At 35.3% G+C, this 144179-nt stretch overlaps 1 protein-coding gene across 4 annotated transcripts; it reads left to right on the plus strand.

Annotated features, from left to right (window-relative positions):
* Positions 1-31662: 31662 nt before the first annotated feature.
* PTBP2 (polypyrimidine tract binding protein 2) lies at positions 31663-113935 on the plus strand. 4 transcript variants are annotated; one of them, XM_063103987.1, is made up of 14 exons: positions 31663-31724; positions 33441-33471; positions 65701-65776; positions 76019-76191; positions 77082-77225; positions 82872-83036; positions 83124-83234; positions 89665-89860; positions 103146-103300; positions 104756-104789; positions 105207-105299; positions 111675-111891; positions 112002-112079; positions 112259-113935. In XM_063103987.1, the coding sequence occupies exons 1-14, from the start codon at positions 31717-31719 to the stop codon at positions 112389-112391; spliced, it is 1614 nt and encodes a 537-aa protein (XP_062960057.1). In that variant the 5' UTR covers positions 31663-31716; the 3' UTR covers positions 112392-113935. The 4 variants fall into 4 exon arrangements, with proteins under 4 accessions (XP_062960057.1, XP_062960058.1, XP_062960059.1 ...); XM_063103988.1 differs by having other exon boundaries at positions 112262-113935; XM_063103989.1 differs by having other exon boundaries at positions 103161-103300.
* Positions 113936-144179: the final 30244 nt, after the last annotated feature.

Below are 144179 nucleotides of genomic sequence, written 5' to 3' on the forward strand. Positions count from 1 at the left end.
TATAGAAATCCTGGTAGATGTTTCTTTTGTTTACCAGAACAACTTAATACGTATTCTAAGTATACAAAGTTAGGCTGGGAGCCTGGTCTGGATTGGAGGGTCAAGGCCTAAATTAAATGGTTGGGTGAAAACATCTGCCCCGTTTGGTTTTTTAGTTTACCCAGCAGCCACTAGAGAACAAGAAAAGAAAAATGAACTATTTGGTGGGCATATACCCAAGTTTTTATGTTGATGTCCTGGGAGATGACACACAGTACAGCCCTTGGCACATAGTAACTATAATAAATATTTGTTGAATAAATAAATTACTGAATGGCCTAACCACAAAAGCACATCTCCTGGTACCAATGAAAGAAGATTGGGCTCTGGGGACAATGAGTCTGACGCAGTACATTTGGCAATTTTTCTGTTTAGATGTCATAGTAACCTGACATAGTAATTAGCTTTATAACAGACAATTGAAGAGAAATTGCCAGTAAGATCTCATCAGAGGTTATGTTAAGTTTAAGAGCTAAAAATTAAGTTAAGCCACACGTAATAAGCTCATTCTTGCTTTCTTTTTGAACCAAAAGGAGGATCATAGAAAAAATATGTATTTGTTTCCATTATTTTAATTAGATATATATATCTAACAACCTTAAATCAAAGTATTTACATTATTTTACAACATTAAAATGAAATGTATTGTGAGCATTGCTGACAATTTTTCTATTGCCAAACTTAACTGTGGTATATATAATTGGCAGTATTTTATTTTCATTATTTTTAATGGCTTTACTTGGAGAAATCAAAAAATGAACATATCACTGAAAAGGTAGTTTTTCTATTTCTGAAATAATTCCTCCTTAAAGAATGTCGCTGACCTAAAGAAAATATGGAAAAGGTTTTCTCTTTGAAAGAAACTCATATGATTGAAGAGATTTCACCTTCAAAGAGTTTTACTCCAGAGGGAGCCCCCTTTGAGAATTTTAAGCATTGCATGGGAAAGGTATTCTTTGAAGACTTTTATGTTAAAAAACAGTTGCATGACTTGGGTATCCTCTTTGAAGCCTTTTTAAAACAATATTTAAAGGATTTCCCACCTTGGATATTTTCATGTTTCTGAGTGCCGTTTTTCTGAAAAATGTTACTCTGTTCAAATGGTTTGGTTTTCTTTTCATTTTCCCACATTATTACAATACCTTCCATTTTGTTCTAATAAGAGGAATTGAAGATGCTACTATGCCAGAGCTTCTCCTATAAACTATGAAACTAACATTGGATTTTCCAGCCTCTCCCTGTATCAGATCACATTCAGAAATACTATAAAAATTACTACCTCTTATTAGTAACCAACAAAGAATGTGACCTAACATAGGAGGTTTTCAAAGAATTGGTGGTATCTGGTGAACTACTCAAGAGCATCATACATTGACTATAGATTATTGAGACCACCTCGATGAATAATTTCACCATTGTTAGTAAAAAAAAAGTATAAAGAAGAATCTCTAAGAAAGAAAAGTTTTATTTGGGAATACAGGATTGCAATCCAAAGCACACACAGACTAAGGTGGCCTCTGGTATGTCCAAAGAACAAAGAGAAGTCTGAGAGTTTTATTACAAAGAAAAATGTTATGTATTGTTTTGAAAGAAATCTCATTGGTTCTGGCAAAGTTTTGGGGCCGGTAGGCTTTGATTGGTGACAGCACTAAAAAGTTAGTCTTAGAGTCATGACAGGCCGTTTCAGCAGCCACTAGGTAAAAGCTAGTCTTAGTGAGATAACAGGTGCTCAGTTTCCAAGGGTTCAGGTTTCAGGACACTCCTCTGAGTTTCAGGCCACTCCCATGGGTCTCAAACCACTCCCCTAGGACTCAAGCTCCGCCCCTGAGTCTTAAGCTATGGTGGCCTGTAGCACCTACTTTTGATAAAGTGAAATTTATCCTTTGAGACTTTCCACTGGAGGCCCTAGAGACTTCAGAATATATTTGAATATATTTGCTACATGTAGTGGAATTTGACCAATGAGCTTGCTCTAAAAAAGACCAACTGAACATGTGCAAGACTAGGTTACATAACTGGGAACCATCCTCCAGAGATGAATATTCATCAGATAGCATGAATAGGTATAGACAGCAAAACTAAAAGCTAAATCCTGGTAGAAGGCGGAGCTGCTGTTCACTCTCACTAGAGCCCGCCTGCACTTTCTCTGTGAATGTGTATTTCTTACTTTTGTATCAAACTTGGTGTGGGCCCTGCTCAGTCTCTGAAGCTAGGCTGCATTGTCTCTGTGAAGTCTTTATCTCTTATTTGTTACATTAAATCTGTTCTCACTTTCTACTGTGACTCTGCTCTTGAGTTCTTTCCTGTGGCAAGGTCAAGAACCTGGTAAGAGGACAGGGTGGGTGGAGGCCAGCTATCAGACCTCCCCAGACACTCTCCTATATCATGAGGGTTACACAATTGTTTGGGGATAATTATCCTTGGCTACAATCAATAGCAAGGGTGATGCCAGTAAAAGGTTGGACAGACAATTGCTGGATAGATGTCCTTGCAAAAGTAATTTTTATGTAAGTTTGTGATGGCCTCTGTGCAAAGTTGTGGTTTTGCAGTGTCCTTTGTTATAGTTTTTGTTATAAGGCATTTATGCATGAGAAAACTTCTCTTCATAGCCTTCCCCTGCTCTATTTGTCAGAGTTTTTTAAGTGACTACATTTTGATTTTGACATATCCCTAAATCAGACACAGCTAAAGAATAGAGAAAGAAATCTTAGGGTAGACTGAGTGGGTCATGTCTTGACTAGTATCAGGTTTCTTTCATTTGTCTAACCTCTAGAGAGGCTCTGCTATGTCCTAGGCGCCAAAGAGAACATAGAATAATAATAATAATAAAAGAAGTGCCAGCCTTACTCTCAAAAAGTTTACAGTCTTACAGGGAAACTAAAATGCATACAGATAGCTATAACATAAGGTCTTGTCTTAATAAGTACATCATTAATGAAAAGCTCTTATCAGAGTTCAGAGAAAGGAAGGGCTGTTTCTGACTAAGGGGATAAAAGTATTTGTACAGAAGGGGACATTTTAGATAAGCATTAAAGCAATGTTTTCCTTTGGAGAATAATAATCTATAATTGGGTCAAAAAATAATTTGATGTCATGGATGAAATGCATTTTCTTTTAATGAAATAGAATGGTAGAGAATAGATTTCAACACAATAAAAAAGAAAATATGAATGTATATTACCCAAATTTAGAGAAAATGGGCCTTCATGAAAATGTTTTTCATTTTTTAAATTCATGTGTGTATGTGTGCACATTGAGCTGCAATGTTAAGTATATTTCTTACAGTGGGTCTCAGTAAAACGAAACAAACAAAACAAAAGCCATTGGAAAGCCACTTTGATAAAAGATGGGAAAGATTCAGAGGAGACAAATGCGCTAGGAGAAAAAACAGTAATGAGTAAGATAAAGCCGGAAAAGTAAAACGAGATGAGGAAAAAGGTGAACTTATAGAGGACCCGAAATTCAAGCTGAGGATTTCAGATGTTTTTCTAAAGTAGAGAGAAGCCATGGAAGATTTCTGTACCGGGGAGTGACAATATCAAAGTTGTATACTAGGAAAATTAATCCATCAGTGACAGATTGCAGAGAGTAGAAATTAGAATTGGGGGAGAGATCAGTGGTATATTACCATATTGACTGAACAAGGGTGATATTTGCTATTTCAAAAATGAATACATATAGGGCCGGCCCGTGGCTCACTCGGGAGAGTGTGGTGCTGATAACACCAAGTCCCCGGGTTCGGATCCTATATAGGGATGGCCGGTTCGCTCACTGGCTGAGCGTGGTGCTGACAACAACAAGTCAAGGGTTAAGATCTCCTTACCGGTCATCTTTTTAAAAATAAATAAATACATATATATATATATATATAAAATATTTTATAAATTTTAAAACACTAACACAGGGTAAAGCATCATTAGTATAGTCCCATATAGAGATGTGTTTTCTTATAAAGAAATAAGTTTTTAAAAACTTTCCCTTTAACTGTGTTTGTTCAAATAAGAATTAAAAATTACACTATAGTGACAGTACAAGAATGCTAAGACTACATACAAACACTATAAAAACTGGGAGCTCATTGGTAGGCCTTTTTCTGTTTTCTTAATACTAGCATTAAGCTTTCTTTTTCTTAGTCATTTGAAAATTATAACTTGGAGACTTTTGAAGTTATATCACTCTGATGTTTATTATCTTATATTTAGAAGTAGATTTATATTGCCAATACATTTAAAAATGACCGTAATTCAAGCACACACCTCAAGGCCAGAATCATATCTGCACCTCATTGTGTTACTGGAAGCAGTTCTAGGTTCTTGGTCAAACCATGAAGAAAAATCTTTCATGGGACTGAGTGGAGTCCACATGGCAGCAAGCACCCATACGGTGAAAGCAAAGAAAGTAGGACAGAAAGTTGAAACACTCAAACGATAGTGCTTTATTACAAAATGAAAGTATGTGCAGAAGAGTGTGTGGGCAACCCCGTGAGTGGGGAGCCCCCTGTGGATTCCTAAGGGGAGGGTTTATGTGTTGTTCTGGGACGGGGGTATATCTCTATCCTAACTAAAAGGAGGAATATTTTGTGGTTGGGGAGGATCTAGGGTAATTAAGTCCTAATAGGCCAATGCCAGGTTGCATCAGTTCCCTGTAATGCATCCCTGAGCTTCTGAAGTCTCTGGTCATGTGCAGTGAAGTCACTTTCTCCTTAACTTTGTCCTTGCCACTCTAACATCACAGGTGGAAGATCATCTGCACTTCTGTTCCTCCTAGTGTGCCGGTGTGGCAGTTTTTGCAATCTGCAAAGTTCCAGGTGTAACATTCTGATTGGCAGGGTGGTCAAGATCTCATCAGCTTATTATGAGTTCATTAACTGCCAAGCAAGGAGGTGGATAGTGCTGATCCAGTCTGAATATTTATGAGCAGCCTCCCTGGGGTGTGTTCCTATTCTGTCCTGCTTCAATTGTATTTCAGTCCCTAGCATAGTGCCTGATGCATAATAGGTAAGATCGCCATACCTGACAAAACTACAGGATTCCCAGTGAAATTTGAATTTCGGAGAAATAATACATAATTTTTTGGGTGTAAATATGTCCCATTTTATATTGCTCATTAACAACAAATAATTTTTAATATAAGCATGCTCCAAATATTGCATGGAACATATATTTACCCTAAAAAATTATTCGTTGTTTATGTGAAATTCAAATCTCGCTGTGTCCTGTATTTTATCTGGCAACCCTAATAGTAGGTATGCATTAATGTTAAATGAATGAGTGGATGCTTAAATATGTGTGTGTTTTTATTATGGTAAAATATGTATAACATAAAATTTACCACTTTAATCACTTTTATAATTCAGTGGCATTTTGTGCATTCACAATGTTGTGCAACCATCACCACAGTCCATCTCCAGACTTTTTCATCATCCCATATTGAAACTCTGTACTCATTAAAAAATAACTCTCACTTTCCCCCTTTCCCCTGCCCTTGGTAATCACTATTCTACTTTCTATCTCTATGACTCTGCCTATTCTAAGTAGCTCATATAAGTAAATCATACATACATGCATACATTTGTCATTTTATGTCTGTATTATGTTTATCCATGTTGTATCATTTACCAGAATTTTATTCCTTTTGAAGGCTGAATGTACTTACGTGTTTTTATTAGAGGACCGTATCAGAGTGCTGGCATAAGGACTCCTTATGATCCTCACATAGCCTTTCAAGCTTTACCCCAGTTCCAACACTTTGCAGGCCAGAGTTGTGATTCTTCTTATTGCCTATCTACAGGCCGACAGCTTTCAATTCCCTGTAGGAAGCATAAGGAGGTCATAGGGCAGAGCTTCTTTCCCAACTGCTGCCATTAGTTGGCATGATAGTGCATTACAATACATTAAGTAAACATTTACAGTAAATATTTGCTAAGATGCGTTGAACTCTTTTTTACTATTTTGAAAAATTTATAGTCACTGACGTATCATTGGCCATTTTGAAATGATGTTTGGTGACTGTACATTTCATTCTATGATGAAACTTTCTAAAATCTTTTGAAATATGTTTATTATAATAATATGTTAATATAGCTGAGATTTGTTTAATTTCCAGCCCTATTAAAGCAATTTTGCAGCATTCTCCATATATATGAGGTTGTTGCTAAGGAACTATTCAATGTAAATATCAAGTAATTCAGGTTTGGGCCTCCAAGGCCAAAGAGCTAAATTTGAAAGACCAGAAAAAGATGATATTGGTTTGTTTGCTTTTTTTTCCCCCACTTGCAAGTGCAGAGATATTCTCAAGTCTCCTTTGTTCCTGTGCAAGATAAATCGCTATCCTTGTTCCTTGCCTATCACGACACTCATCGCATCTTATGGTGATTGTGTGACAGTTCTCCTCTGTGCTAAGCTATATACTGCCTGAGGACTGCCTTGTGTTTCTTCTTGTTCACTCTTCAATTCCTTAATACAAATCCAGGCCTGATACAAAGTCAGGTCTATTGTAGGCTCTCAATAAATATTTGTTTTTCAAATGAATAAAGGAATAAACTGGCTAGACAAATGTAGTATTAGCCTCTAGGATATTTTCCAACTTTGTCTCTAATTCTCTGCCTCATAAAAGTAACAACTAAGTGTGCAGTTGATTTAGCACTGGCCAGTCCATGTAATCCATCCTTCTGACCTCACCCTAATAGCGATTAGCTTAGGAGTAGGAATGTGACCCAAACTTAGCCAAATCAAACTCAATTTTGGCTTTTTTGCTGGAGTTCATGGGAAAAGGGAAACCTTCTCTGTCTGAGGTTGCTAAACTAAGGGATTGTAAGCCTAGAGTTTTGAGGGGCCTCCCTGTGAATAAGGCCAACACAGAGGAGAGCGGACTGACAAACAGAAAGACGGAGGCCTCCTGGCAAGTTTTGAATCCCTGAATCCAACTTCCCGACTTTTTCTATCTCTGTACTTTTCAGTTTCATGAGCCAATGTATTCCCTTTCACTGTTTAAAAATGTTTGAGTTTTCAGCCACTTGCAAATAAGAGTCTTATCCAAAGTAGCAAGTTTTAAACTAAATGGCCTGTTTGAAAAACCATTGCAATTGTGAGAAAAATTTCTCCTTGTCAAGGTAATCTTAACTAACTCTCAGATTTGCCTGTTTTTTGTTTGTTTTGTTTATGTTAACTGTATAGTAGACATTGTTGTTCTCTTCAGCAAATATTGCACAGCTTCCCACTGTGAATTAGCCATACATTTTCAGTAGGAGCAACTGTTCCAGCTCATGTAAGCTCATAGAATTCTTTGAGAATAATTAATTTGAGGCTAATTAGTTTGAGGACAGGCACATGATCTTAGCTGGCCCAGTTAAAGCAAAAACCAGAACTTTCATTCAATATTTGTGGGAAGAATATTTCTGTGCAGATTTAAGGCCTGGAGGTGCTGTAGCCGTTTTGCTCCCATGAGGAAAACCAGGCTGAGGACAGAGTTAACACATAAAGGAAAATAAAACTGTGAAAATCAGAGAGAAGCAGAGTATGATCCCTAATCAATTCTACTCTACTTGTGGGCTTTTTAGTTTCATGCACCAGTATGTTCTGTTTATTGCTGAAGCCAATTGAGTTAAGTTCTATGCTACTTGGTCTTGAAAGTATTCTATTATAATGTCTTAATTAAATAACCAATCAGTCAATTAATAAGACAAAATAGACTCACTGCAAAATGCCTTGTTTTGCTAAAACACCTCTTTTGAGGAGCCAAAGCACCTAGCACAGGGCATAGCACATAGTAGGAGTCCAACCAATGTTGATCCATTAGAAGTATTTTTTTCAATAATATCTATCATTTTAATAAGCTATGCTAAGGACTTGACATGTTTTTTTCATTAAATCCTCACAATTGCAGTCTATCATTAATCCTCCTTTTACGGAGTATAACACTAAGGATTCAAGGAGTAATTAGTCAGAGATTCTGATTTCAGAGCACTCGTGTTTAATTTTTAAGCTATTATGTGCGATTTAGAAAAGGTTTTTATGTTCTGAAGCTTGGCTAATACTCATATTTGAACGGTAAGAACTTCGAAGTCCAAAGAGGGCACATTAATTGACCAAGTTCTTGCAGTATATTTGACAAAGGGGTCCAGAGATTTTAATAAGCAGGAGCTACACTCATTTTCCCAAAGTCCTGAGATCACTGAGAAGGTAGTAAAGAAAAGTTTACTGTCAAGGAATTTCCTGAGTAAGGTGGTAGAGAAATGTTACCAGTTTAGTCCCTGCTGCTTTCTTCTTGCTCCTTCCGCTGAAGATCGTGGCAAATCACAGAAAAGTGGTTGTGGGGTGATTATGTGAGAGGAAAAGAGAACCAGAGTGGAAAGTGGAATGGAAGGTGGATGGACCAATGTGTATAGAGCAATAAATAATTAAGAGGACTTTCTCCTGACATACAACTTGGAAACATCTTCAGGGGGCTGTTAGAGTCATGATGTGTTTTCTGCCAACTTGAGCATGATGGGTATTTGATTTTGCTTCCATTCTAATCTCGATTAATATTAATTAATGACTTTATTTTTCTCCTTTTGAGGATGGCTGGTACTGGGATCTGAACCTTTGACTTTGGTGTTGTAAAACCGAGCTCTTACCAACTGAGATAACCAGACAGCCTAGTTGCTGACTTTTTAACCCACCTTCCTAATACTCATTCTTTGGGGTAGGAAAGTGATAGTCAAAGTATTAAACATCACTAGAGCACAGAAATTGATGCCCAAACTGTGATAGACCAAATAATGCCCTCTCCTCCCACCACCACCTCTCCAATCTCCCACCCCCACCTTCACCCCACTCACCCAAAGATGTCCAGGTCCTAATCCTTGGAACCTGTGAATATTTTACCTTACATGGCAAAAAAGGACTTTGCACATTTGATTATGTTAGGGATCTTGAGATGAGAAGATTATTTTGGATTATGAAGGTGAACCCAATGTAATCACAAGAGTCTAAATAAGAGGAAGGCAGGAGGGTCAGAGAGATAAAGGGGACGTGGATGGAAGCAGAGGTTGGAGTGATGGGCTTTGAAGATGGAAGGGTCACAAGCCAAGGAATGCAGGTAGATTCTAGAAGCTAGAAGCATCATGAACAGATTCTCCCTTAAGGCTACAAAGGAAACACCTTGATTTTAGCCCTTCAAGACTCATTTTAAGCTTCTGATCTCCAGAACTGTAAGATAAATTTGTGTTGTTTTAAGCCACTAAATTTGAGGTAAGCCATTAAGTTTGTGATGATTTGTGACAGTAGCAATAGAAAACTAATTTGCTAACTAATCTTAATAGACACTGGTCATAAACTACTGGCACAATACAACTTGTGTGTACTAGCTGAATAAAGTACTGTTTGGGGGGAAATCAATCCTGGAGGTCCCTGTTCCAGGAATATAATTCAGGCCTGAGCCAGCAGATCCTGTTCATAGATGGCTGTCTTCTCACTGTGTGCTCATGTGGCAGAAAGGGTGAAGAAACTCTCTGGTATCTTTTTTATAAGTGCACTAATCCCATTCATGAAAGATCTGTCCTCATGACCTCATCATCTCACAAAGGCCCACCCTCCAGAGAGCATCACATTGAGAGTTACGACTTAACAAATGAATTTTGGGGGGACACAAACATTCAGTCTATAGCATGCTGACATACTACTTTGAATGTAGGAAAAAGATCTATAAATGTTACTTTATAAAAAAAAGAAAATCTTTCATACCGTTTTTACAACCCCACAAAATATCCAAACTTCCTACAGAATTTTTTAAACCTCCAGCAAGAATTAATTAATTACTTAGAATCATAGAATATTAAAGTTAGGAGGATTTTTAGGTAACAGTTTGTTTGAACACCTCATCTAAAAGATAAGGAACCTGAGACTAGAAGGCTCAAATGCCTTGCCCATATTCATTCAGCTAGCCACAGACACGGGTGATATTTTCAGTCTAGAGCTATGCTATGCATTAGGCTACCTATTAGTCACATGTGACTATTTAAATTTAAATTAATTAAAATTAAATGCTATTACTAATTTGTTGTACAAATTAGCCACATTTTAGTATTCAATAGTCACCAGACAGATACTGGATCCACAGGAACCTGATCTTGCACTTCCCAGCCTCCAGACTCCAGAAATATGAGAATTTCTGTTGTTTATAAGCTACCCAGTCTATGGTGTTTTGTTACAGAAGCCAAATGGACTGAGACAGAGCACTAGAGAAAATAGACAACACAGGAAAAAAGAGAATAAAATTCACCTGTAACTAGGATGACCATATAATTTATTGTCCAAACAGACATTTTGGGGAGTGAAAAGGGCACTAATGACAACTACAATTGGACAATGGGTTAACCAGAATTATCCCAAGCAAACTAAGGTATATGGTCATTCGGCATAATCCACAACATGCCTTAACATGAGCTAACGGCATGACATGAGGCCAACATGATGTGGTTTGGGTATATGTGCTCTCTGATGTTTGTCACACTATAGGGACAGATTTTATAGTATATAATAAAAACCAAAATGGATGGATGATACAGCTTTCAGTCAATTCTTCAAAAATAACTGTTTCCTCTGGCCAGAGCTTTCAAGGCATTGTGTAACAATGAACTGAAGATTAGGACATCGGAAGAGTAACTCTAGAGAATATTGCAGATTTAAAACAGATCCGTGTGTGGGCCAGCCCATGGCTCACTCAGGAGAGTATAGTGCTGATGCACAAAGGCCACAGGTTCGGATCCCATATAGGGATGGCCGGTTAGCTCACTGGGTGAGCGTGGTGCTGACAACAAGTCAAGGGTTAAGACCCCCTTACTGGTCATCTTTAAAAAATAAAATAAAATAAATAAATAAAATTAAAAAATAAAACAGATCCATGTGTCTTAACAGTCAAAGAGAGGGTAAGATTTGCATCTTCTGCTACTAGAATCAGTAGTGTCTTGTGAAAATATTTACTATCACTTTAATTTTTACAAAATAGAAAAAAGTAATCTCTCATTTATGTGAATGAAAATTCACTTACAGAACGAGAATTGTGACTTAATAATAATGGTGCTTTGTATCATTTCATTACAACATCGAAAACAATTTTAGTTGGAAAATAAAATAGATTTTAAAAGATCAGAATATTATCATTTTTATGTAGGATTTCAACCAATATTAACTACTTCCTTTTTTTCTTTTCTTTCTGAAGCTGTGTCTTCATATTTAAAAAAAGGTTTCTGGTGGACAGTATATGCGTATAGTTGGTTCTGTTTTTTACCTAAACTGATATTTGCTTTTTATTTGAACTGTTTAGACCATTAATATTTAATGCAAGTATTGATATAATTGGGTTTAAATCTACCACCTTAGTTTTTTTTTGTTTGTTTTGTTAGGTTTTTCCCCTATTTATCCCATCTGCTTTTTCATTTCCTTTTTATTTTCTTCCTTCTTTTGGATTGAGTTTTTTTATGACACTATCGTATCTCCTCCATTGGCTTTTTGGCTATAACTCTTGTATCTTTGTAGTGGTGGTGGTAGATTTTACAATATGTATGTTTGACTAATCACAATCTTCTTTTAAATATTATACTACTTCACATATAATGTAAAACCTTACAACATTATCTTCTAATTTGTCCCCTTCCATCTCACGTTATTTTTGACATACATTTACTTCTACATATGCTATTTATATTTTTTTCACTCCAACACTGGAAAACAATTTTCCTTTGGAAATAAGAGAGACATGAAAATATCAAGTTTTATCATTTTTATATAGCATTTCCACTAATATTAACTATTTTTTTTCTTTTAACCCATAATAAATTGTTGTTAATTTTTCTTTCAACAGTCAATTATCTTTTGAAGAAATTTAAAAATGAAAAAAGTGCTTTTAAATATACCTGCATGCTTACCTTTTGCAGCGTTCTTCATTCCTTTATGAAGATTCAATTTCTCATCTAGTATAATTTTCCTTTAACCTGAAGAATATTTTTCCTATAGAGCAGATCTACTGATACATTTTCTAAGCTTTTGTTTGTCTGAAAAAGAATTTCTTTTTCCTTAGTTTTTGAAAGACATTTTTTCTTAATATAGAATTCTGGGTTGACAGGATTTTTCTTCAACACTTTAAAAATGTCATTTCATGTCTTCTGGATTGTTTTTTGTTTGCTTTCTAGTGAGAAGTCTGCCATCATATCTTTCCTTTGGCTGCTTTTAAGATGCTCTCTTTATCTCTGGTTTTTACCAATTTGATTATAATGTGGCCTCACATGGTTTTCTTTGTGTCTATCATGCTTGATGTTAGTTCTTGTCCTATGGGTTTATAGTTTTCATTAAATTTGAAAAAATTTTCGGTCATTATTTTTTCAAATATTTTTAGCCCTTCTCTCCAACTCCAGAATTTTGATCACATGCTTTAAATTATTTAATATTGTTCCATGGGTCACTGAGGCTCTGTTCATTTTTTCAGTTAATTTTTTTCCCTTCTGTCATTTGGATAATTTCTATTGATTGCTGTCTGTAAGTTCATTGATCTTTTCTTCTGCAGGGTCTAAATTCGACTAAGCCCCCAGCAAATTATTTATTTCAGATATTGTCTTTCTCAGTTCTAGAAGGTCCAAGTAATTTCTTTTAATATCCTAGTTATATATATGTTATATAATAATTTTATGTTATAATCTTTTTTATCTTTTATTTCTGTCCTCATTATGTTAATGTTTTTCTTTAAATCCTTGAGCATATTTATAATATCTGCTTTAAAGTATCTGCTAAAACCTGTGATTTCTATAATTTCTGGGTATAGTTCTATTGATTTATCTCTCTCTTGGGGTATGAGTCTCATTTTTCTGCTTGTTTGGATGTTTTGTAATTTTGTATTGAGTTAAGGACATTGCAAATTTTATGTTTTTTGTGTTTTCTTGTCTTTCAAAGAGTGTTGAATTTTGTTTAAGCATTTCAGTTATTTTTGGATTAGTTTAACTCTTTTAAGAGCTGTTTTGTAGCGTGGTCAGGGATGGTCAAGAGCAATCTTAACACTAGGACTAGTTTAGCCCTACCAATAAAGTGGAACCTTTCAGAGGTCTCTACTGACCATCCATGGAGTATAATGAGGACTCTCTACTATGGCTTGTTGGAATTCAAATATCTCCCCACCCTGTGTGACCAACTCCTCAGTCTTCCCTGTGGAGTTTCACCCTATGCATGTGCAGCTCACTATTCACCAATAGACTCAAAGGTAACCCTTACAGATTTCTGGAGCTTTTTCTCTGCTCTCCCTCCCAGTTCTCAGCACCACAAATTTCAGATGACTTAGTCTCCCCTAAATCTAGTATCTTTCACCTTAACTCTGTTTTGCTTAACTGTCTTCTCACCATATTCCAGAAAGGGCCTTCAGGCGCAAAACTGGAGAGATCATAGGGCTCACCTCATATTTTCCCTTCTCTCAGTTCTGCACTGCTTGTTGTCCAGTATATAAAAACAGTGGGGTTTTGTTTTGTTTTACATTTTAAGTTTTCTAGCATTTTTGTGTGTGTGTGTTCAGAGAGAAGTTGGATCCCTGTTACTCTTTAATGGCTAAGGACAGATTGCTCATTAGAGCAAACAGATTTTCATTGAAGCCTAGCTCAGATTCTTATCTGTGGTGGACTTGTCTTGACTATTTACTTCTGAAGTTTCTGTTTTCCCTTCCATGTGCTGCTGCTGTATTAGCTGAGAACCCAGATTTCATGACATAGAAGTTCAGTTTGATCTACTCATGAGAGCTGAACATAAAACATAGTGATCTTAGAAGAAAAAAATAGAGAGCACCCTGTGGCTGTAGAAATATAAGTTTGCTATAATAAACGCGATTAGCTTCTGTATGAATGCTTGCTGTTAGCTTGGTGTAACCGACGCCATTTTAGGATGCCCCACCATTTTAAAACAGAACTTGGAAAGTCCCCACAGAGGTCATGCAGAGTACACCCAGTTCCAGGAAGGGAGTATGCTCACCCGATTCCAGGAACAGCATGACCAGTTCCTTATCTTTGGACACCAAGGGAGGGAAGAGGGGGGGTGGACCGTTGGTCAATACCTCAGTCCCTCCTTTGTCCGCCAAAAGCTAAAAGCCACCAATGATTTTAAAGGCCGCTTAAAGTAGCCAGTAGACGGCGTACAACCCATCCTGTTGCCTAAGTCTGCCTACCAAACTGTCTAAAAAGTGCTTATGGTAAGAGATTGGGGCCATTTCTGTCCTGAAGACGGAGCGACGCCAGCATGCTGGAAATAAAAAACCTCTTGCTTGATTGCAGCGATCTCTGTCTCCTGGTCTTTGCGAGATGAGCCTTCCCAACAAGTAAGATTCGTGCTTTCGGGCCAGTCGTACATGGCCAGTATTTCTGCTGTAGCTCAATGACTTTGTTCAGATGCCCAGACTGCTGAATCCTGCTGCTACCAGGGACTCACCTGGGATCTTGGCCATTATTTCTTAACCCTGGTGGTATCAATTTAATTAATATCCATTAAACTGTATGAACATTTATGTACTGTATTATGAAATATTTTACAATACAAATTAACAGTTCTGTTTTTAGGAAAGTTGAAATTTTGGAATTAGGAGGTTTATATTTTGTGTTTTAGCCTTTGTGAGGTGAGCATATTCCTGTGGGCACATTGTTACCAGAAAACAACAAGCAAGCAAGCACACAGACAAACCAAGAAATAAAAACCCATTTGCCAGTGGACCCTCAACTCTAAAGACAAGATACCCACAGAAAATTATAGTTACGAGGAACCCGATTAAATATATTTCAGTACTGTGGTATAATGTAAAGGTATATTAATCAAGGTGAATAAATGTAGTTTCTATCTTTAAGGACGTGGGTGTGTGTGGTGGTGTGTGTGGTGGTGAAGGTGTGCATGTGGGGGGGAAGGGGGAGTGGAGGGAAGCACAGGTTTAAAGAGATCATTAGAAATAGTAAACAAGAATTGGTGATGAAGAGCCATAGGATATTATTACAGCACAAAGAGAAAGATTTTCAGGTAAAAGTGACACATTAACTGACTCCAATAATGTAAGAAGAAATTAATTAGGCACAGGACATGTATGATGTGGTGAGATCTAGTGTAGTGTGCGAAACTTGGGAAGGTCATAAACAGACATAAACATGATACTGAGGCAAGAAATGGCATGATGGATGCAGGAACTGTTAGTGTTCTATTTGTCTGGAGCATAAAGTGGGAGACTGGAAATGCCTGGGAATGAGGCTCAATACTACGAAAAGCTTGCATTATCATGTTACAAGCTTGGACTTTACCTACAATGAAGATGTGTCATTAGGTTTTAAGGAAGTTAGTCCCGTGATCAGATCTGTGTTTGAAATACAGTGGAGTGTGGAGTTATTATGGACAAGAACAGTGATTAGAAGAGTCAAAAGGTTATTATAGTAATTGAGTTAAGAGATGAGGCCTGCCCCTAAAAATAGATTAACAATAGAAGAGAGAGGGAGTAATTGACAGGTCAAGGATACAGATGATATTCCATCAAGGAACTAGAAGAGGTACCCTTTACCTCAAGATGAGAGTAAAGGAATTTGAATGGTTTATGCAAATCATTTCGTAGGTAAGAGATATGCAAGTCAAGAGAATATACTTTATGGCTTCAGTTTGCCTAATGAAAGTAGTCTAAAAGTAAGTGGATAATTTGATAAGATTTGTGCATTTTGAGTGGTAGTTGAGTCAGAGGAGACTAGGTACATATCAATGGATTAATGAGAGAAGCTGAGGATCCAGCTGAGGTTTGAAAATATGACTTTATGGCCGAGCCCGTGGCGCACTCGGGAGAGTGCGGCGCTGGGAGCGCGGCAACGCTCCTGCTGCGGGTTCGGATCCTATATAGGAATGGCCGGTGCACTCACTGGCTGAGTGCCGGTCACGAAAAAAAAAAAAAAAAAAAAAAGAAAGAAAATATGACTTTATGGTGACAGCACCTACAAAACTAATTGCACAGGTGTAGGAAAGAGATAATGACAAAATGAAGCCCTGATTGGGGATTTTGTTGGGTTGAGTTGTGAGGATAGGGTTTCAGAGTATCTCTGCGTAGCAGTCAAAAGCTTCCTTTAGATGATCAAAATGACACTGAACCGAATGGAGTCCATTTGCCACAGAAAGCTGATCAATCACTGAAGCACGTGTCTTTGCACTAGAAAAAGGTTTGTTCACAAAGCAGCCATGTGAGAAGATAGGAGATTTGAATTTCAGATCCATCCTCCCAATGGGGAAGATGGTACATTTATTGGGAAGTATTCAGGGGTAGTGCCAGGCATGGGGGCTCATCACTGATTAAATGGATTGAAGGAATCCTTCAGTGATCTGCACAGGCTCAAGCTGTCTGCATGTTCAGAAGATGACAGCATTAGCAGGATCTGGAGCTGGACCCCTTGGCCCTCTGATGTCAAAAGGTCAGATATTTCCGAAGGCTCAGGTAGAGATGTCACAGCCTCAGCCAGCCTAGCCCAGTTTGTGTTGGGCCAACCTAACTCCAAGGATTCTGAAGAAAAAAGCACTTTAGACACACAACTCTGTGACCTCTGCTGTGACAGAGGCATTATCTTAAAAGGCAGATAGGAAAAAAGAGAATGAATGGTTAGTTATGGAAATTTACTGAAAGAACAAGCAATTTAAACAGGGAATAGGCTTTAACTGAAAAGCCACAGTTACAAAAACGTACTTTTAAAACTTCTCTCCAATAATCCTATAATGGGGTGGGGGAGTTGTATTTATCAGAGTTCCTCTTCAGAAGAACAATGTAAAGTATTATCTGAAAGGACTATTTCTTGGAATTGAGGGCGAGACCTCCAAAGGAATGTTGAAGCAGTAAATAATGTTCACTACAATGACGTGCATTAAGGGAGAGGATATTTTGTTTTGTTCAACAAAGAGGGGAGAGAGTACAAAAAGAAGAAAGACAAAAGGAAGAGAAGAGGTTGCTGATGGATATTGGATGTGACCAGGGCCATTGTGCACACAATAAGCACAACATAGCCGCTGGCCTTGTCTTCCACTCCAGCACCAAACCCCAACTCCCTTCGCTTTACCAGAAGCCTCGTGACTTGAACAGAAACCCTTTTGCTTCTGCAAGGATGCAGTTCTCCACCCTGATCTGCATTAGCATAATGCCCCTCCTTGATGGTATCAGCCAGCCCTTGGCGCACTATATAAGCTCTACCACCCCCACACCTGGTGCTGTCCACCATTTTGAGAGCAGCCCCAAGCTGCCTTCCACTTTGAGCGCAGCCCAGCAGATTCTGTTCCTTTAATAAATCTTTTTTCTTTTTTTTTTTTTTTTGTGACCGGTAAGGGGATTGCAACCCTTGGCTTGGTGTCGTCCGAACCGCGCTCAGCCAGTGAGCGCACCAGCCATTCCTATATAGGCAGGAGCGCCGCTGTGCTCCCAAGCGCTGCACTCTCCCGAGTGCGCCACGGGCCGGCCCATAAATCTTGATCAGTACCTGGCATCGCGGCTCACTTTCTTTCAGTTGCAGAAGTTTGACTCTTGCACAATATAACTCCTCATGGTCACCCCTAAATATTTGGAGACAACCTCATGAATACTTGGTAGAAACTGATTTATCATGAAACTAGGCAAGGGACTGAATTTCACATACGGTTTAATGCAAGATGCACAGATGCAGAATACAGAGATGCAGGAACCAGAGATGGAGTGGGTCATGAGAATTCAAGTTCCCAGGAGTAGACACTGATGATTCCAGGCTGGAAGGTCCCCACTACAGCTTCTCAAAGGGCAGGGTTCAAACTGCTCCCTCTATATCTCCTGACTGCCTATCATGAGCCTCACACTTAGGAAGTAGTCAATAGATAAACCTTATTCTGAGGCATCCCTCTGAAGGACGCATGCTACCTTTTATAAGAGTAACTGAAGAAAAGTGTGACTGGATCTCTAACCTTTCACTGCCTCTAAATAAACAACTCAAAGCACAGCTCAGTACTGTCATTTTCACATAACAAGGGCATGACATTTTCAAACATCAGAGTGCTATGATAGCACATGAAAATTTTCTGAGAGAGAATGGACAACCAGAAACATGTGTACTCAGTAACTGTTGCACTCTCCTGTGGCTAGGCTACAAAGTAAAGACATCCTAATAACAACCATATACCAAAAGCATCTGTCCCTAAAGGTAAATGCTGGCCATCAGGTCTCCTCTGGCTAGTCCAGGACATTGTCTGAAAAAATCTTCTCAGACGGGTTACTATAGTGGCTAATGCTGGATAATCAATAATCAGGCTAAGTTTGTGCTTAGGGTGCCAGGAACGTTGGGCTACCACATCTTTTTTTTTCAATGAAACGTTTCCAAGCATTCACTATATGAAAATGTGTTGGGCAAGGTTTAGAATTCTTTTGATTTGGGATTACATTGGGAGCTGGAGAGATAGAAACCGTACGTTTTTCTGTAATTATATCTTCAAAAATCATTCTGTGGCCCGAGCAGGTGTGTATTATAAGCAGACACAATGGTGCTGGGTCCTAAAGAGATACCAAACAAGTGGAGTTAGTCGCTGAGGAGGAAAAGGGAAAATGTCCAAATTCATTTGATGAAGATAAAGGACAGAAAATATTTTATAGTTTTGCCTTGCTCATTCAACTATCAGGTCTTAAGCAACTCAGACTCTTAAAGATAACGATACGTTGACTAATAGCAGTCTTTGGGGACTGAATTAATGAATTGATTATAATTATTCATAAATTAATCATAATTAACATATCAGTTGTATGTACATTCACTACTTCTGAAGTACTTGACAGTGTTGAAGGTGCTTAAAAACAGTTAATAGTCTGTGGTATTTTAAACATTCTGCTTACAATTAAATTGTACTGTCTAAAAGCAATGAATTATTTTGGCAAAGTAATTGTATTCAAGTCCAGTTCAACCTCAGAAATTTTAACTTGTAAAAGCTGAATATTGTGACATTTTAAAAAATATTTTATTTTAGTTTTTAAATTTTCTTTTTCTTTTTCCTCTTTTTAATGATACAGGGAAAAAGATCTAGAAAATGTGCTTACACTTGACATGAGTTTAAGAAAGGTCCAAAGATAATTTATAAAATTATAAATAATTAAAATCTTATCTTGAAATATACCAAAATTGGTCATTTTGCATTCCAAAGCACATATAACATCAGATTGACCAGGCTGGTATCTAGAAGATATAGCTATAGCCATGTGACCAATAGGAGAAGATTTTGCTTGTTGCTGCCAAAACCCAACAAACCTTTTTGTATTAATGGAAAATATGAGAAAGAGATAGCTTTTGATGAGATATAAATAAGCTGTGTTTCTTGTTAACGTCAAAAAAAGAATTAATTATATTAATTATAATTGTTTTCCTCATAAATTACTCAGTTTGAGGCATTTTGTTATAAGCAAGCTAAATGGACTAATACAGTCCGTTCTATTGCTTATAACAAAACACTTGAAACTGGGTGATTTATAAAGAAAATGAAATTTATTGCTTACAGTTTCTGAGGCTGGTAAGTCCAAAGTCCACGGAACATATCTGGTAAGAGCCTTGGCGGTGGTGTTGGAGTGAGCAGAACTGAAGCCATGTTGGGACCTAAAGCTGCCTGGGCTATGCGGGGTGGGAGGATTTTAAAAAGGACAGTTTTTTCTCTCCATTCTTTCTTCCCATCCCCGGACTTTCTTATCTCGCTTGCTAAGTAGGAAAACAAGGCCGAGAAGCTAATAACTTCTTTGCAAAGCTAACAGTCCTTTCTTTGAGACTTGTAGAGTTTTGAGAAATGATCAAGGCCAAATGACTGAAGCTGACCTTGGGCACCAGCCAAGTACACTGGCACAAATCAAAATCTTGCAGAATCCTGAGATAACAGTGAAGATGAGAACAGAAACCAGATGAGACCTTGGCAAGACCTTGTACCTGCCCCATAGAAGTGAACCCCTCCTAACTTACTTCTCCAGCTCTCCTGCTTTTAACCTCCCACATTCCATTCCTTCAACCCGTCCTTTAAAAACCCCTCAGTAAATGTAAATCTTTGAGATGGGATAGCCTACCATCCCCTTCAGCTGAATACATCTTCTTTTCTAGCACCAACCATTTGACTTCTGAGTTTTTTTTTTTCTTTCCTTCTCAAGGGGGCGGGCAGCTGGACCTGAGTCCAGTAACAGTGGTAACAATGACAGCAGAGTACCACATTGCGAAAACGGTGGAGCAGAGAGGGACTTACCTCCTCATTCACTTTCCTTTCAAAGCCCTCCAAACTACAACCCTGACCACCATTATTAATCCATTCACTACAGCATGGTGTTACAATCTAATCACCTCTTCACGGCCCCACCTATCAATTGTCATAATAGGATTTCCCATCCTCAACAGTTACAGTGGAAATTAAGCTTCTAATATCTGGATTTGGGGGGACACAATTCAATAAACCCATAGCACAGATCACACTAAGTATCCTTAAAGAGAGGCTAACAAAATCTTGGGACTTAAATATTCTTTATTCTTGTCAATATTAAAAAGAAACTATAAATTTATTTTAATGAATTTTCCCCCTCTTCTGAGATAACAAGATTCTCAAGTAGCCAACTATTTTATGAAATAGTCTTGTAACTTCAAAAAAGATGAAATCTCAAAAGTCTACTTTGAATGTCTACCTAAATATCTCATACACCTCGTGTTTTTCTGCTGCTTAAAATCTTCCAACAACTTTCCATTGCATTGCCTTTAAGATAAACTTTAAATTCATTAGCATGGCATGTGTAGGTATTTGAGGATCAGATTTCCTCTTCACTCTCCATTCCTTACACCAGAATCCTCAACACCATTACTATCTCTCTATCTACAGGTTCCAAGCACGTCATTCTCTTTCATGACTCCCTGCCTTTGTACATGCTGTTTTCTTTATCTATAATGCCCTTCCCTGCTGTACCTACTGATGACCTGACAGTTGAAGCCGCAATCACTCATAAAAGTTGATAATGTATCTGCAAACTTCTCCAACTCACATTCCAAAAAAAATTGCATAGCGGCTCTCATTTGTGCTTCTCCTGGTTGTACATCAATTTTCTTATTTCTTCTCTCTACCACAAGTTGAGTTACTTGAGGCTGAGGACAGTTGGATTTGTTGTTGATGTTTCATATTTACAACTTTAGTACATCACACAGAGATTGAGACATGTTGAGTTTCAATAATCCTATGTTAAATAAGGGGCCGGCCTGTGGCTCACTCCAGAGAGTGGGGTGCTGATAACACCAAGGCCATGGGTTCGGATCCTGTATAGGGATGGCCGGTTGGCTCACTTGGGAGAGCGTGGTGCTGACAACACCAAGTCAAGGGTTAAGATCCCCTTACGGGTCATCTTTAAAAAAAAAAAAAAAAAAATCATATGTTAAATAATGTAATTTTTAAAAATTTCGAGCGCGTTGGTGGCATAGTGGTGAGCATAGCTGCCTTCCCACCCAGTTTTGGCAGCTATAGGAAGAGCCAACTCTCCTAAACTACCAGTATACTGTTCTTTCCATTATATCAGACTGGTTCAAATCCAAACTTTCATATCTGAGTTGACCTACTAGCCTTGTATAAATGCAACATATGTTATATCTTTAGGTAAAATCAATTTGTTTATCTAATTTCATTGTTCTATAAAAGGGGGTAAGGAAGAAAAGTTTTGTCATCTGCTATGCAGGCATATCACGAGAAATAATAATGTTCCTAAATGAACTTTCTTCTAACCCCCATCTTTAGTTCATTGACCTTGTATACTCAATCACTTATTTTGTATATTCAAACATTTTTAGTGAGTGCCAATTCTGGTCCAGGCTCTGTGCTAAGCACTGAGGACACAGAGATAATTAAAACTTGGTTTAACCAAGTCTATTCATTAATTCATTCCATAATTATTTGTTGACTATTTACTTTGTGCCAGGCATTGCTTGGGTGTTGGGAGAGCAGCAAAGAACAATGAATGTAGTCTCTGGGAGGTGGGAGTAAGACAAATCATAGTTAATTAAACACATAGAAATGCAACATAATGTTAAGCTCATAACTCCTAAGAAGAAAACTCAAGTAGGGATGGGGATAGAGAGTGATGGGATAGAGAGTTGCTATTTTAAATAGTAATGTCAGGGAAGGTCTCTCTGAGAGCATCACTTCTGAGCAAGACCTGAATGAAATAAGGGAGAAAACCATGTAAAGATGTAGGAAAAGAGCATTCACGGCAGAAAGAACAGCTGGAGGCCAACCTGCTTGGCAGCATGTTCTAGATATAACAAGGTGGCCTGTTTGAGCGGTGTGTTGGAGCCAGCTTGTACAGGCTCATGAGAGCCAATTACGCTCATCTCTTCCCAACTCCATGTTTACTCATGTTTGTAGCTTGAAATTGGCCAAGGTGGGAGTATTTACTTTATGCAAATTGGCAAATACAACAAACCAGGGCTTTTCTCCTAGAGAGCTAGTTGTTAAACATTTATCAGCACACCACTGCCTCTGTTCCAATGTATCAAGGGAGGGAAGAATGGTAAAGGTAAATCATCTCCTTAGGAGCTAGATCAGACTTCAGCGAGACTAGTTCACGTGGTCGAGACCTGGTCACATAGCTGTACTTGTTTCCTTATCTGTTCTTACAATCTCCCCACACTCCAACACTTGAGGTAACCTTAGTAGTTACTACTCCTTATAACTGGCAAATGGTGTCAACGAAAAAGCCCTTCTTCCCCACCCTTGAACTTATTTGACATTCCTGCTTTGTAAAAATGTTTAGTCTCTCCCTGTGATCCATAATACCCGTTTTATCACATTTGTGATACCACCAACATCTAAACCTGAAAGAACAAAAGAGCAAGTGAAAGGCCAGGAACAAAAAGTACAAATACCCTCCCTCCACCCCCCAAAGTGAGCAGGACATAATAATGGCTTTAAGGTACCAAAATACAAACATACAGTACATTAGTGAAGTCTCCAAGTACTCAACACTGTAGAAGTATCACAACTTTATAAAAACTTTGTGTCAGGTATTAATATGAAGGTAATGATGGTAAACAAGTGGTGCATTGCAAAAAATGTCATTTTTTTTTTTTCAATTAATTACAGTGTATGCGATTTCAATTGGTGTGTAGAGAGAATCTTATTTTTACCCTTTTTATGCAAATGATAGATTTTGTCTGTTAACTTAGATCCTTAAATACAGATAAACAGATGTTAAAAGCAAAATAAAATGTTTATTTTTGTGACTTCTTGGTTGCAAGTAACAGAAATAACTTGACTGGCTTAAGGAAAAGGGAATAGAGGGAGAGAGAGAGAAAGAGAGGAGACTCAAGGGTAAGAATAGGAAAGACTAGAACTAGGAACTGGAGGGCCATTATAGGCAGCCAGGCAGTATAGTCTTTGTTACTTAGTCTTGTTCTCTCTTTGCATCAGTTTCATTCTTTTATTTCTTCTTTAGACCAGTTATCTCCCCTCTTAGCCCACATTGTAGAAAATGGCTGTCCATTACTTCTGAGGTAAGATGTTAACTTTCTAGTCACATAAAAAGATCAACTGAGAGTCTTTTCTCCTATCTCTAAATTTCTGGTGGAAGAATCTGGCTGGCATACTTTGATAAGCGGCCCATTCCTGATCTAATCAGCTATGGCCAAAGGGATTGGGCTCACATAATACAAATATGGCTGCTGAAAGCCCATTCATGTGAAGAGAGGGTCAAGGAATTAGAAAAGAGATAATTGATAGAGTAAGAGGATTTGTTTATAGGTGCCCACATAAAAATACTTTATAACAGATTCTAGAGTAGAAAGAGACTCATAGTATCACCAAGTACAATCCACTGTCCAGTGCAGTGTTCTCTTCTATGGTCTTTCTAACAGACGCAGTCAGCCTCAGTTTGAACACTCATAATAAAAGAGAGCTGACTAAAGCATCAGGCGGCTCATTCCAGTGTGAGGCAGTTTTATTGTTAGATGGTTAATTCTTATGCTGAGCTGAAATTTGCCTCTCTATAACTTTAATCCATTGTGCTTTGTAGAACAATAAATAACATGCCTAATTTCTCTTTTTATACGACAGCCCTTTATTTATTTGAAGATACCTAGTGTTCTTAACCATTTTTCCCACGGTAAACATCTCCATCTCCTTCACACATTTTTTCTCTGATAGGGATCCCTCATCCTTCACTATTTTAGTAGTTAGCTTTCAATTGCCTAAAAAAGATATTCCTACTCTAAATGTATAAAGCAATAAAGAAATCACCTTGGCTCAGGTCAGAGTTGGTCTTCAGAAGGTGGATGATGCAGCAGCTCAGTCACTCATTCATCCATCAACACATATTCAGTGAGTATCTACCATGTGCCATACCTTTGTACCAGGCACTTCAGATACATCAGGGACAAAACATACTGACATTCTAGAGCTTAACACATCAGTAGAGAGAGATGGATGGTAAATAACAAATGTAAAAAAATAAATTATATAGTATGTTGGAATATAATACGTGCTTTGAAGAATGAGTAGAGTAAGGAAACGGGGATGGAAATTGTAGGGAAGAAGTAGCAAGCGGCAGTGTTAAGTAGTGTTATCAGGGTACCTCTCATTGAGAAGGGGAGATTTGAATAAGACTTAAAAATGGGGGTGTTATCTGTGGGGAGGGAGACAGGGGAAGGAAGAACAGAGAAACAGCTTAAGCCAAGGTCTTAAGATGAGACAGTGTCTGTCATGTTCTAGGGTCAGCAGACTAGGCCAGTAAGGTGGAGAGAAGTGAATGAAGGAGAGAGTCATTAGGGATGAGGTCAGAGAGAGGACAGGGGACTAGATCGTGCATGGCTTACAAAGCTTTGTAAGGACCTTGGCTTTTCCTCAGAATTAAATCAGGTTCCATTTCAGAATTTTGAGCAGAGGAGTAACATGTCATTCCCTTTTGAAAGGATCTCTCTGGCTCCTATTAAGAATAGCTTGATGTGATGTGAGAGTTTCTTTCTGTCTTTCTAAAGGATATATGATTAAGTAAGCTCCTATTATATTTTAGTGTGGCTGCCAGCATTGATCAGAGCTACATGCCTTCATTTGATACATTTGTGTTCATCATCAAACATAAATTTAATGCCAATTGACTTACATCAGAATGCCTAGGCTCAAGGGAATGTCATGCTTTGATCGATTTTAGGTTGGGATTATCTGAAATTATCACTATGGAAGGGGAATGATTACTTTGATTGGTTTACCCTTGGAGCTGGAAAAGAGAGTCAAACCTATCCAAATTGAGTGGCTATTCCATGAAGGGAGAATAAAATGAATGTTAAGCTGCCAGCCGTAATGCCCTCTACAATCATCTTGGTATAAGGATTATTGTTTTCTTCATATTTATGCTAACTCAGCATAATCTGAGGGCAAAATTGAGTAGAACACTGTAGAGAGCACTAACATTTATAAAGCAAATATATTTCACAGGGCCTAGTTTGCAAAGCCCTGTAGTCTCACGTTTAACCTAACCTTTTCGAATTACGTATACAAATGTTAACCTTGCAAAAGACTGGAAACTTTCCTCAGGCTAAAGTCTCTGATGTAGATAAGGAATTGTGGCACAGCACAGTTGCTGGCTCAAGGACAGACAAGTTACCTGATTGATATGTAAAATACTGGGGAAATTGCTGCACGGAAAAACAGTGTTTGCTAAGATCAAGCTTTTGTTGGTGGATCGACTTAACCTCTTGCAAATTGCAGTATGGAATGTCACTTTGTTATTTCACTGATGTTACCAGCCTCTACCATTAAACTATACTTAGCCATAACCCCACCTATGTTCTTTTTCTGTAAATTCCTGGTCTGGAGAATAAATGTGGGGAGGAACCCCAGTTCGTGGTTAACTTCTCAAGGAAGGAATGTCTCTCTCTTGAGGCTTCGGGGTCTCTCACTGCTTGGAAGAAATGGTCTTTGAGTAATCCTTTTTGCATCTCTGTCATCCTATGTGAGGCAAAGCAACAGAACACAATGGTACTATGACAATCCTAATTGAATAATTTCATTAACAAATCATAAGATTATAATTGCTTGGGTCAATGCCTCATGATTTCTTTATAGGGACTGTATCAAGCCATGAATCTCCTTATATGTAGAGTATTTATGCAGCTGAATTTTTTTAACCTAAATGAAGCACTTTACATTTATATTACAATTCTATTCCTTTTAATATCATTTTTAATGCTGATTTTATCTTCCCAATATAAATTATCTGTCATTTGCAAATTTGGTAAAAATACTTCATTCTGAATTCTAAATAAGAACAAAATCATATTCCCTTTCCCTTTCTTAAAAGGATGCTTTATTTCTATAATTGAAAATTGGTGTAGGTAGTGAAGGGATTATAGACTGAAGTGACAATGCTCCAACAGAGACATCTATTGTAAAACAATTAAGAGACAACCAAATCGAAACTATTTTCAGCTCTCATTTCCTAGTTCTTCATTGCCATTGTTAAGGATTCAAACTACTCTGAAAACTTTAGAGATATTAAAAGATTTTGAAAAGGCTGATGGCTTCCATTTGTTATGTGCTTTCTTTGTGAAGTCATCAAAAACTTAGTTTGGGCCGAGCCTGTGGCGCACTTGGTAGAGTGCTGCGCTGGCAGCGCGGCGACGCTCCCGCTGCGGGTTCGGATCCTATATAGGACTGACCAATGCACTCACTGGCTGAGTGCCGGTCACGAAAAAACGACAAAAACAAAAAACAAAAAACAAAAAACAAAAAAAAAACTTAGTTTGGAAGAGTTATTCATTCCAGATATGAGCTTAAAAACTGTATGCTGACTTAAAATTACAGTATTTTTATTTACAAATCACTTGTCCTTAGTTTTCACTTATGTGACTATTTGCATATAGCCACATACATTATGATGTGAATTGTATAATATTTTTGTATCATAGTTTATAATATTATAAAGTAAAATGATGTCATTTCCTTTGATTTAGCATTTTTTTCATTTTTTATTTTTCTGTGTATTTTTATTTTTCCCATTCTCTCCCCTAGTTTAAATCTTTATGTATAATCATTCTAAAAACTGCTGATCCACTCAAACTATTGTGTTCTTTTCCAAGAATAATCTTTATTATGTGCACAATATAGGAAGGACAGCCGGCTATGCTGAGCTTTTTTCAGTAAACATGTAGATAAGCAGTCACTATTGCTGAATACAAAAGAGGCAATGTTTGTGCTAAAACAGTCCCTTGCTCACTGCCATCTAATCCCTTCTCTTTTTTAATATAAAATTTTTTTTGATCAAAGTAACACATGCACATAGCTTAAAAAGTAAATAGTACTGGAAGATTTACCATGAAATAAACAAAACCCGAAAACACTCTTGTCTCACCCTTTCTCATTCCCAAGCACCATAGCCCGGAAGCAACCACTTTCAGTTTTTCTTCTGATTCTCCTAGTATTTACTTACCTCCATGCTTCTGATAATATGCTCACTTGCCACTTTCTCACCTATCAATCCCAGACATTATCAATTGCCTTCTTAGTCTGGAAGATGAGGGTTTACAACTCCACAACACACACACGTGTGCATCCATACTTTCTTCCATCCTACAAAATTGTTTCACAATATTAATTTTATTAATATTCAGTGCTTATATTATTATAAAGATGTGACTATTTTTACAATTGAGCCACAGATCATACTATGATTATATGTTCTTATAACTTTCTATTTATCTTGCAGTTAATTTTTTAAAATTACCATGTATTTTTGATTAATTCTTTTCCTAAGCGTGCCAGCAGCACTATAAACCTCTGTTCAATATATTCAGACATTTTTTACATATAAGTTCCATGTTTTTCTTTGAGACATCTTTCCTGGAGCCCTCTGGTCTCATATGCCATTGGAACCTTGGGCCTACTCTATACTATGGGCTTAGGGCTTCTTTCACCAACATCCAATTTCCTCCTTTCCTATGTTGGATCTCTGCTTTCCTGGTGTATTGTCATGTGTTACTGATAGTTTAGAAAGAAATCCTTTTTCTCAGTACTGTACTCAGAAGCTTTGTGCTATGTATGCCTGGAGGGGGTGGCTTAGTAGAGTTTACCCTGAATTTCCTTTAAGTGAGGCTGAGCCTATTTGTTTTTACTCTCCTGTAATATATTCACATGTTTTACCCATTTTTCTATTTGGTTATTATCTTTTGACTTTTTTATTTGTAGAACTCCTTGTATATTAAAGAAATCAGTACACCCCCTACCCTCCTTTTTATTACAATAGGAATGGCTAATATTTTTCCTCAAAGACTTAAGCAGCATGGAGGACAATTTGATAGCTTCTTTTAAAACAACAAAAAATGCACTCTACCCAGTAATTTTATTTATAGTATTTATCCAGTAGATATATTCACACATATGGAAAATCATTTAGAAACAAGGATATGCATTGCAGAATTGTTTGTAAATTGCAAGATTGGAGGCAATCTTCTTCTTTTTTTGTCAGCTGGCTGTTACAGGGATCCAAACCCTTGACCTTGGTGATGTAACATTACACTCTTACCAACTGAGCTAACCAGCCAGCCCTGGAGGCAATCTAAATGTTCATCAATATATTCTAGTTAAATACATCATGATTTACTTAGAAGAATATTATGCAGCTGTATATAAAGAATGAGGCCGTTCTAAATGCACTGATAAGGAAAGGTCTCTAAGATACATATTTCTAAGTGAAAAAATAAGTTATAGAATGGTGTGCATAGTAGTGATTAGTTATTGCTTTTGAATAAAAAGAAAAACTAGGTATGTAATCATATGTGTTAGAGCATCTCTGAAAGGATATGCAATAAACTGGTGAGACAGTCACCTCTGGAACATGGAACTCAGTAACCGGGGAGTACGAGTAGAAGGTATGTGCTTTTTCTTTTTGTAAGTTTTATTGATATATGACTTACATACTCTGAAATTCACCAGTAGTAATTGTCTAATTCGAAGAATTTTAGTATATTTACAGAGTTTTACAGCCCTTACCACAATCTATTTTTACAACATTTCCATCATTCTAAAAAGAAACTTTGTGTCCATTTACAGTTATTCCCCATTCCCACTCCTAGCCCTAGGCAACCTTACCTACTTGCTGCCTCTGTTTGCCTTTTCTGGATATTTTGTGTATGCTTTTATACCCTTTGAATTTGCTTTCCTCTATTTTTGAGTTTATATTACCTTTTTAAAAACATTATCCAATTAATCCTATCATTCCCTCTGCTCACAAGAAGAAACTGCAGCATGAAAAAGTTAAATGACGTCTTTAGTACTATAAGTAGACAAGAGTTGGGGCTAAGAATAAAATCAGAACATTATGAACAAGATCCTATTTCCTATTTTTATTGCATAAATATTAGATTTCATTTTGGCTTAGGAGACACTGAAATTTAGATTTAATCATTGTTCACATAAGTGTAAATCTCTGTAAAAGGTCAAAACATTTACCATTCAGACAGGAAAGAACAAACTATTATACTGAAAAAAGATGTGGGTATGAAAATAATACTGTACAGGCACTTCACTTTTTATTGCCTTATTTGGTTAGGAATCCATAAACACTAATAAAATCTTGTCCTATATTACCAAGGTTGGCCACCTGCTAATGTTGAGATTAATGATCTACCTCATGGTTAACTAAAAATCATACAAATTTAGATGTGGATGGGGCTTCAGAAACTTATCTGTGACATTTCCCCAGATTTATTCCTCTAGATATCAGCCAATCTAATTTCTTTGTGACATGTTTAACCTTTGTGAAAATCTCTATATAGATTTATTTATACGAATATTGTTGGCTGTTAAAATCCAACAGCCAAATTTGTGGCCCATTCCTTTTCAAATGACTAATAATAGTAATAACAAAATAATGATATGATAGCACCCTTTATTATTCACTATAGCCAGTCACTGAGCTAGGGAGGTACTTTACATATTTTAAGGCATTAAGACCTCACAAACATGTAGGATAAGGGCCATATTTTTAATCCCATTTTTAGTAAAGGAATTTAAAATTCAACTTGTGAACTACCTTAAATCTTTTCTAGAAAGTGTTGGCTTAAATAAGCGAGCATATTGACTGTTGTGCGTTTGTAGTCTTGCAGGAGAAAAAAATTTTAAAAAACGTGTTTTTGTGAACACTGTAATTTCTTCTGCCACCTAAGGACAGGGTTCCCCCGATTATGGAACAGTGACTATTAATGTCACTGATAGTAGGTACTTTATGTTCCAGTGGTTGAGGACAAGGGAAAGCATTGTAGAATATTAGATTTGATTTTTTTTCTTTTTTTAAATTGACAATCCCTGAGGCAAGTTAAGAATTTTTAAACATTGGATGCTTTGAAGAGTTCTATAACAAAGTATTTGGATAAGATGCTCTTTAAAGTTATGTTTAATTTAAGAGTAATATTATTTAAAAATTATACAGAAACTACCATTCACTATGGTGAAATTCCAGCTAGTAAAGGGTAAGAGGTTTGCCTGAAGGAGATATGAGAAACCCAGAGTGGGCATTGAGAGCAACTGGAGAGATATAGGTAACATTTGCCATTTCTCAGGATTAGAAGTGCCTTTGTATGTGCGTTGGGGTTAGGGGTGAAGGGTGGAGGAAAGGGAAAGGTGCTGGGAAAGCAGTAACCCACTGGGCAAATTTTCCCAAAACGGGCGCCTTTTCAAACTTTGTTGAGCCTTTGATAAAAACATGCTAAAGGAAAATGTCCACTATGCTATTAAAATTAAAATGGAGACCATGGACATAAAGAAAAGGGAGTCGATTTGCGTAGCCCATTTTAATGTTTCTACCCTCTCTAACCAGTGATGAAGACTCAGTTCTCCCCACTTTCCCTTTCAGGCCCCCAAATGTTAGAGCCTAACTATCGGTAGCATTTTTAGTCCAAATACATCGCTCTACCTGCCTCTCTTTCGACTCAGGCCATTGTGAGTAGTTTCTACAGGTGCACACTAATCATCAACTTAAGAGAGAATCGCATCGTCCTCTGCTTGGCGTGGTACTACAGGTCTGCAATTAAAAAGGCTCTGTTTCAGTTTGATGAGTTCTACTGCTTCAGAAAGTATTGTTTTTACTAAGCAGTAGTCTTGTTCAGTGGGGTAAAGATTTTTGTTTTAGGGGATGGAGAGGGTCTGCAAATAAAAGATGGCATAGGAGAAAAGTTGTAAAATATTTTTTCCTTGGCCCGCATCGGTGGAGGGCAGCCAAGCTCGGACATGGGCTGGAGAGAAAAGTGGAGGCTGCCTGGGGGCAGACCTGCAGTCCAGGGCCACACTGTTGAGATCCGGGGCACGCTGAGCGCAGGGTAGGGAGGTGTCCCAGCCATACCGCCCAGGGAGGGGAACCCAGGACGCCAGGCTCCGCAGCCGCAGCAGGTCACGTCCCAGAGGGCGGCGGGCGGAGGGAGCCAGGCGCGTAGCGGCGCGGAGGAGGCGACGGCGGCGCCCACTCCCCCTCATCCCTCGCCCCGCCGCTCTCCTCCCGCTGCTGGGCGCCGGCGCGCTCGGCTCTTTCCGCCGCCGTTGCTGCCGCGCGCTGCCCCGTGCGCTCCGGCACCTTCGGCAATTTCCGTTGAGCTCTGGCCGCCATTTTCTCGCCGCTTGTGTGGCTCGTTGGCTGCGTGGCTCGGTTCTTGTGAGCGAAGCTTTGTCCGCTTCGGCAATGGACGGGTATGTAGTCGGGCCGGCGAGGAGATATGTGTGAGAGAGTAGTTGGGCCGCCGTTCGGCCTGGTCGGGGGTCGGGGAGAACCCCTCCGGCGGCCCCTCCCAGGGCCGGGCTGCCGTTACCCAACCCCCGCCCCATTGCACACACCCCTCCCTTTGCTTCTCCCGGCGGGCTCCGGTCGAGAAAATGAAAAGAAAGCAGGCTCAGAGGCTGGGGAGGCTTTGGGGCGACGCCGGGGGGACGGCCCCGGAGGGGGAGCGGGCACAGGCTTGGTGGCGGGGGATGGGGTGGGAGCCCGAGAACGTCTCTCCCGTCCCTGCCCCCCTCTAGGAGCCATTTCGGTCCGTACCCTGGGACCCGAACCCTGGGGTAGCGGTGCCCGCGGGAGCGAGTCGGGGTGGCAGAGACAGGCCCGTGCGGGGCTTCCTCGGAGGAGAGGAGAGAGGCACCTCAAGCACCGCAGCCATCCCCGACCTGCCCGGCCTCGCCCGGCCCGCCCTGGCTGGGAGAGATGCGGGTGGCGGGAGCTCGGGGGAAGCCGAGCGGGAGCCGTTGGCGAGGGGGGAGGGCGCGCGGCCGCGGGAGGAGGGGGGAGGGCAGATGTCACACTCCTTTGTTTTCATTTGAGTCTGGTCGTGGGGGCGGGAGGCAGGGAAAAAATGCCTTTTTGTGAGGCCTCAGAACATTCAAGGCTTGGCAAAGAGGAGAAAAATTAAATCATCTAAAAAACGAAGTGTTTGAGGTTGACTTCGGTTACATGGGTAGAGGCCAACAGCCATGGCAGAAACAAGAGCAGATAGTCAATACAGGGCCATCTTTTTAGCTACTTTAGCCAGTTTCTGGAAAAACAAAAACCACCACAAAAAAGCCAGAACCGTGCGGCATCTTTGAGAGCCTAAGAGTGAGGATAGAATGCTGAGTGAGGTGAGGCAAGGGCTCTGGGAAATGGTTTGGACCAGTGTGTGCCTGCTACTAACGCTCCACATCTGAAGAGAGTCAATAATTTACCTCATTGTTAGAAAAGGGGCTCACTTTAGGGCGGATATAGGGCAGTATTTGGCCCGTTTGGGGGTATAAAAACGGTGTCATTAACGTGTATTAGAATCAATGACTATTTGAAGAGTCAGAAGTAAAATAAGAGTTTATTTTGGTTAAGCATCTAGAGTCTGGTGTTTTCTAAAGATAGTAAATGAAGATCAGAGAAAAGTTAACAGACTCAGAACTTAAATCATCCTAGAGATTGTCTAGAGTTTATATTCCAGGTGAAACGTAAATCGGGAGAAGTCAGTATATCTCCAGATCAGCCCGGAAATTCATGGCAAAATTTGCAGTGAAATTCATGTTTCCCGATTTCTAGATTTCTACATTCTGTCAAGAATACTAAAGAGTTTAATTAAGAGTTAAGTTATTAATCTGAGTGTACTAGCATTGTAGAAGTGTCAGTATAGTGTTTCGGGTTTTGTTCTTTTTGCTATTAGAAGTGTTGTTAAAAAATACCATAAATTTACTGAATTTTGTTTCACGTTTTGAAAGCTAATTTTAGAAAACCAGGTGCATAATAGAATAAAGAAGTGTCACTGACCATCTGTGTATTTGTTTTCTGTGTTGTGAATGTCTGGAAGATGTATGAATGATGAACTACCCTAAAAAGTTTTGGAGTCAAACAGTGATCATTTAAAAGATAACAAGGGGTTGAAACTATTTATTTTTTCTTTACAGAATTGTCACTGAGGTTGCAGTTGGTGTGAAGGTAGGATAAGATTGTTTGAAACTAATATGAAAACTGGGATTTTTGAATCTACTTTTGTCATAATTAATGGAAAATTTCAGTTAGCTTTTGAAAACTGTAATGTAGCTAATAAAACCCAAGTGTAACATGTCTCATTTACTTTGTAAGTTGGATCGTATAGTTTATAATCTAAATAAACAACAGTCATAAGTTTTTCTAGAACTGGCAGTCTGTAAGACTAACATTTTAAGGTAAGTATGCATGGTGTTCAGGGAATTAAAAATGCTTTTCACACGTAGCTTCTTGTGAATACATGATACCCTAATTTTCTGAGGGGAAACAATGGTTTTAAATGGACCATAAGTGATTTGACCTAAATCATAAAGTTTTATTTTAATTTTTTTTTACTCTTCTTTTTTCTTATGAAAATGAAAATATTTTTCTTAGTAATAAGGCACATTAGATATTAGTTGTCCTGACCATTAAAAAGAACCGAAAGTTGTTTAGGCAACTAGCTTCAAATTTGAATCAGAAGTTAAGAGCTGGTTTGTCTTTTCTATTAAAGGAAGATTGGCTTTATAGTAGAGATCATTTGGAATCGTTCCTCGCTCACATTTTGGCTAGGAAAACTACTTATTCTTTAAACCTTAGTTCTTATGCTTTATTTGAATACTTGCACATTTTAACATCATGATGTATTACAACTTTTTGTTTGCAAGTCTGTCTGCCCTCTTAGGGCATGATCCTTGTTTTTTAGCTTTTTAATTTCCCAAGCAACAATGAGATCCTCCTTCCCATCAGCCCCCTCCCCGCCCCCAACGTAAATAGTCTTGAGAAGCTGTATGCTTAGTGCATTGATGTTGACTGTTCAGAATATTATTTGGAATTCTTAAAATTGTATTCATAATGGTGTGGTATCTTTAGAAAACTTTGGAGATGTTACTGTGTTTTCTTGCTTATTTTTTGTCCTCTGCTCTATACTGAACTAGATAATTTCCACACTGTAATATTTAGGCTTGAGTTCATATATGTAGATGTTCTTTCTGGGGGAAGGCATATTTAGTTTTATTTGTCGATATTTTCCAAGTTGAGATAGTTACAGGGTTTGAAGTTGGGAATAGCTTGAGTACAAAATGTAGATGTTGTATTTACAGTCCAAACAGATTTCCTCTATGAATTTTGTAAAAAAAAAAGCTCTACGAGATTCTTTTGTAAAGAATAAATGATACCAGTCTGAGTTGACCATTATTAGTGGATGAGGAGAATGAGTTTATAGACAAGACCTAGAATGAGTAGACAGAAGAAAAGTGGAGAGAGTTGGGATAGGATGTCTAGATATGGTGTATTGGTTACACCAATTTTCTGTATTAGTAATATGAGGAGAAAACATTAGAAAATGATGTAAAAATATCTGCTATTGAAAAAATTTATTGTTTTACATAATTTTCTGAGATAACGGGTAACAATTTTTGCTTTGGTGTCAGACCTGTGTACAACTAATTGAGCTTTCTTTAAAAATTTAAAAAATTTTTTAAAGAAGTACATGTGCAGGTTTAAAAAAAATTCAAAGTGGTAGGTACAGTTCTATTTCTTAGGTGTATGTAATTGTGTTGAAAATTTTTTTGTGCATTTTTCCCCTGAAATTATTAATTTGTGTATTAAACATACAAACATCTTTTTTCATTTACACAAATGGATTCAAACTATGTGTTCTGTCCCACATCTTGCCTTTTAAAAAAAAAAATTGCATTATTGAGATATTATTTGACATAAACTGCCCATATTTGAAGTATACAGTGTTTTGACGTATGTATACACCTATGAAATGATTACCACAATCAGGATAATGAACATCTATCACTCCCCAAAATATCATCTTGCCCCTTTGTAATCCCTCCCTTCTGCTTTTTTCACTCCAAGCAACTACTGATCTGTCACTATAGATTAATTTGCATTTTTTAGAATTTTGAATAAATAGAATCATACAATATGTCCCCTTTTGGGGGCGGGGGTCTAGCTTATTCCCCTCAGCCTAATTATTTTGAGATTGACCCATTTTGTGTATCAATAGTGTATTCCTTTTTGTTATTTAGTAGTATTACACTATATGGCTATACAGCAATTTGTTTATTCATTTCAACTCTTGATGGACATTTGTTTTGTTTACAGCTTTTGACATTATAAATAAAGTTACTATGAACATTCCTGTACACATCTTTGTGTGAACATAGGGCTTTCTTTTCTCTTGGGGCCTATGATTGGAATGGATGGATCATATATATGGTAGGCATGTTTAAATTTTAAGAAACTGCAGACTGTTTTTCAAAGTGGTTATACCATTTTACATTGCCATCAACAGTCTGAGATTTCCAGTCCTTCCGGATCCTCTCCCATGCCTGTTGTCTATCTGTCTTGATTGTAGACATTCCAGGGGGTATGAAGTGATATCTCTGTATGGTTTTAATTTACATTTTTCTAACATATGTGATGTTGAACATCTTTTTATGTGTTTTTTGTGAAATATTTATTGTCTTTGATAAGTCTGTTTAAATATTTTGCCCACTTTTTTTTAATTGGGTTATTTCTTTTTTATTGAGTTTTAAGAGATCTTCATTCTGGTTACAAGTACTTTATCAGATATATGGTTTGTAAGTACTTTCTGCCAGTTGTCTTTTCATTCTCTAAGCAGTGTCTTTTGAAGAGCAGTAGTTACTAATTTTCATGAACTCCAGTTTACCATTTTTTTCTTTTACGGATTGTGTTTTTGGTATCATATATGTAAGCCATCTGCCTAACCACAAGTAACAAATATTTTCTCCTTTGTTTTCTTATAGAAGTTTTATATTTTGGTTTAACATTTAGCTTGTATTTCATTTTGAGTAAATATTTTGAATATGGTGCAAAGTATGGGTCAAAAATGTTTGATTTTGTCTGTGGACATCCACTTTTTTCAGCACCATTTGTTAAAAAGACTATCCTTTCTCCATTGAATTGGCTTTGTAGTTTTGTCAAAAATCAATTATCTGTGTATTTATGATTCTATTTTTGTACTCTTCTCTTTTTTTATTCACCCATTTTTGTATAGCTAGATGCCAAAAACATTCTGTCTTAATCACTGTAGCTTTATATTTGAGTCTTGAAATCAGGTAGACTTGGTCCTCCAACTTTGTTCTTTTTCAAAGTTATTTCGGCTCTTCTGGGTCCTTTTCGTTTTCGTATGAGTCAGTTTTTACAAAAATCCTGCTGGAATTTTACTGGATTTGATTTGAATTTGTAGAGCAATTTGGGGAAAACTGACATCTTAACAATGTTGGCTCTACCTACTTATCAACACAGTTTCTCGATTCACTTAGGTCTTCTTTAGTTTGTTTCAGCAGTGTTTTTAGTTTTTAGTGTACAGGTTTGGGGCATCTTTTGTCAGATTTATCCGTAAATATTTAATATCTTGATGTTGTAAATGATATTTTTAAAAAATCCAATTTCCAGTTGTTTGGTGCTAGTGAGTGTATAGAAATACAAATGATTTTTGCACATTGTTCTTGTATTCTGTACCCTTGCTAAACTAATTTAGTGACTCTGACACCTTTTTGTAGATTGAAACAGATTTTCTGCATAGACTATTCATGTCCAGTTGTCTTTAGTTTTCTTCCTTTCCTATCTGGGAGCCATTTTATTTTCTTTTTCTTGCCTATGGTGTCTGGTACAATGTTATATAAAAGTGTTGAGAGTGGGCATCTTTACCTTTTTTTCCTGATATTATTTGATTTTTCCTGATACTAGCGTGAACACTAAATTGATATTATTTCTTCCTTAACTGTTTGGTACAGTTCACCAGTGAAGCCCCATGGGCCTGATGTTTGTTTTCTTTGTGGGGAGGTTTTAAACTACATACTGTCATTCTTCAGTATCTGTGTGGGATTGGTTTCAGGACCTACTGCAGATAAAAAAATTTTCAGATGCTCAAGATCCTGATATGAAATGGCATAGTATATTCATATAGCCTGTGTACATCCTCCTGTGCCTTTTAAATCATCTCTACATTACTTATAATACCTCACACAATGTAAATGCTGTGTAAATAGTTGTTTTACTGTATTGTTTTAGGGAATACTGACAAAAAAAGTCTCCATGTGTAGTCCAGTCGCAATTTTTCTTTCCTAATATTTTCAGTCTGCTGTTGGTTGAATCCATGGATGTGGATCCCACAGATATGGAAGGCTGACTGTATTAAATTTATGTAGTAGATACAGGGCTATTCAGGTTTTTTTATTCTTGGGTGAGCTTTGATATTTTGTGACTCCCATAGAATTAGTCCATTTCCTCAGTTGCTGAGTTTATTTACGTAGAGTTGTTCATGATATTACCTTTTTACACTTTTGATATCTATAGAATCTGTAGTAATATCAGTTCTTCTTATTCCTGATATTGATAATTTGTATCTTTTTTTCCTTGTAAGTCTGGATAGTTTATTGATTTTATTAATTTTCTCCAAAAGATGGGCTTTTGGTTTCATTGAGTTCTCTCTGTTTTTGTTTTTGTTTAATTGATTTCTGCTTTTTAGATTTTTTACTGCTTTGTGTTTAATTTGCTCTTTTTCTGCTCTGTTAACTTTGATGCTGATGTTATTGATTTGATACCTTTTCTAATACAGGGATTTGGTACTATCTATTTTCCCTCTTATGTACTACTTTCATGGCGTCCCTCAAATTTTGACATATATATTTACTTTCATTTAGTTAAAATTACTTTCTAGTATTCTATTTTAAAAAATTTCTTTGATGCATGGGATATTGGGAAGTATTTAATTTCCAAATATTTGGAGTTTCTCTTATATCTTTCTGTTATGTATATCTGAATTTAATTCCATTCTGGCCACAGAACATATTTTGTAAGACTTGAATCTTTGTAAATATGTTGAGACTTGTTTTATGGTCAAAATATAGGATGTCTTCTTAATTATTTTAAGTACATCTGATAAAGATGTATGTTCTGTTGTTGGGTTGTGTGTTCTATAAATGTCAGTTAGGTCATGTTTATTGATAGTGTTGTTCAAGTGTTCTCTATCTTTACCAATGCTGTGTGTATTGTTGTTACCCACAGGCCAGGCTCAGCTTGCACTCTTGTATTAAACAAATGACCTGAGAGTCCAAAAGTTGGTGCAAGGATTGGAAAGTTTATTTAGATTACGGGTACTCAACTAAATGTCTAACCAAGCAAGCAAACAAAGAGAAAAGAGGAGCAGTGGGGTCCAGTTTATCCTAGTCCCTGTAAGTGGGGCCAACCTATTCCACTGACAGTAATTGATAAAAAGCAGTTCTCCCCACTGTTTTCAGCATAAAGAAGAAAAGTATCGACTATATTTAAATCAGAGAAACAAAGTATAGCCAGGAGCCCTTCAGGATGCGCAACAGAACAGAAGAGGGCTCGGAAAATCAGAAAATAGCCATAGCCGGGAGCCCTCCAGGGTGTGTACCTACATAGTAGTGGATACAATCCAACCATGCAGCAGAAGAGGGCTCAGAAAATCAGAGAAAGGTAAAGAGAATAAAGCATTGCCTTGTCAAAATTTTGGCCAGGGACTCCAGGAGAGATCTACCAGCAGCAGAGACATGGGAGCTAAATAGTCCCAGTGGCCTCTTGCCTCTTGCAGCTAGTGTCTTCTCTGGTGTCCAAAGTTTTCCAGTTTTTGCCAGTGATTAAATTAGGCTCTCGGATTCCAAAGTCATAGAAATAAACAATGTATCCAACAGTAAAGCCAGCAACACTTTATTAAAAGAGGAGATAGACTTATGCATAAGGGTGGTAGAGACAGACAGTAAAGCTAGTCCCGAGGGGAGCTGTTCAGGGTCTTTTATAGGGAAAGGAGTTAAGGGGTATGTATAGGCCAGCATCATTGGAGGTGGTCCATTCTGTTCTTCCTGGTTTTATCACGGGTGCATGCTCAGTAGGCAGTGGTGTTCATCATTGTCACCCCAGGAGGGTCATTGTAGCAGTCACCTTGATGCTTTGTGCACAGGTGGGAATTCCTAAAGGGATCTGAAGGTTAATCTGTAACTTTTACAATTATAGTAAACAAGCCTTGGGGAGGAGGGGTTGCAACTCAGTAAATATCTGTTTCTTCTCTTATCTCAGCCTGTTTTGTCAGGGCAGCCCATGGGGTAATCATTTGCCCTGGGGGGTCTCATGACTGAGGAGTGGAAAAATAACAGTGTCCTCTGAAGGGAAAATGGAGTCAGTTTGGTTCACAGGCCTAGCCTTACTCTGTTTCATTGTTCTATCAGTTACTGAGAGAATATTAAGATCTTCATCTGTACTAATGGATTTATCTGTTTCTCCTTGCAGTTATGTCAGTTTTTGCTTTATGTATTTTGAAGTTTTATTATTAGTACATAAATGTTTAGGGTTACTGTGTCCTCTTGATGCATTGACCCCTTTTATTATTATGCAGTGACCACATTTATTCCTGGTGAGATTCTTTGTTTTAAAATCTACTTTTTCTGATATTGTCACTTCAGCATTATTTTGAATAGAGTTTACATGGTATATCTTTTTTTCCATTCTTTTCCTCTTAACCTGTTTGTGTATTTAGATTTAAAGTGTGTTTCTTATAGGCAGCATAAAGTCAGGACTTGATTTTTATCTTATAACTTCTTTTGGTTGGTGAGACCATTTACGTTTGATGTTATTACTAGTTTGTTTAGTTTTAAAACTACTACTTTGCCGGTTGTTTTCTGTTTGTCCTTTGTGTTTTTTGTTCCCTTTTTCCTCATTTTCTGCTTTTGGATTTTTAAAAATTTTATCTCTTGTCAGCTGATTAGCTTATAACTCTAGCTATATAAGTCTTGGTTATTATTGGCTGCTTTAGGATTTATAATACTCATCTGTATGTAACTTATCACAGTCTTCCCTCAAGGGGTATTTATACCACTTCCCATAGACTATGTGTTATCATAATAGTATATTTTATTTCTCCCTTCTTGGTACCTCCCTTGTGATATTGTTGTTATACATTTTATTTCCATGTACTGGTGTGTTATAAATTCTACACTGCGTTCTTTTTGTTTGAATAGCCAGTTATTTTTTGAAAAGATGTAAATGATAAATATTTTCTACATTACTTGTAATGTAGTTACCTACATGGCAGTGAATATTCGGGAGAGTCTCTGCAGATTTCCAGAGTTCTCTCTGTGTGCACCTCTCTTCTATGGTACTTTGCCATGCAGACTCTAGTTGTTTTGTTCTTGTTGTATTCAGCTCCTTGATTTTAGACTCTTCTTTTTGCTTTGTTCAGTGAGACTATAGGACAAGAAAGGTAATTTATGAGTTTTATTATAAAATCTGTTGCATTTCTTTAAAATGGCTTTTACATTCTTTGTAATTTGTAATTAATTTGAGGGGTTTCATTTCTGTACTGTTAACTATTTTGCCAGTGTGAAATCCTTGCAAAATAATAGGCCTATTACTTGGGAAGATGGAAATGCCTGAAGTGATTGTGGAACAATACAAGGTGGTACTCAATATGATAAAATGTTAACTTTTTAGATGCAGATTTTAAGTATGGTGGTTTTAAGTATTATAGAAGTTCTCTTTTCAGTAAGTTAACTAAATCAAGTAAATTAACTTTTTAGTAAGTTTACTAAATCGAGACATTATAACTGGACAACTAATAAAAGATCTGTTTGTTAAAATAAGTTAGCTTTTTCCAAGTTAGGTTTTGCTTGTGTTCTGAAAACACTGGTTTCAAATTGCTGAACTCACAGTTTAAATTGTAATATGGTTACTGAATTCATCATCATTGGCTTGCTTGGATAATTGCAATTAAATAGTATGCTAAACCTAACTTTTTTGTAGTAGTAGAATGTAACTAGGGCCGGCCTGTGGCTCACTCGGGAGAGTGTGGTGCTGATAACACCAAGGCCACGGGTTCAGATCCCGTATAGGGATGGCCGGTTTGCTCGCTGGTTGAGCTTGGTGCTGACAACACCAAGTCAAGGGTTAAGATCCCCTTACCGGTCATCTTTTTAATAAAAAAAAAAAAAAAAAAAAAGAATATAACTAGTTCTTTAAAATAGGTATGTTATTCAAAACTTTTTGTTTGGATTTTTATATTTTTATTTTATTTTTAATTTTTTTTTTTTTTAATGGTACATAATACTTGCTGGGGTATTGTTGCTAGAATTTCAATTTATAGACATTTATGAGGGTGCTTCAGAAAGTTCATGGAAAGATAGAATTGAAAGACAATACAAATCTTTCTATGAACTTTTTGAAGTACCCTCGTATAATGCTACTAAATGAGAGCACTATGTTAGAGGTTGGTAAATCAAAAGAACTTGAGAATAAAATATGTACCTCTTGAGGTCAGGGACCTTGTTTGTTTTGTTTATTGTTCCTCCATCATTAATAGTGTGTGTTAAATAATGCATATTCAATTATATTTAATGATTCTTGAAGTGTCACAAGCTCATAATTTTATGAGCCATCATTAGTATAAAAAGATAAATACCAATTTTAGTGCACAGTATTCCTTTTTTTTTTCCCCCTGGAGATCCAAAAGAGACTATGTCTTTTAGGGTATCATCTCGGAGACATAAGTATCCAAGGTTTTAATTAAGTTCTAAGTGGCTGGAGTAGGAGAGATTCATTTTGGTTGGTAGGATAAGAGTAAGTGTCACTAACCTAGTGGGCTGTGCTATGCCTTGTGGATAGGTTGAGGGGGATGGAGGAGGGAGTGGAGCACAATATACATTGAGAGAATGACATGACCAAAGTTGTGTCGATAGGCTGGGGAAATTCACAGCCATTGAGTAGTGAGTTGAATAATTTCGCTTTTATGGCTGAGGGTTTATAAATGGCTATGAGAGAAAAGATAGGGTGGTAGATAGGTTATACAAGGCCTGAATTGCAGGTTATGACATTTATACTTCATCTAGTGGGCACTATTCTATATACCTGTACGTTTCCGTACATAAAAGCAGCTCCTTATTCTGCTTTTAGAATATGGAGACTGAGCTTTGGTATTAGATGGAGTGCTGTGAATTAGAATTAATGAATCTCTATAATTGTTTATTATTTTAGTCTCTTACTTGGTCTGTTTGTGTTGCTAAACTTTAAGAATCTTAGTCATATTGCATTGAGGGATAAGATGGTTATGTAATATTTTTACTTTAAAAGTAATAAACTATCACAAAAAATTATCACAAGAGATGTTTTATGAGCAACAATTCTTTTTATAACTATTGTGGTGAATTTTAGACACAATAATATCATGAACTGTTATATATTTATCACTAAGTCCCAACAATTATCAACACCCCATAACTAAAAACTATTGATATCCATACTCTACTTTTGTCCTCTTGTTATTTTGAGACAAATACCAGATATCCATATTGTTTCATCTGTAAATGTTTCAGTATATATCTTTAAAGGATAAGGACTCTCTCTTTTAAAATATAACCACAATAATGTTAGAACACTAAAAAAAAGTGAACAATTACTTAATATTATCAAATGTTAAATCTGTGTTAAAATTTCTAATTGTCTCATAAAAGTCATGGTGTATTTATAGGATTTTTTAGTGGAGGAGGGTATCAGGATGAAATAAGACCAACACATTTGGTAGGGTGATATTGCCTCTTTCATATTTTAATCTACAAGTTCTTCATCCTTTTTTTTTAATTGCATTTTATTTGTGGAAGAAAACAGGCTGTTGGTTTTATAGAGTTGCTCATATTCTGCATTTACACATGTTGTGATGCTGTAATTTAATATCTTCTCCATATTTCTGGTAAGTTGGTACTTAGATCTAGAGACTTAAGGAGATTCTCTGTTTTTGGTAATACTATTTTAATAAGTGATGATGTGCTTTTATTCCCAAGAATATTTCTTATGTTTTTCTTTCATTTTGTTTGTGTTAAGCATAATCTGTGCTCAGGGAACACCTGTTGATCAGTATGTTCAAAGGCTACCTACAAAGAAATGTATCTAAAAGTTACCTTAAAATTCATACAATAGAAATACAATATTAAGGTTTAATGTAAATTGGAACTATTGATGGGCAAGAATGTTTTTGGTGAAGATTTTGTTAAGAATATGTGATTTAGAATTAACATACTAGGTTTGACAACTCTGTAACACTGAACAAATTAATCTCTGAGCTGTTTTTAAATGGGCATAATCCTATCTCCAAAGCTATTTTGAAGATTAGATGAGATAATATGTGAAAGACTTGGCACACTGTATGACACGTAAGTACTCAGGATGATGATAATGCTTGTTACTGTAGTTCTTTAATCTGTAAATCTGAATTTGAAAGGAGCACTTTAATGGAAATAGAATGTGGAAAATTAATTTCTAAGAGATCCTGGAGTACAGTTTAATAATAACTGCCAGACAGCACTAAAGAGAGAATTAGTGAACTAAAAAATAAAAATTACTCAGAATTTAGCACAGAGCAACAGAGATAAAAATAGCAAAGGGATTAAAAGATACGGAGGAAAGGAAGCAAAGTTTTAACAAATATTTAATTAGAGTTCCAGAGAGAGAAATTAAAGATTGCGGAGAGGCAAATTTGAAATGCTAAAGGCTGATAATTTTCCAGAATTGATGAGCTGTATATGAATTCTTAGATTTAGGAGGCACAAGAAAACCTAGACATATAGTGAAAGAGCAGAGCACCAAAGACCCAGAGATCTCTATTTCTTTATTTTATTTTTTGCTGCTGTCTGGTATGGAATCTGAACTGGTGATGTCGAGTGAAAATAACTGTCTGTTATTTTATAGTCAGTTAAGTTATCACATATGGAGAACAACAAAATGAAGACTTTTCAGAAGTACAGTTCTCCCCCCAAAAAGACAATTGAGGAAATTTATCAGTGGACCCACTAAAGGAATTTCTAGAAGTACTTCAGGAAGTTCAATGACACCGGAAAGGAGGTCTGAGGTAGAAGTAAGGCAGATTAAGAATTGGTAATCCTGTGGGTAAATCTAATTACTGACTGTATAAGAATGTAGTAGCAGTTAATTGCTTGATACAGGACTTAAAAAATAGAACTAAAAATATTAAATCATAACAACATGCAAGTGTATAGTAGAGTAACTGGAATTTAAAAATTCACATGATCCTAATATTGACTAGAGCTATGTTGTCCATTACAGTAGCTACTAGTCATATGTAGTTATTGAGCACTTGGCATGTGTCTAGTCTAAAATGGTCTTAAATTGAAAAATACCCACAGGTTTCTAAGGCTTAGTATGAAAGAAAAGAATGCAAAATATTTCATTTTGTAAATAATGATTACATGTTGAAATGATAATACTTTGGTATTGGGGGTTAAATAAAATATTAGTATTTGTGTTATCTTTTTATTTTTACTCTTCAAAACATGGCTAATAGAAATTTATAAGATTACGTGTGTGGCTCACATTATATTTCTTTTGTACAGTTCCACTCTGGAGGTTGGAGATTTTAAAAGTCCAAAGTGAATTAGAGAAGTTTGCATTTTAAAATTGTAAGGGTGAATACAATAAAAACAGGTATAGAGTGTATAACTGGGACGAGGAGTGACTGAAATTGGAGATGTGTAATCCAAAAAAAGGCAGATAAAGGAAAGGAAAGAATAGGACACAAAGTGAGTTCATATTTTAGTGGTGTCAAAGGCTCTATAAAGGATTTCTTTGATCCTTTAATAGAATTTTTGGGTTGGGGGCGAAGAGTGGACTTGTTCTTGTTCATTTCAGGTAGAGAAAACTACAATAACAAAAACCAGTGAGGAAAACTGGGACAAGTTGAGGAAGTAAGTAGTTTGTCTGAAATATAGGTTGAGTTAGAATAGAAGATAAAATTTAAAAAGTAGTTTGGACAGTAATGTGGAAAGAAAGCTTTGAATGCAAAGGATTTGCAATGAGGAACCTTTGAAAATTTGACCTGCTTTCTCTTAGGTATCAGTATTTATGTTTTCCTGGGGGGGGGCTCCCCCCGTATATTTGCATTTTGCATGAGAGAGAAAAGATTATAAATTGCTTCTACATACATTATTGTCTTATTTAATCTTCACAACATTCATATGAGTTAGGAATTATTATTCCCTTACTACAAATTAGGAGAGGGAGGTTCAGAGAATAAATGACTCATCTGTAATCATGTTAAGAAGTAAAGCAGGGGGTCAAACCCAGTGTAAACAATGCAAGTATTTTTAAAAAATACCTTATAAATTCACTCAAACAAAAACCAAGCAAGAGTTTATATACCAAAATACCACTTTAAAAAATCTGGACTGAAGAAGCTGGCCAGTTAGCTCAGTTGGTTAGACTGGTGGTGTAACACCAAGATCAAAGGTTCAGATCCCCATACTGGCCTCCCCCCCGACCCCCCCCCCCAATCTAGACTGAAACACATAAATTATCTTAATATATAATGTCTTATAACTTAATAGCATAATAAACCTCACTTTGAATCTTTGTATAGCTTAGTAAGTTTTCATGGTTTGCAAATATTCTGGTTTATTATTAGATTTTCTTAATATGCTTATGTGTTGAAATACTCAGTTTGAGATTGTTTTTTATCAGTGGGCCTTGATGTGCTTTAAAAAAAGAATGCTTTGTTTCATAATCTTGTACGAATATTTTATATCTTATCTGATCATTTTTTCCTTATGAGTTAAGTGCACTTGTAAATAAAGATGTTGATTGCAGCATTATAAGTAGTAGAAATAACAAATGTATGGTGATAAGAAAATGGTTATGTTATGTTCACACAGGGAACTAATAAACATTCCAAATGATGTTTCCTAAATGTTTTTAATACATGTGAAAAATGGATTAAATATATACACAATTTATATATGTCCCCAAAAGCTGGAGGACAGTATACACAAATGGATCAGTTTTCTTCAGGTTGATGAGGTTACTTTTTTACAATTATTTTCTATATCTACATTTTGTAATATCTATTTTGTAATAATAAAGAAGTTATTGCTAAATTGGTTAAACATAGAACGGTTTTTTTTTTAATCTTAGTATGTTATTACTTGTTATAAATCTTTTTTAATTGTGGTAAAAACATAAAATTTACCATCTTAACCATTTTTAAGTGTACATTTCAGTTTGAAGTATATTAATACATAATAATGTAAAGTTACATTGTTGTGAAACAGATCTCACATGACCTCTTTGTATACTCTGGTTTCTCTTCAGATCGCATAAATCTTTCGCCTTTTTCACATGACCTCTTTGTGAGCATGGGTTGGGGGGACACAAGCTATCTGCTGTCTCTTCCTATAAGAGTATTCTATCATGAGGGCCCCACCCTCATGACCTCACATAACCCTAATCACCTCCCAAGGGCCCCGTCTCTAAATACCATCACATTGGGGGTTAGGGCTTTAATCTCTGTTTTTTGGGGGGACATAAGCATTTATTTATTTATTTAAATTTTATTTTAAGGGACATAAGCATTTAGTTCATAACACCCTGCATATACTTCACCCTCAGTTCCACCTCAGGAAGCCACTATCCCAAATTTGGTGTTCAGCATTCCTGTCAGTTTCTCTTTTACTACATGTGTTTATGTGTTGTCTTAAGTAATGTAAGGTTTTATTTTGCATGTTTAAACTGTGTAGAGATGCTGTTATGCTGTGTGTATTCTGTGACTTGCTCATTGTGTTCAGTGCTGTTTTTGTTTTTTTAATCCCTATGCATAGCTCTAAGTAATTTTCATTGCCGTATAGTATATTATATGACTATGTCATTACCCTGTTGACAAAAACTGAGGTTTCTAATTGTTTTCCATTACAAGCTGCTGCTATAACATTATTGTGCATATTCCAACATCTGTTAATATTAGAGTTTATTTAGAAGAGGAACTGCTGGATTATAGGGTGTGTCTATATTTTCAAATCAATTGAATTGTAGGGTGTGTCTATTTTCAAATCAAGTGAGTAGTGGTATGTTGCTTTTCTAAGTGGTATCTTGTGGTTTCAATTTGAATTTTCTGTTGATGATTTATTAGTTGATTGGCTGTTAATGTTTTTTCTCTGTCAAATGCCTGTTTGTCTTTTTTATGTAGTTTTCTTGTTGATTCCTAGGAGTTTTTATGTATTGTGTATACTAATTGTTTTTAGTTATGTGTGCTACAGATAACTTCTTTTTCTCTGTGGCTTGTTTTTTACATTGCTGAACAGAAGCTGCAAATCTTAACATCACATTTATGTTTTTCTTTTAAGAATCTTTCTTTAATGCAAGGTGTTAAATATAGTCTTAAGGATTTATTTTGAAAGTTTAAAAATTCTGATTTTTCACATTTAGGGCCTCATTCTATCTGGAATTTAATGTTTTGGGTAATACGTGGTCCAGGTTTAATTAATTTTCCCACATGGATAACACATTTAGTACCCACTTAATTGAGCAGTTCACCTTTTCTCCAGGGATCTGCAGTGTCACCTCTTCAGGTTTTCATATATCCATGTAACTGTTTCTGGGCTATCTGTTCTGTTTCATTATTTGTCTATTCCTGTGCTAGGATCGCAGTGTCTTAATTAGTATGGCATCAGAATAAGTCTTGGAAACTTGTAGAGTGGTTTTACAACTTTGTTCTTCAAAATGTCTTGGCATTTTTTTTTTACTGTGTATATTTTAATATCAGTTGGCTAAGTTCCACGAAGACTTTTTGTGTTTTATTTTAATTGTATTAAATTTAGTAGTTAATTCGGAGAGCATTATATTTACATTACCAATAAAAAAAATGGTAATATTTGAGCTGAAAAGCAGAGAACTGTAACATTTCTTTGAAGAATTTTCCACTTTCTTCCCTATGTTTTCTCTAATTATAAAAGACATGATGCAGAAAACTTGATGCTTTAGGCAAAGAGGAAAAGAAAATCATTGCTAATCTTAACCCACCACCAAAGCCAATCACCATTGTATGTACTTCCCATCATTTTCCCTATACAGCACAAGGGGGTGAGGAAACAGGGATACTTTGACAAGTAGTTCAGTTTTTCCAAAGTTGTTGGTTTATTCAGTTACTCAGTACTTCCCTAGAAAATTACCTGTTTTATTGAGAACTTCAAATTTTTCAGAATTGTGTAACACTTTTGAATTCTCTCTTTTTTGTTTTCTCCTGTTTCTTGATTTGTCTTGCCAGAGAACTTATTTTACTAGTTTTTTCAAAGAACCAGCTTTTGTACTTATTTCTTTTTGTTTCGTAATTTACTAATTTCTATTTTTATCTTTTTCTGCCTTATGCTGTATGTATTTGACTCTTTGGAGGGGATCCGCTTTACATGGAACTTTAGTTTCTTGTTTAAAAATGCATTCAGGTTTAAGGATGATCAATTGATAGCAGTGGCAGTAATTTTTGAACTTTAGAGTTCCCTTATTTCATTTTTTAAAATTTCTTTATAAAAGCTTCAAAATATATAAAAATAGAAGGAATGGTATAAATAATATACTTTTTATTTCTCTTGGAGGATATTAAAGCAAATCTCAGATTATTTCATGTATCTCACAGATATAATCTCTTTCTTAAAGGTGACATTGACATCATTATTATACTAATAAAATTTAAAATAATTTCTTAATATCATCTAATCTCCAACAGTATTCAAAGTACCTTTTTCTTCTTTTATATCAGGAACCAGGGAAAGTCAGCATGTTGATTTGGTTAATGTCTTTTAAGTCTCTTTATCCCTTCCATTATCTTGCCTTTTCTCTTTTAGAGAAAGTGGTTCATCTGTACAATTTCTGCTTTCTGGATTTTGCTGATTATTCCTTCATATTGTCATTTCATCTACTCCTCATATTCTCTGTATTTCCTGTAAACTAGTACCTGTAGTTAGACGAAGCTGATCAGATTCGTGTTTAATTTTTAGCTTTTAGCAAGAATATTTCATAGATGTACTGACTTTGTAATTCCTGTTGTATCCACACCAAGAGGAACAGAATGTCTGGTTATTTCTGTGATGTTAACATTTACCAGTAGGTTGAGGTGTTGTCAGCTTGGTGCATCTGTTATAGAGTATTCCATCGTCCTTTCACCTATTAGTTTTTATTAGCTAATGATTGCATAATTTTATTGGGTATTACAAAAATGATATTTTCTTGCATATATTAGTTACAATTCTTCTATTAAGAAGAACTTTGTCCATCAGTTGTTTGGTCACACGGAAGTACCCTTTTTATAAGAGAATCAGGACAGATTTTGACTTTTTAAAAAATTTTTTGAAGATGGTACCCGAGTAGCCTTCAATGTAACCAATGCGACTTCCTTATTTGTTGTTAGTATCATTGTGAAAGCAAGGATTTTAACATTTATTTTCAGTCTGTTACAGTGATCATTCTTTTTAAAATGCTCTGAGTTGGTGGAAGAAAACACATTAACTGTGTGTTTCTGAGTAACAGCAACAACCATCACAGAAGACTGACTTCTGTGAACAAGTGTGTGGGTGTTTCTCTCCTCTGTCAAGCAAGCAGTTCTCCATTGGACACCAGCTAGGCGATCTCTAGTTCAGTTCAGTTCTGACACTGTCTATCTGGAGATAGGGTCACATCCCACAGGTGGGGTTCAGTCCCCAAGACTGCCTTCCACTTCAGATGCCAGTTGCAAGTCCAGGCCGATGGACCAACTAGATGTAAATCAGCATTCCCACAACCCTCTCCTTGGGTTTAATTAGTTTGCTTGTGCAGCTCACAGAACTCAGGGAAACACGTGCTTATGTTTACCAGTTTGTCATAAAGGGCATTACAAAGGATAGAGATGTAGAGATGCATGGGGTGAGGTATGGGAGAAGAGCCACAGAACTTCCATGCCCTCACCAGTTGCCTCCAGGAACCTCCACGTGTTCAGCTATCCATAAGCTCTCGGAACCCTGTGTTCTTGGGTTTTTATGGAAGGTTCATTATGTAGGCATTATTGAATGATTTGAGTGATGGGCAACGTGTAGAAATATGATTGTACAAAAAGGGTGTGATCTAATGCTTATAGGCTGGGTGGAGAAAATCTCCAAGGCCTGTTTGTTCCAGTTCTTTGCCTCTCTGTGCAGCATTTCTTCCTCCTGGGTATGGGGTGGGACCCCTTATGAAATGGAGGTCTTATGATCGATCTACAGCTCATAAGGTAGGTCAGAGAATTTCTTTATGACCAACTCTTAAGACAGAAAGGCTGGGGAAGGTTAGAAAAATCAGGGAACTGTGGACAGAAACCAAAATATCCATATCAAAATATCACAGGTAGTTAAATTGTTGTCTCTTGGGCCAGTGGAAGCTCATAACACCAGCAGCTTTAATACTTGCTCAAAGTATCATTTCTTGCTTCAGACTTATAATCAGCCATATCTTTAAAAAGTCCTGGTTTTTGTTTGTGGGAAATGGTCCTTAGAGACCACAATAATGGGGGTGCCAAAGTGCTAATTACTCTTAGGTGGTTAGTGCTTCAAGGCCCTTTAGGTGGACAGAGTTAACAATTTTCACTGAACAGAGTTAGGAAAAAGGTAGAAATACATTATGAGTTCATTAGTTATTTCCAATTCGTATTTAAGGTTACAGTTTTTACTTTTCTGATTTTAGATTTATATACCTTGTACACTGAAAAATCTTGCTTGTTAACATTATTACAAACATACGAATACTAGTATTTTTAAAAGCAACATTGCTAACATTGCAATTATTCAATGTAGTTTTAAATGTCTTTGTAGTTATTTCTATCCTTAAAGTATATTCCATAAAGAGTGTTTAGTACAATTATATAATTTTTAAATTTATTGAAATAATTCTCTGTGTGATTCTGCTACCAAGTTGATAAGTTTGTTTTATTTTCTTTTTAACTTTTAGGGACTTTTTTCACTTTTAAATAAATTTTCCAAAGTTAAAACTATAAAACAAGCTACATTCAGAGAGGTCTAGTCTTCCGCTTCTGTCTTCTCTACTTTGTTTTATCTCTCCCCTTATAGGTGTCTATTTCCATTAATTTTTAATTTATTCCTCTTTTATTTGGTGTGATTAAATGAGAATTTCTTCCTACCCTCACCCCTCCACAACCTTAGATAAAAGGTAGCTCATTGTATACAATGGTTTATATCTTAGCATTTTTACTTTATAATAAATATATCCTGGAGATTACTCCATAGCTGTATATGGAAATTTTTCTCATTTCTTTCTACTGTGGCATGGTACTTTGCAGATGTTTGCTCTTTCCCCCAGTCTTTTGTTATTATAAATTATAGCGAATAGTTTTGTGCATATGTAATTTTGCCAGTATAAAAAAATGCCAGTATGTCTTTACAATAAACTCCTAGAGGTGAAATCGGTGCATAAATGTGAATGTAACTTTACTACTTATTGATAAATTCTTTTTGGTGTAGGGATTGTATTTCGCTATCACACCAGGAAAGTATGGGTGCCTGTTTGTCCATAGCCTGCCGAAAAGAGTATATTGTCAAAAGTTTGGGGTTTTGCCAGTCTGATAGGTGAGATAGCATCTGAATTCAGTTTTAATTTATGTTTGTCTTACTGTGAGCAAGATTAAACTGATCAGTTTAAGGATAATTTCTATTGCATATACTGAGACCTATTCTTAACTCTTGCCTGGTTTTCTATAGTGACTGGTCTTTTTTCCCCCTAAGTTTTTATAAGTCTGTATTTAAGGTTTACATTCCCTTTTTGTTATCTATGAATTATTTCAAAATTTTATGTGATTAAACTAAAACAAATGAATTTTATTTTATTTTTCTTTTCTCTGCCCTTTTCTTTCCTTTTTTTTTAAAATTTTATTTTGTCGATATACATTGTGGTTGATTATTGTTGCCCCTTACCAAAACCTCCCTTCTTCCTCCCTCTCCTCCCTGCCCCCCAACAATGTCCTTTCTGTTTCCTTGTCGTATCAACTTCAAGTAATTGTGGTTGTTATATCTTCTCCCCCCACCCCCCGGTTTTTTTTTTCTGTGTGTGTGTGTGTGTGTGTGTGTGTGAATTTATATATTAATTTTTAGCTCCCACCAATAAGTGAGAACATGTGGTCTTTCTCTTTCTGTGCCTGACTCATTTCACTTAATATAATTTTCTCAAGGTCCATCCATGTTGTTGCAAATGGCAGTATTTCATTCGTTTTTATAACTGAGTAGTATTCCATTGTGTAGATGTACCACATTTTCCGTATCCACTCATCTGATGATGGACATTTGGGCTGGTTCCAACTCTTGGCTATTGTAAAGAGTGCTGCGATGAACATTGGGGAACAGGTATACCTTCGACTTGATGATTTCCATTCCTCTGGGTATATTCCCAGCAGTGGGATAGCTGGGTCATATGGTAGATCTATCTGCAATTCTTTGAGGAACCTCCATACCATTTTCCATAGAGGCTGCACCATTTTGCAGTCCCACCAACAATGTATGAGAGTTCCTTTTTCTCTGCAACCTCGCCGGCATTTATCGTTCATAGTCTTTTGGATTTTAGCCATCCTAACTGGGGTTAGATGGTATCTCAATGTGGTTTTGATTTGCATTTCCCGGATGCTGAGTGATGTTGAACATTTTTTCATATGTCTGTTGGCCATTTGTATATCTTCCTTAGAGAAATGCCTACTTAGCTCTTTTGCCCATTTTTTAATTGGGTTGCTTGTTTTCTTCTTGTAAAGTTGTTTGAGTTCCTTATATATTCTTGATATTAATCCTTTGTCAGATGTATATTTTGCAAATATTTTCTCCCACTCTGTTGGTTGTCTTTTAACTCTGTTAATTGTTGTTTCTTTTGCTGTGCAGAAGCTTTTTAGTTTGATATAATCCCATTTGTTTATTTTTCCTTTGGTTGCCTGTGCTTTTGGGGTCATATTCATGAAGTCTGCGTCTAGTCCTATTTCCTGAAGTGTTTCTCCTATGTTTTCTTTCCAAAGTTTTATTGTTTCAGGGTGTATATTTAAATCCTTAATCCATTTAGAGTTGATTTTAGTATATGGTGAGAGGTATGGGTCTAGTTTTATTCTCCTGCATATGGATATCCAGTTATCCCAGCACCATTTGCTGAAGAGGCAGTCCCTTCCCCAGTGAATAGGCTTGGTGCCTTTGTCAAAGATCAGATGGCAGTAAGTGTGTGGGTTGATTTCTGGATTCTCTATTCTATTCCATTGATCAGTGTGTCTGTTTTTATGCCAGTACCATACTGTTTTCGTTATTATAGCTTTGTAGTATAGCTTAAAGTCAAGTAGTGTTATGCCTCCAGCTTTTTTTTTTTTTGCTCAGCATTGCTTTGGCTACGTGTGGTCTTTTATTATTCCATATAAATGTCTGGATAGTTCTTTCCATTTCTGAGAAAAATGTCTTTGGAATTTTGATAGGGATTGCATTGAATTTGTATATCACTTTGGTTGGTATGGACATTTTCACTATGTTGATTCTTCCAATCCAAGAGCATGGGATATCTTTCCATCTTCTTGTAACTTCTCTAATTTCTCTCAGCAGTGGTTAGTAGTTCTCATTATAGAGATTTTTCACCTCCTTGGTTAACTCAATTCCTAAGTATTTTATATTTTTGGTGGCTATTGTAAATGGGCAGGCTTTCTTGATTTCTCGTTCTGCATGTTCACTAATGGAGAAAAGAAATGCTACTGATTTTTGTGTGTTGATTTTGTATCCTGCTACTGTGCTGAAATCATTTATCAATTCCAAGAGTTTTTTTGTAGAGGTTTTAGGCTGTTCGATATATAGGATCATGTCATCTGCAAACAGGAACAGTTTGACTTCATTTTTTCCAATCTGGATGCCCTTTATTGCCTTCTCTTCTCTGACTGCTCTGGCTAGTACTTCCAACACTATGTTGAATAGGAGTGGTGGGAGTGGGCATCCTTGTCTAGTTCCTGTTCTTAAAGGAAAAGCTTTCAGCTTTTCCCCATTCAGGATGATATTGGCAGTGGGTTTGTCATATATGGCTTTATAATTATGTTGGGACACTTTCCCTCTATACCTGACTTATAGAGGGTCTTTGTCATGAATGAGTGCTGAATTTGATCAAATGCTTTCTCAGCATCTATAGAAATGATCATATGGTCCTTGTGTTTGAGTTTATTAATACGGTGTATCACATTTATTGATTTGCGTATGTTGAACCAACCTTGCATCCTGGGATGGATCCCACTTGATTGTGGTGAATAATTTTACGTATGTGTTGCTGTATTCTGTTTGCTAGTATTTTAGTGAGGATTTTTGCATCTATATTGATCAAGGATATCGGCCTGTAGTTTTCTTTTTGGGTTATATCTTTACCTGGTTTTGGTATCAGGATGATGTTTGCTTCATAGAATGAGTTTGGGAGATTTGTGTCTGTTTCAGTCTTTTGGAATAGTTTGTAAAGAATTGGTGTCAATTCCTCCGAATGTTTGGTAAAATTCTGCTGTGACTCCATCTGCTCCTGGGCTTTTCTTTGTTGGGAGCCTTCTGATAACAGCTTCAATCTCCTTCATTTTTATTGGTCTGTTCAAATTTTCCACGTCTTCATGGTTCAGTTTTGGGAGCTTGTGTGTGTCCAGAAATTTATCCATTTCCTCCAGATTTTCAAATTTGTTGGCGTATAGTTGTTTATAGTAGTCTCGAATGATTCTGTGTATTTCATATGAATCAGTTGTAATATCGTCTTTTTCATTTCTAATTTTTGTTATTTGAATCTTCTCTCTTCTTTTTTTTGTTAGCCATGCTACCGGTTTGTCAATTTTATTTCTTTTCAAAAAACCAACTTTGATTCATTGATCTTTTGTATTGTTTTTTGGGTTTCAATTTCATTAAGTTCTGCTCTGATCTTAATAATTTCTTTCCGTCAGCTAACTTTAGGTTTGGATTGTTCTTGTTTTTCTAGTTCTTTAAGGTGAAGTGTTAGGTTGTTCACTTGCCATCTTTCCATTCTTCTGAGGTGAGCATTTAATGCAATAAATTTCCCCCTTAATGCTGCTTTTGCAATATCCCACAGGTTTTGGTATGATGTATCATTATTTTCATTAGTTTCAATAAATTTTTTGATTTCCTGCTTGATTTCTTCTTGGACCCATATGTCATAAGTAGAATGCTGTTTAATTTCCATGTGTTTGTATAGTTTCCAGAGTTTCATTTGTTATTAATTTCTAGTTTTAATCCATTGTTTTCTGAGAAAATATATGGGACAATTCCAATTTTTTTGAATTTATTGAGACTTGATTTGTGACCTAATATATGATCTATCCTGGAGAATGATCCATGTGCTGATGAGAAGAATGAATATTCTGAGGTTGTTGGATGGAATGTTCTGTAGATATCTGCCAATTCCAATTGGTCTAGAGTCTTGTTTAGATCTTGTGTTTCTCTACTGATTCTTTGCCTAGATGATCTGTCTAATATTGACAGTGGGGTGTTCAGGTCCCCTGCTATTATGGTATTAGTGTCTATTTCCTTCTTTAGGTCTAATAGAGTTTGTTTTATAAATCTGGCTGCTCCAACATTGGGTGCGTACATATTTATGATTGTTATGTCGTCTTGATTGTTCAGTCCTTTTATCATTAAGTAGTGTCCCTCATTGTCTCTTTTTATTTTTTTTAGTTTAAAGTCTACTTTGTCAGATATAAGAATAGCTACTCCAGCTCGTTTTTCTTTTCTGTTTGCATGGTAAATCTTTTTCCATTCTTTCACTCTTAGTCTGTGTGAATCTTTATGGGTGAGGTGGGTCTCTTGTAGGCAGCATATAGTTGAGTCCTCCTTTTTAATCCAGTCAGCCAGTCTGTGTCTTTTAATTGGGGAATTTAAGCCTTTTACATTAAGAGTTGTTATTGAAAATTGTTGATTTATTCCTAGCATTTTATTGGTTGTTTGGTTGTCTTAGGTGTCTTTTGTTCCTTGCTTTCTGATTTACTGTTTGGTTTCTGTGTTTGTTGGTTCCTTAGGTTGTAGATAGCGTTTTTGTTTGCTTGTTTTCTGTTCATGAATGCCATTTTTATTATACTAGTGGGTTTTGATTTTTCGTGGGTTTTTTTGGCAGTGGTAGTTATTTTTCAGGAACCAAACCCAGTACTCCCTTGAGGATTTCTTGTAAGGGTGGTCATGTGGTAGTGAACTCCCACAGTTTTTGTTTGTCTGAGAAATATACTATTTGCCCTTCATTTTGGAAGGATAGCCTTGCTGGGTAGAGTATTCTTGGCTGACAATCTTTGTCTTTTAGTATTTTGAATATATCATCCCATTCTTTTCTAGCTTTTAGGGTTTGTGATGAAAAGTCTGATGTTAGCCTGATTGGGGCTCCCTTATAGGTGATTTGACGATTCTCTCTTTCAGCTTTTAAGATTCTCTCTTTGTCTCTGAGTTTTGTCAGTTTGACTATAACATGTCTTAGAGAGGGCGTTTTTGGGTTGAATACATTTGGAGATCATTGAGCTTCCTGGATCTGAAGATCTGTGATTTTTTCCTATACCTGGGAAGTTTTCTGCCACTATTTTGTTGAATACGTTTTCAGTCCAATCTCTGCTTTCCTCCCCTTCTGGGATACCCATGACTCGGATATTTGAGCACTTAAGATTGTCTGATATCTCTCTCAGATTTTCTTCAATGCCTTTGATTCTTTTTTCTTATTTTTGTCTGCTTGTGTTATTTCAAACAGCCCATCTTCAAGGTCAGAGGTTGTCTCTTCAACTTCGACAAGCCTGCTGGTTAAACTCTCCGTTGTGTTTTTTGTTTCGCTGAATAACTTCTTCAGTTCAGGAAGTTCTGCTACATTTTTTTTCAGGGCATTGATTTCCTTGTACATTTCCTCTTTCAGGTCCTGTATACTTTTCCTCATTTCATCATGATGTCTAGCTGAGTTTTCTTGTACCTCATTCAGTTTCCTTAGAATTACCACTCAAAATTCCTTGTCAGTCATTTCAAGGGCTTCTTTTTCTATAGGATCTATAGTTTGAGATTTATTAACTTTTGGTGGTGTACTTTCTTGATTTTTTGTATTTCTGGCATCTTTTTGTTAATGTTTATTCATTGTGGCAGGGGGTTTCACAGTCCACCGGTTTGAGACTGTTGACTAACTAAGATGTTGCTGTGGTTGCCAATTTGGTATGGCTACCTCTATGACTGCTCAGTTGGCCTCTAGTGCCTTGTGTGTGTGGTGTGTGTGGTTGCCAGGGTCTTGGACCTTGGACTCTGCTGGGCTGCTGGATCACGGGGTGGTACCGCAGGGTGTGTGGTCTCTGCTGAGCTTCCACTTCCTGTGCAGGACTTCTCCCTGTTCCGTGCGGTCTGGCCTGGGCTGTTGGATCACGCAGTGGCGACCCCACAAGATGTGTGGTTTCTGTCGAGTCTCCGCCTCCCTGGCCGGACTTCTCCCCGCTCTGTGCACACTGGGCTGGGCTGGGTCGTTTCTTCTGCATCCCCTATCAGCTGGGCCTTCAAGACCCTGCTTGGCACCGCCTCACCCAGGAAGTCTACCAGGTTTCTGCTAGGCACCGAGGACCGGTCTCTCTGGGTGCCTTTGTAGCACTGTGTAGATCTTTCTCAGGACTTATCACCTTCCTCCTGGTATCACGGTTATTTGTGTACTTGTCTTATCTCCCACACCAGAGCGTGAGCTCCTCGTGGGAGGAGCCTGCAGAACACGGTTCACCTTTGAATCCCCCCGGCGTGGATCGAGTCCGGTGCCCGCCCGCAGTCAGCTCTCCGGCAAGTTCAAGCGAACTCGGGAACTCTCCGACCCCACTATTCCTAACCAGAAATCGGTTAGGCATTTTTCCGAACTGGTGGCTGCAGAGATGGTATCTGCCTCCCGGTAACAGGAAGTTTACCGGGGGCCGGAGCCCAGGGTGAGGTGGAGTGACAGTCGGCCTAGCCCATACTTCCTTGACCTCCCGATGCTGGCCAGGGACGCCCCACACCACCAGCCCCGCCAGAGGACCGCGGAGTGAGTGGGAGGGGAGGCTGGCCCGCAGGCCCCTGGAGGCCCTGCGCCGGGCCAAGCTAGTGGGAGGGCTCAGTGAGGAGCCGAGCCGGGCGAGGAGGACAGGCTTGGCCAACCCGGGCCGGAGCCGCCACCATCTGAGAAAATGGAGGCAGCCCCGTGGCCATTGATTGGCCCGGTGGGGCAGGCGGTAGCCGGGCAGGCATCCGCCCCCCGAGCAGGGCCGGGCCGGGGGTCACTCACAGGACTCTGCCGGGTTGGGCGGCTCCCTCTCTGCCTCTGCGTCGTCACCGTCCCTGTTCTTGGCCGCCGCCGCCTTGGGCTGCTCACTCGGTCCTGGGCGCTCCCAGGAATCTTCTTTTCTGCCGACCTGAAACCTCGAATCCTGAATAGGGCAGCTGGCCACCTTCAGCACGGCCCCGGCCTCCGGATCCTGGCAGCGTCAACAGCAGCCCCGGCACCGTGTTCCCTGTTTAGAGACTCGCTTTTGCAGCTAAGAAACAGTTCTTTTCCTGCTCAGTACTTCAAAGCTGTTGCATGTAAATGAGGCAGCCTCTCCTGCCAAGGGCAAAGTCTACCCTTTTCTTTAAAACATCTTATTGTTTTCACCGTATATTGTAGTCTCTGCAAGTTCCTTATGGAATTTATTGTGATTTTCACGGACGCTTAAATAGAATGGGTAAACTTTGAATTTTCTAAGTTAATATTTCATTTTTTTTTTAAAGAAATATCAACAGGAGTTATCCAGGGAGAAAGTTTTTTCTTTTGGGCCGGCCCGTGGCTCACTTGGGAGAGCGCGGTGCTGATAACACCAAGGCCCCGGGTTCGGATCCCATATAGGGATTGCCGGTTAGCTCATTGGGTGAGCATGGTGCTGACAACACCAAGTCAAGGGTTAAGATCCCCTTACCGGTCATCTTTAAAAAAAAAAAAAAAAGAAAGAAAGTTTTTTCTTTCAATATATTAAAATATGCAATAAGTATTTTTAAAAGTCTTATTCAGTAAGTAGAAGAGATGACCACAATATGAGACAGAGTTGTTTGATTAGCTCTTCAGGTCTCATCTTGGTGACTAAAGATTGGGAAGGAAAACAACCACATCTAGGGATAGCTTTATTTGTGAGAAATGTCATGTAGCATGCTTCATTCCAGTAAATATTAAAAATTACTTCAGAGTCTTTAAAAGAACATAATGTCTTTTTTGTAGGTAGTAATATTGGCTTTATATGTATGTCTTAAGTTCATTGTTATCCTCATTTTTTGTGTATGTTGCTTGTGAAATAATTAGTGTGATATTAATCTACCATTTTGATTATAGTTTGATCAAACTCTTTTACTATTTCTACTTGATAGTGGATCCATCGTACTAAGTTTTGATAAATATGAGTAATACATGTCTGATTTTACTTGAGTCTCTTATTTAAACTTCTGATTATTATTCTTTTTTACTTAGGTTTCTTATTGTCATTGTATCTCTTCTCAAGTGTAATTGTTATTAGCAGTCACAGAAGTTTCCCATTTTGGGTGATAAAATGTCAGTCACCCTGCCCTTATTTATTGTTTTCTCCCTAGAATCTTTTGTTATATTCATTAAGAGTTATTTGTGAGAAAATTATGAAATATAAGAAAAATGAACACCATGAATCTGCCACTCAAACAAAAACTTGAATGTTACCAATTTTCTGTATACCTATATGCTCTTTTTTTTATATATTCCTTCTTAGTCTGCCATGGGTAGCGACTGCAATGAATTTTGTCTTATTCTTTCCTATATGGTTTTGTCATCTAAACAACAAAAATATATTTAGTTTTGTATTATATTTGAGTTTTAGGAAAATGGTGTAACCGTATAATGTTTCCTGTGACTTGTGATTTAATTCAATAATGATTTTAGTAATTAGCCATATGTTTGTGTGTAGTATAATACCCATTGCTGTGAAGTACTTTTCTGTGAAAATAGCCAATTTATCTATTTTCCTTGACATTTGGGTTGCTACACATTGGGTTTTTAGTGCTGGCTGCTTAGTTCAGTTGGTTAGAACATGGTGTTGTAACACCAAGGTCAAGGGTTTGGATCCCCCTCTAAGCCATCCTCAAAGGAAAAAAAAAAACACACGAAAAAACAAAAAGTTTTTGACTTTAGGAACAGTGTTGCTATGAACATGTTTGTTTCTTGGTGCATTTATGCAAGAGTTTTTGAGAGTGTATATCTCACGGTATATATTACTAGGGTGTAGAGTATGTTAAACTTTATAAGATAGTACTAAATTGTTTTCTAGTATATTGCTTCAATTTATGTTCTCACCAATAGTGCATATTTGTTAAGTAATTAACTTCTTAATTTTTGCCAGTGTGATGTGTGTTGTCTTTTTTGTTCTTTCTTTGTATTTCCCTGATAAGTAAGGAGGTGTTATATCTCATATCTTTTTTTTTTTTTTTTAATGTTTATGGCCATTAGTGCTTCTCTTTTGTGAAATTCTATGGAATGCCTGTTTGTGTCTTTTGCATAATAAAAATTTGAGTTCATTATTTAATTGATTTTGTAGTTTTTAAAATGCATCATGGTTACTGATTATTTGTTGTTTGTGTTGGTGGTATTTTTTCCCAGTTTGTAGCTTGCTTTGTTACTTCTGTATGCTGACTTTTGATGAATAGAAGTTATTAATTTTAATGTAAAGAGTTTTAATATGGCCACAAGTTTTTTTTGCATCCTACTTAAAAATTATTTATATGATCCCATTCTTTATCTATGTATTTTAATTTTTCCCTTTTTCTTCTGGACATCTTCCATGTTGATTGTTGGAAATCTTTAAAGCAATCTCTAATCGTAGTTTTTAGGTTTTCAACTGATGTAAAGCAGTTTCTTACACATAGATTTTGTGGCCACTTTGTGGTAGAATTTATCAGTATTTTTTTATATGTTTAGTTTTCTTGCGTCTTAAGTTAAAAAGTTCATACGTAACCAGAGTTCATAAAGATATCTTAATATGTTTTCTTCTAAAATTTAAGTAAGTTTTTCTTTTTATATTTGTCTGTATCAGAAAATTACTTCTTTGTTTGTGTATTTTATTGGATAGGAATCCAGTTTCATTTTTTGCCCTTACGGAGATAGTCAGTTACATTAAAATCTGCAGCGTCTTCCTCCTGCCCCATGTTACTGGTATATATATCTTAGGGTAAAGGCAAAGCTGCTAGAACAAAATGCAGAACATAGTGGCATAAATGGACTAGAAGTTTATTTCTCTCCCGCAAGTGAAAGTCGTGCTGGTATAAATCTGTACTATAAGGTATTCTTTCATCAGGTGGCTTCATTAATCCCTAGGCTTTTGTTCTTGGCTGTGGGGTCTAATGCTATACAAGGGTACTTCAAAAATTCTTGGAAAGACTCACATTATCTTTCAATTCTATTTTTTTACAAACTTTTTAAGTGCCCTAGTATAATTATGCTGTCCCCTTTTTTTCCCCCTTGATTTTCTTCCTGGAGGTTTGTCTATTTTATTGTCTTGTTTTTTTAAGAAATCAGCTTTTGAGTCTATTGATCTTCTTCAGTGTATTGTAATTTTCTGTATTTTTATTGGTTGCATGAGATAGTGCTTTACCAGCTTGAAATAGTGCTTTCCCAGCCTCTAATAGTAATATGTAGCACTCAGTTCACCTATTCGTCTTCTTTGTAGCACCTCCGTGTTTAAGGAGACAAGGAATACTCACTCATATGAGTGGGTGCTTTCCTTCTTTGAGATTCTAGTTTCCCTCAGGAACTTGATATTCATGTCCTTGGCCCATGTCTTTCTGTCATGTTTCTCTAGGTTTATATCTCTAGGGGAGAAAATGTTTGGTCAGCTCTCAGTTCTGAAGCCTAACAGAGCCCATGAACTTTTGTAAACCTCAGCCTTCAGTTCATGCTTGCCTTCCTGGCAACTCTAGCAGCTCTTCCAACTGGGAATGATAAGTGGTAGTTGGATGGGACTATTATGATGAACAGAATATCTATAGCTGTGAGAAGGAAAAACAGGAAATTTGTATCATTTGGAATGAATGCCACATGGCCTTTAATTTGTACTTACTTTTTTTTTTTAAAGATGACCTGTAAGGGGATCTTAACCCTTGACTTGGTGTTGTCAGCACCACGCTCACCCATTGAGCTAACCGGCCGTCCCTATATGGGATCCGAACCCGGGGCCTTGGTGTTATCAGCACCACACTCTACCGAGTGAGCCACGGGCCGGCCCAATCTGTACTTACTTTTGCACTTACCTTTTTTTTTTTTCTTTCTAAAATTTATTTCTTTCTCTGGTAGACATATAAATTATATCTTCCTATATCACCATTTTCCTAATTGTTTATTTGGGATGCTAGTTTTTCTTGAAATGGTCATTGATACTGCACAGGAGGAAAAGTTTCTGTGATCAGATTTAACAAGAGACACCAATGCAATCTTAACATTTAATTTCTTTTTATAGTTGAATCTAAGATCAGTTGACATTTATCTTAATTAAATTTCTTAAAAAGCATATATTCTTAATAGAGATTTTGATTCCAAGTTTAAGTACCACTAATTTGATTTTTTTCAACAGCCACTAACATGAAACAGCCATCACTCACTACCATTGATTCATTCATTTTGTGTATATTCCATGTTAAACAACAAGGCTGAGATATTTCAAGTAAAATTGTTCCATCAGTCAATGTGGTAATGTTAATGTTTATCAGTACTGCAGAATCATTTCTTTTGAGTATACTGATGGTAAGCTTTTTACTCAGTGGAAAGGCAAATATAATTGCCTTTTTATAAAAATGTAATTTATAGGGCCGGCTCGTGGCTCACTCGGGAGAGTGCGGTGCTGATAACACCAAGGCCCCGGGTTCGGATCCCATATAGGGATGGCCGGTTCGCTCACTGGCTGAGCGTGGTGCTGACAACACCAAGTCAAGGGTTAAGATCCCCTTACCGGTCATCTTTTGGGGAAAAAAAAATGTAATTTATAAAAATACTCCAGTAATTTTTGTAAATCAAAATTGCAAATAATTTTTTTTAAATTTTTTTTTATTTTTTGTCATTTTTGTGACCAGCCGCACTGCGCTCAGCCAGTGAGTGCACCGGCCATCCTTATATAGGATCCGAACCTGCGGCGGGAGCGCTGCTGTACTCCTAGCGCCGCACTCTCTCGAGTGCGCCACGGGGTCGGCCCTAAATTGCAAATAATTTGATATTAATTCTTCTGACTCAGTTATGAAGGCTGTTGGATCTGTTCTCCTAACAGCAGATATGAAATCACTTGAGGAAGAAAAAAGACTACAGATAGAAAATTTCTAAAAAATTAAAAAGACTTTTTTGTGCATAAAGAGGCATTGCAAGGAGGAAGAGGGGAGCTTCCCACACACCGTAAGTCAGAATTAGAGGCTTTCTTTTATACTTGAGTACACCCAAGATTCCCCACCCATCATCTTCTAGAATTACTTGTGATCCACTGGGGTGGAAAGATTTTGATAAGTAAGCAAACATCTGAAGAATAAACTGATAATATACATTTGAAAAGAGGTAAAATATACTTCTGAAAACTACTGGAGTCAAAGTGTTTTTGAGAACTAAGGAAATAAGACATTGAAGATCTTCTAAGGGGTTATAAATTTTGTTCAGGTGAGTAAAACATTAAAGGTTTCTTCAGGCTTTTTTTTTTTTTTTTTTTAACACTTTTAGAATATGTGATCTGAAGTTAACGTTAATTTATGGAAGGGCTTATTTTATTCACTCTGTAAGAAACTCCCCCATCCTATGGTGGGGGGCCATCTTTGCTTTTATGTACAGAGTAACTTGACTACAGTTACTTGATCCAAGAACAAGGGCCAAAATATATGTAGCAATTGTTAATGTTAATAATCAACATTCATTCACTTATTTGTCAGCCAGTATGTACAGACATTGAGCTTGATTGACGCTTGGGAATATTAGAGTGAATTCTACTGATGTGGGCTGAGCACTTTGCCTTGTAATTGCTATCTGTTATTATCATGTAAGGGCTGTGATGGTAGATGCTATCACTGTTCTACAAATGAAGAATTTAAGTCTTAAATGATTAAGTACAATTACATAGCTAATAAATAGAAACAGCTTCAGAGCCCTTTTTCTTGACACCATGTTGTATACTTGTTACGAAAACAAAGAAATCTAGGAAACTTTTTTATTGTTGATAATAGTAAACCAGTAATGTATGTCGTTGGCTCTTTTTTTGTTTACCATTTTTATGTTTGTTGAATTACAGCTTATTATGAGTTTAAACTCAAAATAGCATATAGTTTATGGTTGATTTGGATTTTTTGGACTTTCTGCAATATTTTGATAAATTGTTATCTCCCTTATACATTTTTTTCATTTTGATGGTTTCATTCAACTTCTTTGTACTGATTGTTTAAATCAGCCAGTATTGATTTAGCTATTTTTAAATGTTAATGTGCATGTATATAAATATACACATACTTAAAATAGGCAAAACAGTTGATTTAGCTAGTTTAATATTAGTCTATTTACACATATTTTTGTAAATGCACACATTTTCTTATTTTTTTAAATTTTATTTTGTCGATATACAATGTGGTTGATTATTGTGGCCCATTACCGAAACCTCCCTTCCTCCCTCCTCTCCCCCCTCTCCCCTCCCTCCCAACAATGTCCTTTCTGTTTACTAATACACACAATTTCAAAGTAGCTAAAATGTTACTGGCTAGTTTGAACAACTGTGCAGTTTCCAAACATGAATTTATAACCTTTTCTCTAAAGGATTTTAGGACATTATTCTATATTTTGGCAAAAATAAATTTCTGGGTCTATAGATTTTGCTTTTGCTATCATTGTTTTTTTAGTTGCTGAACTATGTCCCTAACTTTAATTTTAATGATAATGAAGATGATGATTGACTTACCAGTATGAAGTTCTGATTTTCTAAAGACCTGAGTTATCTGAATGAATAAAGGACTATTGGGATGAAAGATTCACAGAATGTTTATGAGAAAGTCTAGCTGCTGTAGCATTAGTTTGTTTGTAAAAAATTGAGGTAGTTTCTCAAAGCTTTTGATTATGGGACCTAATCATGTTTCCTGTTTATTGGCCTTTGGACTTGGATGAAAGGAGGGAAGAGAACACTATTGCCTTTGTGGGAAAGGGAGAGGTGTACATGGGAGGGTAGGGAGAATGAAGATAATTTTTTTTTTTTTTAGGGATTAAATTTTTTAACTATTTTCAATATTGTAACATTTGAAATTTGTTTTTTAGTGAATATTTGAAAAGTTACAGATAAGTGATAAGGCTTTCAGATTAATATTTTTAAATTTAAAGATGTCTTATGCTAATCTGTTTTTGTTTTTATAGAGAGGATCTGACGAACTGCTCTCAGGCAGTGTTCTCAGTAGTCCAAACTCTAATATGAGCAGCATGGTAGTTACAGGTAAGAACAATCAGTCGTTATTTGCCATTTTATGGGGCAGAATGTTAAAACTAAAAATGTAATCCTTTCTCTTCCATGTTAAAATCCCCTCATGTGCCCCTTTCGTATTTTTCTGTTGTTTTTGGTTTTGGTGTTTGCATGTCATTGAGTATTTTCCAGTATTTCTTCTTTATGCCACAAACCCTAAAGCTCAACCCATAAATAAAAAACAAAAAATTCAATTGCAGTACATACATAGTTATTTTCTTTCTCTGGTTTCAACTTTTTTTCTTTGATGTAATAATATTTTACTTGTTTGGATTGATTTTCTTTGTTATCTATTGAAAATTTAAGGTGATTTATTTAATATTCAGAGGTAGAGTTTTTCTTAAATTGTATATGTCTGAAACAACATTGTTGGGTTTTTGTAATGTCTGTCAGTAAACAAATATAGACTAATTTTTAGACCTTAGTTTTATGGCTGGTGAATTAAATTTTGAATCTGATTATTACTATTATTGCATGAATTTACCTTATAACCCTCCACCTCACATTACACACACACACACACACACACACACACACACACACACACACACACACACACACACACACACACACACACACACGGCACAAACTTACACATCCCTGACAGTTAACTAAAAATTACAACAAAGTACTTAACAAATATAATCATAACGATCATTATTACTGATTTTTCTGTGTAGTGATTACAAAGCCAAATCATTAGTCCATAATTTTGATAGTTAAAAGCACCATGTGCAAATAATTGAACAAATATGCTCAATTGTCTATAACTCTGCTTTGTCAGTTTCTTTTCTTTTCTTTTCTTTTTTTTTAATGTAGTGATAAAGGAAATGTCTTTAAAATTAATGTTCAGGGTTATGACAGAGTAACTGGTAGCAGTCTTACCCCCTTTTCCAATCTCCCCCCAAAATAAAAAATTATATACCTGAATAAAATATATGGGACAGCTGTTGTCTGGAATTTATGAGCAGAGAGAACAAGATCATGATCCTTGAGAGAAGGAAAACATCTATAAGGTAAGTATCATGATTAATTTGGCTTTCTACCTTAGAAGTACCTTACTGCTGCAGCACGGGAATGTGGAGCTCTCGAGCACAGCATAGATGTCTCACTGAGCTGACGAAACTGGGATTGGAATTCAAAGCTTCTCAAACATCTGGGATTTGTGAAGGGTTCTGGAGCAAAGGAAATTGTCTAAGAGTTTATACATAGGGCAGGGAGTAGAATTTGGTGTGGGGATTTACTTCATTTGGAATTTTGGATAATGGCTAGGTTGCATGTTTCCAGTTTGAGACTTTGCAAGGTCTATCAGAAATCACCTGCTCGGGGGCTCAGAGCTAAAGGGTAGTTTCATGGGCTGAACAGTGCTCTGAGACTTTTGAGATCTGGGAAGTCAGAATATAGACATCTTGCAGAATACCTCAGGCACTTAATTTAGACTAAAGAAAGTTCAGGCCTTAAAGCATCAACCCCTATAGTCAGTGCCATCCATAAGATTAAGTTAAGAAACTGAAAGTTAACCTGATACCATGTGAAGGATTCACCAGTAATATAGTTGCCTGCCCAAACAAAATAACACCTCCTAAGGAAGACCAGCACGATTCAGTGTTCCTACAGATATCATCCATAATATCTAGTATACCATCAAAAATTACAAGTCATGTGAAGAATCAGGAAAATAACCCATAAACTAGAGAAGAAGCATTCAGTAAGAGCAGACTTCAAAATGATGTTGATATTAGAATTAGCAGATGAGAACTATAAATATTTTTAAGGTATAAAGGAAAAGATTGAAGTAATGAGTGAACAAAAGGAGATAAACTATAAAGAACAGTAGAGAAAGCATATAGGACTATTCTAACTGAAAAACAATATTTGAAATGAAAAATTAAATGGTTGGAACCAACAGCAGATTGGAGACAACAGAAGAAAGGTTAGTGAACTTGAATACAGATGAATACAAGTTATTCAGTCTTCCAGAGAGAACAAAATATATTTATTTGACAAACAATCTAACGTGTGTAATTGGAGTTTTAGAGAGGAAATAGAATGGGGCAAAAAAAAAAAAAAAGTATATGTATATTTGAAACAGTAAAGACTGAAAACTTCTAAAATTTGAGGAAAAAAATAATCAGCTTACAGTTAGGAGAATTCTCAGTAAATTCCCAATGTAGGATAAATGAAAAGGACGATGTATAGGCACATAACAGTCAAAATATTGAAAACTAATAATAAAGAGCAAATCTTCAAAACAGCCAGGACAAAGACATTTAATAGGAGGCTAACACCTTGCACTAAAAGAAAAAAAATCTAACTTCTTGAAACTGAGTGGAATGACCTTACATGAAAATGCGGATGTGCAGAAAGTAAGGAGTAGTACTAGGAGTGGTAAATATGTATGTAAATAACAAAGGCTGTCTCTCTTAATCCTCTAAATTTCCTTGAAAGACTGTTTATATAAATTAAAACTTTGTATTATGGGGTTTATTATGTATAGAGATGTTTATCTGACAACAATTAGTACAAAGTAAAGATAAATGGAATTTTACAGTGATAAGGTTTTTATATTTTATATGAATTAACTCTAACATAAAACGATCTTGATAAATTAGGGTGCATGTTGAAATTCCAAGTACAGTTGCTTAAAAAAAGATAAAAAGAAGTATAGCTGAAAGGAAGTTGGAGCATTGAGTGCCTCTTTTCAAGGATTACTGTAAAGCTACAATAATCAAAACAACATCCTGTTGGCTTAAAGAAAGATAAATAGGTCAGTGGAACACAATAGAGAGTTCAGAAATAAACCCACAAAACTGTGGATGTCTGATTTTTGACAGAGGTGCAAAGTCAATTCAGTGGAGAAAGAGTAGATTCTTCAACAATTGGATATACCCATGTGGGAAAAAAACAAAAAAAGATCTTGGATACGAAAATTAATTCCAAATGGATCATGACTTAAATGTGAAACCTAAAATTATAAAACTTCTAGAAGAAACTGTAGTAGAAAATCTTTGTGACATTGGGTTAGGCAGAAATTTCTTAGATATGACCCTAAAAGCACAGTCTATAAAAGAGCAAATGGGACTTGACATAAGAATTAAAAACTTCTGCTCTTCAGAAGACACTGTTAAGAGAATGAACAGACGAGCCATAGAGTAGCAGAACATCTTTACAAAGCATATAGCTAGCTGATAAAAGACTTGTATCCAGCATATATATATATACGCACACACATAACATGCATACATACATATATATATAAAATCAGAATATATAAGTTTCAAACTCATCAATAAGGTGACAACCCAATTTCAATTGGGCAAAATATTTGAACAAAAAAGGTATGCAGTTGGTAAATAAGCACATGAAAAAGATGCTCAGCATTGTTAGAGAAATGCAAATTAAGATCACAGTGAAATAACATGCATACCGATTAGAATGACTAAAATTAAAAAGACTGACCATACCAAGTGTTGGAAAGAATGTTGTGGAAGTGTGATACTTATATACCGTTGATGGGAATGTAAAGTTGTAGAGCTACTTTGGAACACAATTTGGCAGTTTCTTAAAAGGTTAAATATATGCTTACTGTATGATCCAGCTATTTGTCTTCTAAGGATTTATCCAAGAAGAATAAAGGCATATGTTCGTTTAAAAACTTGTACATGAATGTTGATAGAGCTTTATTTGTAATAACCGAAACCTCAAACAACCCAAATGTCCATCCACAGATGGATGGATAAATTATTTCTTTTGGCATGGTATGCCTTTCCATACATCCAGTGGAATACTACTCAGCCACTTGGAGTGGGCTGTTGATACACACAACAGCAGGGATCAATCTCCAAATAATTATGTTGTGAGAAAGAGGAAAAAAAAGGTACATCTTAAATTCTGTATGATTTCATTAAACTCTAGTGAATGCCAACTAATCTGAAGCAAATTGGTGGTTGCTAGGAGTTTGCGGGTGGGAAAGGGTGGGGGGAGGAGTGGCAGAGGAGTGGGCACAAGGAAATTTTGGAATGATGGATATATGTACTCACTTGTGTTGGTGGTTTTATGGATGTTTGTGTGTGTATGTATGTCAAAACTTGTCAAACCGTACACTTTAAATATATGCACACACATTAGAATGGCCAAAATCCAGAACATGGACAACACCAAATACTGGTGAGGATGTGGAGCAACAGGAACTCTCATTGCTGGTGGGAATGCAAAATGGTACAGCGTCTTTGGAAGATAGTTTGGTGGTTTCTTACAAAACTAAACATAATTTTTCAAGTGTACATAGAATATTCACCATGATAGTTTACATATTGGATCATAAAATAACTCAATATATTTCAAATGACTGAATGCTTATAAAGTATCTGATTATAGTGGAATTAAATTAGAAATCAAAAATAGTAAGAATTCTAGGATAGTACCAAATACTTAGAAACTAAGCTATGCAATTCTGAACAATACATGGATCAAGAATTATTCTAAGGGGCATATTTCTGACAATGAAAATCTAACATCAAAATTTGTTGGCTGCAACCCAAGAGGTATGTAGGGGGAAAAAGTATGTCTTCAAGGTTTAAAACTCCCCATGAAGACTGACCAAAAAAAGAAACATAAATTAACAGTATCAAGAATGAAAGTAGAGAATGAAAGTAGAGATATCACTACAGATCCTACTCTTATTTTTTTTTTTTAAAGTATGTTTAGGAATGATATATATAATGTACTTTATGATGAAAGAACCAATGTCATGTTTTTGTAGTGATGGAATAAAATTCCTTAAAGCCTTGTTTTAACATAAGAAAATCACATGCGGTCAGTTTATGCACAGCGGAAACATAGATTTTTAAGGTTTTTCTGTTTTTTTTCTAACGAGTGAAGATGAAAGTTTGCTTATGTTCTAAAAGACCCCGATGTGAATACTGTTACTTATAACAGCAAATAGCGTAAAGACCTTTTAAAACTAGTGATTATATTTGCCTTGAAAAATACTCCGTTATGGTACAGATGTCTCAAAAAGGGACTTTTGCGGATGTTAAAAGGACACTTTTATGGTTATCAAATACAGAACAAGATTTCATTTGTATGTTTCAGCTTCCAGCTTTATCCAAAATGTTTCTTCTGATTGATTATATTATAGAATTTGGTTTCTCAACAGTCTTGCCCTTATCTGTCTAGACTTTCTCTATACCTATTGAACAGGTGCTTTGTGCCAAACAAAAAACTATTTTTAGAAATTAGAAAAGTTAATGTTACTAGAAACAATATTTAATAAGTTGATACAATATGGATATTTTGTAATAAATTAGTTTCTTCAGGAGAAATAAAAGGTAGTATTTCAAAACTACAATTAGTCCCAACTAGCACTGGAATTGGATTTTGTTGAAAGGAGTTTGTAACTATTTGGCAATGGGGAGGAGGCTTGACAATTGTAGAATATGGTTTCTAATTTTTTAGTCATTTTTTTAATAGCTGTGGAAATGGAATGTTGCTTTAGGTGTACATATTTCTACCAGTGCTGATTGTTATTCTGTAATAGAAGGATTTATTTATTAGTGCTAAAATGTGACATTTTTGCTTTATGTGAAAGAACTGAAATCATTCCATAGATTGTGGTGCATGTTGCTCAAAACTTTTTGGGATTTTCATTTTAATTTTTACAGACATTTTTGATGTGATGTCATTCCGTTCTGTTATAATACTTTGAGAATATTCCAGCAGATTATTACAGGTTTTTTTTGTTTTTTTTTAAGTAAAGATGACCGGTAAGGGGATCTTAACCCTTAACTTGGTGTTATCAGCACCACACTCTCCCGAATGAGCCACAGGCCGGCCCCCAGATTATTACAGTTTTAATGTTTATGAGGATTCTAACAACATGCCTTCTTGCTTATAGAGGTAATGAGAGCCCTACTTTAGGTACCTTGCATGTTTTTCCACCTCATGCCTAAGGTACTTTTGGCAACTAGATTATGCAGCTACTTGGAAATTCAGAGTTACAGCCAGCTTTTACAGCATGTCTTCTAGTGAGGCTTTTTGTGTGGTGGTTGTTGGAGCCAGCAGAATAACAGAAGTACCATCTATCTATATATACCTGCTTTCTTTTCCTGGTTAACTCTGAAATTTCTGCTTTCCTGTATAGGAATTAGTACCAACATTCATTTTTCTTAGCTTAGACTCTTCACTTCTCTAAAGCCAGCAATTTCTGTAATGCTGTGCTTTGCCTTGAAGTCTAACTAAAACTGCTTAGAATTAAAACTTTGCCTCTCAGTATCATATTTGATAAAGGGAGTTACCAATGCTTGTAAAAATGCTTGAGTCTGAATGACTTGGGGAATGAGGATGTACTTATATTTTGTCAAGTAGTCAGTTTGGACACTGGACAGATGAAGTATATAGTTTTGAAATGTACTTCATGTTAGTTAGCAGGTGAAAGTATTGGTGAATGAGTGGGACTGTTTTAATAGATTTACAAATTAAATGGGAAGGTGATTGTTGAAACCCAGGCACGGAAGTGTTTATAATGAGCAAGAAAAGATAAGAAGGACCTTGGGACCAAAAACAGCTTGGGAGGAGACCGTTTCTGGGAATGCAATAAGCAGGGTTCAAAGCAGTTATCAAATGAGTCAGTGAAGTAAGAAAAGTAGAAGTGGAAATTGTTAGGGGCTCTGTGAGAGACTCAGTAAGGAAGAGAGAGGTTCACAGTCCCTTGGTCACTCACGGATGAGATGATTTAACAAATTACCTATGATCTTGGTGAGACCAATTTATGTGAAAATTGCAGGAAAAAGCCAATGGAGAACAAAGGTCAGTCAAGAGGAGAAAACTTGACTTCATTTCAAAGGTGAAGGTGTTGGCTAGAATTGAGGTAGAAAACAGGTTTTGAGTTTGGAAGATAAATGTTCAAGTACAGACAGTTTTTAAATTTTGTTTTGAAGTTGTAGATGAACATCCTTCCTTAAGCAAAGGGCCTTAAAAGGGCTGAATAATACTCCTGTGTGGAAAGTGGTGTACTTAAAGTTTTCTACCATTTTTGTGCAACTTGTATGCGTAAGTAAAAGCATTACTACATGCCTTGTTAATTGAGCATAAAGTCGTAAAAAACATTTGAATTATTACAAGTTTTAGATTGTAATAATCTAAAAAACCAGAGAAAAGTTTTTGAGTTTACTGAGGGCAGTGGAAGGGAAAGAATCAGAGGAAGAGTCCAAGTTATTGTGCTTTGTCTTCTGAAGAATCATAGGTCTGTAACCCAGACAGACCCAATTCTACTTACTTATCTAAGAGAGTAATAAATGGCCTAGATATTTCATAAGCTCACAGTTGCACATTTTCTTTTGCCCCTTTTCTTTTCTTGGGTTAGGGTGTTTTTATATATGAAAATAGGCTTCGTTATATGATCAAAGGAGTCTCCATTTCCCAGTTCACATTCTCATAGTATCGATTATTTAAAATAAAGATTTTCATATTTTTTAGCACTAAGATAGGATATCTAGTAGCCACCCTCTTAAGATATTAACTAACTGGGGGAGTATCAGGTAGTATGAAGAGAAGGTGAAAATTTTGGTAGTTACATGGTAGCTGGCTTGGTCTTTCGGAGGAAAGAACATATCTTTAGGCCATCATACATACCGTGAAGTTTGTCTTTGGGATCCTCCTATAGTGTAGTGGTTTAAGAGCATAGGTTATAGAGTTTTCTACTACTTCCTGTCTTCATTTCTTAGTAACTGTCTGGCCTTTGGCATTTAACTAGCTCTTACCAGTAAATGGGGTTGATAGGCCATGATAATAGCAATCTTAGAGTTGTAAATTACCTGTTATGTAGTTAACTTGTGAATGTTAAATATTAATGCAAAAGAAAATTGCATCTTTTCTATTTATCTTATTCTTTGTTAAATGTAACCCACCATCCTGTATTATTCAGCTGTTTTACTTCTGCCTTCTATCCATTGTCCAGAAAATATCCAACACAAATCCAAAACAATAAGCTATTCTGTTGTCTTAATAACAGGTTTAGGAAGGCTTTGTCTTTTTGGGATTATATTCTGAAAATCATTTTGGAAGTAGAAGCCCTTTTTTCCCTTACAGGTACAGTAATAGGTAGTATTTTTTTTTTTTTTTTTTTTTGGTGGCCGGACTGTAAGGGGATCTGAACCCTTGCCCTTGGTGGTACAACACTGCTCTCTAACCAGCTGGGCTAATCAGCCAGTCCCTGGTAGTATCTTTATTCTGGTGTTTTTTCTTGCCTTCTCCCAGAAGGAAAAGGACAGACCAAATTAGGAGAAACTGAAATTTGCTGTTTTGAGTATCCTGATACCATAATTCATAACTCATGGGGCTCTCGGTTGGATTATGAAATATTTGTACTTGTTATTCAAATTAATGAATAAAAACAGACAATCAGGTTTCTGTATTCAGACTGCTTTGCCAGGAAAAGGCCTTAGTCCTACATATGAAGAACATGTGTGTATGCCAATTATATGTTTTAAAATATGTATTTTTTATTCCCTGCTTTAATTTAAATTTTCAATTAACAGACCCAGTGACGATTTTGTTAGATAAGATACTGCAAAATAGAAAGTTCAGCCTCTTCTTTTTGATAAGTTCAGGTGTCTTTGCACTCACAAGTCTTCCTCGGAAACAAAAGGAGGTGTGGATAGCTTCTTGTAGTTTTTCACATTTCTGGAGTGATGAAGAGCTAGTCAACCAAGATTTTCAGAGTAATATATTCAGAAGTTAGAGCTTACTACTCTTCTGTACAAAGGAAATCTAAGAGGATTTTTAAATGCATTGTGGTCATTCAAGTATATAAACCAAAGTGAAGCCCTTAGAGTAAAATATGACTTAAGTATGGCTTGACAAGTAAATCATCAAGTAGGTTCACATATTATCTCCTAGAGATACTTTCTCTGGTCATCCAATAAGGTCATCACCACCTCCCTCTACCAGTCCTTGGCTAAGTCACTTTTAATCACATCACTCTGTTTTACTTTTTTCATAGCACTTATCACTGTAAGAAATTATATCTGGTTCATGTTCTAGTTAGTCCACCTCTCTCTATAGTCTACTGGACTATAGAGCATTAGGAATCATATTTATCTTGTTCACTACTGTATCCCTAGATCCTAAAACAGTAGCGGACGCATCCCTGATACTCAGTAAGTGTTTAAATTGAATGAATTTTGAACACACTGGACGTCAAGATGATCTTAGAGTTTTAAAGATATTGTTAAGTATATGTACACACATTCTGTTGCTTATAGATAGTATTGAATGCTATGGAGAGTACCATAAAGTAACTAAAATTTTATACAAAAGAGTATACATGTATATTTCTAAATGTACAAGGATCCTTCATTTTAGTTAAGAGTCTCACAAATATCCTTGGGTCTCTAGAAAATTAATAACCACTGATCTGCTATAGTAAATAGACTTGCAGGTCCTTCAAACAATTCTGCATAAAACATCTTCTGTTTTATAGGCATCTTTAATAAGATTTTATATTTGGTGAAGCTTTGGAATGAAGGCAGGTAACTAATTTATTGACTGAAATGTATTAGTTTACTTTAAAGATAGAATAACAGAATAAGGTAATTAATTTCATGAGTGATTAATAGTATATTGATGTTAATAGCCACAAAATATTTAGATAGAATAGGTGATAAATATTAACACATTAGGAGAGGCCCATTGTAGATAAGCCATAATGTTTATCACATAATCATTTTTATAGAATTGCCTTCTTTGACACCACTTTTGAATACGTTTTCCAAATTGAACAATTTATTATTTCTCAGGCAAAATGATAATCTCTCTAATTTTGCCAACCCAACCTTTTCACATTTTTTGTATTTCTGTTAGTCTGTAATAAGATACTTAAATTGAAAGATAATTATGTTCTTTAGTCATTGGACAATTTTTTATGAAATTGCATTTTTGCTTGTCACTTATTACTCTTTACATATACTGTTCAGAAACATTACTTAGCAATCTTAACTAATTGGTAACTTAATTTCATCTAATAATAATTGATGGATATGATTTTATACATTCCTTTGAAAACCCAGATATTGAATCTTTAGGAATTATTCAAGTGTACTCAGCTTTATTTTTAAGTTCTTTCTAAAGCTTTTTTTGTAGTATTTACACAAATAAGGAAAATTAATATAATCTTTTATTGTTACTGTATAAAGACTATTTTTTAATGTCTTTCAGCCAATGGTAATGATAGTAAAAAATTTAAAGGAGAAGATAAAATGGATGGTGCTCCTTCTCGTGTACTTCATATTCGGAAGTTACCTGGTGAAGTGACAGAAACTGAAGTTATTGCTTTAGGCTTACCTTTTGGTAAGGTGACCAACATCCTTATGCTGAAAGGAAAAAATCAGGTACGTTTCTTTCAGGGTTTATAAAATGTTAAACTCCAAACTACCTGGCATATGTGAATTGTCACCTAATAAAATGGTAAGGATATAGTAGATTAATTTTCCAAAAGAACTTAACAGAAGTCTTGCTCTAACTTTTTCTGGTAGATGTGTGTGGAAAACTAATGCTAGGTTGCCAAAATGAGTAAGTCATCATTGTTTTCAAATTTTGCCTTTTGAATTCACTTTAGGACTCTGAACAATTGTTATGATGAGATTGTGGAAAATTCTAATGAAATATTTCTTTTATTGTGGCTCTGCTCTTTGTGACATCAGAAATCAGTTGGGGCCACTAGTAGCATTTTACTTTTAAGCTTACTTATTCCATGAAAATATTTATCTGATAGCATAAATAGAAATGATTAATTCTGGATATTCTTCATTCAGTAGATATAAACGTAGCATCAGGGCTCAGGTACATTAAATATGAAATTTTGTTTTAAAATTTAAAAGAATTTATGAAATTTAACATTCCTTTGAATATAGTTAATATTATAGTTGATCTGACATTTAATTATTAATTGTACTGCTTTTAAAATAACTTTGAGTGTTATACTCTCTAGGGTGGAAGTAGTAAATTTCTGATGTTGCAGTATGTTTACATTTTCTCTTGCTTTTATTGGGGAAATATATTTGTGGGGTGTATTTAGAGAGTTTTTGTCTAAGGTTAGCTTTAATTGTATACCTACACTTCAATGAGAGATTTCTAATTCTACTTATTAGAACATTTAAATGTAACTTGAAAGGTTATATTCTAGATAATTGATTTTTTTTAATCAGCTGAATAGATTACACAGATATTGAAGTTTGACTTTAATTCATTGTATTAAAATTTTTGCTATTTAAACTTTCAGGCATTTTTGGAACTAGCAACAGAGGAAGCAGCTATTACTATGGTTAATTACTATTCTGCTGTGACACCTCATCTTCGCAACCAGCCGATTTATATCCAGTACTCCAATCACAAAGAACTAAAGACAGATAATACATTAAACCAGGTGAGTATGTGTAGATACATAAGTAAAATGGCATAGAACATATTACGAATCTTAAAAACATTTTAACAGAAAATAAAACGTTAAACCATTCAGGAGATATTTCTGCAGTCATTTTCTTGTTATTTTTAAGGTGTTTTCATGCTGTGTGTCCCTAAGTATTAAATATTACATTAATTTACAAAAAGTGTGTGTGGCCTGTTATTTTCTAATTCTAAATTAGTATTGGATAAATTAGTAAAATATTCTTTTCTAAATTATTTTAATGTCCTGGTCAAAATGTTCTTTTTCTTGTTGCAAGTTAGAATTTTTGTATAGAAACTATTAAGGTACAAAGTTCAGCGCCACTGGTTGCTTGACTTTTTAATAGGTCTTAATTTCTTATAGAAAAATTCCTTTTGAAGATGTGTTAGTGATTTTCCTAGGGAAAAAAAATCTAAGAATGGAGAATATATGAATGTATTGATGTTTTAAAAATGAAATGTAGAAGATATTTTTTTAAGTTAATATGTTAAAAATAGTATAAGGATGTTTTTATACCTAAATATGTAGTATTGCCTTAATGCTGTAAAATCTCAAGTTCTTTTAAAATAGTTTTTGAGCTAATTATATGTTTCTATTTCAGAGAAATATAAAATGTATCTGGCTCTTTGTCTTATCAAAAATTTAATGGGAAATAATTCCTGATAGATTTTTGTCATTTTGTATAAAGCAATTGAAATTATTTTGATATTTAAAAATAAGCTTGTGAAACTTTTTGCCTAAAAGATAGGGCTATAATTTCAGCTGGTTTTGTTTTTTTAATTTGATAATAAATTTTTTGTTTCTTTATTGCTTGCAAGAATTTATCATAAAGAAGTATCCCAAAAGAAAATGTCTATTTGAACTTAGATTTTTTTTTGCATTTGTCTATTTTAGTATTTATTTTAAATTTTAAATTGACGGATAATATTGTATATATTTATGGGCTATGTAATGTTTTGATATTTGTATACATTGTGGAATGATCAAATCAGGCTGATATATCCATCACTTCAAACACTTATTTTTTTGTGGTGACAACATTTAAAATCCATTCTTGTAGCTATTTTGAAAGATATAATACACTATTAACTGTGGTCACTATGCTGTGCAGTTGATCACCAGAATCTATTTCTCTTGTCTAACTGACTTTGTATCCTTTGACCAACATCTGCCCTTTTCTTGTCCATCCCACTCCCATCCTGCCAAACTCTGGTAACTACCGTTCCACTTTCTACTTCTATGAGTTCGACTTTTTTAGATTCCACATGTAAGTGAGGTTATGTGGTATTCATTTCTCTTGCCTGGCTTATTTCACTTAGCATGATATCCTTGTAAAATGGCATTTGATATCCTAATTTTATTTTATTTATTAGTATTCTTATAAAGTAATTCATGAATATATTCTTATTTTAAAAGATTCAAATGAAAGGAATGTGTAAATAAAGATATAGGGAGTCTATAGATAGATGTATGTGGGGGAGGGGGACTTAAAATTTTAGAGGATGACCAGTGAAAGCCCCATTGGGAAGGGACATTTGAATAATGAGCTTCAAAGTGGTTAGGGAATAAGCCACTTATTCCACTCTGGCTTATTTCAGACAAAGGGAACAATCAGTGCAGAGTTCCTTCTGTTAAAAAAATTTTTTTTTGGCATTCGTATTTTTAATTTTCATACATCCTTCAATCTTCTTTGATCATCCTTTTTACATTGTAGTTGGTCATGTCTTATGACTTTACAGTTCTTCGAGGATTCTAACTATTTTAAAATACCTCACTGTGCTCTGAATTATCTGTTTTCTTCAGGGTTAGCTTTTATGTTTATCTTGTTCTCAGTCTCCCTCCTCACCCCCCTTCATTGTCTGCTCAGATTTCAGAATGGATAATTAGGTTTTATTGGACTTGCATGCTTTCCTTTAGGATGAAATAATAAGCTGGATACTAAGCTAGTACTTCCGCAGTCCCAAATACCAAAGAAGCCTTTATTCTGGGCCAACAAAAACTCCCTTTAGAATTTTTTTTTTTTTTGTCATTTTTTAATGGTGAGGGGACAAAGTTGGTCAGTAGAGGGTGAGAAGAGGATTTAGGCTGTAGATTCATTTTCATTAGCTCAACTTTCCATTAATCCTTTTGTTTTCTCCTTCTTCCTGTGAACCTGCTAATTTCTAGTCTGGTTCCTGGCTGTTACCAATGTAACCCCTGCTTGTTCTATGTTCACTGTGTCTTCTGTCCGTTTGTTTTTATTCATTTTCTGTGTTCCAGGAATTAGATAAAATTATTCTCAGCAAATGATGACCTTTTCTCTCTTTGGTGTTTGTGTTTATTCCATTTTATATACACTTATAGGCATTTTAATAGAATTTCATAGAAGAGAGGCAAATGAATATGTGTTTTAACCATGCATTCTTCCACAAGAATCCTCCATTCAATCACCAAGTCCTATCAATTCAGTGTTCCGAATTTTCTGCCTAGTTTTCTCCATCTCTCTCCCTACTTCTGTTGCTCAGTCACCTCTTGGCTATATTGCTACAGTAGCTCTCTTACTAATCCATTTGTGTACTTATCCTTCTTGAATTCTTTTTCCTAGTTCAACCAAGTATGTATCTTTCTAAAATGCACAGATCTAGCTAAGTTACTACTCTGCAGCAGGTCCTTTTCATGCTTAGGATAAAGGCCCTGAGATAGCTACTATTTCTATCTTATAGCTACTTCTTCCCTATTTGCCTGTGTTTCTGTTCCGAAAGTAATGGCAGATCCTCTAACCTGTGGATGTGCTGAACAGGGACTCGGTGTATCCAGGTACAGGTGTCAGTGGATGGAGTAAAATCTGTGGGGACAGAGTTGGCGACTTGACTTTGTGGGGTGGGGGTGCTGAGCACCCATTTGCAGACCCACAGCATCGATGTAGGCCCTACCTCACCCTGAGCAAGCAGGACTCTTGTCACAAAAGTAATGGTAGATCCTCTAACCTGATGTTTTCTCTTGATTTCGGTTTTTAGCTGCCACTGTATCACTATGCTCTTACATATATGTGTAGTACTATAGTCTGCCTTCCTTTGCACCCACCTTTCCACCCCACAGTTCACATGGCCAGTTGCTAAATATCTTGAAGTCCCCTTTTAGCTATTTCTTTCCCCAGAAAGCCATCCCCTGAGCCACAGAGAGTGGGGTTAGGTTTGGATTGAGGGCCTTTAATGTAAATTAAAGTCATGGTGAGTTACTACCATTCACATACTAGATTGGCTAAAATTAAAAAGACAAGTAATACCAGGTGTTGGTGACAATGTAGAGAAGCTTGAACTCTCATATATGTGATGGGTATGTAAGTTGGTAAGAACTGTTTTAGAAAACTTGAGGTATCTACTAAAGTTGAGCATATGCTTAGTCTTTGACTTAGGAAATCTACTCCTAGTTACATACCTGAGAAAATAAATACATACATTTATCCATCAAAAGGTATGTATAAGAAAGTTTCTTGAACACTATATATAATAGCTCAAAGCTGGAAATAATCCAGATGTGCAGCAGCAGTAGAATATGTTCTGGTGTATTCATTCAGTGAAATACTATGTAGCAGTAAGAATGAACAAGTTATGGATACCTGCAAAACATGGGTGTACATTATAAAACTGTTTATTGAGAGAAGTCAGACCAAAGTAGAACATACATGATATGATTTCGGTTATATAACTGGGAGGAAGCATGAGTATGGCTTCTGGGGTGTGATGATTTTTTTTTTTTTTTTTTTTTTTAATCTTGATAGTCATTTCAAAGAGATATTCAGTTTGTGATATTTTATTCTGCTCTATACATGTATGATTTGTGTCTTTTTCTGAGTTTATATAATATTTTGGTAGGTTTAATTAAAATGTAGGTTGCCAAGCCAACTGTGCTTCATGAATTAAAAAACATGAATGAAGTCATTTACTAATAAGGAGAGAACATAATTGTTAAACTAAAAAAGGAAGATAGAGAATAATGAATAGTATGGGGGAACAATTATGGAATATATACATACATATATGCTTGTATAGGTAGATGATATCTCTGGAAGGATACCCAAGATCAGTATTGGTGAGGGGTTGGTAGGGGAAAGCAGACTGGGTGACAGTCACATGGGAAACTTCTATGTTTTTGTACCACTTGGATTGTATACCATGATTGTGTGATTCCTATTTTAAAAAGACATTTCATTATTTGAAACAGCAGTTGTTAGTGTTTTTCTAAGTTGTGATATTCCTTGCTTGATACTGTAGATAAATATATGTAAGAAATGTGTTCACTAACGAAGTAATATACAATAAGCGACTTAAAATGGTTTATTTAAATATATTCAAACATTTAAATAGCTAAATGTTGCTCTAGAAATCTATTTTTACCTCTGTTCTTTACATAGTAATATAGTCACTCCAACTAATATATACATTTATAGGTCAAATTATTATATAATTAGCAGTTAGACAATGGGTTTTTATCTAAATGAGTATGTTGGCTCTTTGGGTATGATCTCTGGTTATATAGTATTTCAGTAAAATGACCATTCTTGTTTATTCTCATGTGTCCTAATTCTTTTGTTTTCTCCTTCCCTTTGATTCATCACTATGCTCTGTTTATATTTCTTTTCATCTGCTAATATAGGTTTTTCAAACTATAAAGCAATGTAGAGGTATTTGTTAGTTATAGTTAACAACTATTTGCCTTTAAATGGGCTTTCTGACACCAGATAAGGTAGAAATTATTTCTTAATTAGATAATCTGTCACAATAATAATAGAAAAGGCATAATAATAATAAAAGCAGTATTTGGAGCATTTAACGTGATATGATGGACAGATTTTCTAAAAATACCGTATTCATTTCTATATATTTTTCACATTGTAAAAGCTCAGAAATTTAGATATGTCTTAACAGTAGTTGATCTTTCACAGTTTAATTGACAAAATCTTATTAGTCATAGATAAAATAGTGCATTTTACAGTTGATGGTGTATTAGATACCATAGAATGTACGGGAAATATTCTTTATATTATATCTTGAAGTATTCCTGAAAGTTTTGTGATTTTATACTAAAGTACAACAATTTCTGTTCTAAAAATTTTGGTGTCAGTAGTTAGCAGTACATAGTATGAAAAAAGACTTATTTGTATCCAAGTATTAGTCTTTTAAGATTGTATTAGAAATGATAAGCTTTGTGGGAGTTCTTTTGGATAATCTAATAATCCCCTGTTGAGATTTGTCATGTACCTATTTTATGGGGTGAGTAATGTTAAAGTTTTATTGTTCTCTAAAAGTTTTGTTTTAAAATATTTTTTGATCATATAGATCTGCCAAATTACATCTTGTTCTTTTGAGAATAAATTACATCACCTATCTTTACTTGTTCAGCATTGGTCCCAAAGCCTAGATAATTTGTTTGAAGTACATAAATACTAATAGAATACTTGAATTATAAACGGGCAATATGTGGCTCATGGCAGGTGCTCAAAAATCTTTAAGTTAATGTTAGATTTTGTTTAATCTATGTTTAGTTCATTTGTCTAGACAACAAATGAACTAATAGTGTAACATGTAGCAAAGTATAAATGAATTAATGGGTGTGTTTCTAAACTATATATATTTTTATTTTCAGCGTGCTCAAGCAGTTCTTCAGGCCGTGACAGCAGTGCAGACAGCAAATACTCCTCTTAGTGGCACCACAGTTAGTGAGAGTGCAGTGACTCCAGCCCAGAGTCCAGTACTTAGAATAATTATTGACAATATGTACTACCCTGTAACACTTGATGTTCTTCACCAAGTGAGTTTAATTAAATTTGCATACTTACCTATAATTGGAAAAATAATAGAGTACATAAATAATGTTTTGATTTTAATGTTTTAACAGATATTTTCTAAGTTTGGTGCTGTATTGAAGATAATCACATTTACAAAAAATAACCAGTTTCAAGCTTTGCTCCAGTATGGTGATCCAGTAAATGCTCAACAAGCAAAACTAGTAAGTCTAGAGTTTCTTTTGAGATGGTGATATTTTTTCACTGTATAATCAATATTGCTAACGTTATTAATCCTGACGTAACTTAGCAGTACCACATAGCATTATAGATGATTGAAATTGGTATCATTGAGATAATAAGAGGAAACTTAGTATTTATCTTGAAAAAGAAATAATAATATTTAAGAATAATCATAGCTATATTATTTTACATTTTTGTTGAATTTAGGTGCAAAAGTTCTGTGGTCTTGAGAAGGTAGCAGGATTGTATTGTTGATGCACAGCTGTGATAGCTTTTAAGTCTAGTGGTCATTTCAGAGTAATTAATTTAGTTTCAATATAGTTTGGCTGAAATACGAGTAAATCAATACAGATATGGCTCAGATGCGGTGATAGGCTTCTCAGTTTATTTAAGACTATCTTATATTCTTTTTAAAGGTTATTTTAAAGGCAGGTTTTCTGAATAGGTTCCTAATCTTTTTATTCAAATCATTTTTTTGGGGGGGGGTCATTGTTATATACGGAAGGTAAGAGACTAAAGTAAAATTTTCTTACGTCATGGGTACCATTGAAAACTACGTACTACATCTTTGCTTTCAAATGTCTTAATCTTCTCTTTGTGCATCTTACTTAAATCTGTCTTTGCTCTGTCTCTTTAACTTGTACCATATTATCTCATTATTATTATTCTATTATTAAGCCATTATTACAGTTATAACTATGGTCTCTAATGCTTCCTCCAGGTCAAGTTTACTTGTATGGAACCCAGACCATTTTTGATTATTTATTGTTTCATTGCATTTCCATCCTCAGAATCTCATTTGGGGAGCAAAAATAGCTTTAGGTAGCAGAAAGGCTATACTAGTAATAATAGCATAAATGTAGTACTTTACCAAGTGCTGTTATCTCATTTTTTCTTATTACTACTCAATGTTATAAACAGAGCAGGTTATTTTTCCCTCTGTTACAAGGGGATCCTGAGATTTAAAGAGGTGAAGTACTCATCATAATGCACACTATAAGGTAGACATTTTTTTTCAGGCTATCAGGTAGTCTTTCTCTCCCGTACAGATGGTTCCTGACTTAACATTGGTTCAGTTTAAGATTTTTTGATTTTATGATGTTGCAAAAGCAAAATCCATTCAGTTGAAACTGTTCTTTAGTACAGTATTTGGTAAATTACATGAGATAGCCAACACTTTAGTATAAAGTAAGCTTTGTGTTAGATGATTTTGCCCGACTGTAGCTAATGTATGTGTTCTGAGCACATTTAAGACAGACTAGGCTAAGCTATGATGTTTGGTAGCTTAAGTGTATTAAATGCATTTTTGACTTAAGATATTTTCAACTTTCATTGGTTTTATAACCCATCATAAGTCGAGGAGCATCTGTATGTTGCTTCTCACTGGTTCTCAGGTTTTATAATCTCACTTGTGCTTTTGTTTTAGCTATAGGTTAACAATTAGTCTTTGTTTCAAAAAATAATTATCCTTCTTTATATGCCTTGGTACCTCAACTTTGGAAGTATATTTATTGAATTGTCCAAATCAATGTGGTATGAGGTTTTATCAATAGGAGACAATTTAGAAGCCATGGTTTTTATGGTATTTTTATAAATATAGTGTACATTTTTCTTGATGTGAGATTTTTTTTGCTCATTTCTGATCCAAAGGAAATGTGTTTGGTAAAAGACCAGTGAAATGGAATTTGGTTAGAAATTATACTGCCTTTGGCCAATATTTATTGTAGGAAAAATAGCTTATATGTGTATCTTGTCTGAAGTAATCATAGTTATATTTAATCTCATCATAAAAGATAGTACCTCAATAATGTTAAGTGTTTGAGATTTTCATTTAACCAATCTTCTGTGTACAGATAATAAGCATCAAACTAAAGGAGTTTGAATGTTTACACTCACTCACTCTGCTTGAAAAGTCTCTTCACATTTCTTCAGTCATCATGTTCTCCTGTTTTTCATAATGCCTGTATCAGATAGGAATTTTCCCTTCCACCATGTCTCTCCTCACTCTCACTTATTTGCAGAAAAAATGCAGATGGAAACTCCATTAACTTTTCCTGCAAAATTTACCAGTACCCACACCTATCTTTCTCTTCTAATAAAAGGCGGAGTGATTCTGTGTCTAAGACTGTTAACACTAGATTGCATCCTCTCCTGCCTTCCAAGATACTTTTCACTGTTATCTCCTCTTTCTCTCTTATTTTTCTCTGTATTGGCTGCTTCTCACTACAGTTTCAGTGTGTTCAAGCCTCTCCCATTCTAAATGAATTTCCCTCAACTCCATATACCTCTCCTTCTACAACTCCAGATATCTTTCCATCACCTTGACTCTCCTCTCCCTCTTTATTTATAACCAGACTTCTTTAATAAGCTTTGTTGGCTGTTTATACCTCATGTCTCTTATATTTGGTTTCAGCTCTTTTTACCCAAATTGCTCTTCCCAGTGTCACCAGCAATCAATAGAGTAGCTAAATCCCAACATTATTATTCAGTCCTTATCTTACTTAAACTCTAGATAACATTTGACACTGTGTACCACTCTCTTAAAATCTTGTCATCTTGTCTCTAACATGTCTCATGTAGATTTTTCCTGCTTCTCTGGCTGGTTTTCCTTGTCATATTTCTTCCCTTCCTCCTGGGAGACCTCACCTGCTCCCACAGCTCCGTTACACCTCTGTAATTCTGACAGTGTTCACATCACTTTGTCTAGCTCAGACCTTTCCTGAGACCCAGACTAGGAAACCCTGTGGGCTACCTTCAAATTTAGTGTGTTCAATCCAACTCCTGTTTCTGGAGTCAGTAAAGCACAGGGAACCAACTTCAGTCACATTAACAAGCCAGAAAACATCGAATTGTTTCTTTTCCTTCCAGCCTGCCACCAAATATCGATTCTGGCTTTTACATTTTTATCGAATCTGTCCTTTTGTCTCCAACTCTCCTGCTACCACCCTAGTCTAATTCGGTGTTATTAAAAATGCTGGTTTCTGACTCTAGAAGGAGCTTGCATCAAACTCTACAAATCAGCATATTTCTAGCTACAGTATGCTTAGTGTTAATATTGATATAAATTCTGACACAGACTTTTTATCTTCATGCAGAGTGATCTGAGCTGCTGGTCCATGAAAAATGCAGTTTGAGTAGTACTGGCCTAAGTCATCATCCCCTATCAAATCTTTACTTCATTGGCCTTCTGCCTAAACTCACAACTTTGACATCTTCACCAACCTCCGTTATTTTTCTACAGAGTACTAAGAATGATTTTTTTTTTTTTTTTTTAACTAAGAATGATTTTAACTTAAAGGCATATTACTTTCTTTCTCAGTGCCCTTCAGTAACTGACTTTTGTTCTTAGGGTAGAGTTCATAGTCCTTAACATGGCTTACAAGACTCTAAATCAATCCTTAGTTTGCCACTCCAGTCTCCTCTCCTACTTCTTCAGCTATATGGGGGGTCTTCAAAAAGTTCATGGAAAGATTTGTATTATCTTACAATTTCATTTTCCACAAACTTTTGGAAGTAACCTCATATTGAATTTCTTTAAGTAGCTTGCATATGCTGTGTTTTCTCTGATTTCTTAGGCTTACAACTTTTTATTCCATTTACTAATACTGTTTTTTCTCTTTATTTTTTAATGCCCAGCTTCTGCTTAGCTTCCTCTTTTAAGTATCATTTTATTTATTTTATCTGTCTTTCTATCTGTATGTTTGTACTAAGGCAAGTCAGCCGAAGCAGTGGGAGTGGAGAAGCCACAGAGAAATCTCTAACTGGTTGTGATATATTAGTTGCAAACACCACTGCACTTGAATCCACCTCAAGTATCAGTTTAGAAGTCTCTTCTGAGGTTTCCGTAACTTTTTGACTAGATTAGTTCCCTTCTTTACTTAGTTCTCACTACCACACATCAAATTTATAATTATTTGTTAAATGTCTGTATTTTCTGTTGAACTATAAGTTATAACTTTTTCTGTATACTTCTAGAAAAAGTAACATGTTGCTTTTTCTCAGCTACATTTATTGAGCATTGACATTTAGGGTGATAATCAGAAGTCATAGTAACAACCCTGATTTTCAATAAAAAGTAAATGTTTTACATGATCCTCACATTTATTAAACACCCTGATACCTTTTAGAAAACCTTGTTTATTGGCAAGCAGTGTATTGGGCAAATGAAGCTTTTTCTTGGCTTTCTAGTTCAGCTTTTATATTTTTGAGGAATAGAATTTTTTTTGAAAGATTACGTATTATTAAATGATAAGTTTTTTTTTTTTTTTTTAATAACAGTGAAGTATTTTAGTGTTCTGCATTATGAAACCATGACAGGTCACATACACACAGAACAAATAATGACGTTGCATCCTTAACATAGTTTAACTAATAAAGTTAACATCCATAACGTGCATGCTAAAAAAATTTTTTTATTGGTTTATTAAAATTTTTTTTATTATTTATCATAAACGTACTATTATTACAAATCGAGATTTTTCTTTATGCCCTTTACCCAACTTATCCCTCTCTAACCCCTTCCCTCATCTCCAGTATCCTTAGGTTTGTTTTCCCCTTGAGGGATAGAATTATTTGATACATAAAAATATCCTAGTCTTATTAATAGTGAGACATCTGATATTATCTCCTTTTCATCTGGGCTTTTAAAAATTATGTTTTATGCAGCCTTTAAATTATAAACACACATGAGGAGGAAGCAGCTCTTTTTTTTTGTTTTTGTTTTTAGAAACATCTTTTTATTAGCATTATCTCTTTTTATTAGGAATAAATGTTGTTGACAGTGGATGGTATTATGATGTCTTGAAAGTCCTTCCATATATGGTCATTTTATTTTAGTGTACAAATGTGTTGTTTCCCATTATTGATTCCTTCCAAGACATTGTATTTCATCCATTACTAATAGTAAACATAAACAGGAAGTAAAATATTTGCAACAGTAAGATCATGCCATTCATTTCTTCTTACATAGGACTCACTGCTTTATGCAGATTCTTTGAGAGACCTAGTAAGAATTATCCTTAACTGTTTTCTTGGGCAAAGATTTTCCTTGACATCTGTTTAATTCTACTTACCCTTTTTAGCATTTACAATCTGTGTATTCCACATTGATGTGAACGGAGGATTTATGATTTAACCAGTGGTTGTAGGATGCTTTAGGAAAATCCTGCATGATCTAGTAGTATGAGGTGGTTTTATATTGGTAAATAATTGGTCTGAAGTATTTCACTAGTATTATAAACCTAATTTTATGTTCTTGATTTTGATAGTTTTTTGTAAGTTGCTAAAAATTAGAAAGTAGATACTTATAGAATTTGGAGCTTAAGGTTTCCCTGAGGATTTGTTAAATCTAATCCCCAACAATCTCTTTGAAAAAGTTTTATAAATACAAGTAAACATTGAGATAAAACAGTGATAGTTTTATTGTGGCTTTTCATATTTTCAACTCATATGCACTGTTCATTGTGCTGTTTTAACTACGCATTCTAACATCTTTCCTGTGTATTAATTATCATGTTTTAGCCATGAACATATTTTCCTTATTGTTTTTGCTTATTGTCTAAACTTTCACTGTAAGTAGGCACAATTGGAATTTTTTTCCTGCAAACTTGCTGAACCACAATGACTAGTTTCTTACCTAGGATTTTGCCAATACATGAACTTGACAGTGAGCTTGCATAAATATTTTAACTTGATTTTCCTCCCTACCTTATGTGTGGTCACCTTACGTCAACGAACTACTGAAAATGCCTGGATTCCTGTTTTCATGCATCCTTAGGTCCTGTTCCTCTCCTCTGTTGCTAACAGTTTTGGTTCACATCTTTGCTTGTTTCTCTAGCTCTTATACCTTAGGTATACTTGTGCATCTTCAAAAAGTTAAAAGGGAAAATGTCATAGGTTTCTAGAAGGCTTTCCTAATAATTGGCATATTTATTGTAGATAATTTGGCAGTCTACCTTAGTATCTATTGGGAAGAACTCAGCTGCCAAAAAACTGCTTATTGTGGATTTAGTAATTTTGTTAGCAGTCCTTTACTCTTAGTATTAACCTAGGGGCTGCCAACCAGCAATAAAAATATGTATAATAAAATTCACTTCTTTATGCAGACTACTGTGGTACTACTTTGAGAGGACTGACTACATTTGTGACCCTTATTAGTTTTTTTTTTAAATTAAGCTATTTGCAGTTTTAAAATTAAAAGTATTAGTTTGGATGCTTAACTGGTTGTATTTTAGATTTAAGTAGTGTTTTCTATTTAAAGGAAATAGTGTTTGGCTGAAAACAATACAGGTACAGCAGGAACAGGTGAAGTATGATTTTATGTGTAGGCTTACTGTCAAAATCATGCTTAATTTTCATTTCATTTTCATTCCTTAAGATTTCTTATATACTTACCTGTATTTACTTTTATAGGCCCTCGATGGTCAGAATATTTATAATGCTTGCTGTACCCTAAGGATTGACTTTTCCAAACTGGTGAATTTGAATGTGAAATACAACAATGATAAAAGTAGGGATTATACTCGACCTGATCTTCCATCTGGGGATGGACAACCTGCATTGGACCCAGCTATTGCTGCAGCATTTGCCAAGGAGACATCCCTCTTAGGTATGAGTTTTCTTGTCTATATCACTTTTCTCCCATTTTGCCTAATGGGAAAGTGCCTGTTAAACTCCAGTAAGTATAATGAATCTCCCATTTTAGACCTTAACAAATTATGTTATGTTTTATGAGTTTTGTTTTCTCAGGTGAGAAGGCGTGTTAATGTTAGGAGAAAAACCTAAAGTGTTCTTCATAAGTGTAATTAAAATTATTATTAGTTTTGTTGCTTTCCCCACCCTCACCTTTTTTCCCACATCTAGCTCCCAAAACAAAAGACAAAAAGCTCTAAGGAAGAAATACTTTTGATTTCTTAATAAAATATTTACACTTGAAGCTTGATGTCATACTGTTTATGTCTAAGTTTAGGTCTAAGGTCCTTATGGTTATTATTGAGGGCTAATCTGATTGTTCTAATTTAGCACTGCATAGAAACAGTGAGATGTTAATAGACAAAACATATGTAATGGAAATGGCATACGGGTTTTTTTGAAGCATATTATAGCCCCTCTTTTACAAAATAACTTAAACTAGGAGAAATTTATGTAAAATTTATTTTGCTGTTAATTTGCATTTTGTCTTAATCACTTATTTTTCACCTTGTTCTACAATGGATTTGAGCCACCTAATAAAATTACAATGTAAAAAATGTACAACTAATAGTTGATGGAGTTGAGATGAAGGAAAAACAAGAGAAAATGTTATTTTGTAAATGAGTGAAGCGATTTATAAGTTAATATGGAATTTTAACAGTTTCCTTTTATTTGATGTGTTTGTGAAATTGTTTCTTGATTTCTGGTGTTTGTAGTATTATCTTTAAATCAGGGTTGCTATACATACAGAACCAAAGATTGATGGTTGAGAAACTAACTCATATGCTTTAGCTTATGTCCATCATTAAAAAAAGAAAAAGTATGATAATGAAGTAATTCCTGGAAATATTTATTTACAATGGATGTATAACAGTCTTGCTCTTCAGTTGTAAGTATGTAATGTGTAAGTGATACAAATGTTAAGAGAGAGACTAATACACAAGAGATGCAGCTGATATTTGAAATTAATTCTGGTGACTTCAAACTAACCTAACCCTTTATTCTCATTTTCTGGTAATCTCTAGCACAAGCCATTGCTGTTTATCATGACTATAATAGATGCTTTAGGTTGCTATCACTGTTTCCTGACAGAATCTCTATTGCTGCGTGGGTCTAGTTTAAGCCTTAATTCCAGTTTGGCTTGCTAGTTAGTAAGACTATTTCATAGCATATAATTTTTACGGGCAAAGTCAAGAGTGAGACAGTAATAAGTGATACATGGTCCTTGCTTTAATTATTACTGTACATTATAGATTGTTAAACTCTTTACTGATGGAAATCGTGTTATCTTATAGAAGAGAAGAGAATCAACTTTTATTGAGTAGCTTCTAGGTCCTAGGCATTCTGCTATGCATGTGGCAGATACATTATTTAATTTTTAAAATAGCCAAATAAAGTAGATGATAGCATCAAGATTTTACGTATAGTTTCTGAGAAGTTTAAAAATTTACATCTAAATTATTAAAGAAACAATTTAAGGATAAAATACCAAAAAACTCTAGCTAGCATCAAACATAAACAACAGCAATCACTTCCTTGGACCCTAAGGAGCAATCAGTGTATGTTTGCCCATCTTATACTTAGATGTGTTTGGATCCTGGGTATAGGCATAGTTAGAAGTCACCTAGATTCTTCTAGGAAATTCATCACCATTTTCCATATGATCTCATAACATCTATTTCATAAAAGATTATGAAGCCCTAGCACAACTATATTACTCTTTGGTTTTATTCATTTTTTTAGTGTTCTACATTTTTGCATTAAAAGCATATAAGTAAGTAAGTTGCTGTTCTTAATAAATTTGTCTAGTGTCTTCTTCCAGCTGGTTGAATTTTTTAGTGTAGTGTATTTTTGTTTCTGTATCTCTGCCTGATAAAAAAGGAAAATGTTTTGTAGTGAAAATATGGTGAATTCATCTTCCTTTCCTAAGTGACTTCATCTTTTACCTGTTTTAATGGTTTTAGGATAATTAATCCTTGTTATAATTAGGCTTTTTATTTTAAGTATCCTCAAATAGTTTTTGAAAGTAGGTGAGTTACGAGTTTTAAAAATTAAATAATGGGCTCTCTGGTTTTGATCATTCACAAGAGATAAAAACATATTTTGATGTATTGTTTTTTTCTATGTAAACCACGAGTAACACTATTTGCAGTTTTGTGTTATGTTTTATTATAATTGTCATTTTACTTATAAATTTTTTTTGAAAAAAATGATAATTTTAATACCTTGCATAACATGCTAATGGATATATCATACCTTTGAAAGTAGACATTTAGTCTACTCTCATACTTTTTATTAAAACACCCTCTTACATAGCATAATTTGTTTCCTTGTCAGAGTATTTCCTTAGACTAGATGCCTAGAACTGGAATTACTGGGTCAAAGAAAAAGTTAAAGGCTATTGATAATTATTGCAAATTTTCTTCCTAGAAAGGTGATAATAATTTAAACTAATGCGAATGGTGTATGAGGCTGGCTGTTATACTTTTTCCCTTACCAGCACTGAGTATTATTTTTTAATTTCATAGGATATTAATTTGATAGGAAAGTATCTGATTAGTGTGCAGTTTTTAAATGCTGTTATTTAAAATTTTCTGAATTGGTTGTCTGCATTCTTTCTATTGGGATGTACAATAATTCTTATACTATTGCAGATATTATGTTGATATCTGGTATGGGCTGACACTTAATTCACATATTTTAGGCTGGCCAGTTTTTGGAAAAGCATTTTAAAAAATTGTTTTAAATAATTCGTCTCAATCCAAAAGTATTCATTTGCAGGGGATAGTTTTTTCTTTTTTTTTTTTTTCTTACCCATTTGGTGGATATGATGATCTTAAGAGTGAACCACTTATTATTTTGCCTTTTAATGTGGTCTTCAAACACCCTTTATAGTAACATCCTATGTTGCATTGGTGAGGTCATACCTTTTGGAATGGTAACTGAAGTTTTTCTTTGTTTCTTTGCCTTGAATGATATTTAATCCAGTGACTTGGATTGGATTCAGTTCTTGCTCAGTCTTCCTCAAACAGTACTGGTTCAAAATGAAATAATTGATAAGAGTATTCCTTTATTTCAAGGATTTGGTAAGAGCACAAACATAAGCTGATTCTTTCTTGTTAAATATTTGGGGAGGCTCACTTTACCTTGTATAATTTTTTATATTGTATCTCTCCACCTGACTGAATTTAATTACTTTAGAATCAGTATTTTAAATTTTAATTAACTTATTTTGCATAGTAGTTTAAGACTAGCATTTATATCTGGCTTCTCTGCTACTTTTCTTTAGTGCTAGGGATTACAGTGTCTCAGAAATTGTAATTTATTCAAAGAAGGGAGACCGTTGCGTGCTTTGTAATTAGTTAGAAATCTGACATCTAAATACATAATCACAAACCTGGCAGACTATTAGTCATTCAAATATTCTGTTTCAAAAAACAAGATGATCAAAAATCCTTAAGATTATAAATTGAGACATCATTATAATGATCATTTTATCATGTTAAGAAGTGTAGTTAATTTATTAAGGGGTGGATCACTTTTAGAAAAATTGCTGGAAGTAATTTTTCAAGATCATGTTGTTTTCATTTAAAAAAATTATAGCAGATAATGTGTACAAAGAATACTTTAAAGCTTTCTATGTATTTTAAGGTCGAATAAAGTAACTATCAGCCATTTCATTATATGATCTTAACAGAAAGGCAAGGCAAACTTTATAGGAAATCTGTCAAAGTTAAAATATTGATCATTGCAAACAGATATAACATTTATTTATGAAGATAAATATGTAGCGCTTACAGAACAGTGTTTCTCAAATTTTCACTGCACATTGAAATCACCAGGCTCTACCCCAGACTTACAACCACTGGGAGTAGATTCCAGACATTCATGTATTTTTAAAGATCCCAAGATGGTTTTATTACTGTGTTGCGAGAATTGAGAATTACTGCTGTAGAAAAAAGTTTGTAATTCCTTAGATGCTCAATTTTATCAGTTATTAGTAGTGTTCTCATAAAAAAAATACTTTATAGCTGTTGAGCAGTATTTTAATGCTTTTTTCATGTCATTTAAATCTATCTTGGTATAATTCTGCTGATACGTTTAGCTGTTATATTGAATTTACTTTTTCTTTTCTATTTGTTGGTGTTGCATAAAATTAGCAAGTAAACTTATTGTTAAATGATTTCTGAAAGCTTTGGGGTTTTTTTTCTTGATTACGTTTGAATGGATCATTCACATGGTAATGTTTTAAAACTTTATTATCAAAGATTTCAATTGTCATATGTTAAATAATGAATCCCACATACCCATCATCTTAGTTTAATAGTACCCACACTTGTTTTATCTATTCTTTTGTTTTAATTGTATTTTAAAGAAAATCCTTGGCATCATGACATGTTATCTCAAATGTTACCATAATATCTCCAAAATAATTAAATTTTCTTAAAATATTATAACACTTACCAGAATTGACAGTGATTCCTTAATATCATTGAATACCCAAAACCATATTAAAATTTCCCCAATTGTCTCAAAACTGTTTAAGAGTTGATTTGTTCAAAATGGGATCCTATCGAGGGCCACACATAACATTTGGTTGTTATGTCTCCTAAGTCTCTTTCAATCTGTACCATCCTCTCCATCTACCCCCAACCTTAGTTCCATTGACTGAGGAAACCTAGTTATGTTTTTAAAAAGTTCTACAGTGTGTATAGGCTTGGCTGTTTCCTTATAGTGTCATGTAAACTTGTTCCTCTATCCACTGCATTTTTTTTTTTTTTTTTTTTTTTTTTTTTTTTAAAGATGACCGGTAAGGGGATCTTAACCCTTGACTTGGTGTTGTGAGCACCACGCTCAGCCAGTGAGCGAACCGGCCATCCGTATATGGGATCCGAACCCGGGGCCTTGGTGTTATCAGCACCGTACTCTCCTGAGTGAGCCACGGGCCGGCCCATATCCACTGCATTTTTAATGTAAACTGAAGTTAGCTCCAAAGGCTTCTGTCTTAGTAGGAGGCATATAATACCTGGCTATTTCACTTCCCTCTGTCCAACAAGGTAAAAATTATACAGAAGATTTTTACTAGCAACTCTAAAGATACACCAAGAAAGCATTAGGTACATATAGACATTCATTTAGATTATTTTCTTGACCTTTTTTTTTTTCTGAATTTTTCCTAACTTCATACCTGTATTTCCTTTTAGTTTCTATATATTTTTTTCTGTTGATCTGGATTTTAATTTAAAAAGTGGCATCATTTCCCTCCTCTGTTCCCACCCCCACTTCTCCTCTTAATATTTGCCCCACTTTCTCTCTTGGTTTTTCTAGTACCCTTCTTAAGTCATAGCCACAGTCATCTCATCCCTAGGAGGATTCTGCATCACCTTGGTGGCATCGTTAGTTCATTGCATTAATCAGCGGTCATTTTAATACTGCTGGGCACTGCAGGGACTCAGGAGAATAACAAGGTTTCTGTTCTCATAAAGCTTATGATATTTTGGATGCAGCAAACATGAGTAGCCTCTAGTTAGAGGCAAACTGAAATATGTAATAGAGTTAGTGTGGTATTAAAGCATAATCAAAAGGAGAAATTGGGAGAGTTTTATGGACCAAAAACACAGCATGAGCAAATGTGATAAAGTATATGTAATGCTTTGAGAGTGACAGACATTTAGTTTAGGGTGACACATAGGGTGATTAGGGAAACATGAACAGCAATGATGTCAGAAAGAAATATGAGACAAGATCTTTATACTAGAATTCTTAGACTCCTTTAGGATCAGAAGATGAGCTTCAGAATATCTGTAGCCATCTCATGATAATATATATGAAGTTTTAGGTGTTTGGCTTTCATCAGATTATTGAAGGAGTGTCTAACCAAAAAATAGTTTAGGAACCATTGCTGTGAAGGATCCATCATCTTTTTTTAAGCAGTTGAATAAAAATGACCACTTTAGTTTTAAGAAACCAATTGTGGCTCCAGGATGTGTTGGAAAAATGAAAATGGAGACTAAGATTACCAGCTAGGAGACTGTTAATCTAAGTAATATATAATTGTGAATCTAAACTAGGAGCGTGAAAAATGAGAACGCAAAGTTGAAACATTTCCCAGGTATAAGAGAGCAAGAAGATTAAAATATTGAAATTAAATTTTAAATAGTGCACATTTGTATTGTGGATAAAATAAAGACTGAGCAATCAAGTCATCTAAGGCTGTTGTGAGGATTAAATGTGTTAATATGTGCAAAAGAATTTTGCACAGTGCTTGACATGTAGTGATTATTTGGTACATATTAACTATTATTTGTTTTTAAGGCTAGCTTAAATCCTAGAATTGATTATAGTGGGTTTTGGATCAAGAGTATAGTGGAAATGTTGGGGTTTGGAAAATATATATACTTTTTATGACCATCGTGAGAACTAGAAGGGATTTTTATCAAGTTCACGTGGAAATTTAGCGACAGAAATGGAACCAGGACTGAAAACATCAGCTTTACAGTTCATATTCTTTCTTTTCACTGTTCTTTGTCTTTAAGAAGAAAGGGAAACAAATGAAAGAAGGGAGAACTTTGAAGTGGTTGAAAAATTTGAGAGAATTCTGATCTGAATCTTAAAGACACTTTCTGAACATGAGGTTGAAAGTAGGATACAGGACTTAAGTCTAGTGGATATTTTGGTAACTTTTGAAAATGGACTAGGAAATCAGCTAAAAGTGAATAACAAAATATTTGTAGAATTGTGTGTGTGTGTGTGTGTGTGTGTGTGTGTGTGTGTGTGTGTGTGTGTGTGTGTGTGTGTGTGTGTGTGTGAAATATAAGATTGGATTTATCTAAGACTGGAATTGCAGGGCATTAAAGAAGTAGTAGGAAATGAGCAGAGTGTTGGATGAAAAGGCTTAGGCTACATGCAAAAGGGAATAGAAAGGGAACTTATCACCATAAAGGCCAAAAGTGGGTTCAGTGGGTTGCATGAGAGTAGAAGTATCAAGAAGAGGATCATAAAGAATGAAGTCAGGAAAAAGGATTTAAATATTAGAAAAGAAAAGTCACAAGTTATAGCAAAAGAAGTAGCTAAAATGAATTGATGTAGTAAAAACTATCAAAATAGAAGTTTTCAAGAAATCATGAGACTAGAATGTTGGAGGGATCACACAGGATGTGATGACAGGGATGGGGGAGAAGAAGGAAATAAAGCCAGGTACTGGAGTCTTTGTGTAATGAGAGAAAATGTCCCAGTGACCATAATGACTATTTTGATGAGAAAGAGTGTGGTATGGTTAGATGGCATGGACATCAAAAGATGGTCCTCATTGATGGTTACAACAGCAGTCTGAAAGTAACATTGGGTGATGTGGTATAGTGATGAATAATGATTGCATCCTTTTTCTTCCCTTTGGGGAAAGGTTTAGGGAGATAAAAACAACTTTTCGAGAGGGTTATAAGAAAAGTTTTATTAGAACAAAGCAAGCTTCTAATGTAAAAGTTTTTCTACGCAATAAATGCAGTTGTGAATGATAAAAGAGAATGGATTCCAGAGGGCAAAATAGGAGTTGAAGGGAAGGTTCGTGGTAGAAGAGGAATGGATTGTTTCAGGAAAGAAGAGCAATTGTCATACTTGTCAAAAGTAAAATTTTTATTTTCAAATTAGTAAATAGAATGTAAAAACTGTGTTTTCTACCCAGTACCCTATACTTCGGGAATTAGAGGAGGACCTCAGATCCCACCAAACATCGTCTGTACACGAGACTAATAACAATCATATGTATTGAACAGGGAAAAGAAGTAAGACCAAAAAGTCATGTAGTTAACTTTGGATGGAAGTTTTAGAATGGGAAATGGAAGGATAAAAGAAATTCTGCATCCTTGAAAATCATGTATTAAACTGTCACAGTCAAGGGCAGCCTAAGGGAACATAATGACTAAATATAATATGGGATCCTAGAACAAAAGAAAAGGACATTAGGTGCAAACTAAGGAAATCTGAATAAAGAATAGACTTTAATTAATAACTCATCAGTATTGGTTGATTAATTGTAACAACTATCCCATACTAATGTATAATGTTAATAATGGGGAAAAGGGGGTGCCCAAGTTATGTCTTGTTTGTCTTTAAATTTAGAACTGTTTTTTTTTTTTTTTTTCTTTTTCTTTTTTAAAGATGACCGGTAAGGGGATCTTAACCCTTGACTTGGTGTTGTCAGCACCACGCTCTCCCAAGTGAGCGAACCGGCCATCCCTATATAGGGAACCGAACCCATGGCCTTGGTGTTATCAGCACCACACTCTCCCAAGTGAGCCACGGGCTGGCCCTTAGAACTGTCCTAAAATAAAAAATTAAAAATCACAGATAAAATTTGTAAATGATTTAAAATAGCTGAACAAAAACAGTTTAATTCTTCAATTGAAATGAGCAAGGTGTTAGGCGTGCCTGTGTGTTTCAGTGAAATATGACCTGAAGGGAAGAGGGATAGATACATAATTTATATCACTGTTTACCTTTGGATTTTGGGTCTCTTATCATATACAAGGCTGGGTGTCCCATCAGTTTCTGTGGAAGAAGGGTTACTAATACTATAGTGTCAGAACTAACACTAGAATTGTATAAAATTTCTAAATCACTTAAAATGTCTGGGTGGCCCAGCTGATGAGAGGATCATTTTACATGGAAACCATCCCTGTGACCTTCCTTTTCTTCAGCATATGGCAGTTTACAGAGCTTGTTTACATTATTTTATACTTATAACAGTCCTGGAAGTAGAACACACATTTTTATTTCTCATCATTAATATATATAAAATAGTGCTTTTTCCAGCATATCTGCTGCCTTTAGCTAAACATGCAAATCATTGAAATTAAAATGATTTCTATAGCTAAAAATAATCTATTGGAGCCAATGTATATTACATATTTTATATAAATTTTACAAAGGGACAATGATAAATTTATTGTCTGAAAGCTGGGAGTTAACATTTATATGAAAAATATAGTGCAGAATTCTTTCTTAGAACTTATTATTATGTTATGAATAGTGCATCATGAAATACTTTGTAGGTTTTTATGTTTTTATTGCAGCAGACAGCACTTAGATTAAACCTAAAAAAATTTTTACCTGATTGACAAAGTAATTTTTCAGAGAAGCGTATACTGTGGGAAATTTGGAATTTATCGTCAGAGGCTTTAAGAGTTCAGTAAAAAGTTAGACTACTCTAGAGATAGTGTGAAGGTAGTTTAAATAGTTTTTCTAAGTTATCAGCCCAGAGGAGGAAATAATGGACGAGAAATACATACTAGTGGCATAGAGGACAGAGAGTGACTGCCCCTTACCTCTTGAAGAACTTTTTCACAGTACTAAGGGCTGCTTAAAATGAAGAAGGAACATTTGGTGTAATAGATCACCTGACTTAGTAGCAAAGTGACCCAGAATGGGTTATTAGCCCATAGAAAAGAAAGGAGACTGTGAATTAGCATTCAAACAGTAGTAACAACAGTGGGGGATCTCATTCCACTTTTTGGTAAGATTTCGATTACTTCCTTGCTAGAAGGAGGTAAATTGTGTCTATTTTGAGCCCACATTTTCCTCACTAGAAAATTGGTAGTCTCATTTTTACTAAAGCACAATATTGTTTATTAAAATATAGAATTCTCTGACTTCTTTTTTTTTTTTTAATGTCTCCTGGGTCTACTGAACTAAAAAAAGGCTTTAGCCTAGACTTTTAATTCTTAATTGCCATTTAAAATTTATTTTAATTATTAGTTAATTTTTAAAATTCTCAATGAAATGACCGTTTTTCATGATAAGGCTTAATGTTTCTAAATAATATTGTGCCACCAGGTTATCTCTATTGTAAAATCCAGATTTCAAGGGGGGAAAATGTATTTGAAACACAATTAAGCCTTAAATATTTCAAGTTTTTTGAACAAGTTTTTCACCAACTTTCAATTTTTTGGTAACTAATTTTCATTAGGTTGTTTAATTGTATATTGACATGTAGAAATGTATATTTGAAGAAACATTTTGTCATCAAGATGAAGTATTAACCTTAGGCTGGTATGTTTAGATCAATATTGAATTTAAGTAGATTGATAATTTTGTATATGTTTTGTAAATTAGTAATATTTCTTGGGATGTCAACAGAGAAAAATGAGTAATAGGTGATTTATATCTATAAATTTTAGAAGTGTCAATAGTGTGTAATTTAACTACATACCTCAGCATTCTTTTTTAAAAAATGTCATATATTATAGCATTTTCTTTTCTTTGAAGTTAGTAAAGGCATTTTTAAAATTTCTTTTCTTTGAAGTGAGTAGACACATCTTTTAAATCCCCAAATTGAGCACTCTGTGTACAAAGTACCAAGCCAAGTATATATGGCAGTGATTTACAAAATGTCCACAGATCCTTGAGAGTCACTGAGACCTTCTTAGGGCATCTACAGAGTCAGTACTATTTTCATGATAATAATAAAATGTTTTTTCCCTTTTGATTTCTAATTCTCTCACTAGCATACATTGGAGTTTTCTGTATCACTCTGAAGGCTAATAGAATGTGTGATTGTCGTTCTTATGCTTTAAAAAGTTCTAAGCTTTAATTTCTGATATAATATCAATAGGTATAACCCAAATACGCAGAAGCTCTTTGTGGTCCTCAGTAATTTTTAAGAGTAAAGGGATCCTGAGACCAAAAGCTTGAGAACTTTTTCAAGTTCAAGATAATTTTAGTAGATAAATAGGAGGAGATAGAAAGTATTTTAATAAACAAGAGATGGTGGTGAAAGTCAAGAGATGGATGGAAAAAAATGCTAGGGATTAAATTATTTTAATTTTGGTAACTAATTAGTTCTTAAGTTTTTCTGGCTTAGTGGGTCCTCAGAATCACTTGTCTGTTAGACTTGAAAATGAAGCCAGAAATTAAACTAATTTTTTATTGTGGCCAAATAGCTTTGATTTTTTTTTTTTTTAAGTATTGTTAAAAAGGAATTTGAGGCTTGGTACTGAACATTTTTTTTCTTCTGTATGCCATGTATTATAGTTGGTGGATTTATTTTTGCTTTTGTTTTTTCAACATGGATCTTGTAAAAAACATGGAATTTAACAGAATTTTAAGTCTAAAATTTTAGACTAAAAGCTGGCCAATTAAAGGCAGGAAAACAAGGAGATGATTTGACAATGTAATGACATTCATCTGGAGTTTCTGCGACTATTAAATAATTGTGGTGTTGTCAGCTTTAGTTGAATGCTCTGTGCATTCAGCCCAAGCTATCTGAAAATACTGCAGAACAGTGTTAAAAAAGGGGGAAGTTCATTGTCCACTAGTATGCAAGAAAGATTACTGTAAGTGTGAATGCATGCCTAGGGATTAGTAATGTATCTTTAACAAATGAAGATATCCATTGAACGTTAAATGGAAACAACCTATGAACTCAGAGATATGGTATTTAACATGGAGTTAGTAATGCAGTAGAATAGTTGGTTGAAAAAATCCATATTGGGAGATACAAAAAGGCACTGAACAGTACTGTCCACTAGTAATTACTAGGCATAGGAATTTTTTATTTTAAAATTAGACCCCTTTTTCTGGGACTTACTTTAAAAATAGAATGGATGAGTGTATGAAACAAGATTGGCCAGGAGATGATAATTATCAAACCTGGATATAATTATTAATCCTGGGTGATGGGTACATGGCGGTTCATTAGTCTCTTCACTTTTATATATGTTGGAAATGTTCCAAAACAAAAAGTAAAGTCAAAAAAAAAAAAAAAGTGGGGAAATAAGAAAGAAAGGGGGATCTTAAAAAATGCTGTGGGCAAAAAGCTGTAAAATAAACGCATGCAGAGCAAGCTTATAAATGAGAAACATATCATTCCATTGATAGAGTGCTCAGAGAGAAGAGATAAAGGTTGACTAAAATGGAAATTGAAGGTGAAAGTTTTGTTAAGTCAAAAACTTAGGTTAAGGGTTGTGAATCTTAAAGAACCACTCAGACTGCCAGTGAAAGGTTATAGTAATTTCAAGTAAAAAGATGATAAACTTGACTAAAAGAATAAGATGTCTGAAACAAACTTGACTAAAAGAATAAGATGTCTGAAACCAAAGGTAACAGCAGATCCTTATGAAAATGCACAAGAAGGCTGGAAAGAGAAGAAGAAATAATATGTGACCTTATGGAACGACAGAGCTAATAAGGGCCAGTTGTATCCAGGTATGTCAAGAAGTCAACTTCATTTAGGTTGGGTGTTTGTTCCTTTATCATGGGAAGGTAAAAAAGAATATATTTCTTTTGTAAACTAATAATTTATTGAGAGCTGGTATGTTAGAATTTAAGGGACATAAAAGTCTGTGTGATATATTAATTGTTTCTTGTTCTTTCTAGTAGGAGGGTGTTGTGTTTGATAAACTTGTGTTCATTATAACTACTAGAGTGTGGAAATAAGAAGGCAAACATGTTTTGCTAAGATTTTCTTTAGGTCATTTGTATGAATTAAATGATGCTGTTCAGGATGATTGTCTCTAGGTTCTGAAGGACTTAACTGTATTTGTTTCATAAGCTGTAATTATTTTTATTTTTATTTTTTTATAAATGCTTTATTTTAAAGTTCACCATTATACAATGTAATAGTTTTTTGTGTCCCTAAAAAGAAAGATTTAACAATCACAGTAATACATTGAACTTTCAAAAAGAGAGAACAGAACTGAGGTTACCAGAGGTGGGAAAAAGGGGAGGATGCAGGGGTGGGTGGGGGGTGAGGGAGGAATTGGTATGTGTCTGATTTCAAGTATGGGTTTGTGAAGAAGGATAGCATTTATAGGAAAAAAGTATGAGTTACCATTATGTTGAAGGTGAAATTTTTTACATTTGACTTCTTATTGTAAACCATGGAAGTGAGCTTTTCAAGTCTCTGACTTGGAAATGTATTTTTTATGCTTTTTTTGCTTTTCTGTAGGAAATGGAGTAATGTAGACTTAATTTTTTAACATAATACAGGTATGTACCATAGTTCAAATAGTAAATGGTTTTGTTGAAATCAGTTATTTTTCTCTAATACTGCACATCAGCAAACCATGCTTCTAAACATAAAAATTAACTTTCAGGAACCATTCGGAATGGTCACCCATAAGCCAGCCATGCAGCCATCGTGCTTAAATTGGTTTTTGTAAACGACTTGTGTGTGTTTCGTAAAATATGCTTTATTTTAAAATTAGGGCTTCCTGTTGCAGCTGTTCCAGGAGCTCTGAGTCCTTTGGCTATTCCAAATGCTGCTGCAGCAGCTGCAGCAGCTGCTGCTGGCCGAGTGGGTATGCCTGGAGTCTCAGCTGGTGGCAATACAGTCCTGTTGGTTAGCAATTTAAATGAAGAGGTTAGTAAAATAATTTTCTAATGTTTATTCTTTAACTCCATTTCATTTGTGAAAGTTTTTCATGTTTATTTCATTTTGCACTTGCCTTTCTTTTTATGTACATTCATTAGTCAAAAATATTTTCTGTATGTTTCTACTTCTGAATAAAATCTGCATACTTGTTTAGGTAATACTTTATTTCCTTAAGCAGTCATATCTTTTTATATATCTGTATATGTATATATTTTTAACCTAACTACCTATTTTTCCTAAGAAAAATATGGTGAAGTACCATAGTTTGGCTTTTTATCTTTTTGTTCTCAAAGGCAAATGTGACCTAATTTGCAAATTTAACTGTAAAACAATTTTGCTCTTTGCCTTTTCTAATTATTTGCTTGTTCATTTCATGCTTATGTGTCATTGCATTTTTTTAAAATCTTATTTTATGTGAACTACTCTAATACATTTTTCTTTAAAGGTTCTTCCAAAGATCTTGACGAGGCACTCTTCCAGTCTTTCTTAGTAATTTTTTCTTTGCAGTTATTAGTCATTGTCTTCTAAAAATATTTTTCAACTTTATCCCCGTCCCTTCTTGTTAAATGAAATTTGTTGCTAAGTTATTTTCTTTAGTTGTACATTTTATGTCTTGGATATTTTATTTTGATTGCTATGAAAGCTGGTATGAAATGTGGGAAGTTCAGTGTATCAGTTTATGATGTCTAATTTAAATATTTCATTTTTAATTGGCCTCTGTTAATATGGACATTAAACTTATTTTATCATTTAATATTATTATCATTCACAGTTCTGCATGCTAAAATGTTTGAATCAGAGTGCCTTTGTTTTTATTTTAAGACTTTTGCCTGCATTTCATAACCAGCCATGCTTATGCAGTTAAAGTTCAAAGTTTAAAATTCCTATGCATGCTTTCCTTCCCTATGTTGAGATGAAATGCTGTAATTTACTCTTTGGTATAGATGTACTTTACCCATATTTGTCTTGGATGACTACATTTTACTCAGTTTTTCTTGTACAGTACATAAACCAACCATTTTCTGACCAAATTCCTGCATTTCCTATGTACTGACCTATATTTTATTTTTTTTTTTGTTCCCCAATTCCTTATTTTTTTCTTCTGCATTGCTGTTTCCCTTCCCCATTTCATCCTTTTCCCTGTGTGTTCACCTTCCCTTTCCTTGTCTTTTCCCAAATGCCCATTCCCTTCCCTGTCTTATCCTTTATTTTCCTTGTCCTTGTCTTCATTCCCTGTCTCCATTCCCTATGTTCATGCTTCTGTGCTTGAACAAATGTTCCTCGGACCAACTTGCCCCAATTAACCGCCTTGAACCATGATCCATGACCACCTCACCATTCTGCGGGAACCACCCTTCGTTATGGATGATCTGTTCATCTCCGCTCTTCCTCGACTCTTCTCTCTTCTTGTCTTACGCTGCTTGCTCTTCTCTCCTTCTAAAGATGGTTACGCCCCAAAGTCTGTTTACCCTCTTCGGTATGTTATTGTTAGCACTATACTTTTATTATTGATTTGATTTTTGTTTCACCTTAATTCTTATTTGTAGCTAGCACTTTGGCTTAAAGTTGAATAGTAAATCTTTTGCTATTTTTCTTTGCTATTTAAAACTCTCCATAGACACAAAATTTGTTTTAATGCATGCTGATTTATTTTGCATGGTCTTTAATTTAATATCATTCACATAGCTTTGAGGGTTTATCAAAAATTATTCTTTTCAAAATTCACTGTTCAAAATCTTGATCTTCTTTATTCATTTGTGAGAATGATGAGATTGAATGAGTGGTCATGTTGATGTCTGAATGTTTCATTGATATGTCAGAAAGATAATCTTTAGCTGACTTGCATGTAAAATTAATTCCATTTTTGGATTACCTCTCTATGACTCCAAAAAAGGTGTTTATGGAGATGTGCAGCGTGTGAAGATTTTGTACAATAAGAAAGACAGTGCTTTAATACAGATGGCTGATGGAAACCAATCACAACTTGGTAAGATTAAACTATGTGTTACTTATACATTTTCAATTCTGATTTCAAATATATAATGTAAATTTTTGAATTAAAAATAAACTCCTTTACGTCTGTAAGAATCATTTATTTTTTAATGGCCAGGAATCAAAACGTCATTTTTAGTTTTCATACTTTACTATAAATAGTTGTACATGATGAACATATTTTTATTTTTCTGGTATGCTGTTATTTCTCAAGCTAAGTCTGATGGGAAAAGATTTTATCTCTAAAATTGCAGTAACACTTTCACATAAGAATTGCGGCATTTATATTGAAGATTTTTCTTAGTGTTTTTCATTCCTGGTTATTCCCTGTAATAGAGGCTGTTTTATGTAGTCCGTGGAATCCTGATTTAATGCCATGTTATTTTAATTCTTCTAAAGTCATTTATAAATTTTTGCCTGAACCTATAGTAATGGAAAGATTCACATGGAAAATGTCTTTTAGAGATACAAAGTTCTAACAGATTGAAAAACCTGTTCAAAAATACACTTATATCATTACTTAGGTAAATAGTTAATGATTTTTATTAAACATCTCATTTGACTTTATGCACAAAGTCAAATCACATAAATCTAGAATCCAACTGCATACTCACAGTGTGATTGACTATAAATATCAATATGTTTTTAGTTTATAATTCTGTTCATTGAGATTCAGGGATGATGATGCCTCAGACTGATTATATTCACAATGTTAAGTTTGTAATTTGCCATTTTTGATATAAAGGCTAGTGTATTTTTGTTATATCAATAAGAGACTCACCCTCAGATGAGCAACACAATATACTAGACCAATTTTGGGCTTTGAAATTAGATAGAAAAATTGAATTTCAAACAGGTAGTAAGTTTGAAATTTAACATTTTTTGTCTGATCTTGGTAGCTCAGACTGTGTGTAAAACTATTCAGCTGGCTCTTCATTTTCAAAATGGTGATACCTATCTAAAATGAAAGGTATATAAAAATGCTGATTATGTCATAAGTACTTGGTATGTATTTTCCTCTTCCTCCTTGTGTGCGCTTCTGTAATTTTATTGGAGGATAAATGCTGTTGTTTTTATATACATTGTAAGTAGCATTTGATAGTGCTTTGTCGTCAAAGCATTCTCAAATATTTCATTTTTTTCTCATCGCCATTTGAGTAGCATTACTCATATATGGGTGCCATTACTCTCATATAAATAAGAATGCAGAATTATTATGATTGAGAATTACCTGAAGTAGAATTTAATGAGATTCTTTTGTATATTTTTTATGTAGAGAATATTTTCAATAAGTATATTTTAATTTTTACCATACTTGTATTAGTCTGCTTGGGCTGCCATAACAAAATACCACAGACTGCGTGGCTTAAATAGAAATTTATTTTCTCAAAGTCCTGGAGGCTGGCAGTCACAGGTAAGGTGCCAACAGATTTGGTTTCTGGTGAGGGCTCTCTTCTTGGCTTACAGACAACTGCCTTCGCCCTGTGTCATCATGTGGCCTTTCCACTGAGCAAGCATGGTGAGACAGATCACTTCTTATAAGGACACCCGTCCTATTGGATTATGGCCCCACCTTTATGATCTCATTTAACCTTAATTACATCCTTAAAAATTCTATCTTTAAATACGGTTACTTTGGGGATTAGGGCTTAAACAATATATGAATCTTATGGGGGCACAATTTGGTCCATTACAGTACTGTAATGGACCAAATTGTGCCCCCTCAAAATTCTTTACATAAAACAAAATTTTAAAAATGTATAAAAGAATCTGTTTAGATTCTACTTCAGGTAATTCTCAATGATCATAATTCTGTATTCTTGTTTATATGAGGGTAATGGCACCCATATATGAGTAATGCTACTCAAATATTGTAAATATTCTCAATTTTATAAGATAATGTTGCTGAAGTTTTGACCTCGTAATAGTATGATTTATAATTTTTGGGCTAAATGTAGTGATGATTTATTATTTCTTGTTGCTGCTAGGGTCGATTTTGCTTTCTTGAAAACCATAAAAAATATGACCAAAAAAAAAAAATATGTGCTCACACACACTCACACACTCAAATCCTACACAAAACTAGGGTGTACTACTGAGAAAAATAAGTGAAACTAAAAAAAATTAATATGCTTTGTTTCTGGGCTCTCTTCTCACTCTTTTTGGTTTTCATGGAACTCTATTTGAAAATACTCATTGCTTTATATTATAGGCAGATGTCTTTATGCTTAAAAAGTAGCATGGGGGAAATAAATGCAAGGAAAATTAAGAGATATAGTCAGTAACGTTTAAATGCGAATGGGATTGTTGCAAATCTTAGAGGTCATGCTGTGTCATTTCAGACCAGAGTTTTAAAATTTGCAAACATTAAGTTTTTTTGGATAAACTTTGTATCATAAGCCTATGTAGTTGATACAGTTTTTTAAAAATTTGGATATTTTAAGAATAATAATATTTGTAAATTCTCATATTTAAAAATATAATGTACTGATCTCCAAAGATTAAAATAAATAAGTTATAACAAAATGCCAGAGAGTAGTTTCTTCATGTTAAAATGATTGTCTAGTTTCTCCAATTCATGTTTTCAGGAATTACTTTAAAAAATGCCCCTGACTTTTTATTTAATATGTAGCTGCCATCTCAAAAGAAAACGTACTTAGTTCTTGTTCATAACAGACCTTTACCTACTAAATTAGGTCTATCAAACTGTACTATAAAGTGAGTGGAAATTATATTCCTCTGGTGTTACAATATATGAGCAGTTTTTAAGTATGTGTATATATATTGACGTTCACTTCTACTGTCATGAGTAATTAGGAACTCTTACAAAGTCACACTTTGAGGCATTGCTGGTCTTATAAAAGAGAGGTCTCAAGAGACCTTTTCCTCCAACAGGGGAAGGATGTGGAAAAAAATAGGAAAAAATATAAACTTAAGATTATGATAGAGTCAAGTTCCAGTGCATCAATAGTATTAACAAATGTAAAGAAAGAAATTCATCGGTTAAAAAGATGGTCAGATTTGATTTTTTAAAAGCTACCTGTATGTTCTTTATAGGAGACATAAAGCACAAGGATATGGAAAGATTGAAAGTAAAGGGATATAGCGATGTGTTGAGTAAATAAAAACCGATATTAATTTAAGACAAAAAGTGCTGGTAAAATATTTGCTTCACCAGAAAGATGCAAGTTTTATGTGTACCTAATGAAATAGCCTCAATTTTAATATATAAATCATAAATGGATAGAACTACAGGCAGAATTGAACAAACCCCTCATAGTGGTGGATTTCACTCCTTTCTGAATTTTATGGCAAGCAGACCAAAAACAAACAAAAGATACAAGTGATATATAACACAATTACTTTAAAAGAATTATGTATCTTAACAATTATGCATCCAACATATTCTTTGTAGGCACATATGGAACATTTTAAAAAATTGATCACATACTAAATCTTAAAGTAAACTTCATTTCAAAGAGTAAATATTATATAGACATCATTCTCTGACTATTGCACAATTAAATTAGAGTTAATAAAAACATACATTTAAAATCTCCATATATCTGGAAATTTTAAAATAAGTTCTAGTATCTCCTGGGTCAAAGAAGTTCTTTTAATAGGTGCTTAAAATACTTAAAAATAACATACTATATACAAATTAGATGTGCGTGATATAGTGAAAGCAGTGTTTTGATGGAAAGTTATAAGAATGACACTATAAACCCACAAAGAGTAGATATTAAAGACAAGACTAGAAATCAGTGGTATAAAAGGCAAACTTAGAAAGAACAAAGCCAAAAGTTGTGTCCTTTGAGAAGACTAATAAAATAGACAACAGTTTGTAAAAATTTTTTAAAAAGTGAGCGATGACTTAAGTAATATTTTGAATTATAAGGAAGTATCGATATAGTTTCAGTTCCGCATTATATAAACTCCTGTATCTGTAAATTTCTTACTGTCTTTTAAGTTTTCATTATTCATTAATATCTTCTTCAGAGGTGGATTAAGGGGAAGTTAAAAATTATGTTCAATCAAAAATACCATTTTCACTATACAACATTTATTCTTTTATCATTGCTTTGTCCACGAAGTATAAGATTCCCATTGTTTAAAACATGATTCCTTTCATATTAGTAAGTCAAATAATTTCCTTCTGCTTTATTTTGTTTAATCATTATGTACCTTAATTTTTGACAAAGGTTTTTTACTTAAAAACTTTGGTATTCTAATTACCCTTTCTACTTCCTTAACCTTTAGATCATTTTAGGTCTTTAGGTCAGCAATCAGCTGGTTAGGATCTGTTTCATTATAGCTGTTTGGTCAGTTTGCTTTATTTTAATCCCTTTCCTCTGTCACCCATCTCTTCTTTATACAGTTACTATGGCTAAGACATTTTATTGTTTTCTTATTCCTGCCCTTCATTATCCCAAAGCTCAGCTGTTTTTGTAGCCTTTTCATTTAGACAGCTTTTTTTTTTTTTTTTTTTTACCACAACCTTAGCTTCCTTCTTTATAACGCTTTATTCCCCAAGCCCCTACCTTATAACATGTTTTGTCTAAGGTTAATAGCACTTTATCATAAACAAAAGATCTGTTCACTTAAAACAATAGAATTATATAATTTTAAAAATATAGTTCCATGGATTTTATTATAAAAGGATTTTACCTACCAACACTGTAGATAATTAAGAGTTAGTTTTGTAAGCGTAAACTTATAGGTGTATGTGAAATGCAGTATAAGAAACTAGTGAGAGAAGATTCAGGCCTGAGAAATGATTCTGTTACCCTCAGTTGAAAATCAGACAACTTACAAATACATAACACTGCAGTGACAGGAAGAGTTAACTTGTTTCTACAAAGTATGGAGGTTGTAAGTAAAAGAAGTGCTATTGTTTCTTTTCTGAATGGTACCTCATATTTTTATAGCATTGCTCTTTTCAAATCTTTTATATTTAATTGGTTTATTCTATACAAGTAAGTGTGGCAAGGTTCATGGATTTAACACATTCTTGGTATCTTCTGTGTCAGAGTGTACTGTAGAATACTAATTATCTTAGAAAGTTTGAGAGTAGAGATTGTGTTCTCAATTCCCTGCTCTTCCACATTGCCTTTACTTCTCTGCTGTTAGTACTTTAATACTTTTATTCAGCTTAATTATAGTCAATTAGACCTTCAGTTTAGCCAAAGTATATGATTTATTAGAATGTTCTCTTTTAGTTGTTGGGACTGGTGAATAAAACATATAACTGTTTTCTAATATCAGACCAGTTCATTTAGTTTTAAAGTGTAACCCAAGAGCTACCTCAGGAAGTAGCTATATAATATTCTGTGTTCGTGCACTGTGCTAAGTGCTGGAGTAGAGACCGTGGCTCTTGTCTTCAGGTACCTTGCAGTCTGAAAGATTGTGATGAGCTTCTAAAAAGGTATAGGGTACTTCATGGGGATTATCTAGTGAGATTTTGAACCTTTCCAGAGAATGAAGGAAGGCTTTCCTGGAGAAGTGACTTGAAGGGTATGTAGGCTAAGAGGGAAAGAAAGGAAATTATTATAGGTAGAGAGAATAGCATGTGCACAAGAATAAAGGTAAGAAAAACTAGCACTTAGTGTCAATCCTGAATAGCTGGAATGTAAAGTGAGAGGAGTACAGTACAAGATACCATGAGGGCTGTCATGGTGTCTTATCTACCGCTTTATTTCCAGCATTAGCACAGTGGTTGGTATTGCACCTCATTGATATATATCTTCTAGCCTGTTTGAACAGATATTTAAGGGTCAGACTGGGAAAGGTATACAGCAAGTTATTAAGTTTCGACTTTGTCCCTAAGGGTTTTAAGTAGGTAATGACATTAGATTTGTAATTTATGAAGGTCATCCAGCTGCTATGTATAGAATGGATTGGAGAAAAGTAGAGAAATGACCAACAGGAAGACAAATGAAGAGACTGAATTATCCAGATAAGAAATGATGGCAGTGAAAAGTGGAGAAAATTTGAGAGTTAATTAGGAGAAAGAATTTCAAGGATTTAGCAATTAGGACATGGAGCAAAAGGTTGAAAAAGAGTTAGGGGTGACTACTCAGTTTCTTTCCTGAGTAGTTAAGTATATGATTTATCAGCAGGATTGATGAGGAAGATAGATATTAATAATCTGGATTTTCATTCTGTGAAAGAAATTGGCTTTTTTGTTAAAATGCCTTGTCTAATACAAATGAAAATGGAATTCAAGTCTTGTCACCAGTGGCTATGGTAAATTCATGATTTATTTCGAAAATCATAGGAAAATTCAGATTTTTAAGCTATTATTTTAAAATAAGAATTATTTCCATTTTAAGCTTTGATGTTTTTTAATAGGCATTCTTTCTTCTTATAGCCATGAACCATCTTAATGGACAGAAAATGTATGGAAAAATTATTCGTGTTACTCTCTCCAAACATCAGACTGTACAACTACCTCGCGAGGGACTTGATGATCAAGGTCTAACAAAAGATTTTGGTAATTCCCCATTGCATCGTTTTAAGAAACCTGGATCCAAAAATTTTCAGAACATTTTTCCTCCTTCTGCAACTCTTCATCTATCTAATATTCCGTAAGTATTTAAGCTGGAGTTTATTGGGAATATACATTTCATTTTAATAAAATATAAAGTTATAAAATTTATTATTAATCTTTACTCTCTTTTCCATCCAATTTTCCTAGTCCTTCAGTAGCAGAAGAGGATCTGCGAACACTGTTTGCTAACACTGGGGGCACTGTGAAAGCATTTAAGTTTTTTCAGTAAGCAAGCTTCCTTGTCTTTAAATTAGTGACTTGATAGAAGTAAAAGTTTTCTTCAAGTAGTTTTATTTTTGTTTATAGAAATTTTTGATTCTAGCATGAGCAAAATTCAAGTATTTAAGTCCTTCCTAAGTTTTTTTTCTAATTATGAAGTATCTAATTTTATAATTTTGTTTCAGAAGAGATCACAAAATGGCTCTTCTTCAGATGGCCACCGTGGAAGAAGCTATCCAGGCCTTGATTGATCTTCATAATTATAACCTTGGTGAAAACCATCATCTGAGAGTGTCTTTCTCCAAGTCAACAATTTAAAAAGGAGGAAATGAAGATTGGGGGTGAATCACATTCTTCAGTGTCATCACCTATTATTGACTGTTCAGAAAAGTGGGGACCAGAGTTTGATTTTTTTGGTTGTTGTTTTTTCCATTTTATTTTTTTTCATGCTGTTATCATTCCTTGGTTATATAACGAAATGGCATATGTAAAGGCAGAATTATTAACTGCTATATTTCATGTGTTCTATAGGGAAGCCATTTTTATTGTCTGTTTAAAATTTCAGTTTAATTTTGCTTTTTTTTAACTTAGTTGACATACGTGCCTTAAAAAGGAAAACTAGTGTTGCTATTGTGCATTTACTAGAAAAAAGAAATTGGTTGTCTAGGGCACATTGTTACATGGGAATTAAAATATGTTTAGGCAGGGGTGTGTAAAAAGGTTAAGTTTTTGTTTCTCCTGCTTGGAACTTATTTTTGATTATTGGCTTGTCACATTTCTTTCTATTTAATCAAATAAGACGTGATATTGAAAGAACAAAGCAGCATTTTTAGTTTTTACTACCTTAGGCTTTATTGCTTTTAAAAAAACATTGGCCTTTTGTATCTCACAATTCTGGTCTAGATTCAGTTATGAATGTAGGCATTAGTTAAAATTAACAAGATGCAGAGTATTAATTTCTTAAGACAACAAAGTGATTTCTGTAAGTTTGAGCCCTATGTGGAAAGCATTGTGGAATCTTAACCTTTTTGTACACACTCTTGTGGGACGTATCATATAAATGTCAGCACTAAGTAATGTCTTGTTTGTGGCTGAATATTTTTCGTAGATGTTTTTGAAGTTGACATGACTTACGTGCATTTAAATATATATTGCCATCCTTAGTTTGTAATTAAGATTTGGAATATGGTTGTGGATTTCTGAGCATGTGCAGACTGGTCTAGCTAGTTCAGGAACTGGTGCATGTATTTTTCAAAGGTAAAGAAAGTGTACTGCGAAAATTTGCAGGAAGGTTAATTTTGTGGCAGTTTTCTAAAACTGACAACCAGGTGGGACCAAAGTTTATGTGCCTTTAGTCTTAATTTACCTTGCATTGTAATATTCAGTTTTAATAAATCTTCAAAATATTTTGTATTTAGGAATAGATCTGACTTTAATAAAAACATGGCTCAGAATCTACAGGTCAAATTAATTTGAACAGTTCTTGTCAATCTGGATTGTTGATTTGTTTAAATGACCAATACTTTTTGAAATTGATGTACTTAGTTTCCAGATTCATAGATTCTGTTACCTATGTAGACAGAACGGTCATGTATATTTTCTATTAGTTGAGTTTTTACATCTTTAGAAATGTAAAATTCAGTATAGTTTGAAAGCGGCACAATTAAAAATTAATTTTCTAACAAAGTTGGGAGGTTTGATGGTTGTTTAATTTCATTTTGTGTGTACTCTGCTTACCTCTGTAGCATGCTCAATAAACACTTCTGTAGCTCTGTATTCACCTTTTCTGTCTTTCTCTGCTGCCTTTTCTTTCTCCTCCTCTTTGTTTTCACTCCACTGTGCTTCAGAATTCATGTTTATTCTCTGCCAGGGTGGGAAAGGAGTAATAATATTACAGTTCCATGGCTTTATACCATAAATAAATCTAGATGCTGTGAAAATATACCAGCTGTTTTTTTTTTTTAATTGAATTTAAAAGATGGTAACTGCTTTTCAAGAGGACACATATTAAACATTTCCCACCCTGTTATATAATCTACTGCTTTAAAGACATAACTTTTATTGTAGCTTGTTAATTCTTTCTATCTCTTTTGTTGTTGTTGTTTTTATTTCCAGTAGATTTATGCACTAATAGATCTTTTGGATTTGCCATGCTCTCTTGCTGCAGTTTCATCTTTTCATCTTTTGTGTCTGCTAAAGATTTCCTACTAATCTTAGACTATCTTGTGATTTTAACACAGTACTTGATGTTATTGGAAAGAGTAGCATATCATCTGCTTTTGCTTTGAGTGGGTAAGAAGATATACATTCAGGCATTTAAAAAACTTAAGTATAATTTTTATTTAACAGTCTGGAGATGTCACTACTTTCACTTTTTAAACAGAAATAGGGTGCTATTTATGTTATTCCAAATATTTTTGGCCATTTTTTCTAAACTGGTGTCAGATAACTTGGGAGAGTTATACATGTTCCATTAGTTTATTTTGTTACAGAATACCTAACAATTGTGCAGAACTTAGGGTAATGAAAAATAAGTGAAGAAGCATAAGGTATGTTTAAATATACTCTTAAAACAATAATTCAATCACCTCCAACAGAGAACAACATAGTAAGCAAAAGTGATCTTGTTTACATTAGAGTCAACAATTTGAGAGTGATTTGGAAGCTGGGTGATATCCCATGTTTTTTCTTCTTAGCATTGTAGTACAGAGGTACTCTAGCAACATCAGATGTATCTAATGACTGTAAAAAACCAGTAAGTACCATGGTTAAAGAATAGTAATTGAACAAGCTTCTGTAAGTGAAGTGTTTCTCAGTATTGGAGGTGGTTGCAATACTTGGAAGTAGGTTCCACCCTCTTTTCAGGCGGTTCCTTGTGGGTGGGATTGACTGAGAAGAAACAAAGTCCTGACCTCTGTGTGGTAACTGGGGTTGCTCCAGTTGCTGAGCTGGGGAGAGTTCCCAGTATCTCCCTGATGTGGGAGTTACCAGAAATCAAAGTTCTTCCTTTCCAGGGACATGGCACATTTTACAGTCTCTTAACAGTGTGCTCCAAGACAGCCTTCCTTCCAAAGCACCAAGTTAGTGAATATTAAAATATTCTAGAATATTTTAATTCAGTACATGAAATTAAGTTAACCCAGTCCTTGGTATATAGTAAATTGCTTATTAAATGTTAGGTAAAAATAATATCAGCTTATATTCAGTGTTAGAAGCCTGTTTTAGCATTTGAAAGCAGCTAAGAAAACCCTTAACGAGGAAGAGTGATGAATCATTCTATTAGTTACATTAGTGATTACATTAACATTTTTGAAGCAATTTAGCTTCAAGATATAAGGTTAGTATAGTCACATACCTCATAACGATGTTTTGGTCAAGGCTGACCACATATATGACAGCAGTCCCGTCCCATAAGATTATAATGGACCTAAAAAATTCCTGTTGCCTTGTGATATTGTTACCATGGTAACAGCACAAGCATTACTCACATAGGAGCCATAGCCTATACCGTATAACCTAGGTGTGTAGTAGGCTATACTATCTAGGTTTGTATAAGTACATTCTATGATGTTCATACAGTGATGAAATGGCCTATTGATGTATTTCTCAGAACATATCCCCATCATTAAGTGACATGACTGTACAAATTATGATAATCAGCTTAATTTGTTAATGTGGTTCTATTTGAATCACCATACAGTTTCCAGGGAAAGGGCAAATCATTTTTCCAGGCCTCAGTATACTCATCTGTAAAATGGAGGCAATAGATTTTGCTTTGCTCACCTGCTGGTTCTATTGTAAGGCTGAACTAGGTAAGTGCAGGAATGCCGTGCAATTGATAACCTGCTATGTAAGTAAAAAAAAGTTATAAATTAGTTCCCAGTCTGCCAGCTTTGCCCTTGTGAACTTAGTTAAGTTTAAGAAATATTTCTTACACTTAGTTGTTAAGTCTCTAATGTCTCTCTTCTTGCTGCAAAGAAATATTTGTTAATGTTTTAAAACTATTTAAATGGTATCTGGTAAAGCAAAAAGATGTGGAATAGTTATATAACACATCTGAAAGCCAAATGAAAGGAGACGTTAGATTTAGCCTTATATTTTCTTTTGGAAATATTTGATAGCATAGATATATATTTACATATTTAGTTGTAGACTCCACTTAAAAACAAGATTTTATATGTGCAGACCTTTAAATATTACTGGGGAACTTGGACGTAATTCTAACACTTAAAGTCATTCCAGGCTAAGAAAGGAAGAAAAGATGTATTCACATGAGTAGCTCAGGACTTGAAACAAGATTTTTCTGGCTGCCTCAATACAAGCGTACTTTAACAAGTTTGTGGAACAATAGTATTCAAAGATAATATGAATCTTTCTATGAACTTTTTGAAGTACCCTTGTATATTGAAATAGAGCATAAATCTGAAAACATTTGTTTTCAGGAGAAGGTACAGATTGTTTTGTGAAATTGAGTATACTTAGGTTTCTATTTTAGCTAAATATTGGCTTCTAGAAAACCTGGTGATAATTCAATAGAAAATCTTAATTTTAAGCCACAATATTAGAATGTGTTCACTGATTATCAAAAATTTATAGTTATTATTCTTTATTATTCTGAATATGTTCCCTTTAAATTATTTTTTTAATGTCAGATTTTTCAAGGGAAAGTAAATATTTGAAGTTAAGCAGAGTATCAGATTATCCACATTAAGGATAAAATGAATTGTTCTAATATACAGAAAACACAAAACCATGGTGAACCACCTGTTCACTTAACTATATCACCATCTAACATTTTCCATATTTTTAATGTAATTGTTATATATGATTAAATGAAATATTACAGATTGAACTGAAATTCCATATGTATCTCTTCCTCATCTTAGTTTCCTTACCTGATTATCTTTCCCCAGAGGTAATCATTACCTTGAATTTAGTGTTTTGTTGTGGTTGCTTTTCATGGGGAATTTTCCTATATTGTGTAACCTAAATTTCTTTTTCTGTCTAGTTGCAAAAATACTGCAAATGATTTAATATTTCACAGTGTTTAATACAATGTTTTGTTGTCCAGCACACTTTTTTAAAGATTAGGATATTTGGGCATTGATATTCCCCTTATCAAATTTCGTGACGTTTAACCAATTTTTTAAGGTTTTTAAGTCCTCCTTTTCAATAAATATTGAATGAGTTGTTTGGGTCTCAAGTTTCTCTTAAGATAAAGATGTAAAAAGTAAACAAGGAGCTATTTAAAGCCAAAATTATGTGTGAGGTCCTTCAATACAAACATACCCTTTCTAGCTTCACATTGTAGTCACCCTTCTTGCAACTCCCTCCCTCCCTCCCTCTCTCCCTCCTTTCCTTACTTCCCTCCCTCCCTGCTGCCATTTTAGTGGACAGAGTGGAAAGAGTATCTGGCATTCTCTGTTTTCATCCCTTTAACCTGGTGTTAGTGTTGTGTAGGATTTTTGAGTCAAGGAATTTTTACTTTTTATTATGAGAGATTTCAAACATAAAAAACAGAATTGTAACAAACCCCTATCACTCAGCTTCAGTTACCAACTTGCACCTTTCTTGTTTCCTCCACCCACATTCTCCCCACCCTTTTTTTGGGGGGGGGGGGCTCCAGCAACTGACCACTACAGGGATTGAACCCTGGACCTTGGTGTTATCAGCACCACACTCAAATCAATTGAGCTAACCAGCTAGCCTTCACATACCTTATTAACACAAATTCCAGACACATTTCATCGCAAAACTGGTATACTTTTCTTACAGTGTTTTAATTCTGGTCATAGTGGCCATTTTCTAGCTATCTGTACTAGCTTAGCTTGTCATTATTTCGTCAAATCCTAGGACCTTGCTACTCAAAGTGCAATCATAAGACCAGAGGCAATTAATTTCGCCTGGGAGCTTATTAGAAATTCAGAATCTTGGTCCCACCTCTGCTGAATCTCCATTTTAATAACGTCTACAGGTGGTCCATTTGGACATCAAAGTTTGAGAGGCATTCTAGTAGAACAGTTCTATAATAGCTTCAAAGTTTTTTTCTTTTTTTCTGGGTGTGAAAATTGTTAAAGATACGTTATGAACACTAAGGAATAATTGTAGAACTGAAAAAGACCACAGATACTTAGTTGTAACCTCTTGTTTTAAAGATGAGCAGTTCTAGAGAGATCAAATGATCAGTTGGGCAACATTTTTATAGTGACTTACCTTTAATTAGAGTGCAGGTGCCTGGGTTTCCAGTTCAGTCTTCTAGTGCATTATACTGATTAAAGGAAATAGAGGCCTGCTGTTATTCATAAGTTGAAACTATTATAATGTACAAGTTGATAGGTAAACAGCCAATAGTAGAAACCAATATGATTTTTATTTAGTATTAAATGCCAAATTTAGCCTGACGGAAGGAATTTCCATGTGAATTGATTTTTGTTTTTAAATGAATGCAAGTTAACACTCTTAAGCCCTGACTCATTTGTTATATTTTACAGTATAATGAAATGATACCTTGGGTCATTTTAGTCAATAGACAGCTTTTCTACTCACTTTACCCTTCTTCAATCCATTTGGATAGCACAGTCTTATAGTTGAAATACCTAAGCGTTACTAAATGACTGAGATTCTCAGTGTTAGAGCTGTGCTATAAATAGACTAGCTGTGCCATAGTATGCCTTCAGGGGCTATTCCCTATACCTTTGGTATAGCTTTTTAACGTTCTTATGGCTAGCAATTTTCTCTATTATGTCTTACCAGAGGATTTCCTGCTTACCACCACCATTGCTGTTGCTAACCTTGTTGCTGCATTATCTGTCCACTTAAGCTGTTTATTCCTCCATTTTCTTACATCATTCTCTTTTCTTCTTTGCAATTAGTTTCCTGCTCCTGTAACTTATATTTTTGTAACCATACTAACCAACTAGATTATTCCTTTTTACTTCTGGTTAATGAGATGACAAATGATAGTGCATTATATGTAATATTCAGGTATTTTGCTATTTTTTTCTGGTTCAGCTTAAAATCTTTTTTTTTTTTTTCTGCCTTTTAACTTTTGGAATTGTAACAGTTCCAGATGGTTGAAATCACTAGAAGTCTCTAGAAACTTGAAGCATTCATGTATTTATCACTAGTATATTCAACTCTAGAGGAAAATTGGTCAAAGAATTGTAGTTAAAGAGCTTCTTTAAGGAGACTTGTAGATTCTGAAAGGTCATTTTAATTCATGTAGTAATGATTCCTTTTAGATGCAGGAAGAGCATAGTAACATTGCTGTAGTTGTCTCTTTCCTAAGTATGGAATTTATAGTGTAAAACATGAATAATATATTTAATTATATTTTCATTCTGGAAAAAACATAGGCATTGACCTAAGATTAAACTTGTATTCAAACCTTGTTCTTCTACCCAGTAGCTATGAGACCTTTAAAAGCCTTAATTTTCTGATCTGTAAAAGGGTATCTACTTCATATGTTCATTTATGAGGATTATGTGAAATACAGTTTTATTCCATTGGTAGTTTTTCTTTTCCCCTGCTTGAAGGGAAAATTTGGGGTGTTCCATTTATGGAAAGTGTTTTTTTCCCCTAAAAAAGAGTTTTGACTTCTTTTATGTATTCAAAAGGCATTTTTTGGACATTGTGCTTTGTAAGGGACAAAGATAAAGCCACAGTACAGTCAATTCTAATTTAACACTTTGAAAATCCACGTTTGTTCCAACATATTTGGTATATTAAAGAAAAATTTAAGCATAACATGAATTTCATAATAAGTGATTTCATCATGAGAAACACTAGATGAAAGTAGAAAACTGCTCCCAGCTGAACTAGGCTGTGTAGGAATATACAGAATGCACACATTTACACACCTCAGACATCCATGAGTTCTCAGTCTCCACATGTTAAGAGCCACACTCATTCACATCTGGTGTTAACAACTTTCTGCCAACTTAAGATAGCCCTCCTTCAATGCTTCACAATGTAACTCACAAGCTGCAACCCTTCCAACATCCTCTTCCTTGAGCAAACTTCAGATCTTTTTCACGATAGATATATTTATAGTAGTATTTATATATTTCTTAACCATTTAACAGAAACCGTGCTACCTTTTTTTTTTTACAATTAGGTTTCTATCTTTTTTTGTCACTGATGAAGATCTTGAGTGTTGTGCCCCTGACCTTATCGTTTTCCCTGTAAGTCCTGTGGTTTTTATTGTGCAATTTAGCGTAGTGTGGCAGTTTTTGGAAATGGCTTGTGTTGTAGTAGACCTGACTCTACTTTCAAGTAGCTTCTAGTTTAATTCACATTACGACAGACAGTATACAGCAAAATAATGCAGCATTTTGGGCATCAGAAAACAGGATGTGAAGTTGAGCATGTCACCATTTACCAATCATGGTAGCCTGAGCAAGGCAATTCAGTTATCTGAGCCCACTTTCTCATTTGTAAAGTGGGGTTGATGATCATCTATGTCCTATCTGTCTTATAAACAGTTATTTTTAGTTTCAAAGAAGATAATTATACATACACTTTATAAAATATCAAATGCTGTAGAAATACAGGGTTGGGAATATCTGTAGTGGTACAAAAGTCACCGTTGGACCAATTTTAAGGTGAGATGGTTGTAACATTATTTTTCTGACCTCAAAGCCTATGTTCTTTTTCTTTGCTACACCACGGTGAAAGACACAGTACATAAGTTGGGATTAATTTACCTTGACTTCACTTTTGATTTTTTAAAGTAATAATTGGATTTAATTATTTGTATCTATTTAGAAAATTAACTGCAGGAGAGCACCAGGAGAAGTAGATTTCAGTTTTGAAGATTGTGTATCAACAAAACATCCAGTGTTAGGCTTTCAAATGACATAGCCCCTAAAAATATGGGTTTTAACCAACTGGAAATGTCATAATTTTATAAATAGATTTTAGACTTTATTTGCTAACATCTACTTTTAACCTTTTGAGGATATATCATTTTTTTTTTTATTCAAGATATATTCATTACCCACTAACTCTGTGCCAGCTTAAATGCTGTGGCTGAAACAGTAAGTAAAACAAAATTCCATCCTGTCATGGAGCTTTCAGTCTGCCATGAGATAAACAAGCAATTATATAGTTTGATACATTTTATGGAGAAACTACTGTGAGGTATTATAGTATGCTCAACCTTTAGCAGTTCGAAAAGGGTTCTTAGAGGTAGTTAAATTTGAGAGTTACCTGGGTTGGAGGGAGGGATAAAGGATGCAAGTGAATAGTGTGAAAAATAAAGTCCATAATCAAGATTATGCCACTCTGGAGAAACAAAAAGTTCAGCACGGCTAGGTCATAAATTATGAGACAAGGGATGAATAGAGAAATATGTTTGGATAGGAAGAGGTCAGACCATGCTGAAGTATTTGGATTCTATTCTAAGACCAATGGATATTCACTAGGGTTCTTAAACACTATTATTGGAAAAATGGATGTAGGAGAAGGGACAAGGTTGATGTGACAAGACTGGTGAATTCGTCATGTTCATTAAAGTATCCCATTTGAATTGATTTTGTATGTTTTTTCCTAATTCTAAAAAAATCATACAAACACAATACTAAATTTAATCTATTCATCAAAGAACTGCAAACAAAACTTGATATTAAATTATTTTAAAAACTCCCAAAATTAAAACTTCCAAAAGAATCTTGTTGCATACCATTAAAAGAAAGACCCTTGTTCAATAAGGCTACATTATCCTCTGACAGTTTAAACCCTACGAGCATGTTTCTATATGTGATAAGGATTAGACAAAGCCATGGAACAAATATGTTTTTGGATTGTCTTTTTTAATGCTAATTTAAAATATTTTGCCATTAAAACAAACATGTTAGATCATTAGAAGAATTCCAAACTGAAAGCTTGGAAGTCACTACATGAAATATAAAATGAAATTTCAAATCTATTTAAACCACTGTGCTTTTAGGGCCATTTTAAGCTATGCTTTGAGGTCCCCCAGGAATGTTGGTTCACTGTCCTATGCTGTTAAGCTGCTGTTTTAGCTTGAAAGTTCTGAGAATCACTAATATAGAAATTTTAAATCTGAAATATCAATAATGTCAAGTCAAAAGAATGTAGGTGAGCAAAAACCCCTTTATAAAAATATTTAACCAATTAAATTTTCAAGCCTCATAGAAAGATGAAATATTACTTGAGAAAGTAACAACCATAATATATATTTTTTAGGTAATTTAAATAGAATTATACAAGGGGTCTTCAAAAAAATTCATGGGAAGATTTGCATTATCTTGTAATTTCATTTTTCCACAAACTTTTTTAAGTACCCTCCTACATACAATTTATTTTTGAGTTTATGACCACACAAAAAACTAGTTTAATGATTGAAAATTCAACACTTTACCACCTGTGTCTGTCACTTTGCTACCTACCTCAATTTATCATTTTGTATATAAACATATATGAGTGAGTTTAATGAATTATTTGAAATCAAGTAGACAAGGTGTTTATGGGAATATTGTGTTTTCTATTAGATAAATACAATTTCCAAAATATTTGTGTTAGCATTTGCTTTTTTCTGATCACCGAATCACTATATTTAACCTAGAACTCTAGAGGCTCCTTGCCAAAATCATATTCTCTCTCTCTCAAATATTTTCCTTTTCTGTGTCTCTCTTCTTTGTTTTTATTAATCATTCATAGATGATGTATGGAGTTGATATCTAGGTCAAATCCCAGTCTAGAAACTCTAGAAGACTCAAATTTTGACACATACCTAAAATGATTTGTTATTGAGTAGTAGTTGTAATCATTCTAATAATGTTTGACCTATTCAAGAAGATCAAAGAACTCTCATTTTATTCATTTTATATTTAATATATTTACTGCATAAATTTCAGACCATCTTGGTCTAACACATGGCCCTAATAAGTGCAAAATAAGTGGCAAAATTAGTCCAAATTTTGTTTTCTTTTGCCATCTCACCATTTTCACTAAATTCTAAATTTGAACACAATACTAGTACAAAAGAGTTTTCTATTTGCTTTTTCAGGAGTAGTTAGAATGTTATTTTCTGTTGGGGTTGCTCAGCTGAAGTATGTGGTTGTGGTTCCTTACAGATTAATTGAGATAAATGATAGGAAACCATTCAGATTATAGAGCAAGACAACGTAGCAAAGTCATATAACATGTAACAAGATTTCTGAAAGAACACAAACATGGTTAGGTGTCCTTTTCCTCTTCTGTCTACACATTGGACTCTGGAATAATGATGAACCCTTTTCTTTCCCTATCACCAAAAAAAAATTTCTAAGGAGCCAATAGCAGCTGTTTGACAATTGGTTGAAAATTTGAGGTTTTGCATACAAAGGTAAATTTATACTGTTTCATTTGCTGTGATGAAGACATGACCAAAATCTAGTATGGCGTCCCTGCCCATGTACATAATCCTAGCTTTGTTAAGATTTGCAGTGCAAGAAGAGGACATACTCCTTTGATTTGTATATGCAACCAGGATAAAAGCAAACTGTCCATATGGTAGCCTTTTAGTGAAAAGAAGATGAAAAGAACCTTCTTGATTTTTATCCTTCTTGGTCCTGGTCCCTTATTTATGTAATGCTAATCTCTGACACAATTTTATACTACTTACATGTCTTCTGTCCTTTGGATGTAAATCTTGTACGTTTTTATCATAAGATCTAAATGCATTTTTGTACAAAAGAACCAGAAGTTTATTTCAGCTGTTCTCCATCTTTGTCCTATAGGATGATCATGAGAACATCTGCTTTCCTTTTTCAGATAATGGGGATTTAGTAACACTTCAGGAAACCACACACCCATGTTGAAGCAGTGGCAACAGGAAAGCAAATCTGATGTCCAGTAGATCTTGATTTACCTACTACAGGTGTGGTCTTGTAGTAAGTAACAGCTAAAACTTAAAGAATACATATTTTCTAGGAACATACTGAACTATGCATTGGCTGATTTAATTCCTGTGGCAACTGTGAGGCAGATATTATTTCCATATTAGAGAAAACAAGGCTCAGCAAATGTTACTACCAAGGTCATATAACAAATGGTAAGGCCTGAGCCCATGTTGTAAACACTAATCCTCCCCCTATCATCCCAGCCCACAGGCTTTTAATGGTAACACTTTATCATATGCCTTCATAAGTACGTGTAATGTTCTTTTGACAAATTTGTTCTTTATGCTGTCTCATTGTCCTGCCTACCGCAGGCTGTAGAGTTCAGAGTCAAGTGATGGGACAAATAAACACAAAGCTAGGGTCACATTCCGGTGACCAGATATTAGTATTAGACCAGGTATTAGTATTTTTTGCTATTGACTCTTCAAGTTGGATAGGTGCATCAAAATTTCAATTCTGTCCTCTGCCTGAAAGGAATGTGTGTGTGTCTGAAATAATTATAGTCTTCTGCTTCAGCTGGACTAGCTGCTTCCTAACAACATAACACATTTTTTCTTTGAGTTAGTATTTGTTAGTGTTTCTCTCTCCCTTCAATTTTCGTCCTTGGGTTTATATGACTTTCCAGCATCATCATTAAATCTCTCCTCTATAAAGCTTTCTCTGATGTATACAGACCACATGGATTTCTCTTTGTACTATTTAGTTGATCACTGTTCATTCAGAACAGACCTCTTATTACTGACCTCTGTTTGCCAGGAATGCATTTGTAATTTGGGCATATATTTATGGATCTCTTAATTGTGGCACCAAACCAGCATCAGCATTACTTGAGAACTTGGTATGAATATGCGTGTTATCAAGACTCACCCTAGATCTACTGAATTAGAAATTAGAAGGGGTGGGGCCCAGCAATCTTTTTTAACAAGCCCTCTGGATGACTCCGATGGACACTAAGTTTAAAAATCATTGATCTAAATAACTAGATTACCTCACTGATTACCTCAACACCTGTACTTGTGCTGGCCACTAGGCTTCTGGTCACTGATCACCCAGTATTTCTGTTTTTATTGACTTCAATGTAGTGAGGCCTCATTTTACTCTTGAGTTTTTCAGTACATTCTGTAGTCTCCATTTCCACTGGGGACCTATTATTGGTACTAACTTCAACATCTACAGATCAGACCTCTGATTTCCCAGGGCTTCAATCTATACCAGCTTATAAAATAGGCCTTCAATAACTAGCTCAGTTCAACTTCCAGCACTTCGTAGGCTTCAGCAACATTAATAACAGTTAATAGTTAAGAACTGCTATGTGCAAGTTCAACACAGTACTTTATACAGTTTCCAAAGTCAGTCTTTGGGTGGTAAAGTTGGAATTCTAACTTAGGAAGTCTCTCTCTAGAACCTGCACTCATTGCTGCACTAAGCTCCACTCTTAGATCACTGCCCACAGTGTGAGTTCCTCAAGTCATTTATCATATTCTAACCTTACATGCACCCTCATACTTTTCTGTGCTTTCCCTTTTCTGAAGTAACATCCCACTGCCACTCACTCCCTGACCTTTTCACTGGGCCTGTGAAACCCTCAGTCCTCCTTCCATGGTAAACAAAATCTGCTATGTTTTTGGTGTTTATATCAAGCTTTTTCCACTTGTCTTAACTATAACCTGGTCCTTCTCACTTTGCATTCATTTCACAGGGTCAGGAGATAGCGCATGCTCTTTTCTCTCAACAGCTGCTTCTCACCATCATTTACGTTCAAGTAGAAATTACTACTTCAGTGAAACTTTTACATTTGTCTATGCCCTCTTCTACCCATTTTCATGTCTACAGTCTAGCAACTTCTTATTCACTCCTTCACATTCATTGAAGACTTTTGCATCTGGCTTTTTTATTTTTTCCTTCTTATCATCCATGTCCTGAACTTCTGATAGTTTCCTGTCTGTGTTTGTGACCTAAACATATATTTATGGAATATGTTCCTTTGAGTTTCTTGTTCTCCTAAACTCCAGGGACCCAGACCTCCACAACAGTTCAGTCAACCCTTCCCATAGCAAAGTATGGTCTTTGTGTTTTCCAGAACTGCTTTACCTCTGAAAACTTGAACTTTAACAAACATCTTGGGGATGTTTGTCTTTTTTCCCCCTTCTGCTGTATCCCCAGTGCCTAGAACAGTATTTGGCACATAGCATGTGTTTAGTAAGAAGCTACTGGATCTGTGAATTGTAACTTTCAATTTCTCGATCCAGTATATCTGATGTTTGAAAACATAGTCTGTGTTTCTTGATTCCTCCTGGTTCTTCTACATATTCTGAAACAATAAACTGATCCTCTGAGCCCTTCTAAAATCTTCATTTTCCTTGTACCTTTCTTTTTATTTTATTTTATGTTATTTTATTTTATTATTACACAATATAAACATTTTTTGTGGCCCTTTACCAATTTCTCCCTAACTCTCATTACACTTCCCTTTTCCCACCTCTGGTGTCCTCAGTTCCATTCCCTCCTTTTGAGAGTTCAAGGAATTATTGTAATCGTATCTTTCCTACTTTGTTTTTTTTCCAGCTCCCACTTAAGAGTGAGAACATGCAATATTTCTGTTTCTGTACCTGGCTTATTTTACTTAAGATAATTTTCTCTAAGTTCCTTCCTGCTTATGCTATACCTGCCTGGCAAATCCCAACCAGAGCAAAATCAAAATCAATATTCTTTGCTTAGAATTGCTAAGTACAGTTGATCAAAATCTTACAGCCTTGCAGATTAGCTCAACTCATCTGAGTCCTTAACAACACCTTTTAATCATTTTAAGGATCGAATTCAATTTCCTTTTCCTATTTCCCTTAGCCTATATGCAAGGATAATTCAAAAAGTTTGTGGAAAAATAGAATTAAAAGATATTAAAAATCTTTCCGTGAATTTTTGAAGACCCCTTGTATATACATATTTCCAACTTTACCGTTAGCAAATACTAATAGATCACCAAACATAGCATAGCTCTTTGTACGTTTATCCTTCTGCCTGAAATGTTCTTCCTTCTTTTTTGCCTGCTTATTTGTACTTACTTCTAAGACTGAATTGTGTTACATGACTCCTCTGAATTTCAGTCTAGACTTGATAATTTGTACTTTGCTATCAAACTCTATTTGTATCACTGCACTTGGCCAAAGTTGTTCAAACAAAAATGCCCCACAGTGTAGCAACAAAAACACAAAACAATCATATCATCATGGCTGTAATAAAGACATACACACAGGTTTAGTATCCCTTATGCAAAATGCTTACAACCAGAAGTGTTTCAGATTTTGGATTTTGAAATATTTTCAGAATATATGCCAGTCGAGCATCTCCATTTTGAAAATCCAAAATCCAAAATGCTCCAATAAGCATTCTCTTTGAATATCATGTTGGTGCTCAAAAAGTTTTGGGTTTTGGTACACTTCAGATTTCAGATTTTTCAGATTAGGAATGCCCAATCTGTGTAATTGTGCAATGAGAGCACAAAGGAAGGATAATTAATGTCATAGAGAAAGTGACATTTGACTAGGGTATTGAAGGATAAGTAAGCATTTGCCAAAAGGAGAAATGGATGAGGAGGGCATCTCAGGTACAGTGAAAAGAATGTGCTGAGGTGCAGAGTAGTGGAAAAACATATTATGTTCAGCTTATATGAGGGGTTCAATATTGATGGAAGGTGGGGAGTAGCAAGAGCTGAGACTGGAAAACATGATAGGTCTTGTCCGTCATGCTTAGGGTTTTAGTCTTCCCTTTACATAGAAGTAATGAATATTTACACTAGGGCTTTCTGTCATCAGATTCATATTAGAAAGATAATGGGTAGGAATGATGAGAATGAATTGCAGTGAAGGGAGCCTGGAATAATTGAGATCAGTTGGAGAAACCCTTGGAATAGTGCAGGCCAAAGAGAATGCTGTGAGCTTAGGCAGTGGAATGGAGAGAATTTGAGAAATGTTCATAGACGGGCCTGAGGACTGACTAAATGAGAGGATGTGAAGGAGAAGAAGAATTGATGACCAGAGGGTTCAATTATTATTTGTATTAGGAAAAAAATAAGAAAAGTAGCGCTTGTAGTATTGTGAAAGTGTGTGGAAGATAGCGAATTACACATCAGTTTAAAGAACCATTGTAACATCCACTTAGGTTATAAAAGTATATATGAATCATAGAAAAGAGGTGGGAGTGGAGAAAATATTTGGGAAGTCTTATACCATGCATAAGGTGGGTAAATGTTTAGATTTTATATTTCATGTTCTATCAGTCCTCTCTGTCCAAGTAGACTGTGTGCTCATTGAGGGCTAGGATTGAGTCAAATTTTGTATGCCTCTAAAAGCCCAGCAGCAGAAAATCATACTTCCAACATTAATGGGTATTTGCTTAAGAAGTTTTTTCCCTCTTTGCTCTTGTATGTTTAAAGCACTTTTCTTTTTTTGCTTATACACTCTCTGTTCAATTCAGCACAGAGAGTAATTTACAAAGTAATTTCTGGCAAGGTGTGTAATATAATGAAATTCTGCCACAGGGAAAAATTTGAATGCTCTGTGGAACTTACTATATAACTCTAGACACAGTTTCTTTCCACCTTAGAGACTTTTCAAGAACATAGAAAAGTCGTCTATTTTTTTTGGAAAGTGATGTTGATGATGCATTTTAACTTCTGTTGTTCTGCTTTGAAGCTTAAATATATGCTATTCAGAAAGGCTACAATATATAAATAGGCCTGGGTACCATATGGTTTTCACCAAATGTATGAAAATGGGCTTAGAATATTACTGCCTATTCTATAATGATATAAATTACTTACAGAAATACTGTCATAGGGAAATTACGCAATTCTGTGTCTACACATACACTCTATGTCAGTAGGCTGAATCTATATTTGTATATACTTGTTAAAATTTTATTTCTTTATATTTGGCATTTTTTTTCTGTATATTTTCCTCTATCTGGCTTAGTGAGTTCTCCAACCCCATTTCTTTTTTTTCCCCGACACTATCCTACTTGTTCCATTAAAATCTCAGAGTTAAATAAGCAATTTTCTAAGATGTCCTTGTCAGGCGACATTATGGAAATTATTTGAATATCATTGCTAAGCCAGGTGAGCCATTTAAAAATGTAAATAATTTGCAATACCATGAATCTAACTGATGAAGAGCAACCTTAATGCTGATTGATTTATTAGAATCTTTTCCTGATTAGTAATTGCTTTGAAATCTCTTTTCTATGGTTCAGCTTATCATTTCAGTGCCAGTTCTTAATATATAGCTGCATAACTATCAAATTTGTAATAAGCATTTCATGTCATTAGTTACCCCATACTTTTCCAGCCAGTGATAGAGAGCCAGTAACTGCAGCTATTGACTGCTCACACTTAGTGTTTGGTTGATATTATTAATGATCTGATTTATAAATATTTAAAAGTTTAGCACTGGCTCTACTACTCAGCACTATGTTTTTCCCAGGGTGTTCTATTTTAAAATATATATTATGGCAACAAAACAACATTCAGGTTAAAAACTTTCAGGTTTTCATCCATACTTTAAAAGAAAAGATATAATCAGGACCTTTAAGCATTTTGAACTTGAGCTTTGCTCAAAATTCACTAACATAATTGTAAGTTCAAGAAATACTGTCTTAAAGTTGTCTTATTGCTGTAATGAAGCTGCTAGAAATTTCATTTATTCTCTAGTTAAATATCAAGAAACCTATTTTATCTTAGGAAATCAGTCAGTGCTAAAATACTGCTTTGACTCTGGAGTTCTAATTTATTCATATAACTCCTGAGAAATGCCTATCAGTCAATCACAGAAATTTCGTTGCCTATTATATTTATTTTTTGATATAAATTTCAATTTAGCATTCTCTGACGGTAAGTACTCTGTGTATTGTTACTTTCATCACGTGTGTTTCTTCATTTATTTAACTATAGATATATCAGGAAGTTTGCCATATTCTACATGTCAGATTTTGATTGTGTAATGATACTAGGACTTAAGTACGTTACATATTAACTAAAACATCTGTGATTATGGCTGATTTTTAGTTGTGTATCGAAAAGAGGTAAGTGATATACTAAGAGCTATATAAGAATGTTTTCCACTTTGGAATTAACATGACCGTGAAGTTGTTTTTGCAGTTATGATTATCACAACAACCATGATTTACTGATGCCAAGTCTAATACTTGATATATCTCTGAAAATGTTAGGACAGATTGTTTACTGAAATGAGAACAAATGCATATGTCTTTTTAAATGTTCACTAATAGCTCAAAATCTAATATACTGTTTGTTTCAAAAATATTCTTTCCTGAAAGCAAAAATTCTAATTTTTATTAGTTTCTCAGAACATAACTACTTTTCTTAAAAAAAGCATATTATATAAACAATCTGTGTGCTAGTATCTATTACCTTTAAAGTAATTTATCTTATTCTTAGTGGAGTCTAAAATGTTTCAAAAATCAGAAGATGACATACACCACAAAATATCATTTCTCTTTGTGTGTTCATCTAAATGCTAAGTTGTTTTTGCACCTAGAAGCATGAATAAGTTTTATTTGTTAAATTTTATACCCTTGCTATGGCGCTGATAACACCATAGGTCAAAGGCTCTGATCCCTGCATCCCTGCACTGGCCAGCCACCAAAACAAAACAAAACAAAACAAACAAAACTATACCCTTCCCTCTGAAGTGTAGATTAGTTCCATTCCACTCATGAATTTGTGTGGCCTGAATAGACCACTTGTTTGAAATAATACTGTATTAGAGTTTAAAATGAACATATTTATGAAGTCAGTAGGGGAGAAAGGACAAACTGGAAGGATTCTACATAGAGTAAAAATTTAGAGCATCTTTTTTCCGCAGAAGATTGTATTAAACTAAGCTATCTGTTCATTTCTTGGAATTGATTAGATAAGATATAGTTCAAAAATGCTTAATTAGAACTTAAAAGTACATAAGCACTTCTTAAATAAGAATAAGTATTTATTTATATATTTGTTTTGTTTATAGTGAAGCCTATTCGTACAACCTGAAGATTTTGAAGCTAGTTATCCATTACATTTATTTAGTTCAATTGTATTTTTTCATATACAAAATGTTCATTCTATCATGGAAAATTCTTTGATTTAAAACTAAATCTTGATATATCAGGAGACATATTAAAAAGTACAGGAGAGTAAGCCAGTATTGACACAACTTTAAGTCTGACCTTGAATAAATCATTTAACCATTTAGTAGATAAATTTTTTCATTAGTAGATTTACTATAATTAATTGATGCAATTTTAGAGAAACTAAAATATCCTTCCATCTAGAAAAAAATCTTCCCATTTCCATAGGAAATGCTACAATATATTTTTTTTAAATATGGAAAACAAATAATACTTTTAATTGTAAATTAATTGGAGATTTGATCTATAGGAAGAAAAAGTGCTAAATAGATTGAGTGAGTGGAAGAAAAAAATCACAGTTTAGTTGAAAAAACACTGATCTAGATTAGAAGAGCTTGATTCCTAAAATAGTCTCTATCCTTAACTCGCTTAAGTACTCTGAGCATCGGTGCTTTTATCTTGAAAATCATGGTTGGCCTAGAAGACCTCTACAGGACTTTTTAAATCTCACTTCTATAATTTAAGATCATCATAGGTTTAGAATATGCTAAATATAAAATGATAATGGAGAGCTCCTTGGAAATTTACTATCATTTTAGAGGAAAAGAACCATTTAAAGAGAACATTAGGCAGGATCCAAATGGCAGTCTCTCCAAAACTTACTGTAAATGTCAGTTGTTCAGCAGTGTTTTGCCTACACTGTTAATACAGTCTTATAACCAGACTTATCCATGTATATATCCGGGTTGTGGATTTAAAGATGAAGATAGGCTCACAGCTATCAGATTGAAGCCATCACTAATTTGTGCCTTCCAGTCTTGCTTGGTCCTCAATACTCCCTATCAGTCATTTAAATTGACCTTGATGAATTCCTACCCCCTTCTCCACAACACATTATTCAAGCCCCCTACAAGGAAACATGTACACACACACACACCCCTAACACATATGTACATGTGATTTCACTCAGTAAATGATCCTGTGCTATCCCTCCCCTATACCCATCCCAAATTTACAATCAAAATAGAAATCAAGTGAAAACTCTCGACTTCTCTCTGCCAACATAACCATTATGTATGCCTTTCTCTGCAGTCTCAGAGAATGAGCCCATCCTATTCAAAGATAATTCCTCTCAATGCTCTTCTTCCTACACTTTTAAGAACTCCTTTATGAGTTACCCTCTTTCCTTTATCTCTAAATTGTCCCTTTGGATTCTGTCTCAGCATATAAACATGTTCAAGTTGCCTAACATAATCACACATGTGAAATACACACATAACTTCTTTGATCTATGTCCTCTCTGAATACAGTGTAATCTCAACTCTCCTTCTCATTCAAACTGCTTACAGGTATAATCTATATTCAGTATTTCACATGCCTTATTCCTTTTCTCATCAACTACACTTCAACTTCTGCCACCAACATGCCACAGAAACTGCTCTCTCCAAATTATTAATGCTTTCTAATTGCCAAATTTGCTGTCAGTGGTTTATATATATCACTGCATTTAATCCTCTAACATCCTATTATGTGTATATTCCTAGTATTACAGATGAAGAGCTTGACTTCCTGGTAATTCCTCAAGTCCCAGAAGGTAGCCTGATGAGATCAGCTTATGTTATGTGCTAATTCTTGATATATGGCCAGAACATAGAAATTCTTTCACTGGGTAAATTTGAGCCATGTGCTTACTCTGAAACAATCCTAGTTGCCAGGGAAATTTGATGCTTGATTGGCCAAGATTGCATTCTTGCTCCACCCCTGAAGTCCTAAACACATAAACTAATAGGGAAAAGGAGCTTCTCCAAAGGAAATCTTTTCCACCACCTTTACATCTGTTATGATTTTTTTCTACCAAAAAGCTATTTTTTTTTATGATAGCAGATATTTTTGGTAAAAAGAAACTTAATTCAATCAATGTGTTACATGTATACTATGTCTTAGGCATTTACTAAGTCCTAGGGGTACGATACACAAGTTGTACATAGCCCTTACTACAAAAGAACTTACAGTATAAAACTGTGGTCTTCAATGTTTTTTGCTCACGTATCTCCTAAAAGAATTTTGAAAAAGTATGTACCCCTTAATATATCTTAAGTTGACATCTAAAATTTCTTATTATCAATTTGAATCATCATAAATAATTTAATTTCCAGAATATTATAATTGTTGGGGGATTTTTTTTTCATAAAACTGTTGCTTTTAAATAAAGCTAACAATTTAAAAACTATAATTATTTGATACCTACCATCTCCCATTTAAAATCTATTTGTAATGACTTTCTTTGACATTAAAAAATTGTATACCTTTTCCTTTAATCCTTCACCTTGAATTTTTATTCTTTTTCCAAATATTTCTATACTTTTTATTGATTACCCCTATATGCAACCAAAATCTTTATGAAAATTGAGATATCAACTCTATTCATTTTCTATTGCAGTGTAAAATATTACCCCAAGCATAGCACATGTCATCTCGAAGTTTCCATAGGCCAAGAGACCAGGTGTGGCTTAGTTGGATTCTCTGCTTAGAGTCTCACAAGGATACAATCAAGGTGTGGGCCAAGACATGTTCTCATCTGAAAGCTCAACAAGGGAAGAATCTGCTTGCAAGCTCATTCAGGTTACGGGCAAGATTTCTTTCCTTGCAGCTGTATGACTGAAGATCCCAGCTTTCTACAGGTTTTTGGCTGGAGGATTCTTGCAGATCCTAGAGGATTCCCACAGTTTCTAGAAGGTGCCCACAGTTCATTGCCATGTGAGCTTCCTCAGCATGGCTGCTTGCTTTATCATGTCAGCAAAGAAACTTTCTCCCTATGGTCTGCTAAGGAGGAGTCTTATATAGAATAACATAGACATGGGAGTGACACGCCCTCACCTTTGCCATACTCTGTTGGTTTGAAGCAAATCACAGGTCATACCCACACCCAAGGGATGGGGATTATACAAAGATGTGGACACCAAGAGGAACACAATCATTGGGGGGTCACCTTAAGGTCCTCCTGCCACATCAGCATTTCATTATTTCTTACCAATGCTCTTTTTGCTGTGTTTCCTTGGGACTTTTCCCCTTTCGATGACAATAATCAGAGGACAGAAGAAGCACATATCTGGGTTCAGGATCGGGCCAAAAGTACACATTTCTAATGCAAGCTTTATCCTTAATGAGAATATATAATAGGAAAATACAGAGCTTTTATGGGTCTGTGCCATCTTGATTAATTATTGAAATTTGCATCCTTCCCCATTTTGACAATATGGAGGTTTTCTAACCTTCAGGAATAAATTACAATAAGAGTGAATATGTGGGAGAGATATGCCTTTTTAGGTAAAGGGAAGCAGGCCTGTTGTGAACTTAGGTAGGTTTTCAGGCAAACCAGTTTTTGTGCCTTTTTAAAAAATTTTTTTTTTTTTTTTTTTTTTGTTGTTGTTTTGCTTGCTGGCACAGGGATTAAACTCTGGACCTTGGTGTTATCAGCACCATGCTCTAATCAACTGAGCTGCCTGACCAGCTAATTAAAAAAAAAAAAAAAAAACTATAAAAGCTGAAAATTTTGAGTCTGATTTCCTTAAAACTATCCATGCTCATTTCCCCTGGAACATTTTGGCATATCGTGAATATTTATGCCGAAGCTTGAATTCCATTGGTCTAGTTAAAGGTCTTATGTCCAACTCATGCTAAGAAGCCACAGAGAATAATGTATTGAAAAGGAATCTATGGGCTTATTGAGGGAAAGGTTGTGGTTATCATTGTCTGAAGAAAAGTAAAGATGGCATCACATTATGAACTTGCTCCTGGACCTGTGTTTAGCAATGTCAGTAGCTTCTTGTTTATGATATACTTTCTCTTTTCTTTATACATAACTGTTAACATACACTGTTTCACGCTGTTTATCATTTCACTCTCAATTAAAATTAAATTTCATGGGCTTCAGAAATCTATGAAATTCACTCATAAAAGGCTGTTAGAATGGGCAGCTCTTTTTGACTGTGATGGTTTGATTAGGCATAGCTTTTGACCCAGAATTTCACATGGATATATATGTACAGGGATGTTTATTACGTTATGGCTTGTAATAGCAAAAATGGAAACAACTTAAATATCCTTGAACAGGAGTCTGATTCAATCATTGCATGTATCATAATACAATAGAATACTGTAGCTGTTAAAAATGACATTTGTCTGCTCAAGCCTTAAAACAATTTTTGTACCTCTAGACATACCAGCAGGAATCAGGCTGTCGTCTACTTCTCAAATCAGCACCCCATCTAGGCTTTTCATGAAAGCAAACAAACAAAAAAACACCCCAAAACAAAAAACCGTACTATTTTTGCATTGAAACACTGAAATTTCAGGATGTAATCTGCTCCAACAGTTTAACATTATTCTTAACTAGTAATACACATCATATTATCCATATAGCAGTTCCCACTCCATAGGTCCTTTTGGTGCTGTATCAGCCTTGAAATCCTTTCTCCTATTACATGGATTCTGCTAAAACTGATGCTCTTGCAACTCCCTTTAATACCTGAGTCCCACACATACACTAAGTTAAAGTTCTAAATTAATTTCCTATAGAAAATTCCATTGGGACTTTCAATGTACCAATCCATTTCAATAGTTATTTTCCAAATATTATTCAATAGAAACAAAGCTGGGCTCTTCTGACAGGGGTATGGGCTATACATTCCTACAAAATTCCTCCAATCTTTTTGGGTTTGAGGGCCTTTCGTTATGTGAAAAAATCATGAAAATTCTTACTTTTAGTATCTTTTGAATGAGAGAGTACATAGTAGTGGAAGACTGTGATTTTTTTTTTTTTTTTTTGTCCTTTTCGTGACCGGCACTCAACTAGTGAGTGCACCGGCCAGTCCTATATAGGATCCGAACCCGCGGCGGGAGCGTCGCAGCGCTCCCAGCGCCGCACTCCCAGCGCCGCACTCTACCAAGTGCGCCACGGGCTCGGCCCGGAAGACTGTGATTTTAAATGGGTCTGCTACTTTATGAGCCACACATAATTAAAAATATTTCAGTCGTGGCCTCAGCCAGTGCTTGTATACTCTCAAAGTTTGCAGACCTCTTGTAATAGCCATCAGGATTCTGGGACACAGGGTGAGAAACACCGATTATTATCATACCCACTTCCAAAAGAATTTGAGGCAAATAAGCAATGAGGTTTTAGTTATTATCAGAAAAGAGCACATTGTGTTTACTTATTTATTTTTACTACATCTTATTGCAGAATGGTTTACAAGCAGTGTATAAGGATATATAACATGAAAGACAGCATAAGTAAAAGTAGAGGAAAATAAAAACCAAAGATGAGGACAAGGTAGAAGTAGGATAAAAGGCCACATTGTCCATTTACATCTCTCCATCTCTTACTTCTCATATATAAAAATGCAAAGCCTCTTGTCTAGCTCCTCTGGGATTTGGATTTATTTCTTTACCTAAAATTATATTATTTTTCTTCTTTAATTGTCCCACTGATTGCTTCAAATTGTTATTTTTTTTCCTTTTTCTTTCTTTTCTTTTTTTAAAAATTTTTTTGGTTTTGCTCTCACCATCCCTGGGAAATCCATCTCCTTCACTACCTCTTTCCAAATTTCCCTTTTTCAGCTTTCCCTTCTTGCAGCATCCCCTGTCCTCTCAAGTGGCTTCGTAACATTTATTTGGGAATATATTACCCACTTTAATATTTTTTCCCTTTTCTAATCCCAGACCTTTTACTCATTGGCATGTATGTCTCAATAAGATAAGTGATCAAACCTCAATAAATTTGTTGATACAAGAATAGAGAAGGTCTGTCTTTTATTCCCTAGGAGAGCCTAGGACAGGAGTCATCAAACACTGGCTTCTTTTATGTTATAATGGCATTGTTGAATTGTTGCAACAGAGACAGAGACCTTATGGCTTGCATAGCCTAAAATATTTACTATCTTGCTCTTAATAGAAAACATTTACCAACCCCTGGCCTAGAGCATCAGCAAATTCCAGTTCCGTAAGACTGGCACTGTGTGGGAGTAGAATAAATGGCTACCAGGCTCAGGTAGATGGGCTTGAAACAGTTAATACAGGACAAAGTAGTCAAATGATTTCCTATGCATTGAAGGTGGTAAAAAAAAAATGGAGAAAACCGTAAGACAGTTTGGTGAGCTTATGTATGGCATGGAAGCAGCAGAATGATGACTGTACAGTAGTAACCAAGAATGCGAATCGGGGCTTAGAGGAGCCAGCACGTATAAGAACAAAGGAATAATCCATCAGCATTCTTCATGATCCAATGGCTAAAGACCCAAAGGGATGACTGATGTCAGAACAGATTCCGGTCTGCACAAAAATCCTACAGCGCAGACCAGGTGCTCCCTACTTACCATGCCAAGGCATAAACTCCCTTTGACCCTGCAGGGATGGGATGTTTGTCCATTCATTCAACAAATATGAGTATTCACAGAGCACCTACAGTCTTCCTAGCATTGCTCTAGGAATGGAAGACAGCATTAAATGAAACAATTTTGCTTAATTGTTTTCACTATTAAAGACAGTGTAAGAAGTTCAAACAATGTTGAATTTCTCTAAAAGATCACCAGACAACCTGTTAATAAAGCCAAGGTCAATTTATTAGAACTTAGTGCAACAAAGGAGAATAATACCTTGACAGTTTTAAGTGTCTCAGAAAGAAAAGTCAAAAGTAAGTTGTTACATGACTTTGGAGTGTGAGCTCAAGTAGTTGAAGGTGGGTCTTTTAAAGTAAGGAACTGAATGGAATTGAACAGAGATAGTGAGATAATCTTTCAGGACTGGTAAACATGGAGAGATGAGCGTTTTGAAGTGAGTCTTGATAAGTCTATTGTTGGTGAGTGAACTGTTTGTCCAGGTGAGTGGTCCATTGTCTCTGATAAATTGTTCTCAGAGGATTTCATGAAGAAAACAGTGAAGTTATCTGTTGGTTTATAGCCTTGCCTTTTCTGTGCAAAGGTTTTCTGGAACAGTTCATGCTGACATAGGTGGTCTACTGTCCTCTAAATCATATAACCACAGATGCTCTGATTCTCAGCAAAGTCTTCATGGAGCTTCCATTCTAGTGGGGAAAGTCAAATGATAAATTGCACCTCTACTATATATCTAAATCTATCTATCTATCTATCTATCTATCTATCTATCTATCTATCTATCTATCTATCTATCTATCTAATCTATCATCTCAAATAGTGACAAGTACAATGAAGAAGAGAGATCGAGCAGAACAAAGTGGAAAGAGACTGGAATAGAGTTGGGGGCACTATTTTATATATGTGATCGGGAGAGGCTTCATTGATAAGGGAACATTCGAGCAGCATCCTGAAGGGCAAGAGAGGGTGAGAGAACCTCCACAAAGACTGGTATAGTAATTGCCTGGGGGTATCATCACCACTTCAGAAATAAGGGCTCAATAATTACTTCAGTCAGAGAAAAATGCAGTTACATTTCTTTCTCACCTGAGATGGAAATTTGTATGTGCTCTACCAATAAAACAGGCAACCAATCATTTTTCTCTTTTTCCTGCCCTTCCTGCTTCAGCCTTCCACCTTTCTGTCTCCACTGTTGATCATAATTGGAGTATATCCCACCTCCCCCAGGTCTGCCTCAGGAAAAGCAGCTTTGGGCTTGCAGATCTCCAGGTTTCTCTCTCACATTTCATCATGCTTCACTCTCTTCTTGCACTTGCTGAACTTCCCACATGATTTGCCATGCAGGAAACTCTCCTTTCCCCCAGTGCGCAAGTAGCCTCCTGGCCTGCCGACTGCTAGGGGAAGCCGGGGAAGCCGTGGCACTCTTCAGAGAAGTTTTGCTGAAGAGGAGACTGAGGCATAGATTGGGGAATGAATTTCCCTAGTGGATGGCATTAGAACTGTAATAAGCAGCTGAGTTTTCCTGACACCTAGCTGTGATCTACCGAACAAAGAAGAGTCTTCCAAGCCAAGTGTGGAATGTGCTACCTTACTCTGAATAAACGTTGATTATTATGGTTTCACATTGCCTGGGATATCTCAGACTCTTAGGACTGGACTTTTTATTTAAGCTAATTATAACGACACTCATGTAGTGCTTTGCAGTTTGCAATGCATTTCTTTTTTTTAAATTTTAATTTATCAATATACAGTGTAGTTCACTTTTGTGTCCCTTTACCCATTCCTCTTTTCCCCCCTTCCTCTCTCCCCTCCCCCCATCAACATCGTACTGTTCACTTGTCTTAACAAGTTCAAGGAATTGTTGTGATTGTTGTGTCTTCTTCCCCCCTCCTCCGACCCCATCACTCATTTGCCCTTTACACAAAACTGTGAGGTGGTCCAGACAGTGATGAGGGCAGAGGTGGTGATGATGATGGTGGTGAAGACGAGGACAGCAACTAACCTTAAATGGATCACTGAGTACGGGCCCCTGTCAGTTCTAGGTGATTTACATATACTATTATTTCATCCTCACAAAATCCCCTATGATTACCATTCCTGCTTTACTGGTTAGGAAACTGAGTAACTCATTCCAGGTGAGCTGTGTGGGTGATTGAATCAGGAACTAAACCCACATGTTCTGATCTGGAGCCTGCACGCTCATCCTTCTACTGTATGCCCCTAAAGTATCCCTATTTTACAGAGGGGGAAACAGAGGTGGAGCTAGAAACCATAGTTCAGTAATTTTTCCACCTCATAAGACCTGCTTTTTAATACCTAGAACTTATTAGCTAAACCCAAAATGGAAACCACAGGAAGTAGTCCACCTGGAGGAGGGGATAAACATAGACATAGAATGAAGATAGTTTTTCACCATTTAAGACAGTGTGAGAAGTTCTAGCCTCACAGTCTCCCTCCTTTTATTTTCCCGTGGCCTATGGTAATGGTCTTTGCTCTTATGAACCACTGCATTGCATGAGATCAGTGTGAGGGTCAGAGTGCCCTGAAGAAAGACCAATCTCCATGAAGTCTTGTCAAAATATTTCAAAAGTCCATTCTCATGCACTGAACATGAACAATAATGTTTCCCCTTGAGGACTGCTTGCTCTATGACACTTGAAATCCTTAAGTCGGGCCGGCCCGTGGCTCACTCGGGAGAGTGCGGTGCTGATAACACCAAGGCCCCGGGTTCGGATCCCATATACGGATGGCCGGTTCGCTCACTGGCTGAGTGTGGTGCTGACAACACCAAGTCAAGGGTTAAGATCCCCTTACCGGTCATCTTTAAAAAAAAAAAAAAAAAAAAAAAAAGAAATCCTTAAATTGTGCAGTTTCTCTTTTCCTGACTTGCAAACAGTTTGCAGCTAGAAGTTAAAGCAAAAAAGCTGGGATGGATCTATTTAACGGATTCATCTGGGCATTAGCTACAGTTTGAAGTAAACAGGCTCTCTGTGAACAACTCTATTTTTAGAGTGTTCTAGTTTATTCTCTTGAATATTCGTTTGCTCACCATGGTCTCTGAGTGCACATCCTTAATATGCAGCACCCTGAGCAGTGAAAACAGAGCAAATGCCAAGTACGTGAATAATTTCAGTGCAAAATTCCATTCTCTTCTTGTTCTCTTTCTGCTGAGTCCTTTTGCTTATAGGTAGAAGTTCTATATTTGCCCATTTCCATCATCAAAGAATTTTTCCAGACAGTGGTTTCATTATTTTTCTTTTATGGGTGAGGAAACTGAGGTAGAAAAGTCAGGAAGTTAAGACACTTCCCGAAAGCTAAGGAGGGAGGGTGTTTTATGAAAGCTAAGATTATGATGAGGCCAGAGCTTTGCCTCAAGTTTTGCACTCACAGTTAGTTCTCCCACTTCATGAAAAATACATGCAATTTAAATATTTACATTTTGCTAACAGTAGCAGAAATAACACCAACAAATGTTAATTAAGCAGCCGCTAGATGATTAAAACACTGGTACTGGCCTCCCCAGCAAGAGGAAATCTATTAACATTTTCTTATTGACTCTCAGATGCCTCACTGTGATCCGTCTCCACAAGCTGAAACAAAACAAAATTTCCGATCAAAGCGATTTGTCTCAGGGGGAGTCAGCTTTGCCAGTAGATACTCATCACAAGGCTGGGAGGGAGTGGGCGCTTATCTGAGGGCAGCCAGAAATGGCAGCATGACCCTTGGAAAGGATTTGTAGTAAAAAATAATAACTCTCTGTGGGTCAAATGTGAACTGTCTTACCTGCTTCTATTGTTTCCTGCTTCAATAGATGAGGTCCGTACAGCTACCAGCAGTGTTGCATTCCATTTCCACCACCAGGGACTGTAGCCACAAAAAGCCAGGTGAGCTTGTGTGTGTGTATGTATGGGGGGGGGGGGGGGCGGTGCCAGCTTTACCCTTCTCCCCTAATCCAGCAAGTTCTTCTTGGCTTCACGATCTGCAGAAGCAGGCCGGGTACATTCAGTTTCCTGCCCAGGAATTGCTTTCTTGGCCCTTTCCTTTGCATCCCAACAGGCTAATACTGGCCTCTTTGCTGTTCTGCTCTCTCCTGCCTTCCGTGGCAAAGAAGCCACGGAACTCTAGTAAACATTGCTGGATGAGACCCCCTCTACTGGCCAGGCTTTCCCCCAACTCTGGGTGTTGTCTATTTCTCTCTCTCTTTAATTTTCTTTTTTTTACTAGAGTCCCTTCTTTGTGGCCTTGTCACTGCCACTGATTTAGTTCTGTCTTTGGTAGATAGGAGACCCACCCAGTTTGCACACCAGGAGCTCACTTACAGCCTGGCTTTCTAGCATCTCCTGAGGACACAGACTCTTGTCACTAAAGAAAGGGAAGCTTTTCTAACAGAAAATATTTGTTACAAGCAAAAATTTACGGTAAGAAGAATCTCAGAACAAGAAACACCTCATTCATTCAGTCTGAAAACATTCTCATGGGTAATGGGACTACAAAACCATGATGCCTGCCTAAATATCATGAGATAATATTATACAATAATATTATAAGGTAATATCATGAGACAACTGAGGAGACATAAGGTAATCAATTTTCAGTGTAGTGAGATAAGTATTCTGACAAGTGTATACATATGGAGTTTATATAAGAGGCACCAAAGTTAGTCTGTTTGGTTAGGGAAGCCTGCATGGAAGAAGTGACACTAAAGTGTGAGTTGTAAAGGATAAAAGGTAACTTTAGATAAGACTACTTAGGAGGCTCTTAGTTACCAAGTGAAACAGTAAGCCAAGTGGACAGATTATGGCAATTAAATAGAAAGGGGATGACCTGGTGACTCATTCATTGGCTTGGAGAGGAAATGGGGTTGGTAAATGAGAGAGACGGAAAGATTAGGGACAGCTGTCAGATTTTTCTTTTGAGTGTCTTGGTGGATGGAGGTGCCAGTCTTTGAGTAAGAATGCAGGAAGAGGATTGGGTTTGTCAGGGAGGAGATGAGTTTGGTTTTGGACATGTTGCCTTTGAGCTGCTTGTAGGTCATCCAAGTGAAGATAACATTGTCCTTGCCTGTGTGTTTCACATCTGCAGATTCGAAGCAATGGACACATTGACAGGCCCTAGCAGTGCACTTTCCAATTTGCGGGGAGTCTTAGCATTTCCTGAGCAGCAGAAAACTTTTCCAAGTTCTTTATGGATGCATAGACTTTTAGAACTGGGAGCACCCTCAGAGAACAACGACTAGCCTTATTTTGAAGATTTGTCTAACTTTAGTAACAAGCTTTGGGCACATTAGAAGAAACAAGTGTTACAATTGGCTGCTATAGGAAGGATAAAAAAAGGCCAAAGAAGGATTTCTGCCATCCCTAACACTGAATGCTAGGGATTATAGGTCATTCTTTGAACTAATTCTAAATATACTCTATTCATATGTGAATGAGAATTCAGAAGGCACATTCTTACTGAACCATGTTGTGAATAGACAACTTGATCTGGGAAAAAGAGGCCCTTCTCCCACTCAGTGATCTGAGTCAGAAATCCTCAGTAGCCTAAGATATCTCTGTTCCTTTAAATCATCTTTGGCAAGGTCCGGGAGAATTAGAACCAGAATCTGAATAACAAGGACAATGTCCGGTGACATTGCTCCCTCACACTCAATTTTACAAAAAAGAGAAATTCAACATTTATTGAGTTTTCTGCACCATTCACTGCTAAGTACCATAAGTTAGAGACAGAAAGGGAAATTATAAGATATGGTCTCAACCTTCAGATTGCTTATGACCTAGAAGAAATACGTATTTAAAGAAAACATTACAACATAAATTCTTGACTTGTTCTATTGATAGTTTTATCTCTCAAAAGGTTAAGAAAACAATGAGAGGAACCAATGCTTTGGGTCTACCTGTGAAAGACAATTATCCTTAGAAAGATAATTTTAAAGAAAATTATCCTTAGCAGGAATACTAGATTAAACATTAGTAAGAAGGAATTAAGGCCTGAGAGAGGAAGTTCAAATATCCTGGTGTGAACAAACTCCATCCCAGGTTACTCTCAAAATCTACAAGTGCAACCCTCAAATGCTACTTAGCAATCTTTAAGGAGATGAGAAGCCCTGGAGAGGTACCCTCAACTTGAAGGCAGTAGTCCTGGTTTTCCAAAAAAAAAAGAGAAGCATACATTTTTCAAACTACAAGCAAATGAGGCTAGTAACAGTTATAGGGCAAGGTTCTAGACTAGATGCTCTTTTAAAAAAACACAAATACTTAGAAAAGGAAGCACAATTAATATGAATCGATCCTGTTAATTAAAAGAAAATCATGCCAAACTCACCCCACTTCCCTTTTTGATATGGCCACTGCACTGATGCATCATGAAAACATAGTCAACATTGTGTATCCAATTTATTTGGGGACACCACATGTGGGTTTAGAACCACAATTCCAGAGATATTGCAAGAACATTACAAATTCTCAGGACATAGCCTTTTAGCCATTTATTTAAGGTGTAATTAAATTCCCATTTATCTGTAGTGTCCTCATGCCCAATCAACTGAAAGCCACTGCACAGCCCAGGAGGCTGTTGGAGGGAGCCCAGCGGCTGCATTTGAGTTATTTATTCACTCTGTCTCATGCTGTACTCTCTTCAAATCTTCAACCTTTCCATTAATCTGTTAGCCTGTCTTCAGACTCTGT

This window comes from Cynocephalus volans, chromosome 8 (assembly GCF_027409185.1).
Source record: "Cynocephalus volans isolate mCynVol1 chromosome 8, mCynVol1.pri, whole genome shotgun sequence".
Taxonomy (NCBI): Eukaryota; Metazoa; Chordata; class Mammalia; order Dermoptera; family Cynocephalidae; genus Cynocephalus; species Cynocephalus volans.

Excerpts from the sequence above, each read along its gene's own strand:
- PTBP2 (XM_063103987.1), top strand. Across the intron at positions 33,472-65,700 it reads AGGTTGCAGTTGGTGTGAAG|AGAGGATCTGACGAACTGCT; the intron begins GTAGGATAAGAT and ends TTGTTTTTATAG. Across the intron at positions 105,300-111,674 it reads TGGAAACCAATCACAACTTG|CCATGAACCATCTTAATGGA; the intron begins GTAAGATTAAAC and ends TTCTTCTTATAG.